The 118801-nt window shown below is 47.4% G+C and overlaps 1 protein-coding gene, 1 long non-coding RNA gene and 1 pseudogene across 4 annotated transcripts; 2 read left to right on the top strand and 1 right to left on the bottom strand.

Moving 5' to 3' along the window:
* Positions 1-9971: 9971 nt before the first annotated feature.
* Positions 9972-17919, bottom strand: LOC143437039 (uncharacterized). Its single transcript, XR_013106738.1, has 2 exons — positions 11941-17919; positions 9972-10930 (listed from the first exon to the last, which is right to left on the bottom strand). It is a non-coding gene; the product is annotated as an uncharacterized LOC143437039 (long non-coding RNA).
* Positions 17571-17661, top strand: LOC143437229 (small nucleolar RNA U3; annotated as a pseudogene).
* A 106-nt stretch (positions 17920-18025) lies between the features above and the next one.
* On the top strand, positions 18026-102836 carry Galnt16 (polypeptide N-acetylgalactosaminyltransferase 16). 3 transcript variants are annotated; one of them, XM_076921840.1, is made up of 16 exons: positions 18026-18352; positions 18738-19027; positions 72403-72560; positions 75778-75876; positions 76454-76521; positions 77330-77395; positions 79522-79643; positions 80743-80830; positions 82968-83052; positions 83355-83458; positions 87597-87723; positions 89473-89565; positions 90837-90920; positions 95954-96095; positions 96989-97114; positions 100669-102836. In XM_076921840.1, exons 2-16 carry the CDS (start codon positions 18851-18853, stop codon positions 100804-100806), a joined length of 1677 nt encoding a protein of 558 aa, XP_076777955.1. In that variant the 5' UTR covers positions 18026-18352; positions 18738-18850; the 3' UTR covers positions 100807-102836. The 3 variants fall into 3 exon arrangements, with proteins under 3 accessions (XP_076777955.1, XP_076777957.1, XP_076777956.1); XM_076921842.1 differs by lacking the exon at positions 18026-18352 and having other exon boundaries at positions 18693-19027; XM_076921841.1 differs by lacking the exons at positions 18026-18352; positions 18738-19027 and adding an exon at positions 19946-20085.
* Positions 102837-118801: the final 15965 nt, after the last annotated feature.

Raw genomic sequence — 118801 nt, 5'->3', positions numbered from 1 at the left:
GTGTGTGTCTGATGTTTGTATGCATCCTGATTTTTTTTCCCATTCACTATAATATGACATCACAAGTAATTTACTCTATCTTTAAGTCTTTGAAAATAAAGTTCTAAAGTATACTAGCACATGGCTGTACTCCTAGCCCGTGGGAAGTGGAGGCAGGAAGATCAGAAGTTTAGGGTTATCTTCAGCTACATAGTGAGCTTAAGACTATTTGAGCTACATGAACCCTTGACTCAGAACAAAACAAGAGAAAAACCAATGAAAATTAATGTTAATATGTTTCCGGTAGCTCTCCTTTGGTCATGTAGCCCCGTACTCTGTTCAAAAGCATGGATGTTTCACATCCTTCATCGCCAGTTATGGAGATAAACTTTCTTGTGTATTTCTGACTGTGTACTTGATAATTTCTTTAGGATAGAACCATAGAAACTAGATTGGGAAGGTGTCGCTGTTGCTGTGGGCACTAATGTCAGCTTGAGAGTAGTGTGCACATTAGGGAGTTCATCTTTTTAACCCTTTAGCTCCAAGTGTCCTGAACATGGATTGAGCTATTCTGTGAATTGGAATGGATCCTGCATGCCCTGGCTCTCGTGTTGGTGGCTTTAGACCCCTTGTTTTGTCCCCTTGTCTTCCATTCTTCATTACAATGTTCCCTTCTCTGCCTCTGCAGTCAGTGATTTTTTGGAAGTAGTTTATTTAAAATTTTTTAAATATATATTTTTTTCTTTTTCTTTTTTTTTCTTTTCTTTTCTTTTCTTTTTTTTTTTTTTTTTTTTTGGTTTTTTGAGACAGGGTTTCTCTGTGTAGTCCTGGCTGTCCTGGAACTCACTCTGTAGACCAGGCTGGCCTCGAACTCAGAAATCCACCTGCCTCTGCCTCCCAAGTGCTGGGATTAAAGGCGTGCACCACCACCGCCCGGCCTATTTTTTTTTCAATTAAAAATTTTTTTTATTTTAAAATAAGGGTATAGACGGATTCTGTTTTGAAAATAGATCTGTGTTTAATAACTTGCCATTCTAAAGTGAATGAAGCACACATCCAGAGATTTGCTGCCCTTTAAGAGTCCAGCCATAAGTTACTTATTCTTACCCATGTCACGGACAGATCAGATGACAGAATGCATTTTGTTGAAATAAAGCCGACTTAATCCCCGTTCTCAGCTCTTAGGAACCCAGCAGGCAGAGGCGACTTCAGTTTAGCTTCTTATTTGGCCTCTTTAATCATTGAATTCTGACTTTCCTTGCTTCCAGGTTTTTTATTCATTTGTCTTTTAGTTTTCTTCACTAGGTCTCATTTTTTAGGTATCATTAAAAATGTATTTTACATTTTTATGTATGGGCTGTTTGGATGTGTATGGGTTCATGTGTGACAGGGTGGATGTATTGAGGACAAAATACAAGCTCAGGATAGGTCCTCTCCTTCTGCCCTGAGGATTCCTGGGATCCAGCTGGCATGGTGTTAAGCTTCCTTTACCCACTGGGCCTTCTCATGCTTTATTAAGGGAAGCTCCCCAAGAATGGGAGTGAGCAAGTGGAGCTGGGGGAGCATTTCCCCCCAAGATTTGTTAGTTTACTAATTATTATATATTTGAAGTGAATCCCCCTCCTGTTTTTTTTTAATGTACAGTAGTAATTTTTAGATCTTAAAAAACAAGCCATTTTTCTTAAGAAAAATTAGGAAAATGAGGATAGAAAGGGGTGATTCTTGCCAGGACAGTGCAACACGAATAATATAAAACATGTACGCTGTTTTGCATCAAGCTTACTCTTCTGACTTGTGCCAAGTTCCCCTATGTTGGACTGTGTTCCCATCCCAGTCCTGGAGTACAGTGATGCTGATGCTGCCAGACAACCCATGGCCCACACATGCCCTTTCCTGCCTCCTGCAAGGAGGTGCAGTAGTGTCTCCACTGAGGTCGACTTGGCATCTGGCATGGTGGGAAAGGCACTGATCATATTTCCTTGTTCCTTTGTGGCCGTCTGTAATTGGTGGCCCCTAATGCCATGGGTAATTGGACCAGATGGATCTTTGTTTTGGAAATAATTAAGATCTAACTTCCTTTATATGGGACTAAGGAATGCTTATATAACCCAGTTTTTGCCACTTGGTTGTAGCTTTGCCTAATGTATATACTGCCTTTAAGGCCATGTTCTATTTTGATAGGTAATAGCAGTTAGTCTTATCCTCCAGACTGAACCTAAAACATTTCATTTCCTTGTTACTAATCCTGGAATCTCTCTCCCTTGCTGAAAAGGTAGCTTACAGCCTTTCTCTCAACATCACCCTTGCTTTGGGCCTACAGTGAGGCAGAACATCACAGCAGAGAGGGTTATGTAAGATCTAGTTTCCTCATGGTGGCTAGGAAGCAGAGACAGATGGGAAGGGGTCAGGGATAGGTGTAACATCAATTTGACACCAATTAGAATTCAAAGAGAAAGTGACATGGTGAGTGTGACAATTGTCATTGTCAATTAGACATAGCCTGGGAAGCATCTCAGTGAGAGTTTGTGTAGATCAGGTTGGCCTGTGGTCAGGGTTTGGGGAATAATTTGGTTATAACAATGTAGGAAGGACAAAGCCCACGAAGGGCAGCACCATTCCCTGGTTTTGCGATCCTGGACTACTTAAAAATGAAGAAAAGTAAGACAAGCACAAAGTAGCATCTTGCACATATTCTCTCTGCTTAGACTTTAGATACAAGTAGTTACTTTCAGTTCCTGGTTTAACATCCCTACAATAATGGACTATGTCCTGGAATTATGAGCCAAATAAATCCTATCTCCCTTTTTAAAAAAATCTGCTGAGTTTATAGTCAGCATTATTACAAGCACAATGGGTGACTCAGGATAACTTTGAGTTGGAGTGATTTCCTATATTTTGCTTCCCAAAGTCTCCCTTGACAGGCTGCAATATGTTGGAGCACAGTTGGGATTCTGACTCCCCGGGTCACCAGGGTGTTAAGTACTGGATAGGAATCGGAAGCCAGAGCTAGAGACACAGCTCAGTAGAAGAGCACTTGCTAGCATGCAGTAAGGCCCCGGTTCATTCTCCAGGACAGAGCCTCACCATTGAAAATACCAGTAATTAAAACAAAGTAAGATAATTCAGAAGTGGTAGGTAGTTCATGCCTGTATTTTAGAACTTGGGAGGCTGAGACAGGAGAATCACTACAAGTTTGAGGTCATCTTGGGCTCCAGAATGACACCCTGTCTTGGAAAAACAAAAGAAGGGGTCTAGAGAGGTGACTCAGCAGTTAAGAGCACTGCCTGGCTTCCAGAGGACCTGGGTTCTATTTCTATCATCTACGTTCCAGGAAATCCAGTGCATTTCTCTGGCCTTTGGGCACCCAAGCGCTCCACAGACATACATGTAGGTGAAACACTGACACATAGGTTTTTTTTTTTTTTTTTTTTTAAAGAAGTTTAAAACAAAATATAAAACAGAAAACACAACAATAAGAGATTTGAACTTAGCGTTAAGACAAAGGAGCTGAGAGAGTTGGAGATTTACCAAATGTGGTTTTAAAGGTGGTGGGCATGAAAGGGGTCACTTACAGACTTTGAAGTTTGCTTTTTTCTGTGCTCAGTTTATCATATATTGGAGGTTCAGAGAGGAGTGGGCTGATGACCTTATTCTTGTCCCATTTATCTGTTGTAGGCCTTTGTACTAATCATTTAACTTTTTGTACTAATAAAATATAGATTAATGTGCCAAGGGAGAGGCCCCTTGGTCCAAGCATTCTGAAGTAATCCACCATTTTATTTAAAGCAAGTTTCACTATGTAGCACTGGCTGGCCTGGAACTCTATGTAGACTAGCCAGACTCACAGGTCTGGCTGCTTCTATCCCCTAAGTGTTATGATTAAAGGCGTTAGGCACATGTATGTATGTATGTATGTATGTATGTATGTATGTATGTATGTATGTATGTGGTTTGAATATGCTTGGCCCAGGTTGTGGTGCTATTAGATATAGCCTTGTTGGAGTAGGCGTGGCCTTGGAGGATATGTGTCACTGTGGGCATGGGCAATGAGACCCTCTTCCTAACCATGTGAGAGCCAGTCTTCTCCTAGTAGCCTTCAGATAAAGAGGTAGAGCTCTCAGCTCCTCCTGCACCATGCTTTCCTGGACACTGCCATGTTCCTACCTTGATGATAATGGACTGAACCTCTGAACCTGTAAGCCAGCCTCAATTAAATGTTGTCCTTATAAGAGTTGACTTGGTCATGGTGTCTGTACACAGCAGTAAAACCCTAAGTTAATTTGTTTGCTTGTTTGTTTTGAGAGAGGTTTTCTTTGTATAGCCCCTGGCTGTCTTGGAACTAGGTCTGTAGACCAGGTTGGCCTCTAACTCACAGAGTTCCACCTACCTCTGCCTCCCAAATGCTGGGATTAAAGGTGTGCACCACCACCCACCAAATTGAGTACTTTAAAAGGAGGACATTAAACCAAGTAAGTAAAAATAGTCTGTGTGTGTGTTTTTTTAATGTGGTATGACTATTGAGAACCCATGAGGCTTCTGTGAGCCCTAGATGTGAATAGCTCACAGGAAGCCTGCGAAGAGTCTCTGGCTCTGCCAGTGACTTCATCCTTTGCCCTTACGTGGGCACCACTGGACAGACATGGATAAAGGTAATGTTTGCATTATTAGCGGCGCCTCTGTGGATGTCATTCCTCCTGACTTTGTAGAAAATGTATTTCCTAATCTGTCCCTGAGCTTCACTCCAGTCTCAAAGAATATGCTGGCTTTTCTTTGCAAAACACAGGTTTGTACCAATATGCTCAACTTGAAACTTTTTCACCGTCATCTCGAAAAAGATAGAAGCCTCAAGTTTCTACCAAAAAGCATCGAGTACATTGTTCTGCCCTCTCTTGTAGAGGGTCTCTTACTGCATCTAAAATTCTGGTGTCTTCTGCTATATCCCACTGAAAGCCTTGGTCTGGCTCTGTGTCTCTCAAACCAAGACGGCAGTGTTTGGCCCTGGAGGTCTGAAACCCACACCATAGCATGAATGGCTTCCTCTAAGCTCTTGGATAAATGGGCAGGACCAAAGTTGGCTCAGAAAATGAGCAGATGATGACTTGGGGTTAGCTTTTCTCTTTAAAATGTTACACAAGTGCAGAACATTTAGCTGCCCCCTCCCCCCGCAGCCATCAGTAGAGCTTGACCTTAGCCAAGATTTTGCCTCATCCTCTCGGCATTTAAGCATAGAATTGCGTTTCAGCTGTGGAATGCTTAACCAAAAGCACATGCTGTGGTGGCAGGTTCCAAAGAACACGGTTTGCAAAAGCCCAAAGAGCATTGTTCTCTCAAAACAGCAGCTTTCTCTCAACTGCCCAGCACACCTCAAACTGGTGATGTGTTGGCTCAGTTGTACACAGAACTGGGGTTTATTGTTAATACCCTATTGAAGTGCAGTGTAGTTGCCCTTTATACATTTGAAGAATACACACATTTGAAGGATATAGCTTGATGAATTTTGACAGGTGTGTATGCCCATATAACTGTCACAGGCTAGAATTTAAACCTGGCCTGGTGTATGTCTATAATTCCAGCGTTTGGGATGCTGAGGCAGGAGGATCCATGCAAATCAGGGCCGTCCCCTTGTCTACTAAGCAAATCTCAAGCTAGCCAGAGCCATATACCAAGACCCTCTCCTAAAAGAATCTAAAAAAATTAATAAAGACTGGCAACATAGCTCAGTGACAGAGAATTTGCCTAGCATGCTGGAGGCCCTGGGTTCAGTCCCTAGTATGGTTTTCAAAAGGGGACAGGAAAGCTGGAGTGTTTGTTTGTTTGTTTGTTTGTTTGTTTGAGACAGGGTTTCTCTGTGTAGCCCTGGCTGTCCTGGAACTCACTCTGTAGACCAGGCTGGACTCGAACTCAGAAATCTGCCTGCCTCTGCCTCCCAAGAAGGCTGGAGTTTTAACTGTCCTTATGTTACAAACTTCTAGGGACTAGAAGATTATTTACCAAGCTGAGCAACTAAAACTGTAAATCTAAGTCAGAATTGCTGAAGATTTGGCAGTTGAAATCTAAGCATTTCTCCACATTTAGGGATTGCAGAACATTTCATGAAGTTTGGTTTTAGTAAGTTAGTTAACTATAAATAGGTGCTATGTGCACATAGAAAAAATTTATAGTATATGGGTGTTTTCCTACACATATGTTTGTGTGCCACATGTATGCCTGGTACCAGCAGAGAAGAGAAGAGGGCTTCAGGTCCCTTGGAACTAGAGTTACAAAGGGTTGTAAGCCATGATTGAGTGCTGGGAATGAAACCCAGGTCCTCTGGAAGAACTGTCACTGCTCCTAACCACTGAAACATTTTTTCAGCTCCTCCTCATTCTGTATATGTTTATAATTTTCCACTAAAATTTCCAGAATCTTTAGTAGTAGCTCCTGTGGCACATCCACTTGTATTCCTAAGTGATGCTTAGCCTTCACAACCTAAAAGCAAGGTACGGGTGGATCTACACAGGATCCTCTCCTTGCCTTCAAAACTAGACATTCTGATTCAAAATTTACAAACACGCTAAATGGTGGTAGTGCACGCCTTTAATACCAGCACCTGGAAGGCAGAGGTAGGTGGACCTCTGATTTTCAAGCCAGCCTGGTCTACAAAGTGAGTTCCAGAAGAGCCAGGGCCACACAGAGAAACCCTGTCTCAAAAAAATCATAAAAAGAAAAAAGAAAAAAAATTACAAACACGGGTTGGGATAACTTCTCTTTCCCAAGCCACGCTTCCCTTTGAACATAGGGTTGACCTCAAATTTAATTTTATAAGGCCAATTTTTCTGGCAAAGAAATTGATTTGTACAGTAAGGTTTACACACATAAATCTCGCACAGCCTTATTGTGCAGTATTTCTACCACTCATGGTCATAGAGCCCAGGAAGGGGGGGTCTCTAGCCCACTCCCTCAGGAGCGAGGCAAGCAGGTATGGCTTTGTGTGGCCATTTCTGCCTCCCAAGCTTTTCTGTGGTATAGGTGGCTAGGGGTCAGCTCCAAGGTGACATTTCCAAAGACTCACAGTCCAGAGGAGGGAGTGGCACCTGGTGTCTTCCTACTTTCCTGACATCCTCTTCTTTGTGTGACCACCCCAATCCCCCGATCCTCTAAAACATGCCCACTGTCAGACAGCTCCTCTGGTGTGCCCTTTCAATAGCCCTCACATTTGAGCAGCAGCTGCCTTCTGGAGGCTTGGAGGCTGTGTTCAATATGCTAACAGTCGAATGGCCTGGTGGCTTAGGGGTGGCAGTGAGATGAAAGGAGGGGTCATTGGAGATAGGGTGGTCTCTTCCCACTCAGCCTGTGGATGGCTGCTGGACTGGTTCCCTCAGCCTTTGGCTTCAGCCATTTCTGGACAGAGAACTGGAATGAGGCAAAGTGCCTGGTCTGTTTTAAATAGATTCCACTTGCTGTAGCCACTAAGCACAACAGCTTGGAAGGTGAGTGACCCTTCCTAAGAGATTTATGTTGCTCCAATGCTCTTGCCTCCAGCGCCACTCCAAAGCCTCCTGCCCTCCTCACTGACCTGACTCCACTGATGTTAACAGCCTCTCTAGATGGTCTCTCCCCAGGCTTGTCTGGCTTTAGTGTTTGTTACACTTTTATTGGGTTTTGTTCTCTGCTTTGTCTGTCCCTGAAGCTGTTTTTCCTGTGTTCTCTATCTTTCCATCTCGTGTGGTCTGCATCTGTGCCGGCACATACTCATCTCCGTCTGCTGCTGCTTGTCTGATTGTTATAGCTTTTGTCCTCCTGCCCTCACCTCCCACAGCCTCCTGGGGGACAGCCTCTCAGACTTGTGTGCTGTTGGTGAGACATTCGAGAGTCCACTCACTGCAGTGACAGGCTCTGGGACCAATGGGCACATCACTACCAGGACACGCCAGATTATGGATGCTGGCATGTTTAGTAGGCCATTTACAAGACATAAATATAACTTGGGATGTTTAAACTTTGATCTCTAGATTCCTAGTAGGAACGAATTCATAGAGGGAAACCGACATCTTTAACTTCCAGTGCGGGTGATTGTCTGTGGAGATATAAAGTGGAATTACCCACCTTGAACCGTCTCAGCTGTGGACCAGTGACAGCTCCAGACTGGGAAATGGACCTCTGTGATGGCAGCTGTTTCTTGGCCATGTGCCAGTGCAATAGGCAGCATCAAAGAAATCAGAGTAGGACAAAGGAAGACAAGGACAGAAAAGTGATGGCTGGTGCCACCCAAGGCTATAGTCAGGAAAGGAGACAGAAGGAGGAGGCTGGGTAAGGGCTCAAGGTAATTGGGAAAACTGATGGGGAGCTAGCACGGGCAAGGGGAGGGGAACGGGCACAGAAGTTGGCCTGAGATGCAGAGACCTGGCTCTGTCAATGGAGGCACGCACTACAGCGTGAGGCCAAGGAAAATAGGACCCATCTCTTTCTCCCCATTTGTCTGTAGCTCCAGTATCTCTTTTTCTTTTATACTTATATCTTCATGTTACATCATAAGAAAACAAAGCACTAAAGGGCAATCTGCCTTCGAGAGGAAATAGTGGATTTAAGGGGGGAGAATTTAAGGTTAGGTATACTTCCCTTTGCTGACTCTGCTTGTCCAGCTGCTTGTCCAGGGGCTGTGGAGAAGCAGCCCCTTGCCGGAGCACCTCAGTAGCCACTGTGCAGCGTGATAGCCCAGCAGAGTGCCTGCAGCCAAGTAGCCAGTAGCAGTGTGCATCCATCAAATCCATCCATCTCCAGGCCAGCTCCAGGCTGGAGAGTGGGGATGGTCCAGCAGGGGTTCAGTTGTCCCATTAGTGGGCTCCTGTTCTCCAGGAACTGAAAGGGTGGGGAGGCACAAGACACAAAAGGATATGCAGTGAAAGACTTGCTCCCATTCCTGTTCCCAGGTGCCCTCCTCAGAGCCACCCCTGAACATTCCAGTTTCTTGAAAAAAATTTTTTTCAGTGTCTTCTTTCTAGGTTTGGTATAATCTGAAAGATTTCAAGTTTTTTTCTTCTTTTTCTCATGAGTATTTGTGTGGGGGCAAATATACAGGTTCACATATATGCACACATATGTGCAAGTTCACATGGATATCTGCACATGCATATGGAGGTCCAAGGTTGATACTGGCAATCTTCCTCAATTGTTCCACTTTGTTCTTTGAGGCGGAGTCTCTCAAACCCAGACCTCTAGGGCTTGCTCCAGGGATCCCATCTTCTTCTTCCAAGGCTAGAACCACAGGCAAGCTGTCATGCCCCACTTGGCATTTATGTGGAATCTGGAGCTCTGAAATCCCGTCCTCTTGATCACATGGCAAGCATTTTAACCACTGAGCCATCTTCCCACCTCAGGTTCCAGATTCTTGATCAAGTATAATATTATAAATCATTCAGAGGTGTGTGTGTGTGTGTGTGTGTGTGTGTGTGTGTGTGTGTGCACAAGATGTTGGGGGGGGGGAAATAAAAGGACAAAGAAAATTGCATTCTAGTTTAGTGCTAGTAATTCTTTCCAGGACAGGAAATAGTTTAAATATTAGGCAAATGAGATCTTAAAATGCCAGTCCTAGAAAGGCCATTCTAAGTGCACTTGAGACAAAGTACTGCTCTTCTTTCAAAGACTTAGTTTATGTATGAATGCACACCACAGATGGTTGTGGGTGCTGGGATTTTAACCTGGATCATTTGCAAGAACAATACTACTCCTAACTGGTGAGCCATCTTTCTAAGCCTTTCATTTGGGGGTGGGAGGGCTGCTTTTAGAGTCACAGCTGTCCTCCTGTCTCAGCCTCTCAAGTGCTGCTGAGATTACCAGTGTGCATTAACACCCACCAACAAAGTCCCACCTTAAATGCAAGAGGCCCAAATGTGTCACTTCTCCAGGATCATCAGGTTGGTGATGGCAGGTGTGCCACTTCCCAGTTGCCACAGCTCCCTCCACTTTTAGGTGGTGGTCTTTGTAAAGATAAATGATTCAGAGATGGAAGGAAAGACAATTAGACACGGATTTTATTATTTTTTTTCTCTAGTGAACAATCGTGTGTCACTAATAACTAGTAATTACAGGAAAGAAATTAGTAATTTAAGGAAAAGTATGAAGTCCACTTTTAGTAAACAGATATTCCTGCACACATATACATATACGCAGGCACTTGGAGGGGACAGAGACAAACAGCTACAACCACAGACTGGTGTCTGCCTCTCCTGCTGGACTGCAGGCTGAGATCTGGGACCAAGCAGAGGCACAGTACCTCCCACTCAACTAAGGACTACAGCCTGTGGGTGTGGGAAGCAGAGGCAGGCATTCTCTTGTGAGGATGAGGGAGAAGTGTCAATCTGGATTAAGAGGACAGCCTGAGAATGGATACAGGGCAGTGATGCCAAGGGAGATGGGAGGACATGACCTGCTGCTGCTGCTGCTGCTGCTGCCTCTGCTGCTGCTACTGCCTCTGTTGCTGTCTCTGCTGCTGCTGCTGTCTCTGCTGCTGCTGCTGCCTCTGCTGCTGCTACTGCCTCTGCTGCTGCTACTGTCTCTGCTGCTGCTGCTGTCTCTGCTGCTGCTGCTGCCTCTGCTGCTGCCTCTGCTGCTGCTGTCTCTGCTGCTGCTGTTCCTGAGCACCATGCCCTGAGCCCCGACAGCCAGCCCAGCTAGCTGTTTACCACCTCCTACCCTGAGGAAATGCCTCACGATTTATAACTATTTATATGCTGATAAAATGGCATGATGCTCTTTAAACGTCTTTTTGCTCTGGCATCAGCTCCAGACACTGTGAGCAATTTCAGCGTCCAAACCAGATTGATGAGCCTTTTGATGGCTTTGGAGGTAGCTTCAGTGAGAGGACATGTACAACTGTAAACGCTCGCTTGTAAAACCCTCAATTTCTCTGAATGGTGAACTTCCAGGCAGTGTGGGTCCGGTGTTATATGCCTCCCGCATTAACATCATCTTCCTGTAAAGGAATAGAAATTACACTTGAGAATACCTTGGCAATCTTGGCTGGATGAGAGCTCCAAAGTATATACCAGCTCCAGAGTATCCCCTTAATTTTCCACTTTGAAGCTTTACAAAGGCAAGTGAGACATTGATTATAGGTGCCATTGGACTAAATGAATGCAGGCCAGGGGTGTGGGCCTCTTCACCTCGCATTCGCTTTGGTCTTGGGCCTGATCCCTTTGACCCTGAGCCAAAGTTTGTAAGGCCTAAGGCTAACGGCCCATTCCTGTGTTCCAGCTGATAAGAACTCTAATAAAGAAATAAGCATTCCTAAGAACCTGCATCCAGAGCCATGAATCAGGACATTTGGCAGACTTGGGGAAAAAGTGACAGTCCTTCACCCTCATTCGGGGATCCATGAGCCATCGTTTGTGATGTGCGTGGCTTCTCCTCATGTCTAGATACATGGTAGGCACCCAGTGCTGACTCTGTGATGTGTGTGGCCTCTGCTCATGCCTGGGCACTGAGGACATGATAGCCATTGTGTGCTGAGTTTGCCTCTTGTGCTTCTGATTTTTTCATCTCTACCTGACTGATTCATTCTTCCAGAGGTTAGATAGCCCCAGAGAGCTCAGGTTCAATTGAACATACGTCTCAGATCTCCCCTCCCGGACTCATTTCAGTTCATGATTTCCTTAAGCCAGAGGACTTCTCTACTAGGGAGGAAATTTATGTTATTCTGAAATCCTCTCTCTTACCCAGGGCTCATCGGCACATTTTTTGCATCTCTCTTCCTTCTCTCCTGCTCTAGACACAGTCTCTGTCCTAATCCAGGCTGGATAAGTTGCTGGAAAGGCTACAGTGTTACTGTGATTCTCCTTCAGTAGTCTTCAGCCTACTCGCTACTCCTCATAACTGACAATGTCACACTGGTGTGTTTGTTTGTCTTTCCTGAACAAGTAGAGATTTCTTATTAGGGCACAGAGGATTGTCCCCCGCCCACCGCATCACCACCACTGTCCTTACCCATCGTAAGGTATACTCGAGCACACCGTTTCATGTGCTCCCAGACACAGCGAGTCTGTCATCCAAGGCTCAGCTTCCAAATGACTTCAGGATGGTGACAGTGCTCCTCTGTGCTTCTATTGATCCATATCATCTTATGATTGTGTGCCTCTTCCTGCTATTAATTCCAGGATCTCTCAGAGGCTAGAACCAGATTTTATTCACTCCTGTATTCTCTAGTACCTAGATAGGACTGGCATGGCAGGACTCAAGAAAGAAAGGAAGAGCCTAGAAATACCACTCCAACAGGCAAGTAGACACTAGATATACTATCTCAAAAGGCTACTTGACAATGTTATGAGACAGAAAATGGTGGCATGTGACTAGCCAGACTGCCCCTACTCTTTTATTCACTCAATTACCAAACCTAGATATTTAGTACATATGTTGAGAGGGTCAGCACTGTACTGGAAACTCACAATACGGTACAGAAAGCTCCTGGCTGGGCATCCTGAAGGGTCATGTGGTCTCCTGTGAGAATCTTGGCCACTTAGTCCTCTACAGGGAAAGAGGCAAAGGGGAAGGCGATAGAGTTCGGGATGTTGGGGGCTTTGAAAAGGACTTTGTCTCTAGGACCAGTTCTACTGACTATGGGCTTTATTAGTGCATTTTTTTAAAAAATGCATTCTTTGCTGTTACTAAAGAACATTTGACACATTTCTAATTAACTCAAAGCCTCTGCTGCCAAATTAATCCCAAATGCAACAGCTGGATCACTTCACAATTATTTTATTGTTCCATGAATTGCCCACCAGAATGAAAGGCATTCTTTCTCCAACTCTGATTAGGACCTGTCTCGGTTTGGGTTACTATTGCTATGACCAAACACCATGACCAAAGTAACTTGGGGAGGAAAAGGTTTATTTGACTTACACTTCCATGTCACTGTTCATCAGAAGGAAGTCAGGACAAGAGCTCAAACAGGCCAGGAAACCTGGAGGCAGGAGCTGATGCAGAGGCCATGGATGGGTGCTGCTTATTGGCTTCTTCCTCATGGCTTGCTCAATCTGCTTTCTTATAAAAAGAACCCAGGACCACCAACCCAGGGATTGTATCACCCAGAGTGGGCTGGGCTCTCCCTCATCAATCATAATTAAGAAAATGCTCTACAGCCTTGTCAACAGCCCTAATCTTATAGAAGCATTTTTTTACCCAGTCAGGGTTCCTTGCTCTCAGATGACTAGCCTGTGTCAAGTTGACATCAAATTAACTAGCACAATTGTTCCTTGTCAACTTGACATGCAATACTTTCTAAGACCTAACCTTTTGTGCTCTTGGTTCTCCCCCCAAGATCTCACATTAGTAAATATCACAAATGTAAAAACATATTACAAACTGAAAGTCCTACAGCCTTTATTAATTCAAACACTTTAAAAGTCCAATCTCTGTAAAAATCCAAAGTTTCTTTTACAATCTAAATCTCTTTTAAAAATTCAAAGTTTCTCAACTGTGGGATTCTGTAAAATAAAATTAAAAAAAAAAAAAACAAAAAAGCTAAACACTTTCTTACTTCAAGAGGGAAGAACCAGGGCACAGTCAGAATCTGAACAAAGCAAAACCACACTTCAACAGTGTCAATAATTCAATGTCCAATGTCATCCACTCATGATCTTCTGGGCTCCTCCAAGGGGCTTGGGTCACCTCTATAGCCCTTCCTTCTGCAGCACACACAGCTTGTCCTCTAGGCTCCAGGGGTCTCCCTGCCACAGCTGTTGCTATTCTTGGTGGTCATCTCATGGTACTGGCATCTCCAAAATGCTGGGGTCATCTGCTGCAACTGGGCTGCACTTTGACCAATAACCTCTCTTGGTCTCCCTCCATGGTGCCAAACTTCATCTTCCCTACATGACCCCTTCAGTCCTGGGTTTCCATTGCCACTGAGTCTGTGCCTTCACCAGTGGCCTCTCTGGCCTCACAGTGCCAAGCCTCAGCTGTTGGCATCCATTGTTCCAGGAAAACAAAGATTTTTACTTTAGCACTGTTCAGGTCCCTTGTTCCCCACAGCCGATTCTTCAGCCCCAGCTGACCATAACCATAGATTCTTCATGCAAATGGCCCCATAGAATCTTTGCTTTCCTCTAAAACCTCACAAGCCAGGCCTCCATCATGTGCTCTGCTCTCAACAGTCTCACCTTCTAAGCTCCAGCAGACACGTCAACCCTCAATGGCTTTTCTAGTCCAAAGTTCCAAAATTCTTCACAATCCTCCCCAAAACAACACGGTCAGGTCTGTCATAGCAACACCCCACTCTCCTGGTACCAATTTCCAAGACCCTGAAAGTTTTCTTCCTCATCCTGGGACAGCAGAGTTTAACCTCTAACTCTTGATTAGAGGACAGAACCAGTGGCTCCAAGAGAAGCAGGGGACTCAACACCTTGACTTGCCCCTGTCCCTACAATGAGTTCCCTCTGGACTAGTTCTGTACTCATCCTTCAGGTGCTGGACTTAGGGAGGTAGATGTACCAGCGGTCTGTGCCTTTTCTGCTCCATTTTTCTTTTTTTCACTGACAACTATTTGATGAGCATGTTTTGTGAGCCATTCCTATGTGCACTGTTGTAAGCACCGGGCAAACAGTGATGAACACATAAGAATCCATGAGGCAAGATGGCTCAGTGGGTATGGACACTTGCCACCACAGTGGATAATCAGAGTTGCGTTCTCAGAACTCACACGGTGGGAAGAGAACCAACTCCTACATGTTGTTTTCTGACTTCCACGTGTGCACCATGCATGTGCGGGGCCCCACCCCCTGCCAAATTAATAAGTGTAAAAAAAGAAAAGAATAAACAAAAAAAAAAATCAATGAGAGGCCAAGGAGATGACTCCGTTGGTCAGAGGACTTGCTGAACCAGTCCAGTAACCTGGAATCCAAGTCAAAAAGGGGGATGTGTAATCCCAGCTCTTCTACAGAGAGATGGAAGCAGAGACAGGAGATTCACAGGCCAGCCAGCCTGAAGTATGCAGCTCAGAAGCAAAACTCAGAGACCCTGCCTCAAACTAGAGAGAACTGACTCTCAAAAAGTTGTTCTCTGGCCTCCACATATGCATCATGGTGTTGCATGCATAGTGTGTGTGTATATGTGTGTGTATGTATGTATGTGTGTGTGTGTACTCTTGTGTTGCATGCATGCACACACATACACAGAGAGAGACAGAAAGAAGGAGGGAGAGAGGGAAGAAAAGAGGGAGGGAGGGAGGGAGGGAGGGAGGGAGGGAGGGAGAGAGAGATATATTGAATGACCATGTTTTTGTGAGGTTTACATTCCAATGGTAGAAACTGGTAAAAGCCATTGCTTCAGGACTAACAGGAGGCAGGGGGATTGATAAGACTAGAATCCTTTCAAAGAGCCAGGTCCTCCCATCTACAATGATTACCAGAAAGTCAGCATTCACCTTTGCCTTAGAGACAATTGGTATGTTGAGGGTGGCTCTCTGACAGTGGTTGGCTGCTGACCTTTGCATGGATCTCATCACTGTGGAGAAGGGATGATGTAGCCTTCTCAAGGGATAAGGTTTCTGAGATTCTGTGTCAGCACTGTGTGTTATGTGCTCACATATGGTCTGTGCTTCCAGCTTTCTTTCCTGTTCAGAGCAGACAGGTATGGTGGGAAGGGAAGATTTGAACCAGGTACTCTCACCTATCTTCTGGACTTCTCATGCTAAAGGAGACTGGAGAAGAGGCTTCTGAGAGGGCTTGCCTTTCAAAGGTAATGGGGCCTAAAGAGGTCAGCTTAGCAGAAGCTCTGGAAGAGGCAGCCATTCAGCTGTGGGGCAAGGCACTCTGTCATCGTAATGTTTGATTGGCTGGAGAAGCTATTCTGGGGTCTGTTCTTGGCAGTAGTGTTGAGCCCCTTTTTGCGTGTGCTTTGGGCAGGCTGTAGGGAATCCCCTTTCAGCCTCACTCCTCTGCTCTGGGAAGAGCATGTGCCCGTGGGATGGACCTGGAGAGTCTTGGGTGATCCTCTCTATCTCATGTGGGATTTCATCCCATCTTTCCCAGTAACGCTGCAAGCAGTCGGCACCCTGACTGCACAGTTGAGAAAACGGAGGCTGAGAATTGACCCAAGCCACCTCAAAGGTAACAGTTGACACTGAATTTGCCTGTCCTACCCCAGCAGCAAGGGCTCATGCTGATCCAGAACCCCCTCTGTTGCCCACATCCCATTCCCCACCCACATGCACAGGGGGAGAGAGCGCCAGGATCCCTGTGAACCCTCAGTCATTTTGCTCAGCTCACTCTGAGTACTGGGTTTGGCTTTGTAGAAGAGGTGAACTGTGTCTAAGAGGAGAGATGTCTAAGGTACTAGAAGCTGGAAATGGCTGTGCAGGAGCAGACCCACCCCGACACATTCTGCCTTTTACCCAGGAGAAAACAGACTGGGGGGGGGGGTAGAAATGAGGTCCCCGCACAAACAATCTTGTACTGGTCGCTGGATACTGGCACCTGCAGGCCTCCTGAGGGCTGAGTGTCCTCATGTGCCAGTGCGATGGTTAGCATAGCTCATCTCAGTGTGGCAGCTCTCTCTGCAGGGCATATGTGGAAGACTGCACAGTGCACTACCTGGAAGCCTCAAATAACCTGTGGCCGGCATGGTTACTCTCCGTGTTTTCAGAGTTCAGGGACTAGTCTGTCAGGGAGCCTTTAACTCTATGCTGCCCAGATCTACTCCCAGCACCAGCAAGGAAACCCCAGGAAAGGCTGGGCTCACTTCTGAGCCATTCTGGATTTGATCCTGGAAGAAGATTAGAAGCTGTAGCTGAGGTTGCAGCTCGAGGCCCCTCCCCGTCTGGAGTTCGAGGCCCCTCCCCATCTGGAGTGCTCATGATGAAAAGGACACACTCAACCTTTATGCCAACTTCCTGCCAAGTGAAATCATTTACTTCCAAGTCCAGGGAAGTGCCCACCTAAGGGAGGACTGGCTGTGCTAGAGAGGCCATCCGCCACTGTTTCTCTGTGGTACCAGGACAGCCTTCTCTGTCCCTTTGTCTTGTGAGTCCTGAGGAGCAAGTCATAACACTAGTAGAAACTCTGCTAAATTCCAGCTTCTCCTCCTCCTCCTCTTCCTCTTTCTGTTTTCCTAAACAAAACACTGGGATTTTCTTCAGTTCAATAGAAATATATCAAGCTTATATTAGAGTTCTGGAAATACAGAGAAAGACCATCTCATTTCTGGGTGATGCTGTTGCTGAAATGGGAGGCAGAACATGCTGCTATGATCTCACTATTTGCCTCATTCCCTCATTGGCTTCATTCACAAGCCTGACCTGTCTTGGGTTTTCTGAAGATCCAACTTACCTGACATCATCAAAAAAAAAAAAAAAAAAAAAAAAAAAAAAAAAAAAAACACCACCCTGTCCACTCTGCTCCTGGTATTCAAGAGCCTCCAGAATCCAGGCTTGCCCTGCCTAGCCAGTCTCAACTCACCACACCAGGTCTTTGGCAGTATCTAGCATGGTCTCACGAGGTATTATTCTCAGGACCTTGGCTGTTCCTGCCCTTTCCCCACTCTTCTCTGCCATTTTAGGATTTCCCTCCTATCCCCCAGATTTATCCACCTTCTCTGGGAAGCCATCCTAAAGACCACTTTGCAAGACTATACTTCCAGGAATCATTTCTATAGTTCGTTACTGAAGACTGGTTTGCAATAAATTATTTCTTCCTCCGCAGCACCTACTTTGGTATCACACAGCTCAGAGTGTCTTCCTTTGCCTGACAGGCCCTAGCCCGCCCGTCTCCTGCCTGGAGTCTGAATTATTCACACCTGCTTCTCACCTCTCACCAACTCCAGGGCCTCCGCAGAATCAGAATCTCAATGATGTCTATCCTGTCTCTCACCACCTTATTTTGCGCTTTGTTGGAAAAGTGTCAGAAGGCTTTTAGACAGGGTTCTGCCCACTAATCGAACCCCTTGGGCTGGCCTCTGTGGCCTCCCTTCATTCTGATGGAACGGTGATGACGCCTCAGGACACTTTAGGGAACCGCGAAACCGGGGTGGATGGGAGCTAGAAGAAAGCTAGGAGCCCCGGGGTAATGAAAGGTGTCCAGAGATTGCATCCCTGTGCTTGCATTGGTTGTACGGCAGTGCAACTTCACCTCGCTCTCCCGAGTGTCAAGCGCATCAGCTTCCAACTCCCCACCCCCTCGGGCCACCGGGGCGGATGGGAATCCTGGTTCTCTTAGGATTCCGGTGCAAAGTCAAGACTCTGCCTCTTCGCCAGCCTTGCCCCCTCCGAAGGACTCTTTGAACACACCTTGAACCCCCGTGCCAGAGCTCAGTTCACAGCGCCTCCCGGAATTGCAGCTACGCGACTCGGGCCAAGGCCAGGGGGTCGCGCATCTTCGCTGGTGACTCAGGGCCGCTCGGCTGCAGGGTAGGTGTGGGTGGAGAGACAGACCAGGGCCGCGCGGGGGCAGCGGACGGGCGAGAGGTAGCCGAGCGTTGGGAGCAGAGACCAGCTCTGGCCCATCGCCATTCCGCTCGGCGTCTGCATCGCCGAGACCCGGGATGCGGGAGGAAGGCCCGCGCTACTTCCCAGCTGGCGCGCTCTTTAACCGGTGCGCCGGGGCCCGGGCTGCCCGCGGCGTCTGGAGCACCGAGCCAGCTAGGCGCGCGAATGAATGAGCGCCCGGGGCCGCGCGCGCTCGGGGCTGAAGGGCATTAGGACCGTGAGGATCACTCTGCGCTCCTGTCTCTTCCTATCACGCCCCCCCCCCCCCAACCACCACCACCACCTCTCTCCTTTTTCTGCTCTGCAGGACTGAGCAGCCCGGCGCAAGCGATAACAAACGGCTGGGGCAGCAAGCTCCTCTTCACCGGCTCTGAGAGCACGCCGGCCCCGGGCCCCACGCGGGGCGCCCGTCCGCCCACCATGAGGAAGATCCGCGCCAATGCCATCGCCATCCTGACCGTAGCCTGGATCCTGGGCACTTTCTACTACTTATGGCAGGACAACCGAGCCCATGCAGCATCCTCCGGCGGCCGGGGCGCGCAGAGGGCCGGCGGGAGACCGGAGCAGCTCCGCGAGGACCGCACCATTCCGCTCATTGTGAGTACGCTCTGCTCACCGGGTGAGCAGCGGGCCGGGGAGCCTGGGCGCGCGTCCTGCCCCCCGCTTTTAGCCGAGGTTCGCGGGGCCCGGCCGGGGGCTGTGTGCCCCGAGCGCCGTTCAGGCTTTGTATATGTTGGAGAATTCCTGCTCGTTGTTATGGCAACCCGTGCTGGCCCGGAGTGGCCAGGGTGCTTGGATGCAGGGAGGGTGACAGCATGTGGGGGCAGGGAGAAAGTGCTGCAAGTTTGGTGGGCCCGGCGTGCGCGCGCGACTGGGAACGTGGCGGCTCTCGCGGCCCTGCGCCACCGGGGCTGGGGACTAGGGGGTTGTGGGCGCCTCGCCATCCCCAGAAGGCGGCTGGCCCTGGAGTGCAAGCGAGCGGGTGGTGGGAGCAGAGCTCAGCGAGAGCGCGTAGGTGGCGGTGCGCACCGGGTCTCCAGCCTCTGGGGTAAAGGACGCCGGGCAGCGGCGTGGGTAGGGAAGGGTCGCTGAGCGCTGCCCTTGGCTTAGCGCCTCCACATCCCAGATCAACTTGGACCAGTTTCTTCGGCTTTGACCCCTCCGTCTCCCCGAGGTGTTTTCTGGCTCCCCAGGGGCGAGGAGAAGGCTTGCCTCGTAAGCACTCTTCAGCTTCAACACTAGGGTCTGCAGTTGAAGGGGACTGTGTCTGCGTCTGGGCTCGGCAATTCCCTCTCATGAGATCACCCTCCTGACATCCGAGCGAGTCGGAGAAACAAAAGCGGTGTTAGCGCTACAGGAGCTCCAGCAGAGCTGGGGCGAGGGGTTGGGGGGCGGATTAAGCTGCACAGTAGAGCCTGGTGGGGGCAAGCTGAGCCTGTAGGGGGCGTCTTGTCTTCACTTTCGCCCGGTCAGCTGGTGATCGCTTCGTGTGGCCAGGCCCAGCACCTGTTGAGGAAGGAGACTAGGGGACTCTTTGAGAGAACGCTAGGATGAGAGCATTCTTCCGACGGGGGCCGGTAACCTCTTGGTTACTGCTGGTCAGAGACAACTTAGGACGTCCACCAGGACCAGAAAGAAGAGCAAAGAACCAAGGAGTGAGTGTGTGTGTGTGTGTGTGTGTGTGTGTGTGTGTGTAGAGTAGGGGAGGGTGTGATTCTGATTCTGGCCCGGAAAGATCTGAACCCGAGGGAAGAGGGGACAGGAACACCTCCAGTAGGTGCAAAGTCAGTAGTGCTGACACCTGTATCCAGGAGAATGCAGGGTATTTGTAGTGAAATCCAAGAATATGAGGATGGTTCTATAGATAGCCCCTCACAGCTCCGTCCTGCCCAGATTCCCTCCCATCACCTGCTTATAAAGAAGTAAAAACTCACCGATGGCATCAGTTTCTGGACCTGGTGAAAGGAGACCTTAGGCCATAAGGTTTGGGTTTTTTGTTGTTGTTTGGGTTTTTTGTTTTGTTTTGTTTTTTTTGTTTTTCGAGACAGGGTTTCTCTGTGTGTCTCTGGCTATCCTGGAACTCACTCTGTAGACCAGGCTGGCCTTGAACTCAGAAACCCACCTACCTCTGCCTCCCAAGTGCTGGGATTAAAGGTGTGCGCCACCACTGCCCGGCAAGGTTTGGGGTTTAACCTAGATTCCAAGTTGTGGTGCATTGCTGCAAACATGCTTAGGAGGGCCACTGTCCTGGCCAAGCCTAGGACTTGGCTTCCAAAGTACTCGTCAATGTCTGAACAGAATGGAAAAAAAAAAAAAAAAAAAAAAAGACCTGTACACTCTAGGGTGCTGAGATCTATGTGAACTGACAGATCGGAGGAAGAACAACACAAACATTGGTGGTTCTAGACTCCAGTGAGTTCCCACGCTGTGAGTCCCAGCTGCCCTATTCTTAGTCCTGGATCAGCCCAGCCCCAGTCTCAGGGACCACAGCCTAAGGCCAGCGTGATAGAGGTGAGGCCAGCTGATCGGGCTCCCCATCTCTCTCTGATGCCCTGTTGGGAGGTGGCCTTCATCTAGAAGAGGGGGATGCTAGGGGTTGGTAGGTGGAAAGAGAGAGCAGGGACCACAGACAGGCTTCTGTAGCCTCTGCTCCAGAAGCCTGACCCCTGACTTTGATTGGGACATCTATCTTCTGTGCCTCTCAGATGAATGGGGTGTGTGTGTATGTGGGGACACTGTTGGTGGGATGGATACAGCACAAGTTTTGAGGGATGAGATTTAGGAGTTATGGGGGTGTGGCCCTAGTGAACACTTCCTGCCCCCCATTCCTGCAGATGCTGGCTTGCTGCTGGTAATCTGCTGAGACTGGATGCTCAGTGTAGAGTGTGCAGGGGGATTAGGGAGATACCTAGGAACCAGGAAGAAAGACAGTGATGGAAGTCTAAGGGAGCTGAGTGGCAGAGCCCCCCCTTACCACTTGGGTACACAGCCAGATCCGTCTCTACTCCTAGGCTTTAGCCAGGGATGGCTCTGCTGCTGGCGTGACTGGGGGCTGCACTTGATGTTGCTTTACATTGTGTCCCTATCGTGAATAATTCACTTCCATGTTGCCCTCAGCTGCATATAAGCTGTGCATACAGGGACCAGGCTGGATGCTTTCTGCATTCCCACATTGATACACACGGCAAGACGTAATAAGTACCTCTTTGATAAAGGAGTGCAAAGGGATTTTGCTCACTAGGAGCACTGAACAGCTTCAGCTTCAGCTTCACTTATTAGTTACCCACAGCTCTAACCCGACCTCAGTAGAAAGGTAAGACAACACATGCTTCAGTATCTTCAGGAGGTGGATGCTTCGTTCAAAGTAAAAGGGGGCAGCTGCCGCTGCTGATTTCGCTCTAAAAGTTTTGATAACTCCTCCCTGTCGGCCATTTCCAAGCATCTCTGTTGAGTTGGGCCATAACTTCAGATTCTTAGAGAATGAGGTGGCCAGCCCTGTTGTCAGAGGCTGAGCAAATTCAGACAGGCATCAGCATTACTACCCCAGGGAATCAGAGAGCTGAAACCAGAAAGGGAGGGTCCCTGTGAGCATCTGGTCCTGGAGGCAGCTCTGCCCTCACCCTGTTGTCTGGCCTGTTCAAAGCCAGCCAAGTTGCTTCTGGACCTTGGGGACCTTGTTTGGCATTGTGGGATGTTGGCATGGCAACCCCATGGCCAAATTTCTCAGAGAGGCCCTACTCTCAGCCTGTGTGTCAGATTCTGATGTGACGATTTGGTCATGGAATCTGGATTCAAGGGAGAAGCTGACTCCATTTCTCTGGCAGCTTTACCACAAGGGTTGACGCTTTGCTGCACTATGCCAGGCAAGGCGGCGTGTTTGGAAATACCCCTTGAATCCACACTGATCTGCACTAGCAGAGGATTCCAGCTGGTGCAGGAGGGAGAGTAACCAGGGCTGGAGTATGTGGTTGGTTGGTTGGTTCTGGTTTCAGGTTTTCTATATGCTAATTCTCTTAACAGGCATGAGTAAAATGCCAGAGTCTTACATGGAATTTCACTTTACATTATTTGAAAACAAAACAAAACTATTTTGGGTGTTTTCAGTGGGACATAATTAAGATAACCATTTCTTGTCTAACATGAAAGGTTTAGGCATGAATTTTCTGAACTGGAACTGCTGTCTCTGTCTCTCTGTCTCTGTCCCTCTCTCTCCTTCCCTCCTCTCTCCCCCTTCACTCCCTTCCTCCCTCATCCTCTCCTTCCTCCCTCCCACCCTCTCTCCCCATCTCTCCCTTCTTCCCTCCCTCCCTTCTCCCTTTCTTTTTGTTCATTTGTTGTTCTTTGAGATAGAAAAACCCAGGTTGGCCTTGAACTCAAAATCTTCCTACCTCAGCCCCCTGAGTATTAGGATTGCAGAAAAGCATCTCCACACCTGGCCTCAACTGGAGTTTTTTTTTTTTTTTTTTTTTTTTTTTTTTTTTTTTTTTTTTTTTTTTTTTTATCCTGAAATGGAGACAGAGCCGAATAAACATGGATGGGATACCTACCACCTGTGGACCTTTGTTAGTCTTTGTTCTGTTTAGGTTAAATAATTGGCCAGGTTTGTTAGTGCTTTGATAAACAGATGGTAGATTTCTAAAAGGGAGGAAATAGCTTTGGAAGTTCTTCAGGGATCTGTGAAGACTTCGTATAGACTTTCCTGACCTACAGAGCTATAGACTACATGACCTGTCAGGTCTTGTAGTAACCCTTTAGGTCTTTCAGGGAACTTCACTACAGATGGTGACACTGATAGCAGCTTTTCTGGGACTGTTCTCTGAGAACTAAGGTTCAATCACAGTTGAATGGATTTGTATTTTATTTATAATGTGTGCATTTTGGAGCTGCAGGAATAAGATTTGCCTAAATGATAGAAAATGATTTTGTGTTTAATTTGTTGAGGTGCCACATGTGAGAAAGAGGTTAGGGAGAGAAACACAAATATCCACAATTCCCTTTCCCAACATGTTCAGACGTGAAGTATTCATAGGGGGTCTATCCCTGGGCTCAGGGGCAGCCAAGCTGGAGGGAGTTTTCACAGGGATGCCAGGGAGGCCCAGGGGCACAGGATGCATCTTAGGGTGTTGCTCATTTCCCCAGCGACCCCTTTATTTCTGTGCTGTAACTGTAGCCTCCCACCAGCCAGTAATACCCTGCTTCATGCTAGGAGGCCTGAGGGACTTGGTTTCCTTCTGTGGTGGTTGTTCTCAGTTTAGCAAGCAGAGGAAGCTCTGAGGTGGAAAGAAAATATCATTTAGGGTGGACATGGAGGGGGCACAGGGTAAGGCTGACTAAGCTGCCCAGGGGACTGTCATGCTGTAATGGAAGAAGCCACCTTGAGGTTGGAGAGGAGGCTCTAACCGAGGAGTTCATTATAGTTAGAAGACTGGAGGTTTGTGCCTGGCCTGTTTCTTCAGGGAACCCAGAACACCTCCCCATAAGCAGCAGAGCAAAGTCACGGGAGAATAGACAGACTCAAGCCTTCCAGAAATGAACAGGGGTGACAAGCTTTCAGGTGGGGTCAATTAATGACCTCTGAGGCACTAAATTTGATTCACTTAGACATCGAGCTTGCTCTGGACAGTCTCATGCTGTGCTCTGCCTCTTCTGAGAACTGTTTCAGGCCACTTAGTCTAGCCTCTGTGGCAGCTGCCTGTTCTGTGTTACATTGATGGTGGTCACATTCATTTGATATTTTTGACACTGGACAAGTATTTCCCAAGCTTTGGATCAGCGTTCCCTCCCTCAAACAGCCTTGTGAGCTAGGTACCAACATTATTTGCAACCCAGGAGTAAACTGAGGCTTATCCATGATCTGACCAGTGAGTGTGTTCAGTATGAGGTGTTTACGACTCTAGATCTGCTGAGCTGTTTTTTGTTTTTGTTTTTGTTTTTTTTTTTTCCTAGCAACATCCTGATTGGCTCTCCTGCCTCTCTTCTCTTCAGGTTCCACATTCATGCCCTCACCATCACAAGTCAAAATACTGGGGGATGGTGGGGAATTGTATCAGTACTGAGCATGTGCAGGCTTACCGCCCCACTTCCACCCCTTTGGTTTGTAAATGGTACTCTAGAAGGACCACTCACATTTACACTGTAATCATCGTGTAAGAATCCAGACATGGAATTGGGGGGATGGCTCCGCGGTTAGGAGCATGGACTGCCCTTCCAGAGGAACCAAGTTTGATTTCTAGCACCTGTATTGGCCATCTCACAACTGCTTGTGACTCCAGCTCCAGATCTAGTGACCTCTTCTGGCCTCCATGGGCACTACACCCAAATTGCACAAACCCGCACTCAAGAGACAAACACAGATGCATATAATCAAGAATAAAATATGAAAAAGAAACTAGACGTGATAAAGTATTCAGAAGGTTATGCACTTGGCCATTTTGTTTTATTTTTGAGACAGGTTCTTCTTTTGTAGCCTAGGCTGACCTGGAACTCACAGATGTCCTCTTGATTCAGCCTCCCTGAGGGCTGGGATTGCATACACAGTGTGGTTTCCTACTTTATATAAGAAATTTGAGCATCACTGAATTTGGGCTCTTTGATAGACTGATAAAAAAGACTAACCCCAGATGGACATAGAGGCTAGCTATTGAAAACATGGGTGGGGAGGATAGTGTGTGTGTGTATGTGTGTGTATGTATTTGTGTGTGTGTGTGTGTGTGTATGCGCGCTTGTGCACTTGCTCACATGCAGGGTGTGAATGGATGTCCAGTGGCCACTCTGAGGTTCAGTTCTGCTTCCAAGTTGTTTGTCTCCTTGCCATCTAAAGGTGGTTCTAGAACCGACTCCCTTTGTAGACAGGGCTCCAGGGACTAGACCAAGCCAATGGGTGCAGTTGCAGGGAGAGTTTTTTTTTTTTTTTTTTTTTTTTTTTTTTTGTTTTTTTGTTTTTTTTGTTTTTTTTTTTTTTGCAGCAGGAAAGGTTTTTCTTGCAGAACCAGTCTGTGCTGGAATAGTTCAAGGCCCGCCAGGGTGTCTCTCCACAGGCTCAAGTCAGCAGATAAATGCTTCCAATAGCAGCAGGTAGGGGAGAAAAAAAAGACTGGCTGTCGTGAAATAGGGTCCAATTATTGCACAGCAGGAGACCTGGCTCCCTGAGAGGCAGGGCTGGCCCAGCAATCGAGGCTGGGAGAATAAAGGAACCCCCAGCTGTTGTGTGCTCCTCCCCTCTGTTCCTTCAGAGCAGCCAGGCAGGGAGGGAGAGGGGAGGTCTGCTGGTCCCTGGAGGAGCTGAATAGCAGGGGGCGGGGCTTCAGCAAATGCCCCCCCCCCCCCCCCTTAGTGCCTCCTTTGGTGTTTTTGGCAGAGTTTCATGCATCCCACTTCTGTTTTCTGATCCAACCCGGGTACCACTGGCAAATTGCCTGTTCTTTTTCTCAGGGTCCTGGCCTTTACTTTCCAGGGCAGTATGGGCTGGCAACATCCTTTGAATCCCAGCTTATAGAAGAGGCTGCAGCCCAGGCCTGCCTGTGCCCTTACCTCACACGGTTCAGCCACACCCAGATATGCAGGGCCACCCAAAAGACTTTGCAGAACATCTTGAACCAGGGATGGTTAGGAGATTGGGGCTACTTTGGGTAAGTGGATGAACAGAAGAACCTTAGTGTGTGTGTGTGTGTGTGTGTGTGTGTGTGTGTGTGTGTGTGTGTGTAAAATGCTACATATAAGGCTCTTTTGGACAACATGCAGCTGGCATGGAAGAAAGTCAGCTCCAGGAAAAGCCGCCTCTTGCTGTTTTGTAGAGTGCAATGTGGCTCCCCAAAAGTCAAAAACAAACATTGTCACAGAGAGCTTAGAGAGGGGTGACAACTCTTAGTGTGCTCACAGATATGGGGACCTGCCATCCGGGGCTCTCCCTGGCTCCCTGAGGGCCCTGAAGGGGGACTGGTCCAGGATGGAAACTGAGCCTGGCTTTTGAGAAGGTGGTGCATAGGGTAGGGGTGTAGAGAGGATATGAATGAATGAATGAATGAATGAATGTCCAGGGGCCACTGCAAGGGCCAGCCCTGCAGCTGAGGGGCTTGCAGCCTCAGGTGGGTCACTTCTACACTCTAGGCCAGGATCTAGACCATCCTTCCCAGCTCAGACTGCATAAACAAGGGAGCCCTAGGCCAGGGCTCAGGGCCTCACAGTGCTTTACTAAAGGAGAATAAGGCCAGAGCGCAAGGCATATGGAAAGCCAACTAACTACTCAAGTGCTGGCAGCGTTGACATCTCCACAGGAATACGCTCTTCCCACTGACTACCAGGGCTACACAGCCACTCCTGTTGAAGATGTCCGAGTGTGCCTGGGATGTGCTTGTAGAAGTGTCTCTAGGTAGACTTAGATCTTGTAACAGTTCACAACCAAAAGGAAGCTTCAAAGACCTGTCCTCAGACCACTGATAGCAGCAGGCAGGCTTTCTATTGCCCCAAGGCCACAGCCTGGGAAGAAACATTGTTTAGAAAAATCAGTTAAGTAAGTCAGCAGGTTGGTCATCTCTTGGCAACCTTTAGCTTTCCCTTGGTTACAAATACAGCACATCACAGGAGGACCGAGGTTGGAATCCCCTGGAGCTGCAGACATCCTGGAAAGTGACAGATAACAGCAAAAGACCAACCAGAAATAGGAGTTGCCGCTGCTCAATGCACTCACTGGTCAGAATGCCTGATGCTTCACCTATTCACTGCCTTGACAGTTGTGCTCCAAAACTGTTTCAAACATTAAGAAAACAGGCATAGTCTCTGCTCTCGAGGAGCTTGGGTCCTGGGGGGTAGTGCAGACAATAAACATACGAACGTAATTTATTAGATAGTGGCAAATACATGAAAATGAAATAAAGCAGTGTAAGGCGGCAGAAGAGGGGGTGAACAGGGCCAGGAAGGGTCTCTCTGGTAAGCTGGCATTTAACCAGAGTCCCAAATGGAAAAAGACTGAGCCATGCAGACATGTAGGGAGAGAGTGTTCCAGACAGCCAAGTGTAAGCCTCATCTCTGGAGGTTGTAATGCCTGGTGTCCCTGGCTAGGGCAGCTTGTGGCCAGGGGAAATCAGCCAGAGGGAGAGGCCAGGTCATTAGGCTCTGAGGGCCCTGGTAAAGACAGGCTCAGAGAAACATTACTGAATCTCTGAGAAGTGATAAATTATATTCAGCATGCAGGCTTGGTAAGTCAGGAAACTGTGTCATTCATTTCATTTTCCAGCAAGATGATCAAATCTATTTGTAAGTGTTGTTTCTTAATGTTCTATGGCTTGGAACATTTTGTCCTTAGAATGTGGGATCAGTGAAATACATACAGTGTGTGGGCGTGTGAGTGGCATATGTTTCAAGCGCATTATATGTGTGTTCATATGTGATGTGACCTGTGTCTATGTCCTGTGGGGGGGGTGTCATGTGTTGTGTGTTATGTCTAGTGTGTTCGGTACGTGTGGTATGGGCCTGGTGAGGGGGAAGGGAGGGTGCTAGTGCCTGTAAATGGCACAGGAGAATGGAGCCCTTGTTGAAGCACTACAGTGGGGGGAGATGGGAGGCCTGTCTCTAGAGAGAGCTTTGTGTGGGCGGGAGAGTGCTGCGACTGGGTATCTGATCAAGCCCTCCTTTGTTTCCTTGTTTGGTTGGTGGTATTCTCCTCAGGTACAGCCAGACTGTGGAATCCCATTTTCGGGCAATGCAGGACCTTGAGATTCTTTCCTCTTTCTTTTGCTGGAGACTCTGAAGCCTGAGGCTGCCCTAAGATGGAGAGGTGGCACTTGTTCAGGGGCAACCCACTCAGCTGTTTTTCAGTGTGATGGGGATGCAGGAGCTGCTTCATCCCTTGAAGTTCAAGTGGCTTCCTCAGCACCTGAGTGATGGCTTCCTGTGTTGCCGGCTGCCTGTAAGGCCTTCTCTTTGTGGGTCAGCGCACATAGGTCAATTGCAGACCAGAGACAGTCAAAGTTGCCCTTTCCAACGGAAGCTTCCACCCGCCCATTCTGGCTCCCTGCTTCTTGAATACAGCAGGGGAGGGCTGATGATGTCTGGGGCCTTCTGCTGCAAGGAGTTCTGAAGCTCTGGCCTGCAGGGGCCACTGCAGTCATGAGCAGCCTGTGCCAAGTCAGTCAGCTCTGGGGACAGGAGATGGGGAGCTGGTGTTTGTGTGTTGATAGGTTTTATTTGTTGGTTTATTTGTTTTCATCTATGAAATCGGGAACCTGCTTCTTTGTGTGAAGCACATCTTTTTTCCCTTCCCTTCTCTTTCTGGGATTGGGTTATGGAGCAGTGTCCCAGGGGTTGAGGAGTAGAATTCAGTCTGAGGTTCATGGAGAAAGATCATGTGATCAATCAGTGATATCTGTGCTAGTTTTGGTGACTTGGAGGAATAAGTGGTTAGGACCAAGCACAGCACCCAAATAATTCACCAACCCAAGAGAGCAGATAAAGAAGGAATCAAACTGGGCTGGAGAGATGGCTCAGAGGTTAAGAGCACTGACTGCTCACTCTTCCAGAGGTCCTGAGTTCAATTCCCAGCAACCACATGGTGGCTTACAACCATCTGTAATGGGATCCAATGTCCTCTTCTGGTGCGTCTGACAGCTACAGTGTACTCATATAAATAAAATTAATAAATCTAAAAAAAAAAGTTTAAAAAAAAAAAAGAAAAGAAAAAGAAGGAATCAAACAACAGGGCAAAGCCCTTCCACTCCTGGAGGGCATTGTGAGGCAGTGAGCTGTAAGAGATTTCTGAGGAGAACACATGCAAATGGCATCTTGGTTCCACCTCATGAGAATGTGAAAATTGCCAGGGCTTTCCCCTAGAACACTAGAAGGAGATGACTCATTCCTGGGTACACCCCAAGATTGTCAGTCTTCTCTTTTTCATTTAGCTGAGAACATAGCATCTCTTGAATAACCCTTCCAAATAAGTAGAGTCCCTGAACCACACCTGGACAGGGAACCACACCTGGGCAGGGAACCACACCTGGGCAGGGAACCACACCTGGGCAGGGAACCACACATGGACAGGGAAACACACCTGGACAAGGAACCACACATGGACAGGGAAACACACCTGGACAAGGAACCACACATGGACAGGGAAACACACCTGGGTTGGGGTTCAGAGTGAAGTTGGGAGTGGGCCTGTTTGAAGACTCAGAGTACATATAAGGCCCAAGAAAAATGGAAGCCAACATTGGGCAAGTTGGATGGGGGACAAGAAATGGCCTAGACAGGGTCAACAGGCCTGGACAAAAATACTGGGAGGAGCCAACCCCAAGGTTCTGAGAATCTTTACAGGCTAACACTTCTGTGCAGGTGGACAGAGCTGCCTTCAGCAGACCCACACTCTCACACTTGTCCAGACCTCAAAGTCACCCAGTGCCTGTGTTTTTTGGGCACTTAAAATGTAGCTACTGCAACTGAGGAACCGAATCTTTTGTTTTATTTAATTTTTATTGATTTAAACTTTAAAGCAGACACTGATTTTGGTTGTTAGAAAACTTTTGGAAAAATTTAAAAGCATATCTATATGTGGAATCTACATTTTTAACTATAATTTTTATGACTTCTCAAGACAGACTATTTTTAATGAAATCTTTGTATCTAAATTGAAACATACTACAAAAATATATATTGGATTTCAAAGATAACAGCAGAAAAAAGAAACTCAAATAACCTCAATAATTTTTTTTTCTGTATTGAAATGATACTGTTTGGAGCTATTGGGGTAAGATACAACACACACACACACACACACATACACACACACACACACACACATACACACACACACACACATCTATCTTAGGAATTTGGCTTTTCAGTGCCAAATTCCTGGGACTGAACCCAAGGCCTTATGCAAGCCAAGCACATGGCCTATCATAAACGGTATCCCCAGACCCCTGTCTGCTATGAAAATTAATTTCACTTGTTCTTTTTTTAACCTCCTTTTTTTTAATGGTTACTAGAGAAGTTCTAATTGCATACGTGGCTTATGTCCTGTCCTGTTCCCATTGGAAAGTTCTGGGGCTTGCATCGGTTCATGACACTCTTGGGTGGCAGGTTGTCTGAGGAAGAAGGTGCATGGAGGGAAGGGCGTGGCCGTGTCATTGCTTATGGTCACACAGGATGAATCCTTTCTGGTCCAGCGCCCGCTGAGCTCTTGCTTCCTATTCGCTGTCCTCATTCGTGGGTACAACGCTCCTCTCAGCATGGCCCTCACACCATCATTAAAACCAACGTTTCCTTTCAGTGCCTTCTAAGTTCTCACTGTGATGAAAATGGGTTTTGCAGAAGGGGAGGGCAGTGGAGGCGGGAAGCCTTTTACTCCCCTGGTCTGCTGCCTTTGGTGTTCTGTCTTTATCCTGTTAGAGCTGGAATGACAGATAGACTTCAGCTGTAATTTTGGCTCAGACTCTGGAGCTGCGCTGAGGACTCAGAAGCTGAAGCCAAGCCAAATGGGGAAGGGTTGATTGGCTTTGTCTGGAAAGGACTTGGAGAGGAGCCGTTGAACAGGGGCTTTGCGTGATCCAGTCTGGTGTTATGTGAGGTGGCCTTTACTGAGTGAGTCATTGCCACTTTACAGACTCGAGATATGCTTTAATACACTGGCCAATGCACTTTATTTATTTTACTTGTGATTATTATAGTGTGTGCGTGTGTGTATGACGTATGTGCATGTGTGTGGGATGATTGGCACAGCACACGTGTGGCAGCCAAAAGTACAACTTTTGGGGGTCCTCTCCTACCACCACGGGTTCTGGGAATTGAACCCAGGTCATGAGGACATGGAGTCCAAGGTGGGCAGAAACCTGCAAAGTGCAGAAAGAAAGGGGAGCTCCATTTTCTTCTTGCCCTCTTCTTTCTTACTTCCACCGAAGCAAGTGCTGTGGATGTAAGAACATTTGGGGCTTCCTTAGGGCTCTGAGAAAGATGCAGCCCAGCAGAGTGACTCTGAGCACAGATCCTGGAGGCAGGGGATAGCATGTGCTCCAGCTGTGCAGCTTACAGCTGTTTAAGCATTCTGTGCCTCAGTTTTCTCATCTGCAGAGTGGGGATGCTAGCAAGCCCTGCTTCAGTGTGCAGCTGCGTGACTAAGTGGGTTACTTTATGCAAAGAGTCCAGAATTGGAATAGTAGGCTCTATGAGAGCGTCCCTGTACAAGTTGTTGGTGATCATAAGTTGTAATTTGTTAACTTGTGTATTCATTATCTAATGTCATCCCTCAAATCTCTCCCAGACTCAGAGGCTTCAGACAATCAGTTGTTAGTGTTTCTCCCGCTTGGCTTATGTTGGTGCTGGGATGCAAGGAGGTCACTGGGAGCTGCCTCTTTAAGAGTAGTTGAGGAAGGACAGGGACAGAGCACCTTTGACTGACCAGTGTGCACTTGGTACATCGATTTCAACCCTCCCAGCAAGGCCTGTGAGCTGCTTCTCCCCCGTTTCTCAGATAAGGAGCTTGAGTCAGAGATGGCTGGTTATCTGCCAACAGAGTCTGGATTCAGCTGGAGTCCCCTGCTTCAAACCTGTAGAGACACCTACATGTCAAGATGGCTGCCCTGTGATGTCATAACTCACAGGGGAGAATGAACCCCATCTGTGGAAGTCAGGATGGGTGCAGGGAAGTGATTGATTCATGACACAAACGAAGGAATAGGGTGAAGGAGTGAACTTGGCAGGTGTTCGGGCTGTGGGGCGGTAGGACCGGCAAGGCTGGCAGGACTTACGGACTGCAAGGATGTGAGATGGCCAGAGACCTGTTGCTGCTCAGCCTCTCCAAACATCCAGCCCCTGACAATGGCAGAGAAACTCTCTGTGTCCTTAAACCTCAGAAGGTCCACACAGAAGGAGCAGGCCTCCGTCTGGGATGGGATTCCATGCAAAAGTGAAGCAATGGAAGTAATTCAACACAGCAGTAGAGGTGAGCTTTGAACTACGCTGTTTCATAGTGGTGCATGCCAGCAATCCTAGCTTGGGGCGTGGAAGCATGAGGATCAGAAGTTCAAGGTCATCCTCAGCGCTCTAGGGAGTTCAAGGACAGCCTGGGTTCTGTAAGACCCTGTCTCAAAAAATAAATAAATAAAAACTTCTTCCCACATGGTGTTAAGAGGTGGCAGGGTTGGAGGCAGGGAGGCACACCTCCACTAGTGATCTAGTGTTACACGTTGCTATAAGCTAAAATACTTAAAACCAATTCATATATACTTACTGGTGTGGAGTGTGTGTGGGGTCAGAGGACAGCTTGGGAGAACTGGTCTTGCCACTGTTATATGTGAGCTTAGAACTTAGGTTGTGGGGTCTGGAACAACAAGCACTGTACCTCTGAGCCATCTTCCCAGCCCTCTTTTTAGTTTTCTTTGATGGTCAGCATACTCTTCTTTTTATTGTTTTTACCAGATGAGGAACCAAGGCATCCTGTTTGTGCCTGTTCCCAGCAGATGTACAATAAGCTTCCGCAGGCTGGAGGCTCAGCTGTGGGGAGCCAGGCCTATACAAGAATTTCCCTGGGGCTCTGATGTACAGAGAAGGATCTATGCACGATCACCTGATCTCAGCTTTCTTCTCACTTTATTTTCTGATCTTCTGGCCCTCCACTGAAGAACAATATGCCAGTCCATGTCACTAAGTAACTTTCCCAAGATCCTGTAGTTGGTATGTGTAGATCAACATTTGAATGCAGAAACCAAACCAACCTCAGGATCAAAGTCTCTCCACCAGGCAGTACACGCAACCCAAGAGAGCCAGACTCTTCCCAGGACCTTGTGGAATAGCGCCATTCTCTCTCCCCCCACCCCCCATCCCCCGCCCCTTTCTTGACCAGAAGTTGGGAATATAACAGAACCTTCTTCTATTCACTGCAAGATGGGTTATGATAGTTGCAACTGTTGAAAGGGGTAGACAGGGCTTTTCACTTTCCTGTGTCCTACACACACACACACACACACACACACACACACACACTTATAATAATAATAGTTTATAAAGAAAAAGAGTGAACAGGCAGGGTTGGCCAGCATCTCACCATAGTTAACCATTTTTCCAGCCTGGAGCCCAGAATGATTGTGCCCAGACCTCTGCAGAATGCTGGGCATCTGGCTGGCCCAGGTCTAACTCCTGTCAAAAGCCAAGGGGATTCTAGTAGTAACTGAGTCTTGGGAATGTAAGTGTCACTCACAGCTCTGGTTCCCCTCAGTCCTCACATCCCCCTGGGTCTTCTAGAAGGGATTGTTCCTGTGCCTCTTTTGTTCTTATGGGGCCCCTTTGTCCAGCCACACTGGCATCGCTAGGCTTTCTGCTGCAGGAGTTCCTGCGGTGAAGTCCCTGTAGACTCCTCAAGGGCAGAGGCCACAAGCCTGGTGTCTGCATGGCTGGGTGTAAGGATGGCTGGCTCGTGGCTTCAGTGCAGGAAGAAGCCATTGCTCCTCTGACTGCTGGGTAAGCTTCCTCTTATCAAGGATGGAGCAGGGCAGGGTGCTCCCCAGTGGTGTAGCTAGAAGTTGAACATAGCCATCACAACTGCTCAGGGACACTGGGTGCCTCTGGAGGGGAAAGGGCACCCAGTCCTCCATTCCTTACTTCTCATGAGCCCAGAATATATATGTAATACATATATATGTATGTATATACACATATATGTATATACACACATATATGCGTATATATACGTATATATACATGTATACATACACACACACACATATATATGCTTTCTTGTATCTAATAATACTAAGAATACATAAGAAGCACATAAGCGCACAAACAGGAATTATTTTCTACCTCTCGTTTTGTTGGCAGGAGAGCTGGATCAGAGAGGTGAAGTGACTTGCCCAAGGGCAAATAGCAATGTGCCAGGCAGCTGGCCAACCCTGAGACTACTTTCCTGTGACCATATGTCTTTCTCTCGGGTCACATTGAGCTTGTGTTCCAATCTGAGGTGAAACTACAGCTTGAAAATGACAAAGCTGCTTCCGAGTGAGAAATGCTAACCAGAGACCCTCAGTGCAGGCCCACCAGCCCTGTAGGGAGTTTCCCCATGTTGTCAGATCTGGGTGTTCAATGACGTTCTGAGGACTCAGAGAAAGCCCCACTTAGCACCAGGGTTTCTGAATTCTCCCTGAATTCTCCAAGCCTGGTTCTAGGAAGTTAAAATATTTCCTAGGATTGGTGAACATCCCAGTCAGGGGTGCATTAATTGTGGGGCTGCCTCTAGCCCCCAGAGAATCCTATCTACTGCTACCCAACAGGATCCAGCAGGAGAACAGCCTAAATGGCTGTCTGATGACCAGATGGACAGGGCAGGGACTCCAGGAAGCCATTTTTTGAAGGAACACTGCTCCCTTGAGCAGAAGAATTCTGAATCCAGCCTCCAGGCCTCAAGCTCCCCGCTCTCCCCATACACTGCCTCCTCTCTAAAAAGCCACAGTGCATTTGCTCCGCATTAAGGCAAAGCAGAAGCATTTGGAGCAGACTCAGCTCCAGCTACAGAGAAGCCTCTGACGCAATTGGTGGTAGGTGAATTTTAGCGGGGACACCACCCACCCTTATAGCCCTGCATATGCTGTGCCCCAATGAGGAGCCTTCCTGCCAGGAACCCCAGCACAGTGTGTTCCCTGGGCCGGCTGGTGGTGTGGCCTTCATTCCTTTTGCATGGCGTGAATACCTAGCCATCTCTGGGAGTAGGGCCCAGACATTGCTAGTTCATGTCTGCAGTTACTCTGATGTAAGTAGATGCAAGAGCCCTCCACCTTCACATCTCCGTGGACCAGAGGTGCTAGTAGAGTTTGGCCAACCAGAAAGCCCAAAAGGGGACAATACTTGGTCTCTCTGGCATTGGTTTTAAAAACCTCAACAGGTTTGGGTGTGGGAAGTTGATGCTTAGAGAAGACCACAGCTCAGACCAGAGCATGCTGTCCTGTGCTTGCCAGAGGCATCTTCTGGTTTCCATAGTGGTGGCTGACTCCTGTTCTTAATTTCCTGGTCATGTTTTCCTCAGGGATACCTTTCAGAAAGCTAGTACCCACAGCATAGGGGATGGCTCTAAGGCTTCCCCACTGTCAGGGTTCAGTCACTCTCAGTTATTTTTGATAACTGCCTGAATGTGAACACGTTTTCTTGATCAATCAGGGGACCTAATGTAAGTGAAAAGTGAAGCCAAATGTGAGAGCACATATCTGTAATTCCAGCACTTGAGAGATGGGGGACAGAAAGGACTATGAATCCAAGGTCATCCTCACCTGCACCGTGAGCTTGAGGCCACCCTGGCTATGTGAGGTCCTGTCTTAAGCCCACCTCGTGGTTGAAGTGGTAAAGGCACCTGCTGCCAAGCCTGACTACCTAAGTTTGATCCCCAAGATCCATATGGTAAAAGGAGTGACTCCCACGTGGGCACCTTCATCTGTTGTTTGGAGACACCTAAAGCTTGCACTTGACCTGCACCTTTTCAGGTGGACTCCTGGGAGGCAGTTGATCTTTGAATTCTGTACTCTCAGGAGAGGGACCCTTTGCCCCCCACCATCCTGGATGGCTCTACAGCAAATAGGAGGGATGGGTCCGTGATACCTGAATCCAGGCTGCCCTCCGCTGGACCGGCTCTGAGGCTTGGTGGGGGTTGCTGAGAGGCAAATACAAAGGTTGCAGAAATTGTACGTCTCTCTCTGACCCAGGATGCTTGTTGCAGAGCAACAGACTTAATTAAGAGCACAACCCTTAAAAGGAACTTCTAGGAGCTGGAGAGATGGCTCAGTGGTCAAGAGCACTGGATGCTCTTCCAGAGGATCCAGGTTCAGCTCTCAGCATCCATAGATGATGGCTCACAACTGTCTGTCACTCTAGACCCTGAGGATCTGACACCCTCTTCTGGTGGTTCACAGGCTCTGCACACTCATGGTACACAGACATCCCTTCAGTCAAAACACCCAAACATATAAAATAAAATATCAAAAAAAAAAAAAAAAAAAAAAAAAAAAAAAAAAAGAAAAGGCAACTTCAACCACTCAGTCTGACTCAAGAAAATTTTCTAATGCTTCAGCTCTGGGCTCACAGCAAAGCCTCAACCTGAACAGAAATGGCCTCAGAAAATCCCCAGCCCTTGACAGTGAGGCTGGAGACTGAAAGTACAATTTCAGCTCTCACTGGAGAGAATTAAACACTGCCCCCCCCCCCCCCCGTCCTGTCCTTTCACAGGTGACAATTCAATTGTTAGAGGGAGTTAACATCACTGGAGAAAGTCCCCATAGCATTTGGGACCCATACACTCCCTGTGCCAGGACATTGTGACCTCTGGGCCAGGGAAGCATTAGAGCCTTGCGGACAGGAGGCTTTTGAATCTGTTGGTATGGGGGCCCCTCTTCACACTTAATCCCTCAACAATGGTAGTCTTTAACCAAGAGCTAGCACATAGGGAGATTCTTTTTTGAAAGATGAGTCTGGGTCTTTTTTACTAGTCTTTTCCAACAAGCTTTTTTTTGGGGGGGGGGGAGTCTCATGTAGTGCAGGCTAGCCTTGAACTCTCTATGTAGCCAATGATGATCTGGAACTTCTGATCCTCCTGCCTCCAGGCTATAGCTATGCACCACTAGGCATGGTTTATTTGGTATTGGAGAGTGAACCCCAGGCTTGGTGCATGGTGGGTAAATACTCTACCAACCAATCCCCATATGTGGATATATGTGCAGGAACATTTGAAGTTGGCCTCCAAGCCTGATATAACATCTCAGCTCTGACCTTTCTGTGTATCTATGCTGGGTGACCCTAGAGAACCAGCTGTGTAGACATAACCCAGTGAGTCTAGGGCCTGTCCCAACTGTTCTGATCTGGGTTAGACACACCTCAAGCTGCAGGCCTCTCTCCTGTGCTTGCCAACCACCAAGCAAGAAGCCTAGGAGAGTGAGTGCTAGACAGGACCAGCCTCATCCTTGCCAGGAAGGCGCAAGGTCATGTGGGACATGGATCAGACAACCTTTCTCTTTCACTAGCCCCACCCCCAACCCCCTTCATCTGTAAAGTAGGTATTGTGGTAGTCAATGCACGCTTGTCAATCAAGATCTCACATTGAGATGTGTGCATGAAGTTGCTTTACAAGCCATCTGGGTGCTGCAAAAGCTGAAGAAGCCATGCTCTTCCTGATGAAGGCTCCCTGAGTTTCTGGAGTGGGCGTGATCTCATAGGCTCTGCTGACTTGAGTGGGAGTCAGAAGTCCCTGCTGGGCACACTGCTGGGCATCTGTCCTCACTCAAGACAAGAACTGCAAAGTGGGCAAAGTGACCTGTGAGTGGCTTTGTCTCTGCCTAAGGGGTAAAAAAAACCCCACTAGCTGAGAAGCAGTTGTGAGTTAAGGAAAGTTCACTGTGAACCCAGGCATGGTAAGCATTTTATACACAAGGTCTCATTTTCTTCTCCCACACCTCTCTGGGGTAGGTTCTGGAGCACATAGAGGTTAAAGAATCTGCCCTGGCTCACACAGTGTGTATGGGGCAGAACTGGGACACCCCGCTCAAATTGTCTTATTTCTGAGCTAGTGCTTTTAGTCCCAATGGCACTTGTCCTGAGTCAAGATAAAGGCAGGTCTCCTCCATTAGGGGGCTGCTCCACTAGGCTCTGTTCCTTCTGGGAGAAGAGACTAAGGCCAGTGAAGGTAGGGCAGGGAATGGGAGTGCCATCCCAGAGACCCTTGAGGGCAACCCCTGATTGCTTCTGGATTCATCTTCATTCCTGAAGACACCAGGACAGGCTCCCTCCTTCCATGCCTTTAGCTGTGGCCTATGGCAGGTGTTTCTTTCTGCCTAATCCAGATAGCCTACCTCCCAGTCTTAGCCCCGCCCATTCACTGGGCCCTCGGTGTATCCCATAAACCTATGCTGAGCCTGCTCCTGTCAAAGCAGGTAATCCTCAATACACTGGAAACTGAGTTGTTTGTTCTCAGTTTGTTTGCTTTGCCAATTTTACAAACATGGAAGATGAGTCTCAGCAGAAGGCAGATGTGGTCAAGCAGCAAGGGCAGCTCAGAACCCAGGTCCTCAGTCCCTGCCTTCCTGCCTGCCAGGAGAGTAAGTCCACTAAGAATTGTGTTGACTTCAGTGTACAACTCCATCCTTCAATGTCGATCCCTCAGAAGAAAGGAATTTGTCACAGCTGCTCGGTGGAATTGAGCCTTTTTCTTCCAAACTATTTCTAAACCAGACTTGGCTTTTTTCTCCCTGAGCACTTTAAATACAATCAGACAAACCGAGGCCATGGGAATCCATTAAGAGTGACTTCTAGGGAGAAGCCCTCACAGATCCAGATCCTGTCCCTCATTTGGAGGGTAGCATTGATTGTGTGTCAGCACACCTCAGCAATACTTAGTGTGTCAGCAGGTTGTGAGAATTCCTTCTCAACCACCTGTATTAGGCGATGCCAGACGTCACTAGGGGATAAGTGCTGTCCTGTGCCAGAGCGATTAGCTCCTGAAATCTGGTGGCCACTTACCTACCACTGGCTAGCTGGTGACTCGATCAGGACCAGGGGCTAGCTAGTCTTCTAACCCCTCTGTAACCAAAGCTTTGTAAGGCTTAGCTAGGCTGTCATATGCAAAGTACCTGGAATGGTGCCTGCATTAGGACAAGCATTAATTATCATCTGGATACTCCAGGATGGAGCCTGTTGTGTAGCTTCCCCAACTATACAAGGAGAGACGGAATTTTTTTTCAAAGATTTATTTATTTATTTATTTTATGTTTATGAGTACACTGTAGTTTTCTTTAGACATACATTCTTTAGAAGAGGGCATCGGATCACATTGCAGATGGTTGTGAGCCACCATGTGGTTACTGGGAATTGAACTCAGGACCTTTGGAAGAGCAGTCAGTGCTCTTAACCACTGAGCAGTCTCTCCAGCCTGAGAGATGGAATTTTAACCCATTGAGTCCAAGGCCACAGTTTGTGTTCTTAACTATTATCAACTCTTAGAAGCCTCATTTTTTTACAAAGAAATAACCAAAGCAGCTCCCCAAACTGCCTAGCTTGTGCCTGTAATGTCAGCACTCCGAAGGCTGAAGCAGGAGGAAGTTCAAGACCACTCAAGGCATCAAAGTGAATCAATCAATCTCTCTTTTTCTCTCTCTCTCTCTCTCACACACACACACACACAGAGAGAGAGAGAGAGAGAGAGAGAGAGAGAGAGAGAGAGAGAGAGAGAAAGAAAGAAAGAAAAAAGAAAAAGAAACAACCCCCAACCAAGGGTTGGAGAAATGTCTCTGTGGTTAAAGCAATCACCACATAACCACAAGGAGCCAGCCCACCATATCTGAGAGATTTTGCCTTGGTGAATAAAGTAGAGAGTAATCAAGTGGCATCAGCCTTGGGCACATACATGTACCCCATACATGGGCACCCCTTACATAGTCACCCCCCCAATACATATACATTCAAACACATCATACACCCAAGAAAACAGAATGACTGTTATATTGAGGTGTAGTTTACATCATGATTACCAGCCTCTCTAATACCAACACTCCAATGACCTTGGTTTTCCCTTCTCCCTATCTGTTTATTTATTGGGTTCTGGGAATGTTAGGCTTGTGTGGAAAGTGTCTTCATCCGTTGAGCCACCTGGCCAACTTTTGTGTTTCTTGAGACACTGTCTCCCTTGTATCTCACCCTGAAGTCAAACTTGTGATCTTCCTGCTTCCTTTTTCCAACTGGGATCATAGGGCTATACCATCATGCTTTGGTACAATTGAGTGGCTTTCATTAAATCCACAGATACCCAACCATCACTGTAATTGAGCATGTGTAGTATAAGGACCTCTCCTGCCCACTCAATGCAAATTCCCAGCCTCGCTCAGCCCCAGGCTCATGCACTGTGTTCATGCGCTGTCTCTAGATGGCTTCTGGAGAGCTTCCTATTAATAGACACCTACACTGTGCTCTTTTCTGATTAGCTTCTTCCAGATCTCAGAATGCCATACAATTCACCCGTCCTGTAGTTTTATGTTATTAGTTTGTTCCTTTGTTGTTGTTTGACGAAGGGTGTCATGCAGTCCAGGATAGCCTTAAACTGGCCCAGCAGCGGAAGCTGGCCTTGAACTCCTAATCCCCATGCTGGGATTAAGGCATGCACCACCATTTCTGCACTTCAAAAGGATTTATATCTATTTTATGTGCATGGGTGTTTTGCCTGCATGTATGTCTGTGCACCATGGGTGTGTGCCTGGTGCCCACTGAGGCCAGAGGAAGCTACTGGATCCCCTGGAACTATGTTATAAGTGTGAGACACCATGTGGGTGCTGGAAATCAAGCCTGGGTCCTGTGAAAGAGCAGCCATTGCTCTTAACTGCTGAGCCGTCTCCCCAACCCACTTTAAAACAAACAAAAAATAACACCAGGGTCTCAATACTCAGTATGTAGCTCAAGCTGGCCTCAAACTCCCCATCCTCTTGCTTCAGCATCATTGTCAGCACCGTGATATTACTTTCTACTGATGAATTCCATCGTGTGGTTACACCACATACTATTTTTCTCGCCTTTGTATATTGGTGTGTGTATGTGTATGTGCATGTGTGTTTGTGCATATGTGTGTGCATGTGTGTTTGCACATGTGTATGTGCATGTGTGTGCATGTATGTGTGTATGTGCATGTGTGTGTGTGCATGTATGTGTGGAAGTCTGAAGTTGATAACAGGTATCCTTCCCAATCACTGTCCACCTTGTATGTTGAAGCAGGGCCTTTTGCCGAACCGAAGTCTCACCATTTGAGCTACTTAGCTAGATGGACTGTTCTGGGTGCTCTGTCTCTCTCTCCTGCATGTGATTACACACAGTCCTCTGGGTCCTCTGGGCCCACCAGGATTTTACATGGGTTCTGGAGATCTGAATCCAGTGTTTACCATGGACATTCTACCACTGTCACTTCATGAAAGCTTACACCTTTTTTTTTTTCTGAAGTATTTTATAACAAACCTTGGCTATAGCATTGAGCTCTTAGCTTCTTTTTTAAGTATGTGAGTTTCTGTTTAATGTTGTGTACGCAGTGTGCTAACAAGGGTTCTAAGTACAGAAAGGTACATGGTTTCATTGCAGAAAGGTTACTCCTCCAACCACTCAGCTGTTATCCTACTTCTGCTATTCCTAGAAATCTTCCAGAATCTCTTTACCCACAAATAAGACAATATGAACATGCTGGGTGGTGGTGGTGGTGGTGGTGCACACCGTTAGTCCCAGTACTTAGGAGGCAGAGGTGGGTGGATCTCTTGAGTTCAAGGACAGCCTGGTCTATAGGGTGAGTTCCAGGACAGCCAGGGCTACACAGAAAAACCCTGTCTCAAAAAAACAAAAATCAGATAAACAAAAAAAAGATAATGAACTTATTGCTTGTGATGGTAGATGGTATTCATTTCAACTTGACAAATCTAGAACACCTGGGAGATAGTCCGGGGCATGCCTGTGGGGACTGTTTTGATTATGTTAATGATGTGAAACCAGAGAGGGTCCTGGGCTGTATGAAATGGAGAGAGTCGGCTGAGCAGACTCTCATGTGTTCACCACACCAGGCTATGTCCTGGACTGCAAGCCAGAATGACCTCTTTCTCCTTTCATATGCTTGTCAGGATATTTTATTACAGCAATAGGAGAAAAAAAAATAGGCTACCATTGTGTCTCACTTTATACACAGGGAAGCATATGCAACTAGTGTTCTGGGAGCCTCCATGATGGTGAACTCTTAAATCCCAGAGCTCTGAAGGCTGAGGAGGATTGAGGCAAAAGTAAAGATTGGCCTGGGCTATTGAGACCCAATCTGGAAAAAAAATTGTTATTTTATATTTGATTTTTTTAAAAAAAAAAAGTGATACTTTTTTTTTTTTTGGCATATAAGGGAGAATTGCCCAAAAGAACTGTCTGTCTGTCTGTCTCTTCCTCTCCCTCTTCCCCACCTCCCTCTCCATCTTTGTCTCTTCCCCCATCTCCCCACTCCCCACCCCCATGTTGAGGAATTGAACCCAGGACTTTGCACATATTAGGCAAGTACTCTACCACTGGACTGCATTCTGGGCTCCATTCTGAATTTTTCTTTATTCATTTGTCTTTATAGTTACATATTTCTTCTTTGTATGGCCATACTGTAAGTTCTTGAACCAGTCAACCAGCTGCCGATAGACGTTTGGCTGTCCCCAGCCTCTCATTCACACAGGCAATCCATCCTGTATCTTCAGTCTTTCTCATCTGGCATAAGTTTCCAAAGACGGGGCTGCTGCCGCAGAACACACACACACACACACACACACACACACACACACACACACACACCTCTGTAAAGTCACCACTCTCATTGCCCCACGCTCTTTGGCAGCTGTACTGACTTCTGCTTGGCCTCCCTGTCCAGTGTGTGCCTTTCAGACATCTATAACAGCCCTAGTTGTCAGCTCCTACCTCATTTTCTTTGACTTTTTTGGTGCTAGTTTGTATAAACTAACTACTGCATGATGATACATTGTTTGAGATGGGGGTGGGGGGTTGGGGTGTGTCTCACTGTTCTGCCTAGGTTGATCTCAAACTCAGGAACTCTGTAATCCTCCTGCCTCAGCTTCCTGAGGGCAGAGGCTGCAGGAGCCCCCATCTGGTGTGGTAGGGCTAATGGACAGATGGTTCATATTTTAAGGCTTTAAAAAAAAGAGCAGCCTCAATGAGATGTAAACCGCACAATATAGCTCACCCATTCCAAGTGCTCCCTTGAGTTGGCCTGGTACACTATTCTATAATCCTTTCAGGAGGCAGAGGCAGGAGGACCCCAGTGAGTTTATGGCCAGCCTGGGCTACAAATCAAAACAGCCAGAGCTAGCAGGATGGCTCAGTGGGTAAAGATCCCTGCCACACAGAATGATGACTTGAGTTTAGTCCCCATGATCCACAAGGTGGGAGGAGAGAGCCCACTTGTCTTCTGAGCTCTGCTCACATGCATGCATGGGCTTGAGCACAAAGAAACAAATAAGGAATAAATTAATAAAATAAAGTTTACTCCTTAATGGATTTTAGTACTTAGCTCATTTGTAATCTATAAGAACAGTATTTTTTTTTTCTACTTAACATATTTAGTTCAGAAAAGTTGTAAAGAGCCAGACATCTTTCCAAGCCCAGTGATTGGAGGCTGAGGCAGGAGAACCAGGAGTTCGAGGCCAGTCTGGGTGACGTAGTTTTAAAAAGCCGTAAAGAACAAAAGACAAAGGCAAAAATAAAGTCATAAGCAGCACGGCACTGTCACCTAGAGCTACCCTTTGGCAACTTTTTGTGTGTCTGTGTAGATATGTGCACATGTGAGTGCAAGTGTGTATGCATGCATGTGTATATGTGGGTGGAGGCCTAAGGTTGACATTAGACATCTTCATCACTGTCCACCATATTCTTGAAAATATGAATCTTCTTGGTTCAGCTAGGCTGGTTGGCCTAACTGATAAGCTAATAAGCTGTAGGTATCCACACATCCCTACCAACCCAGCATTGGGGTTACAGACCCACATATTACTACACCAGGGTTTTACTTGAGTGCTGGGGATGTGAACTCAGGTCCTTGTGCTTGCAAAGCAAGTGCTTTACCAACAGAGCCATCTCCTCAGCCACCAGTAACTTTATTTGCTAATATGTAAGAGTAAAAATGATGTTATAATATATGTCCCATTATGAGCTCCAATTCAGTTGCTCTCAGCATCTGAAGTCTCTCACTGTGGCCCCAGATTTTAGCTCTGCTAATTGACATAGTCATAGTCCATGATCAAAGTAGTGGTAACAGCATTAACCCTCCCACTTCCTGAGTGCTGGCTGTGCGCCCGGCACTCGTCTTGCATCCTTTGTAGACTTAGCCCCAGTCCTTGAAATCGTTGGATGAGATTGGCACTGTGTTCATCCCTGTTTTTCATCAGGAGAGAAATCAAGGCTCAGAGAGGTTAAGCAACTAGCCTGATGTTAAACAGTTTGCAAGTGGAGAAGACAGGACTTGAATTCATAACTGTGGGACTTCCCAACCCCTAGTCACAAACTATACTTTAGACGGTAGGTATTCATGCAAGCAGGCCTTCATTAGGAAACGAACAATGAGCACAGGGATTATGCCTCTCTAGATCCACCTTGGGGCACTGCTCCTGGATTTGGTGATTGCCCAGTGCTGGCAGGACCCTTTCCTTTGCTGTGAGGCCCTTTTCCTGCCCCAGGGCCCTTCTTCCTCACAAAAGAGGTATCTGATGAGGGGCAGCCTGCATCTCTAGAAGAAGATGTAGGGACTCCTCTGGTGAAAGTCGCTTGCATCTTTCTCCACCCTGAACTATAGAGCAGTTCCACAAGTACTAAGCTAGATGCTTAGTGAATTCCTTGCCCCTTCCTCTCTGTCACTTCTCAAGTACCCCCCTTTGTCATCCCAGCCTCTCACACACTTCAGGGTGTCTTCCCCTGCTGTCCCTAAGCCAAATTGCCAGCGGGAGGTTCATGGCTGTTAGCTAGAACAGCAGGCTGGCTGCTTGGTTGCTGTGGCAACAGCTGTTGTAAGTCAGTGGTCCTTGTGGCAGAAGACAATTTAATAAACCAAATCCTGGAGCCAGTGTGAAGATGCGGTAGAGGCTTTATTGGACATCTTTCTCGGTGAGACACTGTAGCAGGTCGGGATGACGGCGGCGCCAGAATGTGCGTGGGAGGAAAGTGTCTGTGACACCCTAGGCTAGGACTTTTGTCCAGCAGATGGAAGCCCAGTGATGGGAGATCCAGGTTCTAGGTTCTCAAAGATTCTGAGTCTGAGACTTAGAGAAACACTGCTGACAGCAGAGCCTTGGCCCTTCTGTTTGTCACTAGGATGAACTAGTTTGTGTCTTTGAGAACAGTCTTCCCATTGAGAACAAATAGGAAGTAAGGGCAGACAGAGCATGACAGTGAAATTGAGGTGAGAGCAAAGGACAGCTATAATCTCCTGGGGTCTCGGCACCTGGTGATCCATGGGGGTTCGAACAGAGCCCCAGGGGAGCAGAACCCTGTTTTCCTAACAAGGTGCAGTGGATAGAAACAGCAAAACTCTTGGGAGAGCGTTCTGTGTAGTGAGTTGTGGTGGCACACACCAGTAATTCTAGCACTAGGGAGCTAGAGGTAAAACCATCCTAAGTTCAATGCCAGCTGGGACTACATAGCAAGACTGTCTCACAAACAAACAAAAACAGACCAGGCATGATTGTGCACAGCTTTAATCAGAACCCTTGGGAGGCAGAAGCAGGCAGGATCACTGAAGTTTTGAGGCCAGTTTGATTGTTTACCTAGCGAGTTTGAGGCCAGCCAGGGCTCCATAGTGAGATCCTGCGTCAAAAAATAAAATAAAATAAAATAAAATAAAATAAAATAAAATAAAATAAAATAGCAACAAAAAAAAAAAAAAAAAAAAAGGAAAAGAAGAGGAGGGTGAGAAAGGAGAGAAGTGAGGCAGGAGGAAGGGAGAAACAGGCTGTCCATGTGCTAGGCTGGTTTCATTCTTTCTGGAATCCATTCCAGTCAGAAATTTGTTCTTGAGTATTTGTCTGTATTTGCTTATTGGTTTTGTGACAGGCTCTTATGTAGCTCAGGCTGGCTTTGAACTCCTTATGTAGCCAAGGATGACCTTGAACTCATGATCTTCCTTCCTCTGCCTTACCCTACCATATTTTTACGGGGCTATTGAGCAAACCTAAGGCTACAGGCATGCACTTCAGGCAAGCACTGTGTGGACTGAGCTGTCCCCCGATCAATCTTCTGTCCTCACTCTTCCTCCAGACAGCTCCAGTCTAGGAAACCGGTGGCTTCCACATGGAACCAGATCTCACAGGTAGTTCCCAGTCCTCCACCCCAGTCTCTACAACCACTTTTGATGCTGCTGGTCACTCTCTTCTGTCACTCTTAGCTTCTAGAGATCACACAGACTGACCTGGCTCATCTCTCCCCTTCATAACTTTCTTCTGCACAGACTCTTGCTCTTGGAAGAGTCCCCAGGGCTGGGGTTTATTGGTCTTGACTGTTCTGACTTTATTTTACCCAGGAATCAGCCTGGCAGAGAGGTTTTCCAGCAACACATTTCCTGGGTCTCGGGATGAGTCCCTGGCAGAAGGAGAGAGCCTGGGGCGAGCAAGGAAAGCAGAGTTCTGAGCAGATTACAGGAAAGGCTTTGGGTGATGACATAGGATGAACGTGCTTGGTGGCCATTATGTCATGGTATCTTCTTGGTCCCCTCCACGGAGAGGGCCTGCCTGTCCTTGTCTGCTGTGACCAAGGCCAGGTGACATTCTACATCTTGCTCACTGTGAAGAGTTGAGACTCCGCTCCACTGTTGCCCTGGCCAGAACCCCAGCCTCACCTCTGCAGCTCACAACCTCCAGAAAGATTCTGATAGAGCTGGTAGGTGGCTCAGCGGGTCAGAGTGCTTGCTGTGCCAGCCTGAGGATCTAGTTAGAGTCCCAGAACCCGTAGCAGAAAGCACAAACCAATTCCCAAAAGCCTTCCTCTAATTCCTACACATGCATATGTACACAGTAATAATATATGTTTGTTTTATTTAACATTTTCCACATTTATTTATGTGTGTACGTGTGTACCATGTGACAGAGTGCCTATGTAGAGATCAGAGTACAACCCATAGGTGATGGTTTTTTGCCTGCCACCATGTGATCCCAGGGGATCAAACTCAGGTCGTCGGGCTTAGCAGCAACCCCCTTTATCCACTGAGCCATCTCATTAACCCTGAAAGGCCATTTGAGAAAAGAAGACGAAAATATTCTGAGAGTTGGGCGTGACGATGCATGCCTACAATCTCAGCACTAGGCGGGTGGAGGCCGGAGGATCAGGAGTTCACAGCCAAGCTGAGCTACACGTGAGTTCGATGCTTGTCTGTGCTACACAAATCGATGTCCCAAAAGCAAGCAAAGGAAAAAACAAACACTGAAAGCAAATTACAATGTGGAGATGACTTTGTGAATAAGTACATGTCATACAAGCAATGAGGACCTGAGTTCATATCTCTATCACCACCTGAAACCGGGCATGGCAATGGCGTGTTTCTAGGGGAACAGACAGACTGACTCTGGGGTAAGGGTGGAGTTTGTTGTCCAGCAGGCCTCCAGGTTCAGTGAAAAATCCTATACCAGAAGGATAAGGTAGAGAAGCAACTGAGGAAGACACCATGACGTCAGTCTCTGGCTTCCACACGTGTCCAAGCACCCCTCTTACCTCGCAAGCCTCAGGAGTCTTGTATCTTAAAAGGTCACATCAGGGTCACACCTACTTCCGTTTAATAGAAAAGCAACGTGCAGCTCTTTAGAGAATGGGATGATATATATGTGTGTTCACTTGTCTCTCTACCTGTCCCTTGATGGATGACCTCCTATCCTTGAGGTTTTGGGCTCGATTGATACACACAAACCCAATTCTTCACCAAACCGACCCAGAGACAGGACAAGGCCAGGCAAACACATGCCTCCTTCCCACCAGGTGGCCCCCACCACGGGCAGCCACCCTCTCTCTTCTAACTTGTGCCTGACTCTGGCACTCACTCCCCCCTGGACTGACTGAAGCCCCCTTTCACTGTGGGGCTGTCAGCCTCTAAGTGGGTTGTAAGTGGTGTCTAGAAGAAGGTCTCCTAGGACCACAGGCAACCATGTCTACTAGCACTGCCTTGAGATGGTGCGGTAATTTAAGTGGCCCCAGAGGCAAATAAAGCCTGGGCCCCCAGAAAGACAGATGTTTCTCCTCTGTCCTCCGACCTGTCTACACTGTGCAGTTGTGTAAACTTTAGGGAGAGGGGTTTCATACACTGCCTGCTGCACCTCCTATGGTTCAGACATTTTATGGAAAAGGTCCATTAGAAAGCAAGCTGATCTTGGGCTGGCGAGATGGCTCAGCAGCTGCCAATCCTGATAGCCTGAGTTAGACTGAAAGGAGAACTAACTGACCCCCTCAGGCCATCTCCTGACCTATATATTTGCATCATAGCACGCACATTTACACCCCCCCCAACACAAATAAATGTAAGAAAATTTTTTTAAGTTAAAAAATCATTAGCTAGGGCTGAAGAGATGGCTCAGTGGTTAAGAGCACTGACTGCTCTTGCAGAGGTCCTGAGTTCAACTTCCAGACGTTGAAGCTGTGATTCTCCTGTCTAAGTCTCCTGAGTAGCTGGGATTACAGGACTGTACCACCAGGCCCAGCAAGAACTTTTATATTTAAAATATGTGTGCACACCTGTGTATATGCATATATGTCCTGATACACTAATAGTCTATGCCAGAGCCCATGCCATATGAACACCTAGGCATATATATGTACTACATTCACACTGCTGCACACACATGCAGACCCAGTAGTAGAACTGCTGACCAGAGTCAGGATGGGTGAAGCCATGGCTATGGGTGCTGCATCCCTTCATGGAACTCATATGACCTCCTCACCTTCAGGAAAAGCACATCTGCACCTCCCTACTCAGGGACACCTGTGTCACAGGGATTCTCCATGCCACCTTGAGGAATGACCAGAGTTATCCAAGGAATCCGCACACTGTTAGTTGAGGGGGGGGGGTCTATACCGAACATCTGGTTACTACTGCCAAGCTGCCCCTCCCACCCACAAGTCCCCAGAGTCTCTTTTGGCTTGTCAGCTGGCAAGGGACTCAGGGCCCTTGGCCATGAATAAGGCTGGTGCCCAGTACAGCTGATTGAGAGATCTTCAAAGTGGGCTGACAGCCAGCTTGGACTTGAAGCAGTATTCCCATGCCTCCCTCCATTGCCCTCCCTGTTGCTTCAGCAACGCAAAGGCCCAGGTCCAGGGGAACAAGAGGCACAGCTCCCGGGTTCTGTGCTGATTCTGGCCCCGGTCTGCAGAGCCCACCCAAGCAGTGCTTTTGGGGGGCAAGGTGGGGTTCCCTGTTCCTCTCTTCCCATCACCCCTTCACATTACTTTCAAAGTGCCGGCTGTAAGCCAGGACCATGGGAGTTGACTTAGATTCCAGCTCTGGCTCTGTCCCTTTTCGAAAAGCTCGTGTTTATCCAGTTCAGCCCTAAGGCACTTAGCTGGGTCAAGGCTCCAGTGAGAGCCAGAGCTATGAGACTTCCCCAAGAATTCCAAACCTTGTCTCCAGGGAACTCCTTCATGCGGAATCTATGGTTGCTTTTTTCATTTTCTATTTATTATTTTTAAAATATTTTTACTTTTTAAAATTATAGTATAATTACATCATTTCCTCTTCTCTCTCCTTCCTCCAAATCCTCCTATAAGCTCCTCCTTACTCTCTCAAATTCATGGCCTCTTCTTTCATTCATTATTGTTATATGTGTATATGTACGCATATTCATAAATGCATAAGTACAGCCTGCTCAGTCCATATAATGTTACTTGTATGTATGTTTTCAGGGCTGACAGTTTGGTATTAAATAACTAATTGCTGTGTTGTCCCCTGAAGAAGACTATTTCTCCCTCTCTCAGTGTTCCTGGGTTGTCTGTAGTTCTTTGTCTAGGGCTGAAGTCTCACTGTCTTTCCTCTGTCCACTTTGCCATGTCCATCGCTGTCACTCTTGTTCAGCTCGTGTTTAGGCGGCCATGTTGGTGAGACTTTATGAACGTAGCTTCTGACATTGCTAGGAGACAGTTCCATAGCCTCTGACAGTTCCCTGATCCTCTGGCTCCTCAGTCTTTCTGCCTCCTCTTCTACAGTGATCCCTGATCCCTAGGTGCAGGACGTCTACTGTAGATGTATCTGCTGAGACTGGCCTCCGCATCTCTGCATTTTCATTGGCTGTGGTTTTCTATAATAGTCTCTGTCTATTGCAAAGAGAAGTTTCCTTCATGAAGGGTAAGGACTCCACTTACCTGTGGGTATAAAGACTATGTGGGTGCTTTTTGTACCGAGAGAGAGCTTGTCACTGGCTTCGGGGGGGGGGGGCAGTGAAGTGTCTTAGTAGGCAAAGGTTCTTGTCACCAAGTTGGATGATCTAAGTTCGATCCCTGAGACCCACATAGGAAAAAAGAGAAAACTGACTTCTTGAGTTTTCCTTTGATCTCCACATACATTCTTCCGCCACCCACATCAGTATAAGTGTTAAAAGAGAGAGAGAGAGAGAGAGAGAGAGAGAGAGAGAGAGAGAGAGAGAGAGAGGAAAGGAAGGAAGGAAGGAAGGAAGGAAGGAAGGAGAGAAGGAGGGAAGGAAGGAGGGAGGGAGGGAGGGAGGGAGGAAGGGAGGAAGGAAGGAAGGAAGAAAGGAAGGAAGGAAGGGAGTCAAACAGTCAGACAGGTGGGTACAAATGGTTAGGGACAATTCAGAAACCAAGTAAGTAGCCTTATAAATAAGGTTAGCCAATGGAAATACATTCTAGAATCCATGCTTTAGTAGGGGGCTTCTGAACAAGAAGAGGCGGCTGCATACAAAATTTTGTTTGCATATACTCTCTGAGTATAGATGTCATTAGGTCCCCAGAAAATGTGTAAATCCCAGATTTAAGAGTTACAAATAAAGAGATATAATGATATTAAGGTATTAATGCCACCTGAGATGATAGATTTCCAAAATATAACTATATTAGTTCATCGTGAAAGTCTTACAGAAGTACCCAAAACTACTCCTAATCCCAATACTCAAACAATCACTTTTCTTCCATTGTTGGGGGTCAAATCCAGGGCCTATGCATCCTACCTCCAGCTCAACAGCTGGTCTTCAGTGTCTGTTCTCTCTCTCCTGCCTTACCACTCCTCAAACACACACCACTGAGGCACACTTGCCATGGCAGACATGTAGAGGTCAAAGGACAGCTTTGGAGAGTGGCTTCTCCACTTCTGCCATGTGGGTCCTGGGGATCAAACTCAGGTTGTTACACTTAAGTGGTGTGTATCTTATTTGTTTTTGGTTCTTCTTTCTTTTTCTTTTCTTTCTTTCTTTCTTTCTTTCTTTTTTTTTTGTTTGTTTGTTTGTTTTTCGAGACAGGGTTTCTCTGTGTAGCCCTGGCTGTCCTGGAACTCACTCTGTAGACCAGGCTGGCCTCGAACTCAGAAATCTGCCTGCCTCTACCTCCCAAGTGCTGGGATTAAAGGCATGCATTACTATCACCCAGCCCAAAGATTATTTTTAATATTACTCATATATATACATATACACATACATATATACACACACACACATAAACACACACACTCACACACACATATATTGTATTCTTCAAATGTTAAAAATAATCTTGGGTAAACATGGCAAATGTTAAGACTTAACAAAAGAGTGATGGTAAATCACTATTTCTTATTCAGTATAATTTTCTGTGTGCTTGAGTTATTTCTTGGTTTTGAAAACATACATTTGAGGCCAGAGAGACTGCTCAGTAGTTAAGAGCACTTGCTGTTCTTCCTGAAAACCCACATTCAATTCCCAACACCCACATGGCTCCTTACAGCTGGCTATAACTCCAATCCCAGGGAATCAGGCACCCTCTTCTAGCCTCCAAGGGCATCAGACTTTCATATACTGCACAGACATCTGTGCAGACGAAGTCCCATGCACATTAAATAATAAATAAATATGTACAATTTTGAGACATAGAATAATGGCTTATTCTTTGTATCCACATCATAGCTGTATTGTTTCATAACACCCCAGAATCAGAGTTGCTGGATCAGAGGTCCTGAACATCTAAAAGCCTTTGGATGCCTTTCAAAGCTGGCTTCCATCAAAAAGTGTGCTCTTGAAGCTGTTTCTGAGAGCCTGCTTCTTAGAGGGGGATAAATACACAAGGATCCATTACTAGTAGATGGTAATAACCTGTCATTCTGTTCCAGCAAGGCCCTGAGACATGAAACTTCAATGCTGAGAAGTTTGATCTACATGCTCAAAGAAAGCCAAAAGACTGAGGCCTGGGTGTTCTGGATAACCCAAAGGGAGGGGCTGGTCAGCATACAGCCTCTGGATGCTTGGGGTCAGGGCTCAGAGGCCAGAGAGAAAAGAACTGGAGATGAGAGAGCGATGTGGGCCACAGCCAGCCACAGCTGGAAAAGCCATCCCTTCTGTGTCACACACCAGGGAGCTGTGAGCCATGCAAGCCTCTTCATAGTAAGCAGCCTTGATTACAGTCATTCCAAGAATGGCAGACGCTGTAGACCCGTGGTTCTCAACCTTCCTAATGTTGCGACCCTTTAATACAGTTCCTCATGTTGTGGTGACCCCCAGCCATAACATTATTTTGTTGCTACTTTATAGCTGTAATTTTGCTACTGTTATGAACTGTAATGTAAGTAATGTGGTATGCAGGATAGCTGATATGTGACCCCGGTGAAGGAGCCATTACACTCCCAAGCAGTCACAACCCACAGGTTGAGAACCAGTGCGGTAGAGGCACATGTATTAAAGTTGTTGTTTTGTGTGGTTTTTTTTTTTTTAAACAATATATTTACTTTTTTGATGTGTGTGGAAGTTTTGCCTGCATGTGTTCGTGTGTACCATGTATGTGCCTGGTGCCCTTGAAAGTTAGAAGAGGGTGTCCAGAACCCCTGAAATTGCAGTTCCAGGTGGTTGTGAGTCACCCATGTTGGTACTAGGAACTCAACACAGGAACCGTGCAGTAGCAGCCAGTGCTTTTAACCACTGAGCCGTCTCTCCAGTTTCAATGGGTTTTTCACTCCCGACTTAAAATATAAAAATTATACAGATAACATAAAAGGATATAAAATCACCCATAATTTTTTCATCCTAACCAGTCACAGATTTCTATCTTTCATTAGACTATTCTTGTCAAGCTCCATAATTTTTCCATAACTACAACCGTAGGAGCTGTGCATCTGGGGAGGCTGAGGAGGGTGGCCTTGCTGGAGGAAGCTTCCTCCTATAAGCTGGCTTTGTCACGGTACTTTAGAACAGCTATAGAAAAGTAATGAACACACACACACACACATAAATAAAAGTAATTTGAAAGAGGAAAACACAATCTCGGAAATGAAAAGGTTTGTGTCTTCTTACTCATTGGCGTGTGATATGCTGGAAGCTCCTTCAATTTTTCGGGTCCTTGTCTCTTCATTTATAAAGTTAAAATCAGCACAGGATCTAGAACCAAGGGTTGGGTACCCTTTAAATGGAAGGCACTGCAGTAATTACAAATAGCATGGAGGCCTCGGGCTGTGACTCAGTGGCAGAGCACATGCTTAGTATGCTAAAGGCCCTGGGTGCAATCCCCAGCACCAAAAATCTCATCAATAAATAATGTAGGAATGAGAATTTTAACACGGCAGGATGTTCACCATGCACGGTTAAATGGGGGAGAGAAAACAAGCTGCAAATTAATATGTGTGTTGTGATTCTGTTTGCTTATCTGGATGTTCTCATTTATCCTAATGAATAATTATTACCTCTGTCAAGGAAAAACATTATAAACAATATTAACTCTGAAAACTGTATGGCAGCACAGAAAACTGCTAACACAGTAGGGGCCAGGGCAGGCCACAGACTGCACAGCTCCAATGGTTGTAGTTACGGAAAACTACCTGTGTTGAGTTCCTAGGGTTTATTTGGGCTTACAGTTGCAGAGAGGCAGGGAACGATGGCAGCTGGTGCCAGACACTGAGGCAGGAGAAGTCGAGCTTAAATCTCAAACCTCAAGCAGGAGACAGAAAGGACACAATAGAGATGGTGTGGAACCTTTGGAGGCTCAGAGTCCACCTGTGGTGGCATACTTCCTCCAGCAAGGACACCCCTCCTCGGCCTCCCCAGACCGCACCACCAACTAGGGACCAAGTATCCAAATGTTTGAGATTATGGGGGTCAACCCACTGCCAGCCACAGTATTTCCCACCGTGTGTGTGTGTGTGTGTGTGTGTGTGTGTGTGTGTGTGTTATAGGCAGGTGTGCACACCAGGCCTAAGGAAGACAACAGACGTCCTGCTCTGTCACTCTCAACATTATTCCTTTGAGACAGGGTCTCTTATTTGAAGCTAGTGACTGGAGCTTATAAGTTCTCCCCCCTCTGCCCCCTTTTGCACTTGGGTTGCCAGCATCTGCATGGCCACACCTGATTTGTTTTTGTTTTTACATAGGTGCTGGAAATTTGAAGTCAGGTTTTCATGCTTGAGCAACAAGCTTTACTTACTGAGCCATCTCCCCCATCCTGTGTTCTCTCCTAAAAGAATTTTTATTGTAGTAAAGTAAAACAAGGAAACATTCAGGCAGGACCTGAAAGTTGGTTCAGGGACTAAGAGTGGGTACTGTTCTTGCAGAGGAGGTTCCCAGCACCTCATTAAGCAGTTTACAACTGCCAGCAACTCCAGCTCCACTGGATCTGCTGCACTCAGGTACACACATGCATACATACATGCATACATACATATATACACACATGTACATATATACACACACATATACATATGTGCACACATACATGCACATATACACATATGCATACATACATATGTGCACACATACATACATATATGCATACATGCACACATACATGCATACATACATGCATACATACATATGTGCATACATACATGCATACATGCACACATGCTTACATACATACATACATGCATGCATACATATACAATACATATAATTAAAAATAACTTCTAAAGGTTCATGTGGACTCTACCATTTAAATAGAATTTGAAGGGCACAGTGCCTCATGGCTGACTGTAGGGTCAGTGTTAGGAAGGGCTCTCTAGAGCTTGCTCTTCTCGCTTCACTGAAGCTTTGCACCTGTGTGTTAATTCCCCACCTCTCCCTACCCATGGTCCCAGAACCATGCCTTTGAAATTTCAGTGCTACCTGAGATTACCTGAGATATCTCCTGTAAGTGGAATCATGTAGTATTTTGTGTGGAGCATCTGGTTGGCCTATTTCCCCGAGCTGATGTCTTCAGGGTCCATCCTGGATGGCGCTCGGCTGTGAGTGTGTGGTTCCTGTTTTTACCCGCCCCCCTGTGGGTGTCCATTTCTGCCTCCTGGCTGCTGTGCCCCATTCTGTAGTGAACCATAGAGTGCTGCTCTCGATTAAAATCCTGATTCGGATGTCTTTTTTCTGCTAAGTAACCTTTCCCACAACAGATACTGGGAATGGTTTGTTTTGCTAAGTTTCCTTTTCCACAACAGATACTGGGAATGATTACCAGGTATCCGGCTTCGTTGGCAGAACACAACTTACTTTCTCCTGCTGTTGTTATTTAGATAGTTTTCTACTTTTCATTTATATAAATAAGCCTTTTGTACCTAATTTTGAATTGTGGTAAAAAAAAAATATACGAACCTTGAGCCAGGCATGACCATTTATTACGTCTGTAATCACAACACTCAAGAGGTGAAGACTAGTCTCAAATTCAAGGCCAGGTGCCTATAACACAAAGCAAGTTCTGTCTCAAAACAATGGAATATAGGAATCTTAGGAGCTACAAGCCTGTCTCAGAGTCCTTGCCTCCCTCTGCTCCTCTGAGTTTAATCCTAGGCACCAAAACCAAAACAACCAAGAAGCCTTATCCAGCTAAGAGGACATGTTTGTGCATATCAGTTCTCCTTCCCAAGGTTTGAGTTAACTTCCAGGTGTCTGGGGTGTGGTCTGGGACACTCTGCTCTGACAGGAGAAGGTAGTGACAGGAGAGAATGGAAAAGGCACGTGCCAGAGGACTTAGCACTAGAAATGCACTGCCAGACTTTTCCAAAGGGTGTCAATTTAGCATCTGTTTTAAGTGGCTTTAAGACAGTTTAACGTAACAACCGCAGATGATAGATGAAGAACAACACTTCCCACCATTAGCCCACATAGGCATTCCCCACAGGGGAACTTTCAACCACGCTAAGACATGTTTCTGTCCCTCCTGGAGCTTCCCCCTCCCCCATTCCACCCCCTGAAATCCCATCTGTCTACCTCAGGCACCTTGCAGAGACCTCTTAGAGAGGGGTTCCTGTTCTCGGTGCCTCCTCTACCTATCAGCCACTTGTTTTCTTATTGCCCAAAGCTTAAGACCCCTTGAGGGACCATCTTGGTGACACTTCATCAGAGCTGCTGGAGACTCCTCCCAGGTCACTGAGGCACAGTGTACACATTCCATGTGTAACATGCCTGAGGGCCTGTGCGGTGTCAAGCATCGAAATAGTGGGTCACATGCAGAGAAACTCTGGGCTCTTCAGTGGCCTTCCCCATAGACCTGGCCTGGTGTGTTTGCCTCTGCTCTGCAATAAATATCCTTGAAATGGTGATGAGATGACTGACAGCTGTCACTGATCACTTAATGATCTAGGTGGCTGAGCTTTCCAAATCCCTTTACTCAGTGCCCTCCTGGGGATGCCCAGCCCCGTGGAGGATGGGCCTAGACTTCATTTAAGGGCAACATCTCCCCCCCGCCCTCCCCCCAGGCAGTGTCACCACCACCTTCTGCAGCTGTGGAAACTGCTTACAGCCCTGTAGAATGGCTTGTGGGCCAGCCCAAGGGCCTTGACTGACAGCCCTTTCCAGCTCTCCTCGGCTCGTACACAACCTGTGGCTAGGTTACTAAGTTAAGCATTCGATAGCAGAGGCATTGGAAAAGGTGATTTATTCCTTTGTAAAGCATTTAATATGGACAGAGAGTGGCACTGATCACCTAGTTGCCTAAGTATCAACTTCATCAGGCCAGGTGACCAGGGTCTTCAGTACAGATGAGGTTCAGTACAGATGACATGACTGGGATTCCTTCCTGATTCCCCTTACGATGATGATGATGGTGGTGGTGACGGTGATGATGATATTGTTACTATTTATTAACAAATGAACAAATTTCAGCTAAACATATTTAGAGGTCACAAAGTGATGCTATTGTTACCAGTGGTAGGAGTCTGGGCTGGGTGTTTCTTGGCCTCTTAGTCAAGGAATTGAAATAAAGGCTCACACACACTGCCCAAGTAGCAGGCCAACTTTATTCAAGTTAAACGATAGTAAAGGTCAGAAAATGCACCATTAGGAGTGCCAGCGGAGCACATGGGAGACAATAGTTAAGAACTTGATCATTGTTTAAGGCTTTCTTTTATGAAATTTGAAAGGGGGGAGGAGTTTGGCTGCTATGTAGGCTAGCCTGGGCATCTCTGTTGTGATGAACAGACTTGGATTACGGATAGCCTTTACTCACTGTGCATTCCCCTTCCACGATGCATCCCATTTTAATCATATGCATGCCTATTCATAGGCATGAGATTGCAAATAAGGGACTCATTCAGAAGACAGCTTACCTTATTGCACAGGAACCCAAAACCAGACTAGGCTAGATGGGTCCATTGCCCATGATTCCCTGATGCCGTTTAAGCAGAAACATGACATTATGAAAGGGAGCCACTTACTTTCATTATTTAAAGTAAGTATATGAACAGCATATACTGGTGCAGGTGGGGGTCCCAGGTTGCCAACATATCGCTAGCTTGGTTGTTTGGAGAGGGATATGTGCACAGTCCAAGCCAAGCGGAGTCCCAGGTGGGTTAACTATTCCCCACACTTACCTGTCTCACTACTGATTTTTTAATACTATGACCAAATCAAATTATTATCTCACCTATCAACGCCCAACATTTGATGTGATGGGAATACTAGAGATTCACCTTCCCGGTGACGGTGACACACAGTACTGAGCTCTTAGCTTTGTTGACCTTGCTGTAGAACAGCTCTTTAAAAAAAAAAAAAAATGCTGGTCAGATTTCAGATTTCTTTTTTTCCTTTGAGGCTTTGGACCTTTGAGAATGATCTTGGTACTCCATTCCCAGTAGACTCTTCCCCACTTCTATCCAGGTTGCTGCAAGTGACAGAATTTCCTCCTTCAGGAAGACCCAATGGCATCTTGTAGTGTACATATGCCAGGGGAGGGAAGGAAGAGGAAGAAGGAGGTGGAGAAAGAGGGAGAGGGAGAGGGAGAGGGAGAGGGAGAGGGAGAGGGAGAGGGAGAGGGAGAGGGAGAGGGAGAGGGAGAGGGAGAGGGAGGAAGAGGAAGAGGGAGGAGGAGGAGGAGGAGGAGGAGGAGGAGGAGGAGGAGGAGGAAGAGGAAGAAGAAGAAGAAGAAGAAGAAGAAGAAGAAGAAGAAGAAGAAGAAGAAGAAGAAGAAGAAGAAGAAGAAAAAGAAGAAGAGGAAGAGGGGGAGGAGGAAGAGGAGGAAGAAGAAGAAGAAGAGAAGAAGAGAAGAAGAAAAGAAGAAGAAGGAGGAGGAGGAGGAGGAAGAAGAAGAAGAAGAAGAAAAGAAGAAGAAGAAGAAGAAGAAGAAGAAGAAGAAGAAGAAGAAGAAGAAGAAGAAGAAGAAGAAGAAGAAAAGAAGAAGAAGAAGAAGAAGAAGAAGAAGAAGAAGAAGAAGAAGAAGAAGAAAAGAAGAAGAAGAAAAGAAGAAGAAGAAGAAGAAAAGAAGAAGAAGAAGAAAGAAGAAGAAGAAGAAGAAGAAGAAGAAGAAGAAGAAGAAGAAGAAGAAGAAGAAGAAGAAGAAGAAGAAGAAGAAGAAGGCGGCTTATGTATTTACATGAAACCATCTTATAAAGGGTCAGATACAGCTCTTCAGTGTGCACACAATCCTATGCTGTCTTCCAGAGGTGGTGATCATAGTGTTTTGCCCCATACTTTCCAGGCAGACCCAGGCTTGTGCTCGTGACCTGTTTCTATGGAACGAACCACACTACAAACTCCTACCCGAGCCTCCTATCACTTACTCAGCATTCTTAGCATTTTCTGTTTCCAACAATGCTGCAGTTGCTGAACTAGTACATTTCGTATACCGGATAGTTTAATTGCAGGCTTGACGCCTGGAGATGTAAGGTGATCAGATAATTGATCCCCTAAAGCAAAGCAAATGCAAATTTAGAGGGGCCTCTGAGAGCACAGCTGGAACCATGGACTGTCTCATGGGAAAGCAGGTGTGTTTTTACCTAAAAATGGAATTTCTGCTAAGTCAAAATTTTAAAAAGCTAAGGTTGCCAAACAGCTTTCAAGTCACAGTTGTACCAATTAATAACCCACCTACGTAGGAGCTCTCCTGTTTCTCCAGGCTGTCAAAATGCTGCGTGTTGATAAGTATCCTTGAACTTCATCAGATGGATTAGCAAGGAATTATATCTGATTTTACCTTGTACTTCTTTAATAATCAATGAGTTTGAACATCTTTTCATTTATTATTAGCTATTTAGGCACACTTTTCTAACGCATATTTTTTTACATCTGTTTCTTTTGAATTATATGTTTTGCTTTTGAGACAAGGTCTCATATAGCCCAAGCTGGCCTCAAACGTGCTAACTAGCTGAGAATAAATAGTCTTGAACTCTTAGACTTCCCTGCCTCCATATCCCATCTTTTGGACTTTTTGGTCCTTTCTTGTTGATATATAAGAACTCTTTATATATTAAGGAAATTAGTCCTGGACTGGAGAGATGGCTTAGAGGTTAAGAGTAGGAACTGATCTTGTAGGGCCCTCAGCTGAGTTTCCATCACTGACATCCAGCAGCTGTGGCCTGCAACTCCACCTCCAGGTTAGCCTTGTTCCCATCCCCCCACCCCGACCCCCAACTCAAAATAAATCTCTAGAAAAAAGGAACTTAGTTCTTTTTTTTTTGGCCAATATTTTTTTTTCACAGTGCGGCTTGTATTTGACTTCGAGACATTTTATTTTATTAAAGCCTTACGTCTTTTATGTAGTATCATCTTTTACAGTTTTTGGGTTTATGGCCAAGATTGGAGAGAAAGAAAAGACTCAAAAGTTTGGTTTTTTTTTTTCTTTATATTTTGTATTTCTTTTTCAAATATAAATTGATGAGCCTCCTGGCAGTCTTTATGAAGAAGTGAGGTCAGCGTTATGGATTTCTGCATTGTCATTCAGTCTTCCAATACTAACCACTGGTCAGCCATCCCTCTAGTGGGGGTGAAGGTGCTACACTAGCTCCTGTCAACCCTCCTTGACCTTCCGTCTGTCTGTCCATCCTTCCTTCCTTCTATGTGTGTGGCGGGGTGGGGCAGTAAGTGAAGGAAAAACTATATTTTTAGTGTATTCCTTGGAAATTTCATACATGATACAATGTACCTTGATCAAGTCCACCTCCGGCTCTCTCCTCCAGCTTTTGCTAGACCCCTCCCAGCACAGTTTTAGGCTCTCTTGCCTCTGTTCAGTCGGTCTGCTTGGTTCACACCAAGAAATCCCCCTGTGTAAAGCCTGTAGTCTCATAATGTTTTTAACAGGTTTATTTGGCCATCTTAGTTCTTTTGTCAAATTTCAGGAACTTTGAAATTCTTTTCTCATGTTTAAGTCTTCCAGCTGAAGCGTCCCTCTCTCAACACAGCTGCCACTTGCTCTGGATTGCACTGGATTTGTATAGTGCGTCAAGGGTTTGTATCTTTGAATCCTTGAGTCTTTCAAGAGCAAACTGTGTCTGCCCCTTTGGGTCGGTGTGAATACAGGGTAGACGTCCATGCACATTGCTGCAGCAAACGCTGTGTACCCATCCGTACCTCCTGCGTACACCTGTGACATACTGTGACCACAACATTTGAGTTTTTTTTTTTTTATTTCTTGTTGAATAAAACCAAAAGAAATAAAAAGGTTCTTCTGTCTGTAAAGAACAGGTATCATTTCATTCCTGTTTCCTGAGTTCACTTTCCCATTTGTTCTTAGATAAAATGCTGGGCTGCAGGCCAGACAGGGGGTTGCGTTGTGCCAGTTGATGGTTCTCTTGGGAGACAAGTCTAGCAGCAGCCCTGGCTTAAGTCCTCCTGTGCCACCACAGAAGAATGTTACAGACCAGGTGGCATGGAAACAGCTGAAATTCACTTCTGGTAAAGATAAGGCTTGGCGACTCATTGGGGCTGCCCTCTCTTGCTCTCAAGACAGTTCATTGTTTGCCACGTGCATCCTGTGATTGAAGCTCTGGCCTCACAGTTGGAGATGGACGGACCTAAAGGGGAGAAGTGAGTTCTCTCTGAAGTCTCTGTCACTGGGGCTTCAGTACATTCATAAGGGCTCAGTCTCTTCCTTGTAGGCTGCACTCTTAATGCCAGCACGTGGGGATGCAGGTTCAACATGCAAATCATGGCAGACCTGCCAGAGGCTGGCCATGTCTTTAGTTCTCCTTCCTATCTCCTTTTCTTAGTGCTACATCTGATTCAAATAGTCTGTCTTAGGTTCCATCTTATTCGTGGGCATGTTGCCAAGAATGAATAAATATATTATTTAATATATATTCATTATATTGAGTACACACACACATATATATATACATATATATGTATATATATGTATACATATGTATATGTATACTAACAAACTATTAATGTGTGTATATACATGTATATACATACATATACATGTATACATATGTATATATGTATATATGTACATATGTATATGTATACACATATGTATACGTGTATATATATGTATATACATGTATACACACACATTAATAGTTTGTTAGTCATGGACCACATAAATTTGCTTATTGCTTGACCCACAACGCCAGTAAGTTAGCAATCAACCATTAGTCTGATTTGTCTCTCTTTGTTTTATCTTCTTTCCTTTCTTTCTCTTAGCATATGCATGTGTGGCATGCTTTCATGTGTGTAGGTGTGTTCTCCTGTATGTGGGCACACATATGTGCATACAGAGACCCGAAGTAGATGCTAAAGGTCTACCTCAGTTTCCTGTCCACTTTACTTATTGAGGTGAGGTCTCTTGCTGAACCTGAGCTTACGACTCTGGCTAGTCTAACTCATCAGTCTGTCCCCTGTCTCTGACACTCCCCCCCCGCCCCCCCCCCCAGCCAATGCTTGCATTATAGGTGTTGCTGGTTCTGGGGATCTGAACTCTGGTCCTCGGGCTAACATGGCAAGTGCTTTATCCAAGGAGCCATCTCCCCAGCCCTGAGTTGGCTTGGTGAGAAGTGTTGTATGCTGAGACAATCGGCTGCTGATCCGAACTATTGCCAAATTCTACTTGGTTATATTTGATCCTGTCTCCACCTGCTTCGTTGGCAGAACACAATTTACTTTCCCCTGCTGTTGTTATTTAGATTATTTTCTACTTTTCATTTCTATAAATAAGACTTTTGTACCTAATTTTGAATTGTGGTAAAAAAAAAAATTATATGAACCTTGAGCCAGGCATGCCATTTATTACATCCGTAATCCCAACACTCAAGAGATGAAGACTAGTCTCAAGTTCAAGGCCGGCTGCCTATTACACAAAGCAAGGTTCTGTCTCAAAACCGTGGATTTTAGGAACCTTAGGAGCTGCAAGCCTGTGTTGGAGTCCTTGCCTCCTTCTGCTCCTCTGAGCTTAATCGGGAGATTGCAGTCACTGTTGTAAGGCTCACACTGTACTTGTTTTGTGACCTGTTATTCTTTTCCCTTTTTGTTACTATCTGGCAGGTCCAAGTTCAGTGGCTTCAGGCTTTGAAGCACCTGGAGAGCAAGGACACTATGTAGACCTTGACACTTTGCTATTGTGACTAAAACTGATGAGAGGCTGACCTGCACCAGCTGCCACCAGAAGAGGTCATTTGGAGAGTGGAGAGCCTTAAAGTTAGTTTTTTCTCAGCAACCCTCCCCATCATCTCTCTGTCTCTGATTAGCAGCAGAGCACTGACGACTTGTTTGGGAGGAGGGGTGACACGGTGGGACAGGCGAGACCCCAAGTAGAAATCGGCCTTGTCCCTTCTTAAATTAATCTGCAGCTGAGGGTTATCAGAACCCTGAGGGTGTCCCTGGCTGGAAAGAGTCAGGAGGGCCCAGAATGGTGGAGAAAAGTCTGGCTATTTGCTATTTTTGTCTAACACAAACTCTTGCATTTTTTTCCTCTTTTTTTTTTTTTCCCCCTTTCTTTTTCTTTTTCATGTTCTTTTGAACCATAAGCAAAGAAATTCTTCCAGGCTCATGTGCAGGCCAAGAATGACAGCACTGGGCATGTCCCTGTGTGAGCTGTAGCCTGATTCCCTGGCTGTAAGCCAAGGAAGAAGGCAGCCAGGGGCCTGCCCTGGAGCTGAGAGCCTCAACATTGGAAGGAGGTTCCCAGGCTCCTCTAAGTCCAGGAATGGTCCAACGGCACGAAGCTCGTGCTGGGCTCTGTGGATAGACAGTCATCACTCCAGCCCCATTCCTGTCTTTGAGTTGATGTGTGACCTGGCCATGCTATTGTCTGTACCTCTCTGGGCCTTCTTTCCCCCCTGTGTAAGGTATAGATGAGAAGAGAATGTATTTTACAGGTGCATTTGAAGATAGAAATAATCACCTAACAGAGCTTTAGGTACACAGTAGGTCCCCAGTGTGAATCCCTTACTGTAGCAGAGATCCTGTGGCCCTAATTCCCTGGGTTCCAGAAGCTGTGGCTGAGAGGATAGGCAAGGTTTTGATACCCTTTGCAGATGCAGAAATACTTTAGCCAAGCTGAACAAATGACCATCTGGTCACACCACAAATCTCTGCAGAGACTCCCCTCAGACTCTCTCTGTTCCCAGGTGGTCTCAGGGTAGAACATGGCGACCTGGGGAGCCTGTTGGATCTAATCAGGAACTGTCAAGTGTCGTGGACTGACTCCATGTTCCGGCCTTTCTGGAACCCATTTTGGCTCAGGTGCCTGAAGGAATGTTCAGTGGGTCTTCCTTGGTTTTCTTAGTGAAATCGCTAGAACAGTGGAATGCACTAGAATTCTTAAGTGAAAGCATTAGTCCCATAAAGCCCCATGGTCAGCAGCACCCTGGGAGAGTGATAGGATGTGTAAGCTAAGCATGGGCCCTAGGAAGGTGTCCCCATCAGTGAGCCTCGATAGGTAAGTGATCTTGAATCTACTCTCAAGGGAGGTGGAAGTGTTGTAAAGTGGTAGGTAGGTAGGTCTCCATGGCAACTAGGCTCAAGCTTCATTCTGTTGGCTCTGCAGGTGGGGAAGTTCTGGAAACTCCCCAAAACCTGAGGCTTTGATGAGAAGATGGTGAGGGTAGCCATTAGGAGATTGTCCCTAAGTCCTCCACAGTGTTAAGATCCTGGGGTTCCACTAGTTTATTGGCAGTCCCTTATCATTAGCTACCCATGGAGAGTCACAGCTCTGGGGCCATGGAGAACACTAGAACAGTGTGGATGGCTTCAGAATCCTCATGTTTATGTCCTCGCCCCAAAGGCTGGCTAAAGTAGTCTTCAGAACAGCCTGAGCATCTGGCTTTTAAAATCTTCCTGGGGCTTCCATGGTGAAGCTGAGGTACTGAACCACTGGTAGAAATGACAAATGTAATTAATAACAACCATAATTATGATTACAATGTACATGCCAGGCCCTGTTCGAAACGCATTCTACATTCATTTTCTTTAATCCCCAGAATTCCCACTTTCCAGATGCAGAAGCACTCTCGGGTGAGGTAAGTTATCACCAAGGTCAGAGAGCAGCAGGAGCTGGCATGCCATGCCAAGATCATCAGACACTAGAGGCCAGGTTGGCCGCCACTGTAATTATAGCTTATGAGGAAACTGCAGAAGATGGGATCACAGCTGGGCCAGGCATCCTGTATCCAGCTGGAGGCTCCTGGTCCCATGCCACAGCGGCATCTAATCTGATTGAATAAGAGTAGTGATGGAGGTCAGGGAAGCCCTAGGGGACCCCCATCCCAGACCTCGACTGAAGAGATGTTGAATGATGTGCTTACCAGTTCTGGTAATGAATGGCAGTCTTTCTTCTTTGGTCAGATGGGAGTTCCTTCTCGGCATCATGGAGAGAGAGTGGGAATCACATTCTGTTCACCAGGTGGTTTTGGTTTCTAGCAGACTCGGGGGTGGGGGTGGGGGAACCCAAAAAACTCAGGAGCCATCCATGAAACAGGGCCACAGCCTTTTAATAAGTAGTTTCATTGAAATTTAGTGAAAGGCAAACCCAGCAGGTGCCTGTTTTACTGGTAGTAAAAGGAAATTGGGCTGCAATTGTTTAAAAGGGGTTGGAGTTGTTTACATTTACGACATGGAGGTCTGTGTAGGATTGAAGGGAAAGTTTACCAGGCTTAAGGGGTGGGGCTGAGCTGTTCTCGATGAAACTGACATGGAAAAAATTTCCTTCTTATTTTAAACCTTCCCCCTTGCTGTTTGCTTCCTAATTTTAGCAGCAGGAAGCAATAAGCAAATCTTGATGGGAAAAGGCTGAAGCCAGTCAAGCAAGTCTCAAAGTTTAATCCAAGTGACAGACAGAGGTGAAAGCTCCCCAGATGAGGGGCTCCTCTCACCTCTCCGCCCAGCTTCTCTCCCAGCTCACGGCAGTTTCATGTGGTTGACCTTACTGAGCAAGAAAGTGCCGGGTTTGGCATTCCATAAAAGGACAAATACTGAAGAAAAGGGTGGTTGCTTACACTTCAGCCAAGAACCCTCTGCCAGGGGCCAGAGGGCAGTGAGAAGCTCATCAGCCCATCACTCAGCATGCCTCAGCCTCCATTCCTCACCATGGCAACACAAAAGGGCTTCTGGTGTGGTCCACTCGGAAGCTCCATCTTGAAAGCCGAACACTGCCCTGCCTGCTAGGGAATGCTGGGAATGGCCAGCCTGGCCCTGGACAGTAGCCACTGGCCCCAATACCAGAGGCCAGCCTGCTATCTCAGGATGGACAGCTGCCTTGCTTCGTCATTGTCAGCAGCGGCTCGTTTGCTGGGTTTTGGATTTTATTTTGCATTTCCTTTTAGAGATTATTTCAGAGAGGATGAATATGCTGAATATGCCAGAGAGCTCACCATATAAAAACGTCTCAAGACTCAGACCGGTCTAGTTTGAATCAAATAACCATTCTTTTTTTTTTTTTTTTTTTTTTTTTTTTTTTTTTTTTTTTTTTTTTTTTTTTAGATTTATTTATTCATTTTATGTATATGAGTACACTGTCGCTGTATTCAGACACACCAGAAGAGGGCATCAGATCCCATTTCAGATGGTTGTGAACCACCATGTAGTTGCTGGGAATTGAACTCAGGACCTCTAGAAGAGCAGTCCGTGCCCTTAACCGCTGAGCTATCTCTCCAGCCCCAAATAACCATTCTTGAACCAATGAATGTACTCCTATACCTAGGAGTAAAGTAATAAGACTGGCCTAACCCAAAGTCCTGTGCTCATTCATGGGCAGGGGCATGGATTGGAACAGGGCTAGTGAATGAAAACCTTGACAGGAAAATGGGTGAGAAACCCCTAGAGCAGCCAGAGCGTCCCTGTTACCTGCTTGTCCTCTGCAATGTCAAGTGTTGTATTGGTCCAGATGTGGGGTGAGAGGCCACAAAGATGAGGTCGTTATCATTTCTCACACATTTGCTCTTTTTTAAACTCTTTGTTTTATCTGGAGGGATGCTTTGCCTGCATCCATGTGTATATGGGCATTCCATACGTGATTGGTGCCCACAGAGGCCAGAAGAGGTCACTAGATCTCCTGAAATGGGGGTTACAGACAGTCACGAGCTGCCATGTGGGAGCTGGGGACTGAACTTGAACCCTCTGGATAAGCAGCCAGTGCTCTTAACCACTGAGCCACTTCTGCAGCCCACTCATTTGTCCTCGAGCCAGTGCTTTTAAAGTGCCTGTATCACTCAGGCACCACTGTGAACTTTAGGTTTCAGCAGTCAACAAGACAGGCAATCCATGCTTTGGTGAAACTTGTGCTCTTAAAACAGAAAGTGGCCAAGAAGACTAAGATATGAAATACACACAGATTTGCAGGTGGCAGTGAGGAGACAGAAGGCAGGGTGGGTGGCCTCATGGTTTAGGTAGGGTGGAGGGAGGGCTTGGGGAGGATGGGAGATGGGGCAGTTCTGCAGCAAAGCTTGCAGACTGGGCTGAGAGGAGCCTTGCCTCTGAAGCAGAGCCTGTGGGAGCAACAGGAGAGGCTGAGTCCAGTGAGGGGCAGGACCCCCGCTTCCTGGTGCTCCGCAGTGTGGAAGAGTCACACTTGTTTCTTCCCTGGCTGATTATACTAAGTTAAAGGAAGTTTTCATTTTATGTGTATGAGTGTTTCGCCTGCATGTTTGCCTTTGCACCACAGAGGCACCTATGTCTGTGGAGGCCAGAACTACAGTCAGGCAGGATCATAAGTTACCATATGGGGGCTGAGAGGATTATACTAAATTTGAGAGCAGGGACAATATTTAGATATTTATTAGCTCATTCAGTTATTCATCCATTCCTTTATTCAGTGAATGCCTGCTGAGTACCTACTGTGTGCCAGATGTACGGACTCACAGATGAGCAGTACCTGGTTATTTTGTTTTTGTTTTTTTGTTTTTCCAAGTCAGGGTTTCTCTGTGTAGCCTTGGATGTCCTAGAACTCGATATGTAGACCAGGCTGGCCTAGAACTCAGAGATCTACCTCCCTCTGTCTCCTGAGTGCTGGATTAAAGGTGTGTGCCACCACTTCCCAGCAATGAGCAGCACTTAAAAAAATAGTATTGTTTATTTATGTTTTGAAATTTTCATACATGTATTCAATATATTTTCATCTTATTGCCTTTGTCACCCACCCTTGGCTCTCTAACACCCACCCCCAACTTAATGTTCTCTTTTTAAAAAAGTAATTCACTGAAGCCAGTTAGTGCTACCCATTTGCAAATGTGGGGAGGCTGTCCACTGGAACATGGGTAATCCATGGTCACACCCTGGATCCCTCAGGAGCTGTCACCTGCCCAGAGCTCCTTGTGGGTGGGGCCTCGAGCCCCTCCCCATCCACAAGTACCTCACCTTAATAGAAGAACACAGATGTCAGTGTCATGTGACAGGCACCAGCCTGGCCTAAGAATTTCACACACGGCTGGGCAGTGGTGGCACACGCCTTTAATCCCAGCACTTGGGAGGCAGTGGCAGGTGGATTTCTGAGTTCGAGGCCAGCCTGGTCTACAGAGCGAGTTCCAGGACAGCCAGGACTACGCAGAGAAATCTTGTCTCGAAAAACAAAAAAACAAAACAAAAACAAACAAACAAACAAAAAAAAGAATTTCACACACAACACAGTACCGTCACCTGCTCTGGAAAAGGCTCCATGCCCAGGATCTGCAGTTCCCATGATAGCTCCATGTCTCATGCTAGCTTCCTGCAGCCAAGAACCAAATGATACATTTTCCCCTCACCCTTGCTGTGTTTAAGAAGCCAGGTGGCTGGAGATATGATAGTCACCGTAGGAGAAAGGAGAGAGGGAACAGCATCTGTGGTTACTGCCCAGGTGGCTTGAGATAGGGCAGATAGGATGTGACCATGTTACCAGCTGCTCTGCCATAAACCCTTGTCTTGGAGTAGGACTTTCTTCTTCATGACCCTTTTTAGCCATACCTGACATGAGCCGAGCAAGAAAAGAACCAGATGCCTACTAAGTGCCTTTTCTAGGGCCGCCCTGCTGGGTGTTTCTTTCCTTTTGTCAATTTTTTTTTCAATGATCAATTAACTATTATTCTGGGAGTGTGTGCACACCACAGCACACATGTGGAGGTCAGAGGGCAACTCTGTGGAGTTGGGTTTCTCCTTCTACCTTTCCTTGGTTTCCGGGGATCAAACTCAACTCAGGTTGTCAGGCTTGGTGATAAGTGCCTTCACCTTCTGAGCCATCTTGCTGATTAAAAGCTTTTTAAAAAATATTATTATTATTATTATTCATGTATATTTGGGTAGTTGTTGGCAAGGTACATGTGCAAATGTCTCTGTGTGTATGTATATGTGTGTGTGTATGTGTGTGTGCATGTGTGTGTATGTGTGCATGTGTGTGTATGTGTGTCTACATGTGTGTGTGTGTGTATGCGTGTATCTGTGTGTGTGTATGTATGTGAGTGTGTGTGTGTGTGTGTGTGTATGTGAGTGTGTGTGTGCTGGAGGACAACTTTTGAGACAGGGTCTCTCACTGACCTGGAGCTCTCCAATTAGGCTAGACTTTCTGCTCAGTGAGCCATAGGTATCCTCCTGTCTCCTTCCCTAGTGCTGGGATTACTAGGATGCACAGCCACACCCAGCTTTTTACATAGGTGCTGTGGATTGAACTCAGGTCCTGTGTTTGCAAAGCAAGCACTTTACCAACTGAGCTGTCCTCCTAGCTGTCTGTATTCCTGTATACCCAGCTTCCCATACTACTTGCTGTGTTAGTTCTACAGCCACCAACTGAGAAACTCAAGGCAGAAGTCTAAACTACAGAGCATGGGGGTACCACCAAGATAACCCTAGACTTGTAGCTTGGCAGACAAAGATGGAAGTGCCTGTCTGCGTTACAGGGAACACAGCAAAGTGTGTGGAACAGACCAGAGATATACCAAGATGCTATCTGAGAGGCAGAGAACACGCAAAGACTTGAATGTTTCAAGAGCACAGGTGAAAGGCAAAAGCAAGAGTTGGAGAGCCACAAGGAAATGAGTTATGGCCTAGTCTGGTGCAGTAAGGGCTGCAGTAGTATCTAGATGCCAGCGAGGTGGGGTCTGAGGGGAAAAGAAGTGAAGCTCTACAGGAATCATGGCGTTACCACAAGGCACATCCTCCCTCACTCTGCTCTTTACTTGGTTCAGAGGCAATCAATGTTTCAGCTACATCCTGACGGACTGATGGGCCAGTGTGACAGGAGAGAAGAGACCTCTGGGAGGGATCGGGCCTGTGTCCCACAGCTTCCTTCTTTGCAAACTGTCTCTCAGGAAGAGTATTTCACCCCAGACCCTGGCCCATACGGAGTTGGACTGGGCCACACAGGGTCACTGGGTTGTGTAAGGGAACTGCAGACTTTTCTCAAGAACACAGTGAGACTTAAGTTGGTCTTGAGGGCTTGGCAGAGCCCAGAACATTCTCTAAGGCCTAAAGGAGGCTTTGGGTGAGACATGGGAAGGCAGCTGACAAGAAGCAAGCTCAAAAGTGTCCTTTCCACTTCCGGGTACATGGTAATGCTGGGGGTCAAGGGGACTGAATAACCGAGTGAGTGAATGGGTGGGTGGGTTCAAACATTCATAAACATAAGCCCAGGTGATCCTTAGGTCTCACATGTACAGGGAAGGTAGATGTATGGCTCTCAGTCAGTGTTGAACAAGCGGAGGATGAGCGGGGTCAGCCTCAGAGGTTTCCTAAGCCCACAGAGTGGCCAGAAGCCCTGAATAAATAAGCATGGTTGTTTCCCCTAGTCAACTTTCAGGATAATGAGGTGATATACACTCCCCATGGGAGTTTGAAAAACTCTTCCCTCTGCGGTTTTTCTTTAATTTTAGCTCCTCAGCCATTAGCTAGCAGCTTCTTTCCATTCCCCTGACCCAGAGCTGGGGGAAGGGAGGGGCTGGCATTAGCGCCTTCATTATCTCAGGGTGGAAGGGCACAACACCCCTGCCTTTCCATCTTCACTCTGAGAGGAACTGGGGCCTCGAGCTGGATCACCCCTTTCCCTTTCTCTCTCCCTCCTCTCTTGGCCGAAATGGATTTTTGGGCCCACTGGGGCCAATGACACTTCTGCTCATTTCCTGGCATGACACTCTCTCAGAATATTAGAACATCATGGCTACTGCTGTGTCACCTCTGAGCATGCACCCTTAGCAGCTGAACCTCGCTTGGGACAAGCATACCTCTCTTGAGAGAAATAAGATTTCCCTCTCTGGATCTGCCCTCAGACCTCATAGGCTCCCAGCAGACCCAAGGAGGCCACTGGAGAAGGTTGTAACAAGGCAGCGGTTAGGAGCCAGAAGCTTCTAGATCTTTTAGCATTCCTCCAAGGGCGGTTGGGTCAGGCTCTCAGGAGAACATGGATACCTTGATCTGTTGATGAAACGCCTCAGTGTCTACAGGGACTGCTGCTCTGCTGGGACCATCCTCTTAGGATGAGGCATATGATAGAGACTTCATTCTTTGGCTCTATAAGTAGACAGTTCATGTCTTCTTTCCTGCTCCCTCCATCAGCCCAGAGCTGCTGATTGGGCATAAGAATTGGAGTTGGGATGCAGTCACAGCTGATAGTTTGTCATAGCTATCCTGGAAACATCTGGCCCATAGTTTGGTTCAAATAAATAACACGTCAGGGTACACGTATCCATCCATTCATCTCTGATGTGTCTTTCCCTGTATCTCTCTAGGGACTCTGGTTGCAGACTGTTGGCTGGAGCTAAGGAGTGTGAGGCTGGTCCATTAATTGTCCTTCTCTCTCCAGCACTTAGCACCAGTGGGCCTAGTGAATCAGACATGGGGCCACTGAAGCGGCAAACAGAAGTCCCAGAGAAGCTCCAACACTGTAGTAATGCATTTGGTCCTGAGGGCTTGGTACATTAGCCTATGATGGCTTGCTTCTCCTCAATGGAAGCTCTGCAGCAGCTTGTCCAAGCCCTGGTTCTTATCCACATACAGCCTGTGTGTGCCTAACCCAGAGGCAGGCTCAAGTGCAGTCCTGGTAGACTCTCCATCTACAGAATACCCTCTCTAGTCTCTAGTCTCCTTAAGGTACCTTATCCCAGGCAACTGATTTTCTTTGGGAAATACCTTCTCCATATCTAGCAGAGAACATTGGCTTTAGAATTATGGCTGGTTTGGGTGCTAGAGAGATAGTTCAGCCAAAAACCACGCCTGCCACACAAAGTTGGAGGACCTTAGATCAGATCCTCAGAACCTGTGTTTAAAACAACAACAAAAACCAACCAACTAAACAAACAAACAAACAGAAACAACCCCAAAGCTGGGTCTAGTAGTTCATGCCTGCGACCCTTAGCACAGGGGATGCAGAGACAGGCTGAAGCTCATTAACCAACCAGTGTAGCTGAACCGGTGAGCTTCAGATCCAACATCTAAAAAAACAAAACAAAACAAAACAAAACAAAACAAAAAACCAATGTTGACTTCTGCCCTCCCACTCATGTACTCTGTATCCATGTGTACCCACAATAATAAGTACATACATGCCCCCCAAATAATGGCTAGTTTGTATTCAGATTTATAATATACTAGTTCTCTCAAGGGGAGGTAGAGCTGAGAGGACCCAGCTGACACACTCCTAGCCTACAGATACTCACTTCCCCCATCTCCTCCCATGGAACCCCTTGCCTGGGCCCTCTTTGATGCTGACCTTTGTCTCAGGTGACAGGAACACCCTCAAAAGGCTTTGATGAGAAGGCGTATCTGTCAGCCAAGCAGCTGAAGCCTGGAGAGGACCCATACAGACAACATGCCTTCAACCAACTGGAGAGTGACAAACTGAGCTCAGACCGACCCATCCGGGACACCCGCCATTACAGGTATGGCATCTGCTGGGTGGACAGGAAGGAAAAAATGACCAGTGTTGGTTGGCGTGGTTTCTTTCACTCATGTGTGTTCTATTGTTTTATTACATTTATTTATTTTATTCATGTGTCTCTCTGTGTGTGTGTGATCGTGCACACATGCTAACTGTATATATTTTACAAATAAATAAGATGTCCCCAGTCTTCATCTAGTGACTTTAGACCTTAAATTGTCTTCACTCTCAGCATTATCCTGTCCTCTGTGTTTGTTTGTTCCTTTGTCTGTTCACTCCTTCCTTCCTCCCTCCCTCCCTTTTTTTCCTTCCTCCCTCCCTTCTGTCTTTTCTTTTTGGTTTTTTTGAGACAGGGTTTCTTTGTGGAGCCCTGGCTGTCCTGGAACTCAGAGACCTGCCTGCCTCTACCACTACCCCCTGCCCCAAGTCCTGGAATTAAAGGGCACTGCCCTAGTATGTTTCAATGGAAAGGTCAAAGAAACCCCCAGCTGGAGGAAGAAGGGCCCCTCTGTCCCTTATTCAGACATCCCAGCAAGTGTAGCCTGCTAGGAGACCTCAAGAAACCCCAAGAAGGTGAGCCGCACAGCTGAAGCAAAGGCTCCAGACCATTCCTCTTTGAACAGTGAAAGAAAGGCTGGGGCCACCCCTTGACATCCCTTTCTTGTCTCCTGCCCTGGCCCCAGCAGCTCCTGCAAATGCATCTCAAGCTTGTTCCTTGTTCTCCTGTGGGAGATGGGCAAGGTCCTAGACCAGGGCCAGTGAGGCCTTCCACCAGTCAGTCCCAGCTCAGTGTGACTGGGTTCGGGCAAGTCAGCAACTTTCTTCCTGGGTTTGGTCCAGTGTGTCCTATCTAGAGTATGTACTGTCACCTCTTCTCTCTTCTTACCATCACCTTCAGAAACATTCTACTCCTCCTGCAGAACCCCTGCCCCCGTGCCTGGTCTCATCTACCCTTCAGTCAGCATGTGATGTTCCTGTGTTCTCCTTTCCCTCTTTTCCTTTCTCTTCCTCATCTTCTTCCTCTTCATCCTCCTCTTCCTCCTCTTCCTCCTCTTCCTCCTCCTCCTCTTCCTCCTCTTCCTTCTCCTCTTCCTCCTCCTTCTCCTCCTCTTCCTTTTCCTCCTCCTCTTCCTCCTCCTCCTCCTCCTCCTCTTCCTCCTCTTCTTCTTCTTCTTCTTCTTCTTCTTCTTCTTCTTCTTCTTCTTCTTCTTCTTCTTCTTCTTCTTCTTCTTCTTCTTCTGGTGTGTATGTGTGTTTGTGGGGGCAGGGGATGTGTGCAAGACTAGGTTTTACAGTGTAGCACAGGCTAGCCTGGAACTTACTGTATGTATCCCAAGCTAGCCCTAAACTTTGATTCTCTCCCAGTCTCAGCTCTCACGTGCTGAGGTTACAGGTGCTAGCAAACAGAGATGTGTCAGTCAGCTTGAGGGCAACCTCCTCTCTCTCTCTCTCCACTGCAACCAATGATGATAGGTTCAAGGCCTTTGGTGGACAGCCCCAGTCATGGCTAACCCAGTCCTCAGGACCTAGAGGAATCTATATCCTGATACCATATGTAAACCGAGGGCTTGGCCTGGATCATCTGTGTCCACCTTCCCACTTCACCCTACCTTGACCTTCTTCATGTGTTTGCTGAGAAGCTAAAAGGGGAAGCTGCTGGGGCTGTGGACATCCAGGGCTGTGGGGAGTTGATGAGGTGCCATGTGCTAGGTCCTCTCAGAGGGCTGAGGTAAAGCAGCAAGTGTGCACACATGCACACTTGTGCAGAGGGAGTATAGGGGGGTGCTGGCCTGGTAAAGTCAGCGTGCTACTGCAAACCTTGCTGTCCCAGGATATAGCTTCTGCTGGACTCCGTGCTGCAGGCTAGCTCCTGGTTCTGGCCTCTGTCTGGGACGCTGAGTGGGAAACTACATGGGGCAGACTTGTTGGGAACGTGAGCAAACCTCTGCAAACATAGATGTGGGACAGCCTCTTGGACAACTCCTGACTCCTGGGAATTGTAGCCCCACACGCCATCTGAATCCCAGAAGAATGTAGGTGTGGAGGAAATTCAAGTGTGGGAGGTTTGCCTCCTTCAAGGAGAGGAAAACATTATTATTTAGCTTCTCTCCTTAGACATGTGTCTGGGGACAGGGACAGAGAGAACTGGGGCTCTGGAGGTCTGTGTTCCCCTTGGGAGCAGGCATTTGGACAGCCTGGCTTCTGGGAGCAGAAGAGAGCCCCTCCCCCACAGCCCTCTCAAGAAAGATATTTGAAAGCTTCTCAGGATTTCTCCCTGGGGTCTCACAGGAGCAGCGAGACTCCCTGCCTGTCTGACCTGGCCTCTCTGCAGGGCAGGATATGGGTCTGGGAATTCACACTGTGAGCTACTGTCAGTGGAGTGAACGCTGTAATGAAAAAATAGTCACTGCCGGAGTAGTGTAATAAAGAACATCGCTTAGGAAAACCAGCGGAGGCGGCTGCCTTCCAGCGGTTTGGAGCCAGGAATGAATGCATTCGCAGAAGGGATAGACAGGGAGGAAGGCCGGCAGCAATGAAGGTTTTAATTCCTCTTGCTGAGAGGAATTAAAGGGAGTCGTGGTCCAAAGACAGGGTGGGGGAGCCTGGGAGGGAGCAGAGTGGCAGTGACTGCCCTTGGTGTCTTCTGGGAAGCTGTTGTCCTGCAGGCTTGCCCCTGCCTCATGGCTCTTGCAGGGCTGTTAGTGCTATAGAGAGTGGGAGGGAAGTCCCTCCACCCCCACCCTGCAGGCAGAGTGGGAGGAATTTCTGGCCAGATCCTACCAGAGCTAGGAGACAGGGAGGAAAAGCATCAGGATGTGAGAAGGCAAAAGCAAGGTAGTTTTCTCTCCCTGCCCCCCACCTTGTCCCTTGCTGTTTGGCTCTTGGCTGTATCCTGGTGCCTATACATAGACCCTAAACCTCCCCAAAAGTCAGTGCATGTGTGTGGTGGCACTTTAGGTCTTTGGCAAAGAACCCCCAGGCTTAGGATGACTCTTCAATCTGCAGCTCCTTCCTGAACCCCAGGCCAGGCAGCAAGTGGGTGCTGGGCCCTTGTGGGATGGAACATCACATTGTGGGGGGGCAGACTTTATCCTAGCTTCGAGAATACTTTCTGCCTTACAAAACTGTCCCTATAGAAAAGCACCGAGCAGCCTGAGTGTGCCAACACTGCTCACCTCTGACCCCCTTCACCTCTGACCCTCCTGTCCTCTTCTCAGTTGCCCATCCTTGTCCTATTCCTCGGACCTGCCAGCCACCAGTGTCATCATCACCTTCCACAATGAGGCCCGCTCCACGCTCCTGCGCACAGTAAAGAGGTAAGCCCCTCACCCTTATGGGCTGTCATCTCAGTGGCTCTGTCCTATACGGTCTCTGGTGGCCTGTGGAGTTTCTGACTAGACAGGACCTGTTGCCGGGGAGAGCATGCAGACACCAAGGAAACCAGCAAGCACTGGGAGGCTAAGTCTTGTCCTTCCAAGAAGCTAGACCTGGTGACTCTTTTGGGAGACCCAAGAAGTCAAAAGTAAGAAGTCAAACCCAAGGTCAAAAGAAGGCAAATATGCAGCAGGCTCTGAGTGGAGGGAGGGAGGGATAGACGCGAGGGCTTAGAAAGCTGAGTATCAACACATCTGGTACCTGGTAACCATCAGAGAGACATTTCCCTCCTGCACCCATCCCACCTCCCCAGTACACTTAGATGCACATGTGACTCAGGAACGAGTACCCAGTGACAGTACTTGGAGTGATGAGGCCTGGATATCCTCTCTCAGAAAGAGACAGGCCCCCTCCCAGCCGTGGTGGTGGGCAGGAGCCACCATGGTGAGAGAGGCTTTTACAGGGATGTGTAAGAAAGGCTGACTGCAGGCTCATTTTCTGTGCCCACTGCTCCTCCAGCGTTCTGAACCGGACTCCTGCCAGCTTGATCCAGGAGATCATCTTAGTGGATGACTTCAGTTCGGATCGTAAGTATCTATCTTCCCTTTGTGTGCCCCTCTGTGCCCCATCCTGGCTGCTCCCCCAGCTGCTGGGATGAGCTCTCTGCTGCCATCCTGGTTCTCACACACACGGACCTCCATAGAGCAACGAGTCACTGATGATTCCCCATCCTGGAGCCCAACAAAGGGCAAGAGTGGCATGGTTGAAATGACACACCCATGAGATGACATTAAAAAACAAAAATTAAAAACAAATGAACTGAAGCAAGGGGTGAGGAGATGCCTCAGTAGAGAAGGTGCTTGTTGTACACACATGAAGAACTGAGTTTAGATACCCAGCACGCATGTAAAAAACCAAGTGCCAGAGTGTGCATCCGTCAGCCAGTGCTCAAGGAAGTGAGGGGAGTGGATGGTGGGTACCCGGCAGGCCAGGCAGTCTAACCAAAACTATGAACTCCAAGGTCAGAGAGATAGAGAGCCTGTCTCAGAAAATAAGGCAAAGAATAAAGAGAAAGACACCTGAGGCCAACCTCTGGCCTCCATGCCTACTCACGTGAGCAAGCACACTCAGACAGACAGACAGACAGACAGACACACACACACACACCCCTGGCACAATATCTACAGCATCCTTCGTAGTTATAACTGACATAAAAGAGTCTCTTTCACTATACCAGGTGCTCTCTGGTGCCCCCTGGGCTAGAGTTGGGTTCACAGACACTAATGGTTCTCACATGGCCCACAAGTGGGGACAGAGCTATCCTTCAGCCATGACAGCCAGTGTGATCTGATGCCCATATCTAAATGAGTTTGCGTTCCTCCCCTGTGTCCTCAGCTGAAGACTGCTTGCTCCTGACCAGGATCCCCAAGGTCAAGTGCCTTCGCAATGACAAACGGGAAGGTGAGCACTGGATCTGTGTCCTGGTGGTCTTCTACCTCTCGACTCCTGTGCTGGGCACTGCATTATCCTAAGACCCTTCTGTCTGCCTTGCTTCTCTCTTCTGAGAAATGGGACAGTGTTGGCACTCTTCTACCTTACAGGGTTGTATACAGATGATCAAAAGTCTTGTGATCGAAAGCCCCGAGAAAACAGGAGGGAAGGAGAAAGGTGTGACCAATCAGGGAGAACGTTGGAGCATCAGTGATAGCACAGTGTGGTATCTAGAAGCCTAGAAATCACAAGAGAAGTCCCAAGCACAGTTCCTATCCTAGGAATGTTTAATATGAACCCAGGGGCATCTGAATGAGCCTGACCACAGTCAAGTTATGTTTCTGTGAATACTGTGGTGATAGAGGAGAGGGAGTAGGGTGAGCAGGAAAGACTTCTGTGGCAGAGTGGGCCTCAATATGGGGAGAAATAGGCCTCAACATGGGGAAGAATAGCAGGCACCTCAAGACATGGGTGATAGCAAGGGAGGGCGTGGCAGGCCAAGCACAGTACAGTCAAAGGCAGGAGCTGACAGGTAGACGTTGGTGCTAGCAGCCCCTCTCCTCTCCCTGGAGGGCTGTGGCAGACATTGCCTCTGCTGACATTCTTATCCTTAGGTATGACAGCCATTGCTCCCATTCTGCCCACAGAGAGCCGAGGTGTCAAGAGGCTCTGTAATTTTCCAAAGGTAGTAAACGGAGGAGCCAGGATTCCAGCCTGGGAGACACACTCAAAGGCCAGTCTTTTAGTCCCTCTCTCTGTTCTTCCTGTGAGAATCCAGGCCTGACCAACAGGGGCAGTAGACTTGGTGGCTTGAGGTGAAAGCAGACCTTGAAAGGTAGAACATTCTCAGACTCGATAAGGCAGAGAGAGCCACGAAGATTTTAGAGAGAGAGAAATATGTAGTAGATATTATATAAGCAAGGCCATTTAAACCATAAGGATATCGGTGAGTGAACTCTTCAGACTGTCATGAAAGAGGCTGAAGAGAAATGTCTTTCTAGCCACTGTACAGTAGAGGCTATCAGGCTTGGAAATGTTGTCTAGGATTTTGCCAACAGTGGATGAAAATTTATGGCCACGTGTTTTCTCTATTCCTTTAAGTAGAAAGGTAAGACTTAGGCCTTTTGGACTGATGGCTGGTTAGATAGAGGCTGAGTGATGAGCAGGGTGTGAGCAGGGAAGTGTCTCCAGAAAGTGACCTATATCCAGAGATCTCAGCATGGGGACCCTTCCCTTCCCACAGCTCATGGGACATGGGTGGTTTCTCTGGCTATTCTGACAGACAGCTCCCTGCCACCAGCCCTCAGCAGAATAGCCCTCAGCAGCCAGTTAGTAAGCAGTTAGTGAAACCACTAGGAAATGAAGATAGGGGACAGAAGAACCTATGCATGTGGTCCTCTGGTACCAGGCTCTCTCCTTGTTCTACTCTTTGATGTGACAGGCTGGGTTATGGTGGCTTCTAATCTTATAGGTAAGAAAGAAACTGACGCTTAGGGCTGGGGATGTAGCTCAGTGGAAGAGTTTTTATGTAGCGTGTACAAGACCCTGTGTTTGATCCCCAGGACTGTAGAAAGAAAAGAGAGGAAGAAGAGTGGGAAGGAAGAAAGGAAAGGAAGGAGGGAGGGGAGAAGAATGGGAGGGAAGAAAGAAGGAAGGAAAGAAGGAAGAAAGGAAGGAAGGAAGGAAGGAAGGAAGGAAACAAGGAAGGAAGGAAACCGAACGAGGGTCTGAGAGATTAAATAACACACTCAAGGTGAGTGAATGGCTGACATACAAACCCAACCCTGCTCAGTCAAGATGATTCTCTCCTTGTCACATCTGGCTGTGCAGCTGGAGAGAACCATAAAGGTTCTCAAAGAGACAGGTTTTTGTTTTTTTTTTTTTTTTAAATCTGGTCTGTCACTCAGTCAGCTTGGCAGGCCATCTGCATCTAGAGCATTGAGGGTCCTGAATGACCATGAAGGAAAAATATGGAGGCACAAAGAGGAGGCTAGCCACAGTAGCTCAGAGATCTCAGCCCCTGAAGCAGTGAGGACCCTGGGACTTTGGGGGACACTAATAGGGTGGTGACTCAGCCCCTTCCTTTCCCTTTGCAGGACTGATCCGGTCCCGGGTTCGTGGGGCAGATGTAGCAGGAGCCACAGTTCTCACTTTTCTGGATAGTCACTGTGAGGTGAACGTGGAGTGGCTGCAGCCGATGCTGCAGCGGGTGATGGAGGTGAGCCCCCCCCCCCCCCCCCCGTGAGAGCTGGATCCCTTTGGGAGATGCTCTCAATGTTCTGTACTCGAAGCCTTCACTATCTGCAGAGCTAGGCTGGAATTGCAGGGGGCCTCAGGGTCTGCTTCCCCTAAGAGACCCCACCCACCCAGCTGCCTCTCCTGAAACATGAGTGATTGTCATGTTTTTCCCCGCTGGGGGATGAGAATCACATTGCATGGGAGTTGGTGAGCCAAGAAGCTCACATTGTGATGGGTGCACAGGATCCTGGGCTGGGGGAGTTGTGGTCAGGCTGGAAGTCTGATGGAAGCAAGGCAGACTGGAATTCTCCAAGAAAGGAGAGGAGAGAGCAGGAGGCCCCTGCCATGTGTCTGCCGTTCATCAGGATGGGCTGACAGAAAAGGATGAGGTCCTTACAACTGAACCCTAAGAGGGCAGAGAGCCCCGCCTGGGTGTGGTACGTGTGCCTATAATCCCAATTATGGGATCATGCCTGAGTCCAGACCAGCCTGGATTACATTGTGAAAGGAAGGGAAGAAGAGAGAGAAGGAAGGGAAGGGGAAAGAGAAGGAGGAAGGGGAGACAATGAAGAAAAACAGCCCCATTTTTAAAGCAGACAATGGATTTAAACAAGCGTTTGTTTAAAGAATTACAAATGGCCACACACAAATAACAGTAGCTCATGGGTTCATCATTTGGGAAATGTGATTGTATCTCATATCTACAAGGATGGCCAAAGTCGAAAGACAATACCAAGTGTTGTCAGGATGCCCGCACATGGGAGCCCTTACACGTTGCTGGTGGTAGTGGCAAACAGAGCAGAGGCTTTGGAGGACATACTGGCAAGTCCCCATGTGATCCAGCAGTTCCCCTGCTAGATACACACCCTGGGGAAATAAAAGTAGAACTGTTTCCACACAAAAAACTACACATGTGTTCTGGGCCATTGTTAAGGTAGCTAAGAGCTTGTGGTATACCCATATAGTAGAATATTATCCAGCCAGGAAAACAAAGTATTGATATTGTTTACAATGTATATCATCTTTGAAAAGCTGTGTAGAAGCCCCTGACCTCACCCCTTCCCACCCTCCTCTTCTAGGACCACACCCGTGTGGTAAGCCCCATCATCGACGTCATCAGCCTGGACAATTTTGCCTACCTTGCAGCATCTGCAGATCTTCGAGGAGGTGGGTCCTGTTCCTCAGGAAGGGCCTCTAGGTTTGAAAAGAGGCAGGCAAAAGCAGGCGCAAGCCCTGATTCAGGTGCTCTCCCGAGTCTCACTCCGCCAGTTCTTCCTAGGAGAAGATGAGGGAGAAGGAGAGCCTGGGGTTGTAAGTGCTTCACACACATTCAGAGGTGGGGCCAGCTCCTCAGTCATTCCTCCCCCCCATCACTGGCATACTCCTCCCCAGTGCTGCTGGTCCAGGGAGCTTGGCCAAAGGCCTAGAGGGAATCTTCTGGAGAGTTGTCTGAACAGGAAGAACAGGAGCCTGTGGCCTCTCCTGAATTCTTAATACACACCCCAGAGGCCGTCAACAGCAGCCACCCACCGCATTTGCTACTGAGCCTTGAAAAGCAACTAGTCAGATTTGCTGTGGGCTATTGAGTATATAAAACCCACAGCAGTGGTTAGGATTCTAGTGTGGACAAATGTAAACCATCTCATTGGTGTTTTGTATTGATTATATGTGGAAATGGTTCGTATAGACTGTATTAAGACTGTTTTAATTCAAATTAACTTCATGTTGCTGTTTTCATGTAACTCCTAAGCTGTTTTTAAAATATTAATTAATTCATTTATTTACATTTTACGTGTGTGTGTATATGTACCACGTGCATGCAATGTTCACAGACGTCAGAAGAGGGCATCTGACGGCCTGAAGCTGGAGTTACAGATGGTCATGAACCACCACATATGAACTGGAAATGGAACCTGGCTCCTCTGAAGAGCCTCAAATGCTCATAACTGCTGAGCGACTGCTCTAACCCAGAGCTTCTCAACCTGTGGGTCGAGCAATATCAGAATCCTGCATTTCAAGTGTTTACATTACAATTTTAACAATATCAAAATTATAGTTATGAAGAGGCAACAAAATAATGTTATGGTGGGGGAGGGGTCACCACAACTTGAGGAACTGTGTTAAAGTTCACAGCATTAGGAAGGTTGGGAACCACTGCCCTAGCCTCTTCTGTTTGGATGATAGATGTGGCTTGAACTGGTGGTTTGCTTTTATTGTCCTTTTTGACAACTACGGACCCTGGCATTGAGCTGCCTAATTCAGGTGACAGTAGCCACGTGTGGCTCCTTAAATTAATTAATATTAAATAAGATTTACAATTAAATTCCTTAGATGTCCTGGCTACATTTCAAGTGCTTAACCCATATTAGGTTTTGGCAGCCACACAGAGTTTTGGTGACCCCACTGAGCCATGTAGATATAAAACATATCTGTCATACAGAAAGTTCCGTTGGATATTGCTGCTCTAGAGAGTCTTTTACTGGGGGCTAGTGGGCATGGGGGATGGGTCTTCTCTAGGGCTTGGTTACACACTAAGTAGACCCAACCAGGAGTTAGACCTGGAAGCCGGGTAAGATCCTAATGGAAGCCAGCCAATTCCCCTCTGAGAAGTCACCTCAGGGCCTTTGTACTTTGTCTTCATTACTTTCCTAGGGCTGTGACAAAACACCATGACCAAGGCAACTTATAAAAGGAAGCATTTATTTGGGGCTCACAATTCCAGAGGATGAGTCCATAACTATTACAGTGGGAAACGTGGCAGTAGGCAGGCATGCGTGGTGATGGAACAGTAGCTGAGAGCTTACAGATGATCCAAAAGCAAGAGGTAGAGAGAACTGGGCCTGGCATGGACTTTTAAAACCTTGAGGCTCATCCCTAGGGGCATACTTCCTCCAACAAGGCCACAGCTCCTCTGGGGACCAAGTGTTCAGATAGATATGCCTATGGAAGTCATTCCTGTTCAAACCAGCACCACTTGCTGCTGCCGTGTCTGGAATTCCCCTTTCCCAGATGAATTGTATTCTTCATTAGGATTCTTGTTCAAAAGCAATTTGTGGGTGAGCCTTGCGGACTAACCTTGCTATAATACAGATACCTCACCTTAATTTTCTATTTTTAGCACTTTGCAAAATATACTTTGTAGCATTTGTCTTCTCAGTAGGCTGGCAGCATATAAGGTAGGCACATGTTTCTGTGTGAGTAACTGAACAATGTCTTAGGCCACCCCATTCTGATCAGAAGAGACTAAAGACTGGAGAAGAAAGTCCAAAGCCCTCATGGGGCTCTCACCCTGCTTTCCCTGTAGGATTCGACTGGAGTCTGCATTTCAAGTGGGAGCAGATCCCACTGGAGCAGAAGATGACCCGGACAGACCCCACTAAACCCATCAGGTCAGGCTGCTATGTCCCCTGGGGGGAGCCCTCCTTCCTGCATCAGGGGCCTGGGAGGCTCTTTGGAGGGTGTATCATCACTAGGGCTCCCAAGGGTGTCTGGTCTAGTGCTGACCCTGTCTGAGCCCTCAGACCTTCCTGTAAGGACAGAGGGGACTGAGGCCATGGGAATAGTTTTGAGGTCCCTGAGAGCTGGCAAGGCCTCCTGCCTCAGCGACTCTGCAGGAAGCAACCTGGAGGCAGAAGAGAGGCTCCTGGTTTCCACATTTCACAGATGCGCCTTCATTCTCTGTATCCCCCAGGACACCTGTTATAGCTGGAGGAATCTTCGTGATTGACAAGTCCTGGTTTAACCACTTGGGAAAGTATGATGCCCAGATGGACATTTGGGGAGGAGAGAATTTTGGTGAGTCAATAAGTTAATAATAGTAAAAACACAAGAGCAATGCTGAAGTTCAGACGCTGCAATCTGTGCTTCTTAAAGATACAACATTGTTTGAAATCATTTAATCATCATAAATTACTCTGAGGTAATTGTCTCCATTTTCCTGATTAAAAAGCTGAACAGGTCTGTTCAGCTAGACAAAAAAAAAAAAAAGTTTAGGTGTCCAGGGAGCCTGTGGCCAAATGGCTAACCGTGTGTGTAGAAACAATAATGACTGAACACAGCTTAGCTCTGTAGCTGGTTCTCTACCAGAAGGGGCAGGGAAGTATCCAGTAGTGCGTGATGATCGGGTGTAATATGGAGTCAGAAGCCTGGGTACAAGCTCTGACTTAGCTTCTTCAGTCTGCTTGATTTGGAGCACATTAAACCTCTTTGAGACCGGGTTTCCTCCAGAGCTTGTTTTGAGTAGTGAATGAAGCTATGGCCATTATCACTGTGTGTGAGATCATCAGAACCACGAGGAGGGGACCTCCTGGGCTGCCTGGAACAGCAAGAGGGAGATGGAACAGAACAAGAGAGGAAGTAGCTGGCTGTGCTTCCCCAGATCGTTGCCACGTGAGGTTAGAGCCTGGGCTCCAGCATATCTGGTCTGGGTCACTGGGAGAAGAGAAGCAGTGAACTTGAGTAACCTCGGTTTATTCCCTTGGGGGTGGGGGGAAACAAAAAGAAACAAATAAACAAAAGAAACATCGAAACAAGGAAAGAACCTCTGCTTTCTGGGGTTCCAGTAAAATAGTCATGAGACTGTGTATATCAGGACACACACACACACACACACACACACACACACACAAACTGCAAATGCGGCTCCCTGCCTGGGTGTTCACCAGGATTCATATACAATGTGGACGAGATATGAAGACCAGCCAGCACAGTCCTGGGCGGTGCTGTGGCTACAGGGAGCTGTAACCAGCCATTCACAGGTCTGAAAGGTGAGGAAGCAAGCACCCCTTGGCAGGCACTGTGTTCACATGGGAGTGTGGAGGTGTTGCCCCTCACCAATCTCTATCTGCTGCTGCCTCCTGCTGGCTGCACCTGGATGCCAACAGAAGCATTAGGGCTTGTTCAGTCTAAACAGGGGCCTCCCAGGAAAACCAGGGAGGGCCCAGGGTCCTCAAGAGCAAGGGTAGTTGTCTGGTCCTTCTCTCAAAGCTCATCTTGCAGTCTCCATTTCCACCTGACCAGATTTCTGGAGTAGCAGGTAGGGCTGGTGGCCTCCCACCCAAGTGACACTAGGATACAGGTAATGGCATTGCCTACCTGAGTTCAGTCAGAAAGTGTCATGTGTGATGGTCGCTCACAGCAGAGCCCCTGAGGGGTGGTAACATATTCTCAAGGCCTGTATGAGGTGTTAAGGCATGAGCTTTGTCCTCTTTTGCTGCACCGGGGAAACAGGTGCACAGAGGGGCTAACTAACCAGGTGAAAACAGACACAGGATCTTGTCCCCTCCGGCAGTGCTCACAGGAGTAAATGCTGTAAGCTGGAGCCTATGGCCCTTGCATCATCTCCCTGTTTCTTGTGTCTGGAGTCCCAATGACCTGCTTTGTGTCCTGGTCTCAGCCTGAAGGCAGCCTTGGCAAAATAGTTTTACTGTAAAGCCCAGCAGGCTGGAAAAGGCCTTGCCTTCCAGCATGCAAACATTTCTCTCTCTCTCTCTCTCTCTCTCTCTCTCTCTCTCTCTCTCTCTCTCTCTCTCTCTCTCTCTCTCTCAAACAGGCTGGGAACTGACAGAGAATCCAGTAATGATCAAATAGCTTACTTCAAACTCTGCCTGAGGCAAAGGCTCCAGGGCTGGGGGAACTTGAAAGGCAGAGCTGAGAGAGGTTCTGGCCAGGCTTCTGTTCCTCAGAAGAAATTCAAAGAAGTGTCTAGGCTGACTGTGGCCCTCAGAGGGTCAGACGCTGGGCCAATTTTGAGCCCTGAGACTCCTGTCTCTGATGGCTTTGAGCTTTTTATTTTATTCCTTTGTTGAAAGACAGGAGCCACCCAAACTGAGCCATGCTCCTGTGTCCCCTGAGATATCAACAAACAGGAGCTCAGAGGCCACCAGGATGGGACTGGCAGATACCCAAACCTTGAAAGTCACCTTAGGGTTTCTTTCTCTGCTCAAACTATGCAAGGACTCTCATGTCCTTTACAACGACGAGAGCTCCATCACTGGCTCCTATGTTCTTCATGGAAACCTGTGCATGCATTCCGCTCTCCTCTCCCATTTCTCAGGCCCTGCCTCACTCATCAGGCTTTGGTTGCCCAGAACTCACAGGCTACACCTGTTCCTCTGGGTTTGTGACCCTCTGGAAAGTTCTTCCCCTGCGAGTTTCATGACCTGTTTCAGATCTTTGCCAGTTTTAGCCCTCTGCTCCAGTGTCCCCTTTTCAGTTGAAAAAATTTCAAATCAGGGCCTAGAGAGATGGCTCAGTGGTTACAAGCACTGACTACTCTTCCAGAGAACCAGAATTTGATTCCCAGCACCCACATGGCAGCTCATAACTGTCTGCAACTCCAGTTCCAAGGGATCTGACACTAATCCCTAGCCTCTTCCAGTATCAGGCATGCATCTGGCACACAGACATACATACAAGCAAAACACCCATACACAAACAAAATAAAATAATAAAAAAATTAGTAATACTAATTAAAAATTTAGCCCCACACTCCCAACACCACTGTGCCTTCATTTTGTCACTCTCCCATATGCTACATGCTCTTCATATAATCTTGTTGACTTGTACTTGTGGTTTTCCACTTTTATGAATTTCGCACCTCCCTACACTATACACACACACACACGAGAATCTAGAACAGTGTACAACCCATAAGAGATGCTTAGTTAACATTTGCCAGATAAACTACAGAATTTCACTCAAGTGTGGCTTGGGCTAGGGAGTGCTCAAAGTTCTTGCCACGCATCTGTGAGGACCAGAGTTCAAATCACCAAAACCCACATAAATGCCAAGTGGTTGTGGTGGCCCACATATAATTTCAGTCTTTGAAATGTGGAGATGGATCCCTGGAACCAGTTGGCTAGCCAGAGTAGATATATCAGTGAAAACCCCTGCTCAGTGAGTAAGTTGGAAAGCAAATTGGGGAAGACTCCTTGCGTGCGCACACACACACACACACACACACACACACACACACACATATATATACATATATATATGTATATATATATGTATATATATATGTATATATATATACCACTGTGCCCACACAGATGCACAACACATGCATACCACACAAGCATATACAAGTCAGAGAGAGAAAGAGAAAAATTGATGAATGGCTTGCTAGACAAAGTATGAACTTTGTATTGCAATGTTGCAACTTTGTAGTTCAGTGATCTTGGAAAGGCTTAAAACAAAACAAAACAAAACAAAACCCAGACTGGGATCAATGGTGTGTACCCTTTATCTCCATACTTGGGGGGTGGGGAGGTGAGGCAGGAGGATTACTTGAGTTCAAGAGTATATTGCTTGAGCAACATAGACCCCATCTCAAATAAAACAAGAAAAAGTGACACACATGTACTCATGCTGAAGCAGGAGGATTGCTGAGACTTTTAAAGCCAGCCTGAACTATAGGCTACATAGCAAGTACCAGACCAGACAAAGCAAGACCGTACAGGCTGAGTGAGATGAGGTGACCTCACTGACATACATAACATAGCAGTGGTGTATAGGTGTAGAGGAAGGGGACTCGAGGGGCCAAAGGTTAATTTCAGGAGTCTTCCCCCATCAACTCTCCAACTTACCGAAAGAAGCATGGTCTTCCTAACTCCCATCTGGCTAGAGCCTGTACTCATGGGTGGGAAAAGATACTGTCATTTGGTGCATGAGAGAGAGAGAGAGAGAGAGAGAGAGAGAGAGAGAGAGAGAGAGAGAGAGAGAGAGAGAGAGAGAGAGAGGCACATATATGTATGTGTGCATGGAGTGAGCTCGTGCAAAGAAACACCCCATTTTATCTAGCACAAGAGCTCACACCCCAGCATGTACTTTCAAGGAGACACCAAAGAGAAAGAAATCTATTCCCTTCCCTCCTTCCCACCCTCACCTGGAGGGATTCCTCCTCATCTTCTGACACTGTCATCTCCTACAGAACTCTCCTTCAGGGTATGGATGTGCGGTGGCAGCTTGGAGATTGTGCCCTGCAGCCGAGTGGGCCATGTCTTTAGGAAGCGGCATCCCTACAACTTCCCCGAGGGCAATGCCCTCACCTATATCAGGTAGGTCCCACTGGGAAGCACCCCAGAGGAATCGTGGGATTCCCCTCACTCTAGACACCCCCAGCTAATCACTCATGATGCATGTGCCTTTGGGTTGCAAACCTGTATCTCAGGCCCCAGTTTCTCCATTTGCCACCCCAGGTCTGACATTCTGGGTATTTTTGAGGATAGAGGATGAACTTGGAGCACTGCTCCTAGGTCTCTCTTGTCTCGAATTCCTTTCTCCACAAGTCTCAGACAAATGGCCAAGTGACCAATATATTGCTGTCCTTATTCCTTGATCCTCAGTTGTTGGTCATGGCTGCCAAAGCCCCCACATTGACTTGTCCTGGTACCCAACTATGCATATTCCCAGCCACAGAGGATTCTTGGTCTCACAGGAGAGTGAACAATGTCCTGGAAGACCACCCCATGACCCATGGTCCTGATGGAGTTGCTGGGGGTAGGGGGAGCTGCCCTGCTAAGGTCATGTCTTCCCCTCACCTAGCCATACTGGTTTGTGTAGGTTGGACCAATGCTTTCCACATCTTACTAATGAATGATCTACATTTTGTTTGACTTCTCTCACCCCATTAAAAAAAAAAGATTTATTTAGGGATAGATGCCATGTGCATTCCTGATGGCCAGATGAAGGTGCCAAGATCTCTTGGAACTAAAGTTACAAATAGTTATGAGCCACCATGTGGGTGCTGGAAACTGAACCCAAGTCCTCTATAACAGCAACAAGCTATCTGTCTAGCCCCCCTTATGCCCCATTTTTATAGTAAAAGTCATATAGAGTTACTGCAGACACACAGGCAGAATCAATACCAATTTTTATATGCAGATGATACTTACATAACATACTTATGATAATAACTTCATGGTATTCAAGAAGAAAGGGGAAGCCATCTTCACTCATTCTCTCTCCCATTTGCCCATTTGTCTTTTCAGAAGCAGCTATTGCATTAAAGCCTTTAAATAAAACTATCTTCTCTTACTAGTCTACCATGTTAGACTTTACATGAAATCTCATGTGCAGTTTCTATGTAGAGACCCATACGTTTGTCTTGGCAGGTTGTCCTCATGCCCTCTTCAGGGTCGTGGCTTTCTGGCACTGTATCACAGCTGCCCGTCCTCATCAGTATCACTAACATGGTCTTTTTTCCAAAACTGCCTCACTCTCCGTTGCATAGAAATATCTTCCTACAGAGGGCATTTATTTAGCTGCCAGTGTTTTGTTGGGCAACTATTCTTGCATGTGTCCCTTTTGTCCACATAACAGGTCTTTCAATAGAGCAGATTGCTTTGAGTGGAGAGCCTGTCATGGGTCCTGACAGATCACCCTCTGGACAGACCATACCAATTCGTTTTACCCCGAGCCAGTATTGTTTTGCTGTAAAGCTGGGGTTCTTGTTGCTGTCTACTGCATGGATTGAGTGCATCTTCTTTTTCTTATTGTTGATCGACAAACAGCCAGGCCTGATAACCCAGGCCTGTAGTCCCAACTACTTCAAAGGCTAAGGCAGGAGGATTGAAGTTTCAAGGCCTTTGAGGTCTACAGAGTGACTTTAAGACCAGCCCAGGTAGTTTAGTGAGACCAAATCTCAATAAAAGTAAGAGGTCTACGGTTTGAGCTCAGAGCCAGGCAGACATGGGGCTATGGGTTAAGCCCCCAGCACCATATTTAAAAGCTGTAAGAACTCACACTGACCCACCTCGACCGTACCCCTGTCTGATGAATTGGTTTTGCCCTTTCTCTGCTCTTAGGAATACAAAGAGAACGGCGGAGGTATGGATGGACGAGTACAAGCAATACTATTATGAGGCCCGGCCCTCAGCCATCGGGAAGGCCTTTGGCAGGTGGGTCCCTCCAACTCCCCTGTCTGTCTCCCCTCACCCATGTTTGCACAGCCAGGCAAGTGTGAAGTAGACGCATACTAGGTAGACTCTCGGTCCCTAGTAACCGAGTCCTGGTTCTTCTGGCTCCTCTGGGCTCTGGGAGGGAGAGTGTCTCATGATGAAGACCCTGGCACTACATACTTTGTGGAGACAGATAAGAAGAGAAGTTTCCCCATCGAAGTTGAACGTGTAGTCCATTCAAAGCTGCCCTCAGGAAGAGCAGCATCTGAGGTAGCAGTTGTGACAGAGCTGTCTGCAAAGGACAATGCCGGTTTTCCTCCACACCCACCCAAACCTGTGATCTTTCAGCCTACTTTCCAGCCATGGCCTGAGATGATCACTACCTAGTTGAGCATTTTGAAAATGCAGATGGATTATAAAATCAATTTAGTGAATCAGCATCAGCATTAAAGAAGAAGATGAGATGGAAATGATAGATGAATTTTGTGCCAAGCAGACCAGAAAATCAGGGTTGATTGCAATCTGTGGAAAGTATTGTTTTATGAGGCTCATTCCGTTGTATATGTGTGTGTAGATGTGCACCCACCTGTGTGTCCGTGGGATGGAAGGTGTGCTGATCTCCATGTTAATTTTGTAGTCAGGGAAGTTTGAAAGCATTCTTAGTGATCAGTTATAAATGAATCATCTCCCCCTCCCCCATTTATTTATTTCTATCTATCCTTAAAAAGAAAATGATGAACCACTAAGTATTTAATATTTCCTGAGGCCCTACTCTCATCTAGGCCAACCATGTCTCCATATTGCCTTTTGATCTTCACAAAAACCCATGGTGAGCTGCTGAGGCCTAGTTTACTCAGATAGGCTATGAAGTTCCTCAGATGACAGCTGAGGAGGGTGAGATTCAAGCGCCCATCCCAATAGCACATCAGAAGGCTGTGACCTGCCGGACTCCTGAAAGATGGTCACAGATCGCCCTTCTCATCAGATCCTGTCTCCTAACCTGGAAGTTGATGAAATCCTCTGCAAAAGATGAGGACAGTTTGTACATGCTAACAGGGTCTCCAGGGGTAAGAGGCTGAGGGTGAAGTATGGTCCTGTGAGCTCAGGGAGAAACTGAGAAGATAGGAGATATAGGAGAACTGAGTCTTCAGGTCAGATGTTAGTATAGACTACCTGAGACACGTGGAAGGGGGACTAGTCTCCCTCTGTGGTCCCCTGGGGGCCTGCCTCCCCACATCTTGGTTTTTTCCCAGCTTTATCTTTCCCTTCAGTGTGGCCACACGTATCGAGCAGAGGAAGAAGATGGACTGTAAGACCTTCCGCTGGTACCTGGAGAATGTCTATCCAGAGCTCACGTGAGTGCTGCCCCCTTCCAGGGTGGGGGCCAGTGACCTGCCACGCCCTGAGTCTGGATCCTCCAGCTGCCAGTGTTCATCTTCCCTCTGAGGAGGCATTGCTGAGAGTTCTCAGTCAGGCATGATGTGGCTTCATTTTTACCAGACTGCCTCCCTGACTAGAAATGAATATTGTCTCCAAAGGAAGACAACACTGCATTGTGCAGCTGAGGCCACGCTGCTTTCCTCACCTTTGACCCTACTCTCTCTCTCTGCTGGAAACTCATCCCAAGGAGATAAAGTCATCAGAGCACAGAGCTGTTGACCGCAGACCCCGCTGTGGGAAAATGAGATGCAGCTACTGCTTAGGCCTGCCCAGTGGATACATCCATTTAAACAAATATTATGCATCCATTAGTATGTAATCACAGAGACCCAAAATGCACAGGGAAATGTTTGCTCTAGCGAAGAGAAAGCTCTGAAGGGGACTGAGGGAGGAGAGACAGGACCAAGACTGTGACGGGGGGGGGGGGTGGGGGGGGGTGGGCCACCCAGGTCCCTTCTTCCTGATTCTAAATCCTTTCTGGTGTCTTGGTCACATGGCTCATTTCCTCACCTTCTTTAGATTTTGACTCATTTGTCCCCTCCTTGGGGACACTTTGTCTCAACGCTAAATTGACAGTCTTCCCTGGCATTCCTCTGAAGCCCACATCAGCATCATACAAGCGCGCGCACGCACACACACACACACACTAGCTGGCTAGTTTGATGTCATCTACTGGACTTGCCGAGAAGCTCCCCGAGGCAGAAGTGGAGAAGCCATTGCTCGTTTTGTCCATGGCTCTCCTATGATGCCTATCACTGAGTAAGTGACTTTTAAAATGAATATTTCTGAGTGAATAAACTCTAGTGAACAAGACTTGGGGAGTGTGTGGAGTCAACCTCCTTCCCATAGAATAGGGGGAGCTGCTCCTTCTGTTGCTTCTTTCTCTCGAGAGTGTTGTCAGCAGCTTTCTGAATACTCCACCCTCACTGCCTACAAGTTCTGCAAGGAGGGGGAACCTCTGTTCTCCGAGGGCATATCCGATGCCTGGAAAGTCCCCATTGTTAGGTTACAGCCAAGTCCTGGAAAACAGCTAGATGCTGAACCCAGATAATCTAACTCAAAGTTCCAAATACAGCCTGCCTGAAAAGCACTAAGCCCAAGCTGACTGCTGGGAATTTCTAAGAAATTCCTGAACAACAATGCCAAGCTACGCCAGCCTCCTTGGAAGCAACTTGGCAGCCAAGTAGCTTCAGTCCCTCTGGCCCCTAATTGAGAGGCGCTGAACATCGATTCATGAGAATGCAGTAAGTGTGCCTCTTCCTGAAGGGCGAGGAGCCCATCCTTGTTCATATGGCACATCTGAGACACCAAGGAACTGAGATTAGCCATGTCTCACCAGTTTCAAGGTTCCTACATTTGGATGGCATTTTGGACACTGGGCCAGATAGAGGAGCTAAGGAGCCTGTGGCAAGGGATTCTGAGGAGATAGAACTAGGTCCTTCCTCTCCACACCCCAGACCTTCACCCCAGTCAAAGAAGTGCTCTAACCCAAACCTGAATTCATCCCAAGATAGGGCATCCTATTATGTGTGCCTCATTAAATCAAGAGAATGTGGCTTCTGCTGTTGGTTCTGTGGCTTCTTCCTATGTCGCTGGCTCAGCTCTAGGTCAAAGGGGGAGGAGCCAGAGGTAGGTCAGACTCACGTCAATGCTCCTCCACATGGAGGATCTGTAGATTGCCCACAGGACTCAGGTGGTCACCACAAAGTCTGAGAAGGCTAAAAGAGCTTCCACTTTGCTAGCCCGGCCTGCAATCCTGCCACAGCATTGCTCAGAGTCCAGGCCTAGCTTCAGCTGGCGTGCTAATTCATCACTTTTATTAGGACTGTCCCAAACAGCAATGCGCGCAGCATGGCACCATTATAGGGTGCTAGTCACATGGCGGCCACTGAAGACTCATTACAATAACTTTAAGCAGATGGCAGGAAGCATTCTAACCAAATAGTATGCTGTAACAAGACAACCTCCTAGTAGGTGGAGTACGGCAACTTGTACAGTGGATGCAATAGAACCTCTATTTCTATGAAGACATTGTGAGGTCTAATGGTAGTCCTTCTTAGAGGAGAGTCACTGAGGGGAGGAGAGGGGCAGACACAGAGGACCACCCATCAACAGGACAGCTTGGTTTGCTCTGCCAGGCAACCAAGGAACATGATGAGAATTGCTATCTGGACATCTAGAACTGCTGTCACAGGGACACAGAGCAGAGATGCTTCTTCTCTTGATGTTGCTGCCCAACACAAGTTGCTTCCACAAGTATCACTGGGCAGAGCCCCCACAGGGCCAGTGCCCCCTCACCTCTGGCAGCTGATGAGCTAGCAAGAAGAACATAGGGGGAAGTCAGAATAACCCTGTGCCGCTTGAAGCATTCCCCGGGAGCACAATTCTCAAAGGTCCCAGAAGGCAGCTTGTGTTCGTGCAGAGAGGGAAACCAGCACTCAGGGACTGTGAAGCTTTTCCTAGTAGGAATTGCAAACTCAGCTCCTTCCAATGGTCAGAGAGGCAAAGAAAGTAAGTCAAGCAATGGGGTGAAGGGTGGGAGGTGCAGCTGTCCCTTAGTACAAGCCGGTGAGTGTTCCTGGATCCCTGGCTCAGTGAGCTTGATCTTTCCATTTCTTCCAAGAGATGCTAGACTCGGGTTTTGCCCTATGACCTTAAAGGTTTTAATTTGTGTGTGTGTGTGTGTGTGTGTGTGTACATGTGTTCAGAAGTGCATGCTTGTGTGGGTGGAAGTGAAAGGCCAGAGCTGGATGTTTTTCCACTGTTACGATCCACCATATCTCTTGAGACAGGGTCTCTCACTGAACTTGGGGTTCACCAATTGACTAGACTGGTTTGCTAGCACAGTGAGAAGCTGCCTGTCCCCACCCACCCTCTGCACTAGGGTTCCACATACAAGTGACCACACCTGGTTCTACATGGGTGCTGGGATCTGAACTCAGGTCTTTGTTGCATGTGTGGCGGACACTTCATTAACGGAGCCACCTTAGGCCTTTTTTAAAAAGATGGTAATTAATGTATTTATTTAATGTTGGTGGGGACTTGGATGTTTGTGTGGACAAGTCATAGAAGTCAGTTCTCTCCTTCTACTGTGTGGGTCCCTCGGATTGGACTCAAGTTGTCTGGCTTAGCAGCAAGTACCTTCACCTACTAAGCCATCTTGCCAGCCCTCTTGTTTTTAAATTGCCAACTGATTAAAGGCAGCAGTAACCCCTCTGTGCAGATCAGATGGAATGTGTCTGATGGCCCCATTAAGCACAGGACCTGCAGTTACAATCTCTGCTCCGGACCTGAAGGTTCTGGTTCTGAAGGGAAGTCTAGGTGGTTGGGTGCTACTACCAGGGTGTGTGAGGCGGAGTGAAAGGAGCTCTCTGAGGCTCCCGGAGAGCAAATCAGTACTGGGATCCCGTGGTCTATTGAACAGCCTGAGGAAGACCTGCTTTGGCTGAGATTCTGCAAGGCTGTCCACATTAAGGAATGGCAGACATGTCTCCTCCCGGGGTCCAGGCTCTCTCAAAGGCATTGGGGAGCAGGAAGCATCAGGCCCAGGGTTAAGTACTGAGCACTCCTGGTTCCCTGATAGTTTGTGATAGATGCATAATTCACGGACCTCCCAAAACCAAGCATACAACACCGTGTCAGCTACAGATGGCAGCCTCTCTGGGTTTGCTACCCACAGGTTATCACTGTGCGTGTGCACATGTGTGCATGTGTTTAAGCATTCTCCCGGCACATGAGATGTTTTAATAATGTGATAGCTCTAAGCCTCCCTCAGCAGCAGGTTTTCTCTCACAGTCATTTGTAATGGGTGCAGGGCTTCTATCCTGTGCATGCATCTAGCCCATGCCAGCTGCTGGGTAAGCAGAAATTTCCACTGCTTTCAGTATCAGTCATTCTGATACGAATATCTTTTAACACAGCCAGTTTATTTTCATTAAATTCCTTAAACTGGCATTCTTGGGCCGAAGACATGCATCCTTTAAGGGCTCTGGTGCTTAATTTCACACTGCTCTCTCCCAAAGTGGAGCTAGTTCACTCTCTCACTGGTAAAGTCTCACAGGTATTGCCAACCTTGGGCTTTGTTTAAAACACACACACACACACTCACACAAACACACTCTCTCTCTCACACACACACACACACACACACAGATATACAGGAAACGATTGCTCTCTAACATGCGTTCTTTAATCATAGTGAGAGACTGAACATATTTAGCTGCTCCCAAATCATCCCTTCACTGTTATTTTGGGTGCTGACGCCACCTTTAAACTCCACTTCCGGGCTTAGGAGTCCATGAGTTAAGCCTGAGTGTTTCTTCAGGGTCCCCTATGTCTCAGGTCTCCATAAGAACCTACTAGGACTGAGGCTCTTCCTGCCTCTTACAGCCCTGTTCCTCCCACTCCCCCCACCCCACTGTTGAAACCCTCATTCTGCCTCAACACTTTTCCTCAACACTTTTGGGGCTAAGTGCTCTGGTCAAGAGAGAGTGTGGGGCTCTTGGGGCAGGAGACTCGAAGAATGGAGACAAGACAGGGTGTGATTCAGTCTCTATTTTCTCAAGTCTCCCTCAAGTCTCTCTTATTGAAGGGAATTCTGAGGTATTTATATACACAAGCAGGAGAACACAGGTGAAAACACTTTACCACGTGCACCATACAGCTGAGGTCACTAAACAGCAAAACAAGCTATGTGGGATAAACAATATATTTATCAGAGTGTGCTTCAGCTGTTATAGGCTTTTGACAACCAAGTCTTTCATCAGGGTATATGGTTCCAGATGGCTGCAAAGTTGATCTAGCCGCTTTCTGCTTAAGTCAGCTCCCAACACCCCACTACCTCCCCAGACTGCCAGCCCTAGAGACCTCAGTGACTGTGGCTACCCTCTGGAGGAAAGGGTAAGTAAGCCAGAGAAGAGAAGCAGCCTAACACCACCTTTCTCCTCAGTGTCCCGGTGAAGGAAGTGCTCCCTGGTGTCATTAAGCAAGGAGTCAACTGCTTAGAATCTCAAGGCCAGAACACAGCTGGCGACCTCCTGCTTGGAATGGGGATATGCAGAGGGTCTGCCAAGAGCCCTCCACCAGCCCAGGTAAGCTGCTTAGGGCTAAGAACAGAAGGGAATCTGAGAGCGTTGGCCAGGAGTGGGGTTAGGGCTTCTCTCTGCTCACTTTTGTCCCCATTTTCTCCACTATCCATAAATCTCCTTCCCAGGGCTCCCCACATTTTGCTCCTGCTATATACCCATTCCTTTTCATCTCTGGTTCCCTCACTCCCTCTCTCTCCTCTCTCTCTCTCTCTCTCTCTCTCTCTCTCTGTCTCTCTCTCCCTCCCTCCCTCCCTCCCTCCCTCGATTTATTTTATGTATGTGAGTACACTGTCGCTGTCTTCAGACACACACCAGAAGAGGGCATCAGATCCCATTACAGATGGTTGTGAGCCACCATGTGGTTGCTGGGAACTGAACTCAGAACCTCTGGGGAAGAAACCAGTTTTCTTAACCACAGAGCCATCTCTCTGGCCCCTCACATCCTCTTCTAAAGGAAGAAATGCTGCCCAGGTCTATGCTGGTGTACAGTTTGGATGTGTGCAGTGGGCTGCAGGTCTCCAGGACTCTGCACATAGCTAATGCATGAGTACCATACCCTCATCAGCTCTAGAGCAGGTTATGGAGACCCCATCATGGACCCAGCCAGGCCCTGTATTTCTTCCTTCTTCCCTCTCTCCAGCATCCCTTGGGGCCTCCTTAACTCCCCTCTGGTTAGCTCCAGCTAAGTTTCCTCATCTTAATATTTGACTGTGAACATTTTCTAACATAAAGCAAGACGGAAACTGTACAATGAATACTCTCCTTTAGCTTCTACAGTTATTTGTAAAAAAAAAGTCTAAAAAAAAATCCTGGGACTCTGCATAATCACCTGTCTACCCATAGACAGGTACTCTAATCACCTGTCCACCCAGAGCTGTCCTCTCCCTGTCTTGCAGGCATGGATATTTAGTGATCACCTTATCCAGCAGCAGGGGAAATGTCTGGCTGCCACCTCCACCTTAATGTCTTCCCCTGGATCCCCAGTAATATTGCAAGCGTGTAACCCTAAAGAAGGCAAGCAGGTAAGCCTCCACTGCCAGGCATAGATGTCCAACAGCCCCAAGGGACAGTGAGCAGTTGTGCCCTGACAGGGGAGTCCCAGCTTGAGGCATGTGCTCGCAGATAAGCCTCTCGAATGAGAATCTGAGGAGCCTCTGGCACCATCTATGCCCAGGATATCATTTCATTCATGAGCAGACGCTGCCGCTAAGTGTTTGTTTAACATTAGTCCTGCCAGTCTGGGGGCAGGACCCATTTGTCTTGCTAATGCTGCTTGTCCAGCCTTTGGTGACAACTACAAAGCTCAAGTAAGAACTAGCTGTGACACCCATACTCTGCTAGACAACGGCTCACATCCACAACCATCTAGCCTCCTCCTCCAACCACCCGGTAAGATAGTTCTCAACCAGCCCTACTGTGTAGTGAGTGAACCAAGGCTCCCTTGGCACAGGCTATCAGCTCCCACAGCTGGGAAGAGTAGAAGGAATTAGGATTTAAACCCAGACTCAGTGTGACTCCTGACCCACAGACTTAAGCCAGAACTTAGTAAGGAGCTCTTGGCTCCTGGCTTGCTGGGAATCTGAGGTCCAGAGACAGTGATTTGCAAGCTCACATGACTACCCTCAGATGTGTCCTAGGAAACAGTTCAGGGTTACTTGTGGAAGGAAAAACTAATGCTCCGAAAAGCATTGTCACTTGCCCATGGCACACAACAGCCAGTGACAGAGATACTAGATTGCCAGAGTCAGCCCCTCTCTTTGCTGCTGCACTCTTCCTGGTTAAAGGGGCTCCTTGTTCCCCAGAGCATGGGATCCAAGGCCCAGGCTGCTGCAGCCCTTCTCCGCCCTGCTGGTAACACAGCCTGCTTATAGTCCTGCAAAGGGTGAGGAGGGGCCTGGCTCTCAGCCTGGGCCTGCAGGGCTTCCACCCACGCCTCTGCTGTTTGCCTGGGTCAATTCTTTCTTTAGGGATGAGTGGCAGTTTGTTATTCTGTTCTGGAAAAACAGCCAGGTTCTCTCCTTCCAGTCTTTGTGTATGAGAATGGGGGCCTGGGTGGCGGGGAAGCACACTCTATGGCCTGCTTGCTGGGCCTACTGGCCACTTCTGCTAGCTTTTAGCCTAGGAGATGTAACTTGACCTCTGCCCTGTCCTGCAGTGGGGCTGGTGCAGTCTGCCCCTCTGCTGGAGCCTCAACCCCTTTCTGAGAGGAGAGCCTGGAGCCCTTGAACACCTCTATGTTGAAGTCAGAGCTTCCTGGCTTCTTCCCAGGCAGCCCATTCAAATACTTCTCTATCAAAGCACCCTGTGGACCATAGAGACCCTTGCTGCCAATCCTGACAACCTGATTCCCCAGGATCCATGTGTTCACAGGCTGTATGCATTATATTCCTACAAGCCCGGCTAGCCATCCTCCCCAACCCACAGCACTCTGGGTGCCACATCTCTCACCACCATGGAGGACAGATGAACAGCTCCCCACTGTCAGTCCATTCTGGATTCTGAGCTTTCCTTCCTGGTCTCTAATTGGCCTTGATTCTAACTCAGGCCAGTTGGGCTGCACATGTCCATGAGGCTCCTGAGAGTTAGACAGGATGCAGTGGAGTCAGCAGGTTCTAGTCCAGCCATTCTCCAGGTTTCTCGCTCATACAATAATTGGCTGCTGCGCTGCCAGAGGATGCTAATGCTGAGACTGGGACTAGGAGAGTACCAGAACACGTGTGATGTCTGCACAGCCTCAGAGCTGGGTGGCTGGGAGAGCTGGTGGGAAAGACTGCCTAGAAGTCCTGGTGGAAATAAGAGTTCTACCAGTGGGCTATTCGTTTGCTCATTGCTTCCCCATGCCAAGGAATCACAAATCATGTACAAGAAGGGAAGGAAGAGCCTGATCTGGCTCTCCAGGAACCTGGTGAGGGAGGTAAAAGGGGCGCCACCGCATTAGTGAGAACTGCATACCAAGTCTGAGCCACCCGGGCCTTTGCTTCTTCCTTCAAGAGAAGAAGCTATAGTATTTCCAGCTTGATGTCGTTGGAGGTTTAGCCAATGAAGTCAAATGTGAGAGGCTGGAAGAGCAGTGGGGTGTCCAAATAAAAACTGGAGATGCAGGTGTGCCTGTGGAAATTAAGCCAAATGTTAAATAATACCATCTCCATAGTTGAGTGCACCTCATCTCAGTCCCTTAAGTGAGAACACAGACGATCTCCCTCGGAGCTCTGCGGGATCCAGTCTCAGAGTTGTGAGCTCTGCCGCCTCATAGGAAGATAAGAAAAGGGATATGGTCTCAGGGAAGGAAAGTCGGCAAGAAACAGAGAGTTGGTGTCTGCTGCTATTCAGTCTTCTCCAAACCCGGGCCTCTGCCTAATATCTCTTCTCCAGATCCTGTATAACACAGCATCCTCTAGCCAGGCCTTTCTGAAATGTTCTATGGAAACAGGTTTCCCCTTTACCTTGTCAAGCTTGGGAGAAGAAAATTCTAGGATCCCTTTGTGACTCTGACATAGAAGGACTCCAGTCTCCCACCCCCACCCCACTGCACGACTGTAAAGGTGACAATGGCCACTTCCCACTTGAGGGTGTAGGTACTAGGACTCCTGATTGCAGGCCAGGCCAGGCCAGGCATGTAGGGTTGCAGGAAGAAGAAAGCCTTGTTCCCATAGAGAAGAGATTCCCCTTGACCACAGGTCACTAACTTGGTACCTGCAGGGACCTGCAGGGACCTGGTGGGGGAGGTGCTAGGGGAGAAACATCAAGTCCAGGAGCTAGAGAATGAGAACACTGCCTAAAGCAGAGAGCAGGGGGAGCCTCGGCCCAGCCATCTGACAGAAATTGAACCTAGGGTCCAAAGGAAAACTGGAGACGCGGGTGTTTTATGTGACAGCCAAGATGGGTTTTAAAATGATGCCTCACAGGTCAAAAAAAACCACACTTCCAGATTAGACACAGCCCATGGGCGTGTTACTTCCTTTGATCTGTACAGTAATTTTGTCCCATACTGCAGAAGTGAACACCCAGAGACAGACACGGTCTGTTTTCAATGGGGGGGGGGGGGGGCTGGGGGCTGGGGTGATGACCTCACTGCTGTTAAAGTGCTTGCTGTATAATCACGGGGACCTCAGTGTAGACTCCCCAGCACCCACATAAGAGGCCAGGCTCAGCCTGTGATCTCAGCACTGGGGGAGCTGGACAGAGCAGGATCCCTGCAGCTTGCTGGCCAGCCAGTCTGGCTGAACTGATGAGGTCCATGTTCAGTGAGAGCCTGGATCATAAAATAAGATAGAGTGATATACAGGAAGACACTGACGTGAACCTCTGGCCTCCATGAAGGCACATGCACACACACACACACACACACACACACACACACACAAATTAATGAGTGCTGTGTGTTAAAGGTGTATGTGATTTGTGTGCATGATCATGAAATGAAGGTACAAACTACTTTTCAGCCCTGTTCTGGGCATGGGGCGCAGCCTTGTGCATGTTGGATAAGCACTGTACCACAGAGCCCCACCCCAGCTCACATACTGTAATTTTTTAAAAATCATTTTCTTCTTCCTTCCTCCCTCTCCCTTCCACCCAGAAATGGAGAAGGAAAGGCTCTTTCATTCAGCACTCTGTCAGCGGCCTCTGCCTGGAGACAAAGCCTGCCCAGCTGGTGACAAGCAAATGTCAGACAGATGCCCAGGCCCAGCACTGGCAAGTGCTGCCACACACATGATGGTAGCCCCCAGCCTCCTGTACCTTCTGCATGAGACTTGGGGACTGGAAGGGGTTAGGGTGGGGGAGTGTCAAGTGGGCTATTTCCCATCTCCTCACGTTTCTACTGGATCATCAGTACACACCCCTACCACGCATTTCTCCAAAGCTAGTTCAGGCAGGGTGCAGGGGCGTGCCCCACTCCCTCTGTGCCACCCCAGTCTTGCCCTGGGAGAGGAGATGGTTAGTATGCAGCTGTCCTCAGCAGAGATGTGGCAGCTGCTCCTGGCCCTTTGTCTTCTCCCTTGGCCCTTTTGGGGCTCCAGGCAGTGGTGTGTGGGCCTTGCCCTTGTTGCCTAAAGGGGACAAGGACAGAAACCTACAGAAAGATCAAGTTGGGTCACGGGGCTAGCCTGAAGTCAACACAAGAGGACAGGTGGTGTCGTGTGTAAAGAGACTGAAGGCAAGGCAGCTAGAGAACAGGAAGGACTGAGAGGCTCGCCTGGTCCAGTGGGTGGGTGAGGGAGGGATGCATCCAGGGAGCAGAGGATGGGGATTCACAGAAGAATGTGGCCAGAGAAGCAGCCAACTGTGACATGCCAGGAAACCAAGGTCTCTTTCCATGACATCACCCTGTCCCTGCTTTGCCAGCCCCAGGCCCCAAGGCCAACATAAGCCTGCAGCCCCTCTAGGTGACCATATCCTTAACAGGAAGCTGGAGAGGGGTCTGGGGTATAATTTATTAAGTAGATTTCATTTCTGTTTAGTCATATGTCAGGCCGAGACCTCACGCTTGGGCCTGTCCCCACCAACTGGCTCCTGGGTCGTGCATCCTGAAATACCCTCACCTTTGAGAACTGTTTTGGACTCCTACTTTCTCAGAGGTCTTTGCCTCTGTACACATAGCATCATGAGGCAGAGTGGCTAGTCAGAACTGGACCCCCTTTCTGGAGTATAACCATTCCCAGTCAGTAGAGACCAAGCCCTCCAGGTCAAAACATCATGCTAAGGCCCTTTACAAAGGCCAGCTGTTGGAGTAGGCTGCAAAGCTAGATAGTGAGTCCTGTCTGTGTACAGAATAACCTGCTCTCTCCTCTCCAGCTACTGAGAACATGGAGACTGTAGGTTGGTATCATCCTGGAATCCTGCCCTTCTCCTCACCATTGGCCTACACAGTATAATCTTGGGTAAAAGACCCCAGAAATCTTGGGGTCTCTATCCCAAAGCAAGCCTGCCTAAGGAGGCCAGTCTTACCCCCAGGAGCACCCAGTCTTTCATAATCCAGACAGCCAGATATTCATAGGGAATCTACACACTCCGGAAGGTCTAGAAATCTCCAGAATATTGTACGTGTATATACATATGCAATTATGTAGGTGGGGGTGGATTTTTCCCTGCTTCTTGGTTTCCTTTGCTCTGGGTTAGCACTACCAGCTATCTGGGTCTCTGCCCCCATCTCCCTCTCTGCTGGGCCCAGCTTGTACATCACCAGGAGTTAGAAACAAGTACCGGGTTTGTAGTACCCACTCTGGAAGGTTCTCCAGCAGTTTCCTTGCACCTCTGGCTCTCACCAGCATCCTCTCAGCTGTTCTGTGCCAAATATGTCTGCACCCCTGGGTTCAGCACAGGGGCCCCTCACCTCAGTGGCTAAGCTTCGCCCATCCTGTTACAATGTCATATATACACTGCTATTTACAGACCTAGCCTCCCATCCCGTGACCCTCTGTGTCCACAGTCCAGGACAGAATTGGGGCTAAGGTGGAGGCTTTTCTCTAGAGGCTTGGGCCCTGTTCCAACGTGGACTTTGGGGCTAGGAACCTGGGCTTCTCTCTGTGAATGTGAGGACAGCTACTCAGAGAGCCTTGATAGGGGCCTCTCCCCATTTCCCGTGGTCAGACCCAGCTCAGCACTTGGCAGCTGTCCCATGCAGGGACTCAGTCCAACTCTGTTTTTGCTTTTCTTCTTGACCAAAGCATGTGCCACTAAGCTTTCCTAGAGGACACTGTCTTTATGAAACACACCTGGAATAAAACCACTTCTTACATGTCCACATATGCTGGTGCCTTTATTTCGGACTTTGCAAGCATTCAACTAGCTTCCACTGCCTGGGAGTCAGGTCTCTATCCTGTACAAGTGAATGAAACTGAGCATGCTCAAAGGTGGATCCTCTCCTGTATCTTGGGGAACAGCTGTTCTGTAGGGAACCAGCAGGTGGCCTTGCTACTAGGGCATGCTGGGCCTTAGGAAGCATAGTGTCAGACAGAGCCCAAGTTCCTTGCTTAATCACACAGGCCCTGTTGCTGCTTAGAAACAGAAATTCAAGGGCTTCTCAGAATAGATATGGCCATCCCACTGTGCTTGCCTTTAAACAATTCTTTTTTCTTCCCTGGAAGCCGTTCTAGTCCCTTGGACCTGCCTTTCCTCTTGCTCTATACACAGGAAAGCATTCAGGCATGATGGTCTTCCTGGGTAGAAACAGCAAATTCATTCTAGAAGCGTCCCGTCAGCCTAGGCTTGCTTGATCGGGCAGCAGATGCTCTACCTAACAGTTTCCATGGAAACCAATAGACAAACTCCACCACTTCTCTGATCAGAAGTTGAACCTACCCAGATAAAAATAAGTCCTGACTCGGTGTATGTATAAACTGCAGTGGACAGGCTAGAGCCTGGCTGACAATGCGCTCCCCCACACATGCACCTCACATAAACCTGCAGGACATTCCAAGGCTGGGGACACAGGAGCAGTGTTTGCTAGGGTCAGCCTCCTGCTTGTCCAGCAGAAAGCAGTTCCTGGGGTCTTGGAATGTAGCTTCAGTTTTCTTCATTTTGTCTGGCTGTTTTATTGGCTGGTTCATTGATGAAACTCAAATGCTCCCTGCAGACCTGTACTCCCCGCAACCCCCACCACTCACTTGGCCGTGATTTTCACCAAGGCTCTTCCTTTTGCTCCCCATGTCTACTTGTGAGAAATTATCCAGACAGCCCCACTGCCCTTCAGGAGGCTTCAGGACTCTTCCACAGCTCTGGCTAGGGTGTGGTCCTCTCCCACCAGGGACCAGGAAAGGAAACCTGGAAAGGCTGGAGTTCACAATGTCCCTATGACCACACCTAACTCTTGTCTGGTGTTTGTCCCCTGTGCTGGTCTGAGTCACCACTCTTCAAGGAAGGAGGGGCCCCAGACAGCTTCTCTCATGGTAAGAGGACCTCCCTGCCAACAGCTCAGTTAAGGCCTGGTTATCTGGGAGGAGATGGAATCTCCTGGCCAATGGCTGCTGGTAGAGTAGCCAGTAAAAAGAAAATACACACACACACACACACACACACACACGTCCCTGCTCTGTACCAAGTCTTTTTGTTAAGTAGTGTGAGCCAATGAGATGCTCAATCCTTCTGAAAAACGATGCTTCCTGACAGCTTTAGGTACCATCTTGGGTGATGCCTACCTTGAGTAGATTTAGGGGAAGCCAGGTTGGGTTCAGTGGTCACCTTGTGGGTGGCCCGGACATCTTCTGCTATGTACACAGCATGGTGGTGACTCAGATCAGGCCATTCCCACAGAAGGATCTAAATGGAAGCTGCAGAGGTCAGACCTGACCTAGTGGTCAGGGCTGGCTTTTGTTTTGCTTTGTTTTGCATTCTTTTTTCCTTTAAGGAGGCCTGGGAGACTCAGTGACCCTGGGTAGAGAGAATGGGACTGAGTCATCTAGAAGCCTAAGAAGCACTTATTTTCTCCTTGCTCTCTGGGTCTCTCCTATTCCCTCAAGCCATCCCAAAACCAAGCCTGCCTTGGGGCAGTTGTCTTTCAATAAAGACTGTCTTAGTTAGGGTTCTACTGCTGTGAACAGCCACCATGACCTGTGCAAGTCTTATAAAGGACAACATTTAATTAGGGCTGGCTTACAAGTTCAGAGGTTCAGTCCATTATCATCAAGGTGGGAGCATGGCAGTGTCCAAGGCAGGCATGGTGCAGGCAGAGCTGAGAGTTCTGTATCTTCATTTGAAGGCTGCTAGCAGAATACTGACTTCCAGGTAGCTAGGATGAGAGGGTCTTAAAGCCCATGGTGAAACACTTATTCCAACAAGATCACACCTCCAAATAATGCCACTGCCTGTGCCAAGCATATTCAAACCATGACATTCCACTCCCTGACCCCCATAGGCTTGTTTAAACACATTAGTCTATAAGGGCAATATCTAGCTATAGAATAATTTAAAAAGTACATGTAGTCCAACTTCCAAAGTCCCCATTGTCTATAGCAGTATCAACAATGTCAAAAGTTTCCAAGTTTCTTCTGAGATCCACCCAGTTACTTAACTGTAATCCTTGAATCAAGATAGGAAACCAAACTCTGCATCTCCATGTCTGATGTCAAAGCAGTCTTCAGATCCCCACTCCTTTTTCATCTTTGTTGACTGCAACAAACTCCTTTTCCTGAGCTGGTTCCATTCCCTGTTAGCAGCATTCCTCAGCAGATAGCCTATGGCATCTCGAAAATCTTGAGGTCACCAAGACAACTTCAATGTTACAGCTTCTTGTTCCAATATCTGGAATCTACACATAATCTTCTGGGCTCCTCCAAATGGCTGGCGTCACTTCTCCAGCTCTGCCCTCTGTGACAGTCTAAGCTCAGGTTGATCCACTCCACTGCTGCTGCTGTTCTTGGTGATCATCCTATGGTACTGCGATCTCCAATACACTGGGATCTTCTGCTGCAACTAGGCTTCACCAATCGCCTCTCATAGGCTCTCTTCATGACGCCAAGACTCAAATCCTTTGCATGATCCCTTCAGTTCTGGGCCGTCAACTACAACTGAGGCTGCACTTTCACCAGTGGCTTTCCATGATCTCTCACAATGCCAAGCCTCAGCTGCTCTTCAATACCCTTCATGCCTTCAAAACCAGTACCATCTGGGTGACCCCAGCTGCAGCACGAGGTACAACCTTGGCTATCTCTGGAATGCAGCTTCTTTGTGCTCTCAGAAAACACTACCAAGAAGATTTCACCTCACTGATGCTGGTCTCTTCTTAATTACTGCTAATTTCTTAGCTCCAGCTAACCAGCATCAATTGTTCCAGTAGTCCCTTCTATTTTTCGCTCTAAAGCCAGAGCCACATGGCCGAAGCAGTTCTGCTGCTTGCTGGGACTGGAACATGGCCCCCTTTATTGTATTACCAGTTTTCTGTTTTCTAACTTTCTTACTGCCTAAGCTTGGTTTCCTGGAACTTGTTCTGTAGATTGACCTTGAACTCGGAGATCTGCATGGCTCTGTCTCCTGTCTTGCTGAAATTAAAGGCCTGTACCACTATGCCTGAATTTAAGCTTTTCTTCACCTAGAAGTACCAGGCTGGTCTTGAACTCAGAGATCTGTTTGGCTTTGTCTTCTGGGATTAAAGGTGTGTACCACCATGCCTGGATCTAAACTTAGCTGGGTAGGATCTTGCCCCCAAATCCTGTTATCTCCTAAGACATAGAGTCAGTTCCGTTTCACTTGCTGGTGCCTCTTTAATACTTGAACCATATATTTTATATTTTTTTCCTTTCTAAGCTTGCTACACTTGTTCAAAATGTTCTTTGTGAGACTTAACCAGAGAACAAAGCCTCTGCTGGGCATTTCTGAGATTTCCTTTGTCAATGCAATTAATCTGAGTCTCTTCACCTAAGCCTCAGGCAGACTCTTCAGACAAGGGCAAAAATTAGCCACATTCTTCACCAAAATACTGCAAAAACAGTCTCTAGGCCACATTCTGAAATTCTTCCCCTTAAAACATCTTGGACCAGGTCTGCACAGTTCAAATCATACTCAGTAACAAAGTCTTCCATATTCCTACTAGGATGGCCCATTAAGCCCCACTTAAAGCATTCCACTACTTTCCAAATCCAACGTCTCAAAATCTACATTCTTCCAAACAAAAGCATGGCCAGTCCTATCACAGCAATACCCCCAGTCCCTGGTACTGACTTTCCTTAGTCAGGGTTTCTATTCCTGCACAAATATCATGATTAAGAAGCAAGTTGGGGAGGAAAAGATTTATTCAGCTTACATTTCCACATTGTTGTTCATTACCAAAGGAAGTCAGGACTGGAACTCAAGCAACCCAGGAAGTAACATCCCTCCATGGCCTCTGCATCAGCTCCTGCTTCTTGACCAGCAATATGTAAATGTAAGGTGAATAAATCTTTTCCTTTCCAGTTTGCTTCTTGGTTATGATGTTTGTGCAGGAATAGAAACCCTGACTAAGAGGAAGACTTTGTGAGGACCAGCTACTCTGAGTCCCTTGAGGTTCTAGTAAATGGGTGTGATCCTGGCCACTGCCATAGACCAGCCACACAGGTTCCTATATCAGTATCAGCTGCTCAAGTGATCTGAAGTTTCTGTTCTCTGCATTTGGAGACTGGAGGGTTAGGCCTCAATATATTTGGTGTGGTTTTAGTTTTGGTCTGTTTGAGACAGGTCTTGCTATGTAGACCTGGCTGTTCTGGAACTTGCTATGTAGACCAGACTTGCCTGGAACTCACAGAGATCTATCTACCTGCCTCTGCCTCTCTGCCTCTGCCCCTCTCTGCCCCTCTCTGCCCCTCTCTGCCCCTCTCTGCCCTTCTCTGCCCCTCTGCTGCCAGTGCTGGGATTAAAGGCATGTTACCACCACGTCTGTCTGCCTCAGCAAGATCCTGAGGCATGCTTTCATGTTTTGTTTTGATTTTGATTTTTTGTTTGTTTTGGTAAGATCTCATATAGCCTAGACTGACCTCAACTTGCCAGGTAGCCAAGGATGACCTTGAACCCCTGCTCCCACTAGCTCCACTTCCCAAGTGCTGGCATTACAGGCCGGAGCCACCATACCCAGTTTGCCTGCTCCTTTTTGAGTAAGCTGGTTTGATGACCCAGGTGTGTTCTGATATCCAGACTAGAAGTTATGGGCCACAGCCTGGGGCAGAAGGCTCAGGGCCTTGAGGTATGGCCTTACGTAGGCTAAGCAGGGTGCCTACCACGGGGCTTAGGCAGTGATGAATCCCTCTGAAGCAAGGGTGGGTCTGAGGCCAGGCTGAGGGCTACCATTGAGCCAACTACCACATGCCAGCATTTCTTTCTGTGATTTATGAGTCTCTTGGATAAAGGCACTTGTCCTCAAACCTGCTGACCTGAATTATAAGCTCCAGGTCCCTCATGATGGAAGGAGAAAACTAACTTCCCCAAATTGTCTTCTGACCTCATATATATGTATGCCAAACATATACACTGCATGGAAACAAAAATAAATTAAATTGTAAGATGTTTAAAATTATAATAGGAGGTGAAGGTGGGAGGAGCCTTTCAAGTTCAAGGCCAGCCTGGGCTACAGACTCTATCCGAAAACTGTTTACCACCCTGATTGCTTTTCATGCCTTGGTTCTGAATTTGCATCAACTCTGGAACTTTTGTGCTATTGCCCACATGTTGGGGACACTGAAACCCACACAAACTTACATATATACTCACACCAACACCCACTTGGTGTTCCGGATCCCACCTCCTAACCTGGCTGATGCTGAGAATGGTATTCTAGGCAGAAGCAAGTGGAGAGGCTGAAACCCAGACACACAGAGAATAAACAGGCCAGACCTGAGGACATGGGGTCCCTCGCCATGAGACAGAAGCAGCTGCTAGCAGTCAGCTAGACATCAGGACCTTCTGAAGCTCAGAAGGGCAAAGTCTCTGAACAATTCAGCCATGAGGACCCAGACTGCTTGGCCGACTGGCCGGCTTCACCCAGCCAGATTGTCTTTTCCTAGCTGGGCTTCTGCAATTAAGCTTCTTCTATCTTCAGATACTAGTTTGTGTTCAGACCTGTGGGGACTGAGGAGCTTCATGGAACAGAGTGGGGTCTCCACTGTGTGCACCACATACCTAGGCTCTGTATTCCCATCAGGCAACTGTACTTACTTTCACTTGATGAGACCTGAACGTGTTTATCCCAGGTATCTCCTGGCTGCTATAATGTGGGACCACCAGATTGGATCTTGGGGAGGTTCAGCCAAGCAGAAGTAAACAATCACTCCAGCTCTGGCCTAGCCATTTGGTGGTATTTGAACCTCAGTATCTTCTTTCTTTCTTTCTTTTTTTCTTTTATCTTTTTTTTCTTTTTGGTTTTTCGAGACAGGGTTTCTCTGTGTAGCCCTGGCTGTCCTGGAACTCACTCTGTAGATCAGGCTAGCCTTGAACTCAGAAATCGACCTGCCTCTGCCTCCCAAATGCTGGGATCAAAGGTGTGTGCCACCACTACCCAAAAACCTCAGTATTTTCACACACACACACACACCCCAAAATGCGCATGGCGTAGGGGTGGATGAAGTGGATAGATGCCCTGCAGGCCCAATACACTAGAAAGACAGTGCAGCAATCCCCAGGGTGTGGCAGAGCTACTCAGCCACCAAGTGTAGACTTTTTAGCTGCCTAGGACCTTCCCCATAAGGTAAGGCCTCGAAGCCCAGGCACAGTAGCCCAAGAGGGTGGAGGTCCACCAGGAATAGAAGATGTGGGAGCCCTGGCATCCACTTCAGTTCTGAGCTGGCCATTGCTAATCTGACTAAGAAAGCTTTTTTTTTTTTTTAAGACTATTGCTTTTATCTCTGGGAAGCAAGATAAGTATGTTGTCAGTGGACTTCTATTCCAACCAGGCTTTGAATATCCTTAAAATATGGAGGCCAGGAGGAAGAGGAGAAGGCAGGGAGGGTGCTTTCATTAGGGATCTTAAGAGCAGAGCTCTCTCTACATCCCCTGCCTCATATGCTTGGGTCTCCAGTAACCTGGAACAAAAAAGAGAGGCTGTGATCCTAGCCAGAGCCTCTGCCAGAGATTCTTGGAGGTACTATGAGATTAGGTGACATTGAAAAGTGAATTGAAGTAAATGCAGAAAAGAGGGGGCCTGGTACCAAAAGGTAAACATGGTTCTTAGAAATGGAAATATTTGCCTTGTTCACACCCAGAATGTGACACAAAAGCGATCAAAAATCAATATTTGTGAATGAATGAATGAATGAATGAATGAGGTTCTGTATAAGTCAGAATAGATCCTTCTAGGAAGATGTTGTGTGCTGTCTGGGTGTGGTGGAATATATCTGTAATCTTCTGTAATCCTAGCACTTGGGAGGCAGAGACAGGATGGATTGCCTACAAGTTTGAAGCCAACCTGGTCTACATAATGAGTTCTAGGCTAACCAGGACTACATAGTGAGACCTTGTCTCAAAAAGAAATGAGTAAGTAGAAGATGCTTCATGAGGTTCATCTTCTCTATCCCTTGCGGTATAGCTGAGGGGACCTGTGGGGGCGAGGGGCTCCTTGGCTGTCTGCCCTTTCATCTTGACTCAAGGTTTTATTAAAGCTGCCTGCAGGTGTTTCGTCTGTTTGTCTTTTATTTCCATTGAATTACAAACTCCATGAAAACAGATATATCCACAGCACCCAGTATGGCACCAGGCACACAGTAAGTACTCAACAAATACTTGCTGAATGAATGAATGAATGAATGAATGCATGGGCATGCATACAATAAAACTTCATTCCTCCTCTGATTCTGTGAGCCAGAGTTTGGGGATGCATGCCCGTTTATTCTCTGCTTCCTCTTCTAATTTGTCTATTGACTTGGCCTTTCATGAAATCAGGTGAGGTTTGACTCAGTGCAAATTCCTTTTCATCAAGAGCAGGAGACTCGGCACTTGCAGGTTAATGCTCAATCAGTACCTGATTAAACAGACAATGAGTGTGAGTGTGTGGATCACACGGCAGAGAAGACATGGAAAGCCCGCGTGAGAGTGGTCTCGCTAGTTAGCTGTCTGACATACTAATGAACTCCGGAAAGGACTAAGGCTGCGGAGGCGGTGGGGAAGGCTTTCCTTTAAACTGGCAGGAGAAGAGGTTTCTGCCCAAGCAGAGGCCGTCTGCAAGCTTTTGCCCAGGGCTACATCTCAGCTTGGGACAGAGGAGTCTCATTTATTTGCATACAAATTGCCAATGTCCACAGTCAAATTCGCTCAAGCAATTTTTAACTGAAGTGTTATTGTGTTCCCGAAGGCTATGATTCCTATGTTCTTCTTGTCAATATTCCTCTCACTTAGGCAGCTCCTCACATTGACCCAGATTTCCCCTCCCAGGAGTGCACAGGAGAGAGGAAAGAGACCAAGAATAGGATGTGTGGATGGTGGAGAGAACTTGCCTTTGGCTGCCCAGGACCCTCTCTGGTTGCTTATAGTATCAGTTTATCTAATTCTACAGCTACTCAGTGGACTGGACCCTGTGTTCATCTCCATCTGTAATGAAGTCCAGACTCAGAGATGGTGTTTGCGACAGCATCAAGATCACACAGCTAGGAAAGGACAGCCTGGATTCCAAAGATATCTGATTCCCAGAACTTATTCTTAAACTCTACCATCTCTGAAAAACATATATTCTTTACAATTCTTTAAATATTAAAACTAGTCTGTTAAGATTATTCCCAACTGTGCACAGAGAAGAGGCCTCAACTGTTTGCAATGGGACCGTGTGGCAAGCTCCCTGGGAGTTAAAGTCAGTGTAAGATCCAGCAGCTTTAATGCAAATGAAAACAGAGGTCATAGAGTTGGTGTCATTAGTCATCTAAAATGGGTTTTCTGAGCTGGTGTTGCTCCCTCTAACATGGTGAACATTCCTGAGGCTGGCTAGACATTCTGCAAGACATGTAGTGAACACCAGCCCGACAAGGTGACACAGTACAAGAAGGGCAAGGGTTCTCTGCTTGCCCATGGAAAGCAGCATGCTGATAGGAAACGGCTATTGTTTTATAGGATATCGTTTATAGGAGAGTGGCTGTGGTGGGCAGACTAACCCTATCTTCCAAAGAAGATTGTGCTGAGCGTGACTGCAGAGCTGAGGAACGCTGGCTAGTAAGAGATGCAAGCGTTTTGAACTGGGAGGAGATGAGAAGAGAAAAAGGGCCAAGTGATCCAGGTCTAAGTCGATTTTGTTATGAAGACAATACAATTATGAGCTTTTAGCCCCCCTCCCCACATACACACACCCATGAATTCACAAACATGAATCCAAACTGGGCCTGGGAGATGATTCAGTGCATAAAGTGCTGACCCAGCCAGCACAAGAACTGAATTCGGGCACTCAGCATCCACACAGATCTGGATAGGCATGGCTACTGCCCTGTAATCCCAGTCATCAGGACCAGAGAAAGAGGATCTCAGGGCAACCTAACTGGCAAGACAAGGAGCTGGCCAGCTCTGGATTCAGCGAGAACATGCTTAGTAAATAAAGGGAAGAATAATCAAGAGAGGCACAGAATATCTACTTCTTACCTCCATCTGCCTACACATACATGGAGATATGTACCCACATACACGTATGTGCACACACATGCAAGCACACACAGGCATGCACACCACACACACGTATGTGCAAAAATGAGAGTTTCAAAGTAATAATAGACAATGAGGTGTGGGGCCTTCTTACTCACTAAGCCAGCCCTAGGCTGAATGCACAGTTGTTTGTTTTGTTTTGTTTTGTTTTGAATGCACAATTGTTATGTCCTGGTACATGGTACTGGCTCTGGTACATGAGAGATGTTCAAAGCCTGTGGGTAAAGTCGATAAAAAAAAAACGATACATGCTTACCACCTAGTACATACCAAGCACCATTCTGGGCACAAAGACAGCAATAAACAATACAGACAAGGCCCCTGGCTTCCTGACACATGTACCCTAGGACAGAAAAACCAGTGCTCTAGAAGATGAACAGGATTGTTCTGAGATGTGGATGAGGAAAACAAAGCAGAATGATGGAACTGTGTGGCTAGGAAGGTGACCTAGAGGGGTGGGGCCAACTCCTTGGGCAGGAGATGGCTTTTGATGCCTGTCCCAGGACACCTCATTTCAGGTAAATTATTCATGCAAGGCCTGGCTGAGGCTGGCACTGGCCTGTCAGGATAAGTGCCAGAGTAGAAGACATCAAATCCTATCCCCACAGGGGTCCCTTTTGGATCTCTACAGTGTTCAGTTCACGCCCCTCCTGTCCCAACCCCACCCTGGGCTACTTTCTCTTCCATTGCTCTGCTGATCTTTCAGACTCCCAAAGGCACCATCTTAACCACAGTTAGGACCCTCACACAGCAGATCCCCCACTCCACCTGCTGGCTTTTTCTCATCTTTCTAGTCTCGGTGATTTTGATGTGACCTCAGCTTAGAGGAACCCCTGAGTGTCCAAGTTCCAGCTGTTGATCTGGGTCTATGCTTGCTCACATGGGCCCTCTGTGTAGAGGCCCTCTTGCAACATGACAGCTTGGTGCCCCAGAGTGAACAATTTAAGAGAGAGAACACTTAGGGTGGAAACCGTTGCTTTCGGAATACTCTGATCTAGAAGAAAGGCTCCATGACCTCTGATGTCTTTTGCTTATTAGGAGAACTTCATTAACAAATCCACCTATATTAGGGTTTACACTGGGTGTGCCACTATTTAATGAGGATCCTTAAGGAGATTGTTTGTATTAGAGAATGCCCATCACACAGATGTGCCCACAGGAGAATGCCAGTCAGTGAAGAGTCCTTTAGTTCTCAGTGCTGGAGAGCAGGCTCATGCCAGAAAGGACTCAGTTCATAAAACCCCAAACCACAACTATATCACACCAGGTCTCCAAAGTTTCAGTTCCTTTGATTAAACAGGTTGTCTTAGGCTGTGAAACAATGGGCTTCCGGGAGTGCGGGTGTGGCTGCACGACGACTGCTCAGCTCACCAGGATGTGCTCTGTGGGACCCGGTAGGGTTAGGGCACAAAACAGCTAAAACTAGGACAAAATGGAGTCACTTTTCATAGGCCATGTGACCCGAGGTGAACCAATCAGAACATTTCCTTAGGAATGTTTACCTGAATAGTCTTTAAAACAAGCAAACTTCCCTCTGTTGTGCCCAGATTGCAAAAACTCCAAAGAGACCACAAGGAACCACAACTCGGATACAAGTACATGAGAGTCTTTATTCAAGCTCACAAGCTTGGGCCATAAACCTTCCTGATACAGCAGGATAGGAGAGCCACCCTGAGATCTAGAGGAGTCTAGGGGAAGGGGTTTTTAAAGGGAAGAAAAAAATCAGAAGCAGGGGCTGCCCAGCCTTGGCATTGCATGATTGGGTACAAGGTTTATGAGGAAGTTGACAAATGATTGGTTTGTTTTAGATGCCAAGGCAGCAAACAGCTCTGGCCCAGCCATTTGGGTGGGACGGTTGCTAGAAATGGTATCTCATTAGTGCAGAAAAGAACTCAGCAGGACCGGTGACTCCCAGCAGCTGCAGCTGCAGGGTATGTTTCACCCTGGGGCCTGGTTCTATGTTTAAACTTATGTTTCTGGCCCTCCACTTAGGTCTCTCACTTCCCACTCCTCCCTTTTTGTGGAGGTTAGGGTGGGAGTTGAGACAAGTCCTGGCTGTCCCAGGATTTGCTGTGTAGATCAGACAGCCCTGGAACTTAGAGACCCACCTGCCTCTGCCTTTTAAGTGCTGGGATTAAAGATATGTGTGAACATGCTGGCTTCAGTGAATCTTTTAAAAGTGATAATGTTGCTTTGTCTCTTAATGTAGCCCAGGTTGGCGCCAAGCTCAGGGTCTTCCATTTTTCTGCCTCTCCAGTGCCATCACAGGTGTGAACCAGCCATAGCCAGATAACAGTGTGATAGTTGGGCTGGAGAGATGGTTCAGTCTGTAAACTGCTTCCTGTGCAAACACGAAGAAGACTTCAGTCCAGATCCCACCACTCACTAAAAAGCAAGGAACAGTTTATACGGAGTATTGAGGGAGGGATGTAGAGACAGGACCATCCTTAGAGTTTGCTGGCCAGCCTTACCTGAGTCTCGGAGTGCCAGGTAAAGTGAAAGACCTTGTCTCAAAACTAGCATAGGCTGGTGAGGAGGTTCACCATGTAAAGACCTCTGCTGCCAAGCTTGATGGCCTGAGTTCAGTCCCCAGGCCCCTCATAGTAGGAGAACAGATTCCTCTAAGTTTCATGTGCCCTCCCACCATACATATTAAATAAGTACGTTTTGAAATAAATAGAGCCAGGAGTACTGGCACACTCTTTTAGTCCTAGTACTCAGGAGGCAGAGGCAGGCAGATTTCTGTGAATTGAAGGCCGTCCTGGTTTATATAGTGAGTTCCAGGACTGCCCAAGCTATACAATAATCTTGAAAATGAATAAATGAATGAATTCATAAATAAATAAATTTTAAAAATAGAGAGTGCTTGAGAAAGACATCCAATACCTACCTCTGGCCTCTATACATGTGTTCACATGTACATCTTGTACATGAACATTCACATGGGTACACACAAATGGTACAATTGGATGACCCTATGGACAAACATGTTCCTCATCAAGAAGAAGCTGGTCTGTGCTGCTGCTTCAAGGGAAATGGAGACCTTTTTGTGAAAAGACTGGCATCCCTGGTTCCACTGGCCCCTCAGTCCCACAGAGCCCCTTTCCTTGTTTGGGGTCTGGTCATTTGTGACAAGAGGATGGTGACTGACTAGAGGACACAGAGCTACCTTGAAGGGTGATCAGCTGGGAAATGGGTTATTGGGAACAATGAAGGCCTGAGCCAAGACACCAGCACAGTCATTAGGGGCCAAACAGGAGGACTGGGGACCAAAGGAAAAGTGAGAAATGAAGCTGTCTCCCCCTGATGTTGTGACTGAACAGTCACAGACTGCCACCCGTAGGAAGCAGGGAGAGCTGCTTCGGGTGGGCTCAGCAGGGACGAGGGCAGTGGGCTCAGCGGGATTTCAAGGTGAGGGGTGATGTCATGGAGTAAAGTTGTCAGCTAATCTACATGAGAAACATCCCAGACCTTGGCTTCCCTTGCTCGGTCCGTGGGACCTATAGGATGGTATAACCAATTTCTGATCTCAGACAAAAACCCACTTTTGCAAATCACCAGTGACCACAGCCACCCCAGAGACTGGTGGCTCTCTGTTAGAAATGGTCTAAAGTTAGGATGACATTTTCACTATCAACTGTCATATCAATAAGTCTTCTGTCTCTCAACGGGAGTTATCTAGGGTCCCCTGTGTGATCGTGTCCTGCCCAGACCACAGAAGACCAGGGAGGCACATTGAGAGGCTTGAGACTAGGTATCACAATCATCATAAAAGCTGGCACCGTACAGCTATCAGGTTAGAATGGGGAGTGTCTCTTTCACTCGGCACTGCGTCTGGACAGAAACAATCTTAGGGAGGGGAGCACACAGGAGTTTTCAAATATCACCAGGATTTAGCTTGAAGTGCTGTCTTGATTCATAGCCCTGGGTGAGGCATATTTGTGTGTCAGAAATGCAGCTTCAGTGGCTCCAAAAGTCCCCTTGCTGCTTCTCAGACTGGTAAAATGGCTAGCTGACACAGCAGAGTCATCTCAGCTTCCTGTGAGTTCCTCCTGCAAGCAGCTAAGCGGTCCAGAGAAAAGCTCTCTTTCTCGAGTACATACCTGTCATCTCAGCACTCGGGGCTGAGGCCAGAGGACAACGAGGTCAAGGCTAGCCTGGACTACATAGCAAGACCCCGCTACACAAAGAAAGAGAGCTCCACCACAAAAGCTCTTTTTGTGGCTTACATAGGCACTGCTCTGAGAATGCAGCACCCCTCTAGCTTGGTAGGCTTCTAGGGGGGACAGCGGGGAGGGGAGTGTGAGGGAGGCCTATGTCTGCAGAAGTCAAGGCAGACACAACTTCACAGTCAATCCTTTTTTACCTTCTTAAAGGTGTCAAGATGGGAAATCTCAAGCATAGAAAAAAAGCATTGGTTAATACCTATCACCTACTGTCACTAATTATTGGCTTCTGACTACTCCGGTTTCAGCTATACCTCTCCATAGAATTGTTTGGAGTGAACCCTGGGCAATATGCCACTTTACCTGAAAATATTTCAGTGTGTATTTTAAAAATTAACAAATGAACAATAATCATAGTGGGGCTGGGATACGACTCAGTGGTAGAGTGCTTGCCCTGGGTCTAACTGCTGACATCACAGAGAATAATAAAAATGGTAACAATGGTCCAGAAAGAGGCTCAGCTGGTAAAGGCGCTTGCCACCAAGCTTGACAACCCAAGTTTGATTCCCCAGGGACCCAGATGATGGAAGGAGAGAACTGACCCCTGTAAGTTGTTCTGTTGTTCTCTGACCTCATCAAGCATGCCTATTGTGTAGGGCATGCATAAATGCTGTGCCATTTCAGTATTCTTGAACCCCAAAAGGCCACCAAGGAGCTGATTCCGATGCAATTGCACTAGGGTCTTTATTCGAGCTCCAGTTTGGGCCACACCACTGTCTCTGATGTAGCAGAATTGGAGGGTGTAGCCCCAAGTCTAATTTTAAGCAGGTATTTATAGAAGCAAGAAGGAGGTATCTAGCCTGGCACACATCTGATTGGGGGCCATTGCAGAATTTGATTTGCCCTTTAACATAATTAGCTGGTGCAGGGAGGCAAACCATAAACTTAACTTCTGTTTTCCTCCTGATTGGTGGCTGTTAGGAAGTGAAGTGCCAGGGCAGGCTGTAACCTGGAGGTGCAGATTTGTTGGGGACTAACCTGGAAACTGGTGCTAGAGAGTTCAACCTTAAGAGCGAACCCTAAGATGGAGTTCTAAGATAAAATCTGAACCCAAGATCTGGTCTCTCACATGCAACACAAATGTGTACATACATATTATATATAATAAATGAATGAATGTTAAAAAATAAATAAAAATTGTAATAACCATATCACTGTTATTAAATCTTTAAAAAAGAAAAAAAAAAAAGCAAACCCTTTATCCTGAGGCAACCTGATGCAGGGGCTGCCTTCTCCCTTGGCTCAAATGCCTCTCAGAATGCTGTGCCAGACGCAAAACAACACAAGAGGCAATGGAGACAGCCTGCCACAGTGGGATCTTACCAACGTGCTTGGCAACGTTTTTCGATTTAAAGCCCTTCTGACTTAATACAGTAGAAGACCAAAGCAGCCCACAGTGCTTTGCCCCAGCCTCCTGGCACATTTTGGTGCTTCAGGGAGAACCATGAAGCGTCTACATGAAAAGTGATTTCTTGTCTCTGAAGCTTGGATGCTGGAGGGTCCCGGGCTTCTAAGAGGCAGTGGTAAGACAATGGCAGTAGGAATCCTTTCACACTTCTCTCTGGCAGAATGTCATCAATAGCACTGTCACTACAGCATAATACACACAAGCCTCGGAGCTTGAGAGCTGTGCGAAGATCGCTTAGATAGCTCACACGCATTGAGGTGAGAGTGAAGGGGAAGTAGCCTAGCTACCATTTGATGGCTGTCACAGGAAAGTGAAGTCACCTGTGTGAAGGGGTAGGGTTAGCAGGGTGACCTTGCAGGAGTGACCCCGAGCAAGATGGGGAGTTGGGAGGGGTGTGTGGCAGAGTAGAGCCCAGGTGGAGAGATGTCAGCACAGGATCAAAGCCTCCCTCCCTTTTTCCCTCCTCTTTGTGTGTATGTATGTCTATATGATATAATGATATGTGTGCAGACATGTTCGTGCCATATGTGTGTGGAAGTCAGAGAGAGGACAACTTTGAGTGTTGATCTTCACCTTCTGCCTTATTTGAAACAGTCTTGTTTGTGTGTGTCAGGTTTGTGGGCAAGCCTGTGAGCTTCCAGAGAGTCTTGTAATATCTCTCTCTCTCTCTCTCTCTCTCTCTCTCTCTCTCTCTCTCTCTCTCTCTCTCTCTCTCTCTTCATAGGAGTTTGGATTCTAGACACGCACTACCGTATCTGGACCTTAGTAGATCTGGGGGACCCAACCTTAGGTAGTATGCTTTTTACCCCTGGAGTTCTCTCCAAAGCCCCAAACACCATATTTCTATTAAACCTTTTGGTACTTACCAGACCTGCAGGACAGCTGCTCAGAAAACTACTCACTGGCCTGGAAAAGGTGATCTCTGTGGGAAAGTCTGAGTGACTTCCAATCGGTGGCTCTAGGACAGAACGTTCTAGCTCCTGTAGGGGCCACCGACACTGCCC

The sequence above is a fragment of the Arvicanthis niloticus genome, chromosome 23 (genome assembly GCF_011762505.2).
Source record: "Arvicanthis niloticus isolate mArvNil1 chromosome 23, mArvNil1.pat.X, whole genome shotgun sequence".
In the NCBI taxonomy this organism is placed as follows: domain Eukaryota; kingdom Metazoa; phylum Chordata; class Mammalia; order Rodentia; family Muridae; genus Arvicanthis; species Arvicanthis niloticus.
This window is presented reverse-complemented; position numbering and strand designations above follow the sequence as displayed.

Coding starts and splice junctions, on each gene's coding strand:
- Galnt16 (XM_076921840.1), top strand. CDS start 18,851: ATGAGGAAGATCCGCGCCAATGCCATCGCCATCCTGACCGTAGCCTGG. Junction 76,522..77,329: donor GGATGACTTCAGTTCGGATC/GTAAGTATCTAT, acceptor CTGTGTCCTCAG/CTGAAGACTGCTTGCTCCTG. Junction 87,724..89,472: donor AATGCCCTCACCTATATCAG/GTAGGTCCCACT, acceptor CTCTGCTCTTAG/GAATACAAAGAGAACGGCGG.